General features: G+C 40.9%; 1 protein-coding gene across 6 annotated transcripts; it reads left to right on the forward strand.

Annotated features, from left to right (window-relative positions):
• The first annotated feature begins 7,928 nt into the window (after positions 1 to 7,928).
• On the forward strand, positions 7,929 to 87,739 carry LMO3 (LIM domain only 3). Of its 6 annotated transcripts, XM_073329814.1 has the most exons (5): positions 9,487 to 9,557; positions 9,776 to 9,842; positions 22,271 to 22,484; positions 72,591 to 72,716; positions 86,766 to 87,739. In XM_073329814.1, the coding sequence occupies exons 3-5, from the start codon at positions 22,279 to 22,281 to the stop codon at positions 86,869 to 86,871; spliced, it is 438 nt and encodes a 145-aa protein (XP_073185915.1). In that variant the 5' UTR covers positions 9,487 to 9,557; positions 9,776 to 9,842; positions 22,271 to 22,278; the 3' UTR covers positions 86,872 to 87,739. The 6 variants fall into 6 exon arrangements, with proteins under 6 accessions (XP_073185945.1, XP_073185924.1, XP_073185906.1 ...); XM_073329844.2 differs by lacking the exons at positions 9,487 to 9,557; positions 9,776 to 9,842 and adding an exon at positions 7,929 to 8,017; XM_073329823.1 differs by lacking the exons at positions 9,487 to 9,557; positions 9,776 to 9,842 and adding an exon at positions 8,009 to 8,087.
• Positions 87,740 to 144,179: the final 56,440 nt, after the last annotated feature.

Genomic DNA, 144,179 nt, shown 5'->3' on the forward strand with positions numbered 1-144,179 from the left:
TACACAACTGTAATAAATTACCCTTGTGCCTAAGAATTTTGATACTGTCTTTAATTACATGATCACATAACTATTTTTTTCCACAGGACATTCTCATGTCTCATTCAGTGCCTACATAGAGCTCTGACAAAGGAATCAGGGCTGTGTAGTGAAGGAGGCTGCCTCATATGTTGCATTATTTTGAAGGCGTGCACTATTTGAAGAACTGGGGATGGCAGGAAGAGAAAGGAGAGTCTCATGGTTAAGGCAGTTGAATGCTACCCTGGAAAAAGGATTCTATCCCTGCCTCTGCCAAAAAGATCTTATCTGATGCTGGGCAACTCACTTAAACCAAACTTTTCACAGATGGTCACTATTTGTCCTTGTTTTCTAGCTACCCACCATGAGACATCTGGGGCTTGATTTGCAGAAATGGTGAGCACTCGCAGCTGCAACGAAAGTCAACGGGAGCTGAGCTTTGAACATATAAAGTGCTATATAATGATAAGTACTCTGAAAAGTCAGAGCCTAAGAATTGCAAATTGGGCACCCAAAATCAATAGATACTTGAAAATCTCTCTGGACCTCAGTTCTCCATCTGTAAAATGGGGTTAATTAGACCACCTATTTTCCCAGGGGTGTTGTGGAAATAAATTCATAAATGTTTGTGAAAGACTCCAGTTCTGTGGTGAGAGCACCACAGAAATGCCCCTGTAGAAATTAATAATTCTATATTCAGTGCAGAGTTTGGATGGAGTGTGTTTAAGGCCAAGGAGCACACACTGAGTGAGAAGGATAAAAAGAAATACTGATTTCACCAAATAAGGCAGAGATCTTATGGAAAAAAGAATATGTCGTCCTATAATTAAAGACTGTATCGTAGTGCATACATGAGGGGGCCAAATTAAGGTTTCATATAAAACCTTGTTTCTGGCCCTTTCTAACTTTTTAGTGCTTGACTTTGCAAACTTGATGTTGTTTTAACATAGTTTTTTTGGGATGTAATATATATAAGAGAATGGGCAAAACCTTACATGGTGTTAGGTGCTGGAGAGGATGTCACCCTTTGGAGGAGCTGTCAAACCAGCATCCTGAATAGTTGTCACATTAAGTCCCAGTAGAATCAGATGGAAACCAGAGTCTTGGCCATTTCATTACTGAGCACCAGGTGCCCATAAAATGTTAATTTTCAAAAATGAATTAATAATTACAGCTAATTATTGGCCAGTAGCCTCCAGCCATCCTGCTTTAAGGCTGTGATCCCATCATAACTCATAAGGATCAGGCTGTATCAGTAGCAGGATGTAAAATCCCTAAAGAAATTCAGGAGTTTCTGTAAATGGTGGTAATTCATTAGGTGGTATTCGTCCCCCAGAGTTATTTGGGGTTATTTGACAAGACCATGGGGTTATTTGATAAGACCATCTACCAAATGAGACTTAAAACTCAAGTCCTAATCTCTTGTGCTAATTAAGAAATGCCATAGCATTACCCTCCCCCTGACACCCATAGTAGAGTTTAGTTCCAGTGTCCTGAACAAATTCTAAGGGCAAGTAGTTGTATTCTGCTTACCTAAATTACTCCTGTAGTTTCACATCCTCTGCTAAAAACTGTAAGATAGCATTTTTTGCTTTCTTATTTTTTTTAAATATGGATACTATATTTCACCCTAGAAACTGGAGCATTTCAGTGTCAGGTAAGTGATCCCTGTTATTTATATAACACCACATGAGGAGTAAGAGAGAGAGCAAAGAAAAAGTAAGTTAAGAGTAAAATATTTGTGAGGAGGGAGGTGCCAGATTGCAGTTGCCAGAGTCAAAATGGCCATTTAAGGAATGCAGCTACCTGTCTCTTGCAGATTTAAAGGGCCAGCTAAAAGGAAAGTCTGGTGGGGAAAGGTCAAATGTAAGGGTAAACTCAAAGCTGGAACTCAGGAATCACTGGAAATTATCCCGATTCCACAAAGATTTTTATGTGCATGTTTAATTTTACATGCTATGAATTGCTTTCTTGAGCCTAAATCTCATTGAAAGACAATGGGACAAATTCCTAATTTCCTAAATAACTTTTGAAAATGAGGCTAAGTCCTGAGTTACTTAGGTGCTTTGGAAAATTTTATCCTCAGTCATTTCCACTAAAAGAGTGAACTGCATAGCATTTTGAGTTTCCTGCATTATTTGTGTCCCCCTCACTTTGAGTCTTTGTCAAACTCTGCGTGTCTCATATTCAGGCTTTGGCATATTGAGAGGGATGAATCTATGCAATACACTTAAAATATGCCATTTTTTATTTAAGGGTGTCCTTTTGTTTTGTTTTCCCTTAAACGTGCTGCAATTCCTGCTTAGATTGTGTAGAACTACAAGGGATGTAGGTGGGAGACTGAAAAAGAAATTTGATCCCAGTCTGAATACTTGCAAGAGCACGTAGGTGTGGCTGCAGCATGATTATATTGATTATTTTGTTTGTTGAGACTGAAATTACAGTTTGTAAAATGTAGTTGTAGAAGGAACAAACCATCTCAGTTCTGATATCCATAACGGCGGTGGAAGGGGAGGGAAATTGCAAATGAATGTGAAAAGGCCATTTAGAAAATTGGCAACATTTTAAAGTTTTTTCCATGAACAATTTTGTCATCCTCTGTACTTTCCTCTTTGAACGGCATTCTCACAAACTCCGCTGATACTCCTTCTTTAAAGTCACATTATTCAGTTCATTATGAATGACTTTCAGCTGTTCTGTAAACTGTTATTGTCCAGGCTCCGCTGCAGCGAGGGGTCACTTATAAACCCAGTTTTCAGGTGTTTATTATAAACTTGGCAGTTTTCAAATTTGGGTTAAAACTTGGTGCACATGTTTTTTCAGCCCAGATGTGCCTTCTCCCTTAAAGACTCATTTAACTCTTTAGCACCTGAACAGAATCTAATTGTATATTAACTGCAATTATAAAAGAAATATATTTTTGAGACTTAACTATTAATTTCTTTGACAGCCTATAAACAACTAACATTCTAAAGGCAAAATTTGAAGTCGTAATTTTAGAGATTGGCCAAAATTAAAGCTCTCTCAGGTTTTCAGACATCTAGATGTTGATACTGGGTTCTGTTCTTTGTCTGTCTAATTTCTACAACAAGGCCCTCATCCGACAAGCAGCTCCACACAGCTGGACCCTCCTGCATATGTACAAAGTCCCATTCACTTCAGTGGGACTCCACGTGAACACAATGGTCTGCCTGTGTGGAGATACTAACAGGATCAGGAACTAAAAGTGCTAAATTCTTTACAACATATATTTGCAAGTCATCCTTAAAGGGATATTGTCAACATTAACGCCTGTCTTTAAGAATAACATGACTTCCGGGGGATTCAATGCAACAGGTAGGGCCCATTCACAAAGATTTGACTGCAGGATCAGAGCTTTAGATTATAAAAATTTAAAGAGCCTTTTAAAAGCAGTCTAATGCACTTTTTCACTATTGTTGGTGCCTGCTTACTTGACAGTTCACTACTTAGCTTTGGACACTGAATAAAATACCTAGGCTTCACTTTTGTTTCTAGTAGGTTTCCCTTCTGGTTCTCCTTCACTAGCACCTATAGTTTGTAGGGAAATATTTAAGTCCCCCAGTGAGTTACCACTGAAATTTAAAATAAGGCACAAATTTATTTATTAGGCTTCGTAAAATATTTGTAGAAAACATTATCTAAAATTAGGCCTTAAAATTGACGTTCCATTCTCCCTTCTAAAAAAGACTGATCATTCCTGGGTTTTAAAAATGTGCCTGTTGAAAAGGCCATTTTTAAAAAAAATTAATATAACCACCAAGCAAGGTGTTTTGCTTTTTATAATTCTCTTCACTGACTGGAATACAGCAGACTCTAGTCTGATCTAAGATACATGAGTGTTTAATTTACCACTACCTGTTTCGTACAATTTGCTACAAGTACAATAGATACTTTTACAAGGTGTGCACTTACATATTTGAAACCAGCATCCACTTCCAAAGTTACACACACACCATTTTCATTTTTTATAAAAAGCTCGATCCCGTGAACCTTTACTTATGTGAGTAGTCTCGCTTACTTCACCATGGGCTACTTACAAGACTAAGGCTGCAGGAAGGCTCAGGCCTTCAAATTCAATGGTTCAATAGCCTGAATGGGGGAAATGTCATTGAAGTAGTTGTACTGATTTGAGGTTGCAGTCCTGCAACCTGTACTCATGTGAGTAATCCTCATTCAAGCAAATAGTCGCACTGGCCTTCTTGTAGCAATGCAGTGAAGATGAATTACTCACCTAAGAAAGAGTGGCAGGATTGGGCCCAAGAATCAGTACAATCATTACAATAGCATTTTCACAACTCAGAAGCCACTGAATGTTAGGGCCTGATTGGGCAGCCCCAGCTCTCACAGGCAGTCCCACTTGAATTTGAAGGATTAGGCGCATTGTCAAATTGGAAGGGAACACTTTTTTTTTTTTAACTGACAAAAGTGGCATATTCAGTGTTGGCTGCTGCCATGTTGCCCGTCGTCTTTATCCAACATAACTGTAAAAACAAAGCATTTAGCAAGAAATATTTTGGAGAGAACTCCCCTACATAGCCTGTTTTGGGGGCAGGGGAAACGGTTCTTTGAAAAAACTGCCTCAAATACCACCACAATGAGTATGGTATAAATACCAAGGGTAGATCTTATTCTGAATCACATGCCAACTATAAAAATCCTGTGTACTGCGTAGGACCATCAGCTGCAGCCTGTGGGGAGATAAGAGTACACCAGCAGGAAGTAGCGGGGATAGACAGACCATGGGGGTAAGGGATGTTAAGAGATGTGCATCCTCCTAAACTTTTTGTTTGTCTGATGACCTTGGGCTTTTTCCACTGTAGCTTTCAAGTCTCTGGCAAACAGCTCACTGCCTCTCCACATTTCAATCCTTTAGGGGGTTAAATAAACTGAAGGTAGCTACAAACTCTGTTCTCCTTCAAACTAATGGACTATTTTTTTCTTCCCTCCTCTCTCTTTCTCTCACTCGCCCCCATACCTCCTTCAAATAGCCCCCTTTGTCCACTTTTATGAATTGAAACATGCACACACACGGAATCCTGCCCATTAATTAAAGGACTTGTCAGCCCCAATCCTGGATTCTTACAGTGCAGGAAACGTCTCCCCTTTTAAGTGCAAAACCATAACATTACCATTTCCCCAAGTGCTCTCTGTTTTAGGCTGCTTTCCTAATTAGAGGGATGATAACAGCCCTGCTGATTGGCATTATAAAAGCACTAGTTTGGCTTCATCTGTCCCAGGTGTGCTGTGTAATTTTTTTTCTTCTCACCGTTTCAGAGCAGTACCTCGTTCCTTCATTGTTCCTTAAAGTTTTCATCTGAGGAATTAATACAGATAAAAAGACATTAGAAAAGAACCTCCACTGCCAAAGCTCATCAGTAGAGCCTTTTATCAAAAGTACAAACTATACAAGTTTTTTTTTTTTACCCTTTTGTTTCTGAGGGTTAAAAAAAAAAGGAAAGAAAGAAAGAGGAAAGAAGAGAAGAGGAGAAAAGGGAAAAAAAATCCAGAGCTCTGTCAATGGACTGAATGCACCACTAAAACTGGCGTCACTACAAAGGTTAGAGCAGATCTAACTGTCAATACAGTGAGTGGAGTGGAGTCCAGTAAGGGGGGGGAGCTTTGGTGAGAAAGAGATACTTTGATATTTTGGAATGTTAGAAGGGTGAATGTGAAAAATTGGAGGTTGGGGATCTAATTACCCAACCATAATTGGGGGCTAGGGAATAAGTTGCAGTCCTCTCAACTCACCGCAGATCAATTATGTTAAGAGAACATCTGTAAGTAGAACTTAATGAGGTCCATTAGAGCAACATGTACAGCCTCCTCTAACAGTACTTGTCAGCTTCTTGGATGAGCTGAAGGAAGCTGCTAACTAGGGACCTGGTGAGGTGTTTAAATACTGGAGGAGCAGAGCTGGCCCACTCAGGTTTTGTGTTCAGCAGGGGAAGAAAGTGAGGAGGAAGAAGAGACGGGGGGAAAGGAAAGAGGGAGGAGGAAAAACCAGGGGCTCCTTTCATCTGTACTGCTTCGATTAAACCAGGGGGAGAAGTACTAGCTCTAGTTTTTTCCCCTTGAACTGAGGGGTGGTTTTTTGTTTAAAAAAAATTGAACTTTACAGAAATCAAATTATTGGATTTTTTTTATTCTATATATTTGTCTGCACAGTAAGACTGCACCACAGCTGCATCTTCGGGACTATACAGAAATATTTACTTAAATTATTGACCGGGGGCAAAATCTCAAACTGTGAAGTGTCTTTAAAAGAGAGTGAGCTGAGAACCTCAATTTTTGTTTTCCTGTGGCAGGTTTCTTTAACCTAAAGGTAAGTTATTCATTTCTCCCCACCTCCCCTAAAGATGCTGGAGTGAGACTACTGCAGAAAGCTTATTTTAAAAAAATAAGTAATTTTTTTTATAACATGGAAAGTATTATGACTTGCTGAAACAGTGGCTTAAGGAAAGGGCAATCGGATCAAAAAAAACAAAAAAAACAAAAACCAAACACCCCGTCGTCCGTCCCCCCCCCCCCCCCCCAACACCCTAGGTCTTTACAGCAATCCTTTAGCAAAGATTTTTCTAGGAATCTGTAATTAAACTGGATAGTTTACACTCTGGAAATGAAGAAATTGCTTGGCTGCCTGGAATCAACCTTTAGGTTGGCTGAGTAAACAAAAACACAATTTCTCTCCTTTTCACTTTTTGTGTGTATATGTGTGTGGTGTTAGCTGGGGGTGGGCAGGGAAAAACAGGGGAGTTAGCCGAGGGTTAATGGTGTTTTTCGCGAAAGTGTCAGGAAAAGATGATTAAATTCCACCTCTTGTTCACCAGATCACTTTTGTGTGCACTTGTATATTTCATTGTCGGCAACCGCGGATGATCACATCTGTGCAGTACATTAAGTGGCAAGCCTCTTCATCTGCACGATTTTTTTTCTGATGATTTTTTTTGTGAATAATTCATATGATTATGAAGAGAAAAACTGCTATTTTCTATCTTTCTTTCTCTCTTCTGCAGCACAGATTAAAAAAAAAAATCTTGCTGTAAATTGCATGATTGGGGAGATAGCCTGCTTTCAAATAATTTAATTCATGACAAAACCTAATTACTGTCAGGTAATACCCTGTCAGCTTTAATGCATTTCATCAGTCATAATGAAAAGAAGAGCATTTTATGACCCATCTAATTATCATTACATTTTAGGGGGAACTGAATGGCATGGAGCTGAATGTTAACTATTCCATTTTATTCCTTTACACATGTGGTTTGGCATATTATTCACTAATTTTTTTTTTTTAAGAAAAAAATCTTGGCGGGGGGGGGAATAGGGCTGTAAAGATACGATTAGATCTGGGTGTTTGTCCCTTGCGCACACAAAAAAAGTGACAACGTGGTTAATGTCTCTGCAGGTTGGTGTTGACATCGGGTATCTTATTGCCACAGTCCAAATAGAGTACTAATTACTGCGAATGATGTCACCGTAGGCAGAGGAATAATCCCATCATTTAATTAGTTGAATGATTTAAACAAAGATTTGCATAGATGCTCTAATCAGTTGCCATGAATTACAGAGCAGCAGTTGCCAGCGAGGGGTAACAGATCATACAGTTTTTTTTGGGGGGGGGGGGGAATCTCATCTCCTTGAACATAATTAATTTAATTGTCCTCATTAGCTGTACCATTTGTTTTGATTTTATTTCTCCCTTTTCCCCACACAACTTCTCCCTCCCTCTCCTTCTCTGAGTGCATTGGCTGCGAGGGAGCGAGAGAGACACTCGCACTGCTGTATTTTCAGAGTGGTGTGGTAGCAGAAGTAGTCTATAAACACAGGGAAGTGCGTCTGCTCGCTGAGCGTATGGGTGCGCGCACGAGAAAGGCAGGTTTCTGGCGAGTCTTGCTTTTCTCTGTTTGCAGATCATATCAACAGAAGGGGCTTTTATTTATCTGCTGCTTCTGACTGTGCTTTTCGGGAGCTTGCTCAGGTTGGTTGTGGCTGAGTTTGGTCCCATCCCATTTAGAGAGAGGAGGGCAACAGAATCAGGAATCTCACAGGTACAGAAGTTATCTAAGTGTGTCTCTTCTCCCCCCCCCCCCCCCCGTGTGCATTTACTAGGTTGATTTGATTTTTTTTTTTAATATTAGAACTGCTGGATTATGTGGGGGAGGGGTTGGTGGCAGAGTACTACAATGCTTTTAAATCTTTCTTGGGGCTTGAAAGACTTCCATAATATGAGTGTCATTCAAATTTAGGGTACGTTGTAAGCTGACATCTTTCAAAGCTTTGTGGAAATCTAGTGTGGTGCTTCTAATAGCAGACAACAGAGAATCACTTTGAAGTCTGAAAACCGGCTTCAGAAATTCTTAATCTGGTCTTCCTCCAAGTGCAGATGGCTGTTAAAGGAAGATGCTATGGATTATTATTATTTTTTACTTTATTTACAGTAGACCAGGCTCAACATCTTTTATTGTAGAAAGCCAAGAAACGTTCAGTCATGGTTACAAAGCCGATTAGCAAGTATGCCATACCTCTTGGGGGGGGGGGGTCGGTCTTCTGGTCAAGTAGATTTAAACATTTGATTCTGTCCCTCCACCCTTTAAGCATAGAGTCAGATCTCGCATTAGATTTTGGGCTGGGCATCCCATACAGAGAAACGAGTTCATTGGGGATTATCATGAGACGTGGGCAGTGAGTTTAAACGATAATTTAAGGGTGGCATATGACAAGCGGTGCCCAATGTGCCTGCGTGGTAGATCGACCCCCTTGGCAGGTCTGATTGGGAGTCTGGGGATGTGCTTGGAAGTTGGGGACCAGCTGAGGAAGGAACTAAAAACACTGGAATTCTCAGGCAGTTCTGAAAATCCCATTTTGGCAGCGCAGAGCTAGTACTGAATGGGCTTTCACTTTCACTTTAGGGGTCTGTCCTGAGATTAAGTAATAGCGTCAGAGAGATGAATATCTTGCCTTTCCCCCTCCTGTTTTGCCTGGGCAACTTTTTTTTTTTTTTTTTTGAGGTTGCACGCTCCCTCTCTTTCCCTGAGTCAGTTTCTGGAGGGCTGTAGAGACTGATGCTGAATGGCTTCTGTAGAGGTCACTGTGTGTGTGCGTTAGAGAGAGAGAGAGAGAGAGGTTGTCCCTGGTGTTTGTGTCTAGCATATGCATGTGGTTTTGCTGACTGCACTCTCAGGCTTGTAAATTTTCACCATGGGAAATTACCAACAAAGCCCAATCTGTCTCCTGGCTGCTTTGCACTTTCCGAGGGCGGCTGTACTTGAGTGAGCTGCAGAACGGGAGGGGGGAGAAAGAGGAAAAGGGGGGGGGGAGTGAAAGGGGGGGAGAGGTAAATAGCCTTAAATCGGAAGGGAGCTGCTTTCTCTGTGGTCTTCCACAAGAGCTGCTTGGGCTCTGCAATAACCGAGTGACCTTTTCTTTTGCTGTATTATGTCTGGCTGGTAAGGGATTGCATTTTGCAGCTGATAAAGCCCTGACTTCATTCAACGCGGCTCCTCACACGCTGCTTTTAGGTAAGTTGTCTTCAGCCAGGACGGCGAGAGACAGCCTTGGATTGCAAGATACTAAAAGGAGGACACCTGTAGCTCGGATGCGGTCAACACAATTACTTGGCGGATCCTTGAGGACCTCATTATTTTAAACTTAAAAGAATAGCGAGCTCCCCCCCAATCTCTCCCGCTCCTCCCTATATTTTCCCCCCAAACAATGCTTCTTTTTGACCTTTCCCAAGGAGAAGAGCTACAAAGCAGCCACTGTGCTTATTGAACTGCCTCCCCCTGTATCGCTTAATTGAGAAGGTAAGTGAGGCAACTGGATACACAAGCTTTGGGTCATTTATGTGTGTGCGCATCTCTCTCTCCTAATGAGTCATAAACTGGGGCTGCAACACACACATACCCACTCGTCTCTGCACTGCAACTTTCACTCAAGCTGCAGCTCTGCCGAGACGGGTTTGTTTAAATCATGTGAGGCTTCATTATTTTAATGATGAGACATGAAATACATGCAATCGGAGGATGCTGAGCGAGACCTGTGCAGCTGAATGTCTGGAGAAACAGCAAAGTTAAACATGAAACTGCAGCAATTTGCACATTATTTTTCCTCCCAGAGCGTCTCGAAATTTATTCTCCATTATCAGGGGAGCAGGTGGATGGTTTCCCCCTCTGCTCTAATCCCAGCACCTCTCTTTATAATTGTTTAATTTGTAACTGGCTCTGTTATTATTTTGAACCCCTTACGTGGGGTCCAGCAATTAGCACTCCTCCATTGCCACAAATGGTGGTTTGTTTTTTTTTGCTTGCTTGTTAAGGCGAAGCAAATGGGGTGGGAGAGGGGATAGTGAAATCCAAAATACACAGGGGGTAATAGACTGGGAACCAGGCTGATGCAGTATATTTTTACATTTGGGGGGGGGGGGGCGGGGGAGAGGGTATCCAGATTGGTGTTATGAAAGACAAGATCTATTTATGATCTTTTTTCATATTGAACATGATATGGTAGGCTAACGCGGCATGTGACAGTTTAATCAAATCCATTTGTTACCACGAAGCTAAAAGAGACCGCTGGGATTATAGGATTACGGGCAGAGTTAGGGAAGCATGTGGTTTTGTCATTCGCCATCATTTTGCACACTGCTACATTGCAAGTGGCTCGGCTTGTGTTTGTTCCACCAGTCCCCCTAACCCCCTCCTCCCGGCTCCAAAGTGCCTGCACAATAGCCCCGCTTCGGCTGTCTGGTGTGTGTCTGGCTGCAGCGCATAAGGCTCCTCGTTTGACCCAAACTGGGGAAACACTCGCTACTTTGGCTGGGATTTGGTGCTCAGTGAGAAGGAGCGGTCTAGGCGCTCTTAAGTCAACTCATGCAGAAAAAGGAGAAAAGTTTTGGTAAGGTTTCGATTGCGTGTCTTAGTTTGCACTTAGCAACTGCCGTGCACTCTCTGGGAGTGTTAAAAAGGCTGATCTCTCTTTCTAAATATGGTGCTGTAGCGTGTGTGTGTGTGTATATGTGTTCTAAAGAGATCTGAAATCTTGCTTCCTTTAACAGTTTTGTAGGACTGCTGCTTAAGCCAATTAATCTTGCTAGGTGCAACAAATATTGTACATTCTCTTGCAACCCCGTGCCCCATCCCTGTGTGGCTTGAAAAGGAATTAGCACAAAAGGCTTGCGCGTCTAACTCCAAAAGGGATCCTTTGTTGTAGAGTGTATGTATGTTTTTCTTTTTTTTTTTTATTTTTATTTTGCATGTGAGCTGCATCAAAATTGAACTCAGTCTTGCAAATCTCTTGTTGGCCTTTGCCAAGCACCAGCACTTTGCTGCCATGGTAACTGTAATTAAACTGATAAGAGTGGAAAAATGTCAGTATCTCTGAGCCTTGCAGCTGCATTGGAGAAAAAGGGAATCAAATTGGTTCCCAGCATCATTGCTCCCCCCACCCCCCAAAAGGAGGGGCGTCGGGGTAGGAACACAGTTAAGAAGCAGTTCCAGTCCCTGAGATGGGGGGGGGGGGCATTTATTTGCATTGTTGTCCCTTAGGGGGCTCAGGGGAGCAGGTGGATGGTTGTCCCTTAGGGGGCTACAGCCTGCTGGGATGCTCCGGGCCAATGAAGAGAGAGAAACAACCTTTTAGGCCCAATCTAGCTTTCAAAAAGGGAGGTGGGGAATCTTTTGTTTGGTGTCTCCTGGCAATCGAATAGCCATGTTGGCCAAATTCTTTAATCTGTGTCAGTGCTCCCAGCTATGGGACTGCGTTCCTATTTTAGCATCTATCTAACCTCCCCTTCTCTTCGACCCTCTTTTTTCCCCCCCCCCAGCATTCACCCTTAAAAAAAAAAATCTGATTCATACATGTCTTCAGAAGTGGGGGTGAAGTTTTTTGTTTACTATGGCAAAATTAGCTCAAAAGTATACAAAAGAATCCACATTCACAGTACTCAAAAACCTTACTTTTTTAATTTAAAAAAAAACAAAACCCTGGGTGTTATGGAGTTGCGGTTACTTTGTTGTGTTAACTACAGAAGCTGAGCCTGTGTGGATGAATGGCACAGAACAAGAGAGCATAATGGAAGCAATCAACCGTTCGGCTGGTTCACAATGCAATCCAGGCAATTAAAAGCTCACCAGAGTTTAAATGAAATGGTTCTACTTATTTCTGCGCACCACACTGCATAGGCTGCTATTTGTCTCTCTTTTTAATTATGATTTCCCTTAACCTGTCAAATAACTTGGAATAGCAGGGTCTCGGAGGCAATAAGAATTTTCCACAGAACAATTTACATGCCAAACTCAAACTAGTTTCCACTCCTCATGTGCTGTAAGCAAGTTATGAAATGTATCTCCGTTTATGAACACTTAACTTCTTTAACACTAGTGTATCTTCTTTTCTCCTGAATGGCTGGGAGAGAAGCTGTTGGCTGCTTTGTAAGTGTGTGACGACAAGCATCTAGGGCATCTCAAAAGCAGGGGAGCTGGAACAATTTGGATAGTGGGAGTGCTGAGAGCCATTGAACCAAACTGTAAACCCTGTATATGATGGAAACCCTATCAAAGGGGTGCGGCAGCTATACTGAAAAATGTTTTGGATTTTTCCCCCTCCCCTGAATCTTTAACTCTTTTGTTGGTTTTGTGTATTTTGTTTGAAAATTCTTTAATTTTAAGATTAATTAAACAAGTTATCCAAACTAGTCTTTTTAAAATGTGGGCAAAATTTGGCCCTTTGTGAGGTATAGCCCATTGATATTGGCAGGAGCTGTGCCTAACCAAACGCAAAATTTAGCCCTAAGTGTTCAAATGAGCCAGTGCAGAATAAGAATGGAAAAGTCAGATGCTTGGCCTCTGACTGATACTTTAGTTTAAGACTAAATATCAACTCTGTAGGGAAGAACAACATGTTCTGTCCAGCACCTTCCATAATGGGGGCACTGATCTTCATTGCACATGTTAGGTCTGCATTGCAAATATTCTATTGTCTGGTTACACCAAATACTTGTTTCCCTCAAATTGAGGAAGAGGGTGAGTAATGGTTATAAACTTGAAGTGAGATTTGAGTGTGTAGTGTGTGTGTGGTGTTTTTTTTTTTTTTTTTAGTTCTTTGCTGCATACTCTATTTTCAGGAGCCTATTCTCTTCCTTCCCAACCCCCCCCCCCCCCCCCGTGGAGTTCATATCCACAAATTGACAGCCATTTCACAGTACATTCCAAATAAAAGGAATGGGAATGAGTCATTTTGAAGGATTTGGTTATGGGAGACTAGGGTAAAGTCCAGGAATCAGTAAATCAGAAGATGGAAATCTTCTCTTCCCTTTCACCATGAATTCAAAGGTAAAAGATGGTGTCTAGGAAAAAAATTTTCAAGCTACAAAGCTGTGCTATCTGCTGTGACTTCAAAAAAAAAAACAACAACAAAAAAACCCTTGATAGTATATCAGGACTATTAAGAAATGTTAATTTGAGAGTGGCAAACTAGGGTCAATAATTGTGATCAGTCTTGACTCTAGACCTGTGATAGATAATTGGTAGTGCTCTGCACCCTGTGTAGGGAAACCTTGGTTTAGGTTTACAGATCAGCTGCTCAAATCACTGAGTTGAGTGTATTTTGGAAAGGCTGATCGCAGTAGCTTGTGCCCCAAAGGGGTTCACGTTACTTCTGCCAGTTCAGCAACGACCAGTCAAACAGAGTGTTTGGGTGGTGACTGTATCCACAGGGAGTCCTCCAGTTCTTCCTTAGAACAGAAGTATCCAGAGAGTGGTCCATGGAGAGCTGGTTGTAAGATGCTGGCACTCTTTATTTCAGACTAATATATTTGGCCATCTTTTAATTTAATTGATCACTCTCCATGTAAGCAATTGCTATAGTTGCCATGAGGATTGTATTGGGTCCTTAATGGGCGAAAGCTTGTCCATGAGGCCATCTGTGTTAATGTGACCCACACAATAGAAAAAAAATTGGAAACTCTACTTGAGAAATGAGGGGATAGAAATTGTCCAGGGGTTTAGAAAGAGGAGGGGGGTGTATCCTAAGAGTCTACTAGGCAATGCCAACACCTTTTTTGGTGGGGAGGGGTGACAGGTGGGACACTATAAGGACGACTTTGAGGAAAAGTACTAAAATACTTGAAAACAAATCTCAAGCAATGTTAAACATCAATTGCATTGGATGAATTTTCACCAGAAGGGATGAGGCTTCAACCTAATGCAGCTGATGTGAAAAACCTCTCCGTCCCCCAATGGACCCTACAAGTGTTGTCCCTCATGAGAAGACAGATATTGCCAGTTGGATGCATTTGAGCCACCTTTACCTCCGCCCCAAAAAAAAGATCGTGTCAGTGGGTTGGGACATAAGGACGCCCTCCCTTCTCATGTCTCTACCTGAGTGATTTGGGAGCAGTGAATACAGTTAAAAATCTTGACATTACCTTGACCATGTCCTTACCTTTGCATTACATTTTCAATGTACTTTTACAGTTGGAAGACCCTGCAGGCCACATCCTTATTTATAACGTGATGACCTCAGACAAGCCTTCTGGGGAATCATGAGGTTTGATTATTTTAATGCTCAGATTTTTGAGCCTTGCATTGGTTCTGGAAGCTTGTTCACTTCAGACTGAAAAAGGATATTTGCACGCGGGTTTGATCAATTAGGATCAGAGACTGCCAGCCTGGATTCTCTACCATGGTTGCCTATCAAGTGAAAATTTTTACACTTAAGATTTTTTTTAAGCCCTTATTTTAACCTGGATGCCCTCAAGCTAAAGTTTCAGGTCCTAGTAGAGTCCTTCATCCTTCTGAACTTTTAAAACCAAATTCCCAAGCAATTTAGGCTTGTTATTCATCCGTCTTTTTTTTCTGGTTTACATTGTGTATGTGGACAGGTTTCAGAGTGTTAGCAATGTGTATGTGGTTTGGAGACTGCCTTGTGCAAAGCCATGCACGGCACTGATATTTAACAAATGCTTATGTAAGAGGAAACTTTAAACGCTGAGGTTTCTCTTTGCTCTGAGTGGGTATTAAATATCCAGTGGGATTTTTCCATAAGGCTTTTTCTCCAGTGTTCTTGACAAAATTTCTTCAAAGGTGTTTTGCTGTGTGCTGTTTGACTGCTGCCCTTAACCTTCATTCATGGCTGCATTTAAGTACTGCTCCATGCATGCTGCTTGTGGGTGGAGGAGCACAGTGTAAGCGGCCATAGAAAGGGCTTAAGACACTGGCCTATGACATGAGTATTCTGCTTTTTTTTTTTCCCCTTTCCCCCCTCCGCCCCGGCTCTTCCCTGTGACCTTGGGAAAGTCACTTAATCTGTGCCTCAGTTCCCCATATGTAAAATGGGGATTATGTCCATATCTGCTGGGAGCAGTGAAGGTCAATTTATTGAGAGTTGCTACAGTGCTACGGGGGGAGGGCAAAACACAGAGCAATAAAATTGTTCAGTTTTTATGAGCTGTTGACCTCTCTCAAATTAGCACTGTTGAATTTTGGGTTGCTTTGTGTTACTAAGTATTTTACATGTAATGTTAATCTAACAAATGACTAATAGATGGTGGGGGAATGGGACTATACTGGGGCATGCCACAGTGCGAGTGGGGATGAAGTGGTCTGTAGCCCACAAAAGCTTATGCTCTAATAAATTTGTTAGTCTCTAAGGTGCCCCAAGTCGTCCTGTTCTTTTTGTGGATACAGACTAACACGGCTGCTACTGTGAAACCTGTTCTAAAGTGACCACAGAGCGTCTGAGGTAAAACTTAAGTTACTCTCTCTGCCCCCCCCACCCCGAAAGCCTCTTAACTAGATCTAGAATCTATGCAGACCACTGTAATCATGTGTTCTTCATGCAACTACATTTAAAGACCACTTGGAATCTACAGCTGGCGCAGAATGCGGCAGCTTGTCTTAGTAGTGCCAGTCATAAAGGCATATTATAACAGTGTTTCAAAGTCTACACTGGCTTCCTGTTGGCTTATGTGAGCTTAATTTCTTACCTAGCTCCGGTTGTAGCTACCTCAGACTGCTTCTTCCTCCTGGTATGTTACCATAACAGTTGAGATCAGCTGATAAGCTAAATCTTGCAGTCCCCAGCTTTTATAACAGTGGGTGGTAGGGCATTTTTGGTGAAGAGTCCATAACTCTGGATATTGCTGTCCTTCATTGCTCTCACAGAGCCCACATCCAGCCTTCAGGGCATGGAGCAGAGCCCTTCTATTTTCCCAACCTCTACCTGAGAAGGGAGAGTGTATAGAATCCTAAAATATCAGGGTTGGAAGAGACCTCAGGTGGTCATCTAGTCCAACCCCCTGCTCAAAGCAGGGCCAATCCCCAACTAAATTATCCCAGCCAGGGCTTTGTCAAGCCTGACCTTAAAAACTTCTAAGGAAGGAGATTCCACCACCACCTCCCTAGGTAACGCATTCCAGTGTTTCACCACGCTCCTAGTGAAAAAGTTTTTCCTAATATCCAACCTAAACCTCCCCCACTGCAACTTGAGACCATTACTCCTTGTTCTGTCATCTGCTACCACTGAGAACAGTCTAGAGCCATCCTCTTTGGAACCCCCTTTAGGTAGTTGAAAGCAGCTATCAAATCCCCCCTCATTCTTCTGCAGACTAAATAATCCCAGTTCCCTCAGCCTCTCCTCATAAGTCATGTGTTCCAGTCCCCTAATCATTTTTGTTGCCCTCTGCTGGATGCTTTCCAATTTTTCCACATCTTTCTTGTAGTGTGGGGCCCAAAACTGGACACAGTACTTCAGATGAGGCCTCACCAATGTCAAATAGAGGGGAATGATCATGTCCCTCGATCTGCTGGCAATGCTTCTACTTATACAGCCCAAAATGCTGTTAGCCTTCTTGGCAACAAGGGCACACTGTTGACTCATATCCAGCTTCTCGTCCACTGTAACCCCTAGGTCCTTTTCTGCAGAACTGCTGCCTAACCATTCAATCCCTAGTCTGTAGCAGTGCAAGGGATTCTTCTGTCTTAAGTGCAGGACTCTGCACTTATCTGATGAGGTTCAACAAAGACTTCTTTTGGCCCAATCCTCTAATTTGTCTAGGTCCCTCTGTATCCTATCCTTAGCCTCCAGAGTATCTACCACTCCTCCCAGTTTAGTGTCATCTGCAAACTTGCTGAGGGTGCAATCCACACCATCCTCCAGATCATTTATGAAGATACTGAACAAAATCAGCCCTAGAACCAACTCTTGGGGCACTCCACTTGATACCGGCTGCCAACTAGACATGGATCACTACCCGTTGAGCCCGACAATCTAGCCAGCTTTCTATCCACCTTATAGTCCATTCATCCAGCCCACACTACTTTAATTTGTGGGCAAGAATACTGTGAGAGACCGTGTCAAAAGCTTTGCTAAAGTCAAGGAACAATACGTCCACTGCTTTCCCTTCATCCACAGAACCAGTAATCTCATCATAGAAGGCAATTAGATTAGTCAGGCATGACTTGCCCTTGGTGAATCCATGCTGACTGTTCCTGATCACTTTCCTCTCATCTAAGTGCTTCAGAATTGATTCCTTGAGGACCTGCTCCATGATTTTTCCAGGGATTGAGGTGAGGCTGACTGGCCTGTAGTTACCAGGATCATCCTCCTTCCCTTTTTTAAAGATGGGCACTACATTAGCCTTTTTCCAATTGTCCGGGACTTCCCCGATCACCGTGAGTTTTCAAAGATAATGGCCCATGGCTCTGCAATCACATCTGCCAATTCCTTTAGCACTCTCGGATGCAGCACATCTGGCCGCATGGACTTGTGCTCGTCCAGCTTTTATAAATAGTCTCGAACCACTTCTTTCTCCACAGAGGGCTGGTCATCTCCTCCCCATGCTGTGCTGCCCAGTGCAGCAGTCTGGGAGCTGACCTTGTTCGTGAAGACAGAGGCAAAAAAAGCATTGAGTACATTAGCTTTTTCCACATCCTCTGTCACTAGGTTGCCTCCCCCATTCAGTAAGGGGCCCACACTTTCCTTGACTTTCTTCTTGTTGCTAACATACCTGAAGAAACCCTTCTTGTTACTCTTAATATCTCTTGCTAGCTGCAACTCCAGGTGTGATTTGGCCTTCCTGATTTCACTCCTGCATGCCCGAGCAATAGTTTTATACTCTTCCCTGGTCATTTGTCCCATCTTCCACTTCTTGTAAGCTTCTTTTTTGTGTTTAAGATCAGCAAGGATTTCATTGTGAAGCCAAGCTGGTCGCCTGCCATATTTACTATTCTTTCTACCCATCATCGGGATGCTTTGTCCCTGTAACCTCAATAAGGATTCTTTAAAATACAGCCAGCTCTCCTGGACTCCTTTTCCCCTTATGTTTGACTCCCTCAGGGAACTGATGGGCATCATCCCCTGGGAGGAAAAAGTCTGCTTTTCTGAAGTCCAGGGTCCGTATTCTGCTGCTCTCCTTTCTTCCCTGTGTCAGGATCCTGAACTCTACCATCTCATGGTCACTGCCTCCTAGGTTTCCATCCACTTTTGCTTCCCCTACTAATTCTTCCCGGTTTGTGAGCAGCAGGTCAAGAAGAGCTCTGCCCCTAGTCTGGTTCCTCCAGCACTTGCACCAGGAAATTGTCCCCTACACATTCCAAAAACTTCCTGGATTGTCTGTGCACCGCTGTATTGCTCTCCCAGCAGGTATCGGGGTGATTGAAGTCTCCCATGAGAACCAGGGCCTGCAATCTAGTAATTTCCATGAGTTGCCGGAAGAAAGCCTCTTCCACCTCATCCCCCTGGTCCAGTGGTCTATAGCAGACTCCCACCATGACATCACCCTTGATGCTCATATGTCTGAACTTAATCCAGAGACTCTCAGGTTTTTCTGCAGTTTCATACTTGAGCTCTGAGCAGTCATACTGCTCCCTGACATACAATGCAACTCCCCCACCTTTTCTGCCCTGCCTGTCCTTCCTGAACAGTTTATATCCATCCATGATAGTACTCCAGTCATGTGAGTTATCCCACCAAGTCTCTGTTATTCCTATTAAATCATAATTCCTTGACTGTGCCAGGACTTCCAGTTCTCCCTGCTTGTTTCCCAGGCTTTTTGCATTTGTGTATAGGCACTTGAGATAACTTGCTGATCGTTCCTCTTTCTCAGTATGAGGCAGGAGCCCTCCCCTCTCGCGCGCTCCTGCTCGTGCTTCCTCCCGATATCCCACTTCCCCACTTACCTCTGGGCTTTGGTCTCCTTCCCCTGGTGAACCTAGTTTCAAGCCCTCCTCACTAGGCTAGCCAGCCTGCTTGCGTAGATTCTCTTCCCTCTCCATTAGGTTGAGCCCATCTCTGCCTAGCACTCCTCCTTCTTGGAACACCATCCCATGGTCACAGAATCCAAAGCCTTCTCTCAGACACCACCTGTGTAGCCATTCGTTGACTTCCACGATTTGACGGTCTCTACCCAGGCCTTTTCCTTCCACGGGGAGGATGGAAGAGAACACCACTTGCACCTCCGACTCCTTTATCCTTCTTCCCAGAGCCACATAGTCTACAGTGATCTCCTCAAGGTCATTCTTGGCAGTATCATTGGTGCCCATGTGGAGAAGCAGGAAGGGATAGCGATCCGAGGGCTTGATGAGTCTCGGCAGTCTCTCCGTCACATCATGAATCCTAGCTCCTGGCAAGCAGCAGACTTCTCGGTTTTCCCGGTCGGGGCAGCAGATAGATGACTCAGTCCCCCTGAGGAGAGAGTCCCTGACCACCACCACCCGTCTCCTTCTCTTGGGAGCAGTGGTCATGGAACCCCCAACCCTAGGATAGTGCATCTCATGCCCTCCAATCAGCGGAGTCTCCTTCTGTTCCCTTCCCTCAGAGATATCATCTAGTCCACTCTCCGCATTAGTACCTGTGGAGAGAACATGAAAATGGTTACTTACCTGTATCTGTGTTGCTGGTACATGGATGCTCCCCTTTCTTCTTCTGGAGGTCACATGCTGCCAAATTTCTTTACCCTTCTCCTGTCCCCACAATGCAGTCTGCTCTGAATCTTCAGAACGTTGTGTCTGTAGAAGCATATCCTGACGTCTGTCCAGGAAATCTTCAGTTTCTCTTATGCAACGCAGGGTCGATACCTGTTGCCCCAGACCTTGAACCTTCTCTTCCAATATGGAGACCAGCTTGCACTTTATACAGACACAGTCGCTTCTGTCCTGTGGCAGAAAGACAAACATGGCACATCCAGTGCAGGTCACAACAGCTGAACACTCCCCATCCATATTGCCTTCTTTCTACTAGCTTTCTCAGTAGTAACTGTTCAGAGAAGCCAGCAAGATGTAAGTCTCAGTGGGCTCTCCCCAGGCAAACTCCCTCTGTTAGCCTCTCTAGGCTAGGGGTGTGGGTAGTAACACTTGATTCTGGGTTGGGGTTATTTATTGTATTGCTCAGATCTTTCACATTTGACTATGAGACCCATTTTTTTTCATGTTCTGTGTGTGTGTGTACACCTTTCTACTGTATTTTCCACTGCATGCATCTGATGAAGTGGGTTTTAGTCCGTGAAAGCTTATGCTCAAATATATTTGTTAGTCTCTGAGGTGCCACAAGAACTCCTCGTTCTTTTTGCTGATACAGACTAACACGGCTACTGCTCTGAAACCTGTGATTGTAATATTTATAATTGGGTGAACTCTTATTAAAAATACAAACTTATATGCTTGGCTTGAAACACTGGAAAAAATATAGTAATGTCAGTGTGTGTTTGGTGCATTCTCTCTCTCTTTCTTTGCCTGCCTGCCTGTTGTAATGCAAGGAGAAATAATATAGCCCTCTTTCCTGTTTAAAGTGGGAGGACTTTGAGATGCTGGGGGCAGAGGAGGGAAATGCTTGAATTTTAAAGGATCAGTCTGATAACTATGCCGATCTGGGGTGGGGATTCAAACTAGTAACCTAGAGACATACCTTTTCAAGATCTTTGAAGATCTTTCAAGATGTGTTTTTTAAACTGTTTAAAACTAGTGCAGTCGTGCCCTACTCCTGATTGCGTCCTTTGGCGATATAGCAACTAAGGCCTTGTCTACACTACGGGGTGGGGGGTAATCGATCTAAGTTAAGCAACTTCAGCTACGTGAATAACATAGCTGAAGTGGACGTACTTAGATCTACTTACTGCGGGTCCACGCTATGCTATGTTGATGGGAGACGCTGTCCCGTCAACTCCCCTTGTGCTTCTTGTTCAGGTGGTGTACAGGAGTTGACGGGAGAACGATCTCTGGTCGATTTAGCGGGTCTTCACTAGACTCACTAAATCGATGCATGAGCAGTTGATCACCACACATCGATTCCCCTGGTAAGTGTAGACAAGCCCACAGTATCATTTCCAATTCTCCTAGTCATCTACCTCCCCACCCCAATTTCCCCTTTAACTTAATTTTGCAACCTGTAGATGTCAGCCACTCAACATCTCATTTATAAGTGACATTTACTGTTTTATCTAAAGCTGCTATAATTCCATTTACATCTCTTAAGCAATGTTTGTTATAATAGGTGTTTGTTCATAAAATGGTCGTCTTCTATATCACTGTATACTGGCCAGAGCTGGGAGAATCAGGAGAAGTGGATTCTGTTGATCTGCTTGCCAGCGAATCACTGACCTTGTGCAGGTCATTTAGGGCCAATAGTGCTTTAGTGCTATTTAGTCTGGATGAAAAGTGCTCACAGAGAAATTCTCAGCACCTCCTAATTTTCACTATTTGGTCACCTTTTTTTGGGTGCCTAAATGGGAACTGATCTCCCAGAAATCTGGCCCTAAATATTGAGCCCTCTTGAAAATCTAGACTTATACCTCCTAATTGCTTCAATTTTTCCCACCTATAAAATTGGAACACTTGTGCTTAATATTTGTGAATCCTTTGGATGTGCTGAATACTAAATATTATCAAATTCAGGAGATATATATTTTTGGCTTCTGATTCAACTCTTCCTCAGATTTGTTCAAATTTTCGGCCATTAGAAATTTGACATTTTATGTGAGCATTTTTAACCCATTATAGAGCAATTTTTGCAAAGTGACTGAGAAAGCAGGGATGTTGGGGAGAAGGTAAGGAACTTAGCAGAGATCTGCACTAACCAGCTAGATTAAATGAATCTCAATGCTATTGTCAATGTGATATTAACTATTTAGATCATACGCTTCATCTAAAGAGCTGTCGCTTTATGCATTAGGAAGAAAAATTCACACCTGTGAAGGGGAGACTTCTTTTGATCCCATTCTTCTGTCTCATTTGTTTTATTTCAGGTATACAAATGCTCTCAGTCCAGCCAGACACCAAGCCGAAAGGTTGTGCTGGCTGCAACCGTAAGATCAAGGACCGGTATCTTCTAAAAGCCCTGGACAAATATTGGCATGAGGACTGCCTGAAGTGTGCTTGCTGTGACTGTCGTCTGGGGGAGGTGGGCTCCACCTTGTACACCAAAGCCAACCTTATCCTTTGTCGCAGAGACTACCTGAGGTAGGAGGGAGGAGTTATTGTTGTCTAGTATGTAAGCATTGTAGTCCTGTTCGATCTGTCTTACACGTGAGAGACCTTGGAACAATAAACACCTGACTGCTATAAAATCTTTGCCCAGTGCTGTATTTTAAGTACTGTACAGATAAAACTAATGCCATGATAGAGAAAATACTTCAACTTGAAGTAACCCACTGCATACCTTCTTAAAGTAGAGTACTCGGTGTAAAATGTATAGATGTCAGCCTGACAACACTGGAGTCTGAAGCCTTCTATTGAGAGGAGTGTAAGCTTTGTAGGTTTTGCACTCTGCTGTGCTTCCACCCCAAACTTGGAGGAATCCTTTCTACCTCTTGTAACACAAGTGCGGAGTTTTAAAGCTCACTATGTTGCAGATTAACTGGTCCACTTAGACCCTGCTGGTGTGTTTTAACGTGGTGCTGTTTAAAACAGTACTACACTGACATGCATTCGGGACCCTTAAGTACGCCCCAGCAAAGTCAACATGGACCCATTAATGTATAATATGTTAGTGCATGGTAGAACTCTCACCCTCAGAAAGCACATTACCCCACCGTGCAGACAAGCCCTAAAATAGATTAGGTGGTAGGTCTAAAATGGCCATGCACCCCAGAAAAATATAGCGCAACAAATGAATGTGAAATACTATACTGGTGGTCACTGGTACTCTGCTGGCTGGCCTCATTACATCTCCCTGCCTTAATGATGATCAGATTGTGGGAGGGGAACACAGGTGTGAGCTCTGTACTGCTGCTTGGTATCTTCCATTCAGTTATACACACTCTGATTTCTGATCCAACTGGAGGTGCTTCTAACGCAGTCTTGTGTAATGTGGCGTGTTTTTCCTTGTGAAGCCCACCGTTGCAGGTTGGAGAACACTGAACTGAATGCAAAGTAGCGTAGCGCAGGTGTGGTGGAGCTCCGCGTCAAGTTTGGACCCTGAGATTCTTGTGGGGAGGGTGCCAGTGAAGTAGTTAGTGAGGCCTTATTCCAACAAATTGGTAGGGTTGCTTAAAAGGGCTGGAAACCATATCTAAAGGAATTAATGTACAACTGTCAGTCGTATGCTCATGGCCATGGTCTCAAAATGCAGGAAAAAAAACCGCTTATTTCCTGGTGACAATCTAGCTTCTCTCCTAATTTTCAAACTAATTTTTAAGATTGATTTCTCCCCCCCCCCCCACCCCCATTTCAAATGATTATGCAGTAGTGGGAGGGGCAAAAGTCACATGGGAAAGGCCGTTACAGGTTTATCGGTGTCTTTGTATTTTCTATCAGCTAGTTAAGCAAATTTGGGCTCTCAAAATAAAAATGTGTTCCCTGTGCTTCTCAAATCAACAGCAAAAAATGATCAAACATTTGGAACATTAGGTGGTGACCGTTCTGGGGGCGGGGGGGTGGGTGTGTGTGTGGTGCAGACTAGAACCCTGCTTGTTCTTCTGTGGCTGCTTGGGCTCTGCACAGTTCGCTCGAGTGAAAACTTGGTTTGCCAGTAGATTGAGCTTGAAGACCATTTGACCTAATATGCAAGTACGAAGGGGCCCCATTTCTACATAGTCATTTGTCTGAATATAACCACACTTGAAACCTGCACATAAGTCAGTTTATCATCCATACACAGTGTTTGCTTTTCTGATTGGTGTAACTACAACCAACAGGGGAGATAAATCGTATCCCTGTCAGGTTTAAATATTTCTCATCTGGCTGTGGATTCATCAAAATTTAGTCATGGTGCTTATTCTGTAGTGATATTTGTGAGTGCATAGACTCAAACTTCGTATTTACACTAGACTTCAAACTGATGCACTTAAGGTAATTGCAGATAGTCATATTCCTCATTGCCTTATCACTTAGTTATGCAGTGAACCTGTACAAGTAATCTTCATTATAATGCTAATGAAAGTGCTAGTTGTTCTCTAGCTTTGTAGGCAAATAGCTTACAAAAATATGAAAACTTCTTTGATATGAATATGAAGAATAAATTACTTGGTGCTAATGAACAGATTAGGGTTAGATTACAGCTCAAACTATCCTCTTAAGATCTTTTTAACTGTAAACGGTGTTTTAGTCAGTTACATATAAAACTGTATTAGCTTCCTATTAATTTATGTGGTGCCCTCTAGAGGATATGTGACTTCAAATGATACTAAAAGAGTAAAATAGTTTAACAATTTTTTTCTGTTTGTTGGTTTTCAATAAGATAGCCATTCCAGAAATTCTAGACGCAATAATGGAGCCACTCTGTGTGCTTTACATGGTCAGATTATCAAACTGGGGGGAGGAGGGTGACCTAGGTTGTTTGCAGGGAGGCTTCCTGTCTTTCCTGTCCCTTCTTCAAATCTTTTGTGTGTACTTAAAAATTCATTCTGAAAAGTAGTAGTTTCTCAATATCAGCACTCGATACCATTGTGATGAGCACTAGATAACCTCCTTGGATAACTGGAACTCCTGAACTCTATTCAAACTAACTCTCCCAGTTAAAAGTAAAATTAGTTTAACATCATTAACTCCTGCTTTCTAAGCAGGGGACGTCTCTGTAGTAAGATGTAACAAGCTGTGTCCCAGAGGCTCCATTGATGGCCTCATCCTCACATATGTGAGTTGTCCCAGTGACTTCAGAGGGACAATTCACCTCGATTAGAGGGACAGTTGCGGTGGGTCCTGCAGGAATGAGCCCTATTCTGTTAACCAGGAAGGAATTTCACTTGTATAAAGAAAGGGCTCAGTATTAGAAATAACTTCTCATGAAAATGAGATGCAGAATATAGTTTCCCTGCAAGCTTCTGTCTCCTGCTCTCACACTCTTAGGTTAAGAAGTGAAAGACTTACTTTAAGGAATTTAGGTTCACTCTCTATAATTGGATGCAAAATAGTAAATGGAACATACTATTAATACAAACAGTTTTTCTCCAGCAATGTGAAATGACATCTTAATGTATCTACCTATCCCAATCTCTCCTCCATTCTGAGTGGCAGCATGTCCATTTACAAGAGTGATATTCTCTTTGAAATCTGTCATTATGGCAGTTAATGACCAGTTGTTATGTTAACAGTCCTTGGGCTGTTAACATATCAGACTGGTTGTTAACTGGAAGGTTATTACTTATTTAAACCACAGGTATGAGTTGTATGAAATATGCTTTAGTTATGTATCACAGGGAACTTTTTACAAAAAGAACTTTAAAATGGAAAATGCCCACTGTTACCCTTCTCAGGTGGCAGGGTTTTTTCCTACTCTGTCTGCTCACTTGACTTTTGCATGTTCATTAGCACCACAGGGCAGCATCCTTATTTTCGGCACAAAGCATGCACGGTTCTATCTTCAGGGTTGCTACTCTGCTTGGGCACGCATGTGCCACAGTGGGCATTTCCAGATGCATGGCAATTTGTGCCGCACATCTGAGACTAATATCTGGCCCAAAGTGTAAAATGAGAGGCTGACAATTACATGTAACTCAGTTGCATTAAATAATGAGCTTCCTCAGAAGCAGTGAAAATATGAAACTACAGCTGTGCTAAGCTAGTAGCAATGTAGGTCAATCACCCTTTTCACTTAGGTTTTTAACTACACAAACCCTGCTGAGCGACCAATGACTACAAAGTGCTGTTTCATTCCTATTTAATTTTGGCAGCATTTCACTGAAGAGTAGGCATTCACGTAGCTAAATTATCTTCACCGTTTCTAGTTTTAACTCTGCTCCATGACGCTAAATGTTGGAGTGCATACCTCTTAGTAAACACAGAGAATATGGTTTCTAATTCAATTTCCATGTTCAGATGGATTTAAAAAAAAAATCAGAACTTCTATTACTTTTGCCAGGCAAGATTCTCTAGCCAGGCAAACAGATCATAGGAGAAGGATTCACAAAATAAATATTAGGGTGGGCGGTTTTTTTTTTTTTTTTTTTTTTTTTGCATATAGGATCTTTGTGGGAGAGGAAAATACAAAACATTAAAATTCTTCCTTTTTTCGTATAGGCTTAATGATTTAGCTTTAAAAGTATCACTGAACAGCTATATAGATGACTAGATTACTTTTAGTTAGGGAAGATAGTGAATTGTATTTTTTCCTTTGCTTTTGGCTGAAGACTTCAGAGACAGACACAGTTCAAAAAAATATTGGCACAGATCTTGTAAAGAATGAAAGCATGCTACAGAAAGTAAAGCGTTCAGGCATAAACATCATACAGATATTGCATCTGTAAAATATTTAGATTGTGGAAAGATGGATAAGGTTTGCAGGCTGCAAAGATATGAATTGTTTGAGTTTGATTCAGTCTTGCCTGTACAGTTGCCCTTACTCCAAAGGTAATTTATTATTTAAAAATACGTAATAGGAATACTTCGAGTGAAATTCAAGAGAAGGCACTTTTAAAATGTCTCGTGCTGATTAATAGCTCCTGTTCTCCTCCTCCCCCCCCCCTTAATATCCTGGGTGTCTGCAGTTTTTTTAATGCACTTTCCACTATGTTAACTCATCCAAAAATACGTACATAGATAAACTCGAGTTTTTCCAGGGAAAACACTAGGAGTAGTTGGGTATGGAGTGTATTCTAAACTGTACCATGCTTAATCAGCTTTCTTAACTCAGGGAAGGAACTGTGCAAGAATGAAGCACTAAGTCGCACTGAACTCCAAGTTTACCGACTTATGTGTGTTTTGCGGGATTGGAGCATAGAGCTCACTTTTCCTTACTAAGGGCCTGATCCTGGAAAACCTTATTTAATTTAATTATTCTCATTGGAGTCCTCAGGACTATTCATGTGAGTAAGTTTGCAGAAATGGGCCCCAAAACAACAGATATCATAAAATCGATGTCAGACATTGCATCTTTCTGCTTGTTAGGAATTTTTACTGTGTAAGACGCATGTGTTAATAAAAACTACACTAATTATATGTGCTGTTAGCTTTTTTTTTTTAAAAGAAAAAGCTATTCTATAAAAATTGCACTAGGAAACAACTTTTCTACTAATCGCTAAAGCGTGTGGTGAGATCTCCAGATCACTTTGTCTATTATTACGCTTGTGTAGTTTGTCTACCAAACATTGATTACTAGTAATACTTTCCTGATACAATAACATCCTGGCTACTTAGACAAATGTATGTAATTTGATCCATTTTAGCTTTTAATATGGCACATTCAATTAGACTGTAATTACTGTTTAGTCACATACATGGAACTGCTATATTATAATGCAATCTCTAAAGCATAATCTCAAAGTTTGCTAGAGAAGTTTGACGCTATCCAGTGGTTCCATGTTTGTTACTCTTTTCTGGTACATTTTTTCTTCAAATGTGCAAAGTTTTTAATAGTGGCATATTTCAAAGCACTAAGTTTTTTTTATGCAGGGTTTAATTTTCAAGTGCGCAAATGCTCCCTCATATAGGGCTCCTTGAAAAGCAGCCACTTTAACAATGCACAAACTATTTCATTAATCCTACGGCTGTGCTCAAGGAATTTCAGGAGAGCTGAAAGCAGACACGAAATTTCTGGAGAACTTACATGTGAAAGTACACTACACTTTGAAAACTGCTGCAGCATTTTGTGATACTACTACTATATGGTATCTGAGGGGCAAATAATTGCCCAACAAGGATTTTGTCAATTGATAAAATTAACAAGTTTTTATTTAATTTTAAGCTAGCCTGTACAACGCTAAACCAAATTCTGTAGGATAGTTTAAAAATTTGTTCTCGATTGAATTTTATAGGATTTTAAAGAGTTTATTCTATATCACTCTATTTTAATTTTATATATAAATTTCTTTCTTCCCTATTGAATTCTATAGGACTCCTCCATAAGTGAATTTCAATATCTGTAACTCTTACTTTATACATAGATAAAGTATTAGCTATATTTAAGTAGGTTGCTTTTATGGGTGTAATTACTCTCAAATGCACATTGACTGATATAAGTTTTATGAGAATAGATAGAACACAAGTTTCCTAACTTTAGCAGTGTTTTGGCATCAGATTTATAGTACAGTCTTTCAATGCACCCTAAGTGCTGGTTTATAATATAGTAGTCTACAAAAATAAATACTGGAGCATAATTGTATGCCTGAGAATAAAGTATCTGCATATAATAAATTTTAATACTATTTGTCTGCCAATGCAGTGTGGAATCAGGTTTTTTTTGTTTTTTTTTAAAGCCAGATTCAAATTTCTATCTATCTTATCTTTTTTGTTTGCTGCTACTATCTGCAATTTTCCTGATTTATTTTTTTAATGCCATTTTACTTATTTTTATTAATACTCTACAGCATGATTTTGTTTTGGGGAAGATAAATTTCTGAATCTTTTACCAGTGACAGATGGCTTAATTTCTAGCTTTCAAATGTGACTTAGATGTACTATAGTTTCCTTTTTTCAACTTTAACATATGCTTGTTTCCCAGTATTAAATATAACCTTTCTGGTGGCTTATAAGCAAGCTAGGAATTTCCAAGGTAAATTTCGAAGGTATCCAAGATACATTTTATGCAAAATTTATGGCAGATCAAATAAATGCTATTTGATAGTAAAGCAAAAGGCTTAATAAAAGTTTCCTCAATCTTCCCGAGAGAGAGGGATTTAAAAAAAAAACAACCTAAAACATACCATGTATTTTTCCCATTGAAAATGAAATAAAATATTCCTTGACATAGATATTTGAGGACCAAAATATCTAATGTATGTACAATACATATTTTCAATGATAAAGGCTATCAGTTTTCATTTAGCAGTCATAGGTATGCTAAAATATGAGGGCATATATTGTTACCAGATGCCTTGTGTTTTGAAAGCTTATTTTCCCCAGTTGAGACTTTATGGTGACATGGAAGGCCCTTTAAATAAATCTAAATGATATCCCCAAGCTTAAAGTCCGTCTAGCCCAAATATAATACTTGAATTGAATTTTTGATTCTAATGTTTTAGGAACTGAATGACAGAAGCCCATGCCAAGAAATCTTCTTGTAGTTAAGCAGTTATAAATCATGGCATTTTGGTATTGCTGTTATCTTATAGCCTTCAGTGGCTGAGACTCCAAATTATTCTAAATTCATGGGCTGTTAGCCATTGGTCTCTTGAGTCCCATCTTTTCTTTGTTTTTAGGTGGCCATGGAAATGATTCATCTATTTATTTAAAAACTTTAGAGCTCAAGACATCCCTAGGAATACACTGTTCCTTTAAGAATAGATATCGACTTCGTCACCAAGTCATCTTTTGAGTACAAGATGGACAATGTAGTTAGACATATTTGACTTGGCAGAAAAAAAAGTGTGTGTTCTGTTCTGGATGGCATACTCTGGATTAAATGCAGCCCACAGTAACTAAATTTAGGATTTACCTACACTGCTTATTCTCCAGTTTTCTAATATTTAGAATGTTGTTAAATATATCCTTTGGGGTTAGGAATGCAGTAAAGTAGTAGAACATCTTTACCACACAACAGCAAGGACACGAACGAAACTCACTTAAGTAACTGAAAAGTAAACTCAATATTTCCACCAAAATCCAACAGAATAATACATTCTGTTATCAAAACGAAAGGATTTCCACTTAAACCTCATAAGCCATTCATGCTTAGTTTAAAAACCTGTTGCAATACAAGAATATGTGCTGGGCTGGATGCAGGAATTACATGGTGAAATTCTGTGGCCTGTATGATGCTGATCAGATGATGAGGGTTGTCTTTTCCAGCCTTAAGATCTGTTTCAGATATGGACCAATCTACCACAGTACTTAAACATATACTGAAGTTTTAAATATTTGAGCAGCCCCATTGATGTCAATGGGACTACTCAAGGGCTTAAAGTTAAGCATGTGCTGAAATGCTTTGGTGGAGTATTCTGTGAAGAATGTATATGTAAGGGTTTGTCTTCATGCACAGCTGCACTACTGTAGCACTTTAGTGAAGATGGAAGAGCTTCTCCCGTCAGCATAGTTAATCCACCTCTGGGAGAGGCAGTAGCTAAATTAATGGGAGACTCTCCCATTGACAGCATTGTCTACAGCGGGGGGTTAGGTGGGCATAACATTGTCGCTAGGGTTTTCACGCCCCTGAGCAACATAGTAATACTGATATAAGTCTGTAGTGCAGCCCTGGCCTTAGACCAAACTCTAGCTTCAGATCAAAACTACCATTTGCTCAAATAAGAATTGCACTTGCATGACTGATGGCACAAGTGGCCCAAATTATTAACACTAGGAGGTTTGTACTTGAGTTACAATTAGACTTTGTGTTTCCGTTTTGTAACAAACTACACAACATGTTACAGAAGCCTTCACTAGGGAAAATCACCTCTCGTAAAATGAAGTGTGTTCAGACCTGGATTGGTATTCCACAGGAAATTCTCCTGCAGTTTGTGTTAAGTGGCATTCTGCAGTACTGTAATTTAAGCTTTTCATCTTTTCTTTTGCAAAAATGATAATGTCTTGTGTTAGCACATACTGGATGAAAGTGAGAACTGCACAACATCTAAAGATAAAATTGCTTGTGCGGAGAGAAATCAGGGATTTTATTGTAGCTTCCTTTTACATTTTGAAGAGGTGAGAAATAAACAAGGGATGTCAAGTCTTTGTATCTAGACATACTGTAACGGGATGTATGTTCTACTATTTAGAAGGAAATTACACAAAACCAAACTGCAAATGTCACTTTGAATTTACCTTCATTACTTTTGCATTATGTTTTTGTGGTCAAGCCTTTGAAACTAGGGTTTTATGTGTGAGCTATATTATGGGAGATAAGATTTCTCACCCTAGATATGTGCTAACAGCTGCCGGTTAATCAATTATATTAAGCCAGGGGATAACATGTAGTTTTGTTCCTCCCCCCCTCCCCCCCCGCCATTCCCCCACAAAAAAATTCTCCACACATTGCGATAGAAATAGATGAACCATAGAAGCCAGACAGGAAAGAGATATTTGGATTGAACTAGGCAAATACTAGGGGAAAAAATCTGACCAAACTCTTCCCTAACTCCTAAATGAACTCAGTTATTCCCTGGGTGTGGCCCTTTTGTGTTTACTTTCCATAAACATTTGCATATATACAGCCCAGTTTTAATATTTGCTCAAAGTAAATTTCAGTCACATAGGTGAGTATAGATGTGTATGAATCCACAATTCGGGCTCCCTAATACTTGCATCAAAAGTACTTGTGTGTTTATCCAAAAGTCATACCATGTAACCTACCTGCAAGATTACAACTAAATAGCAGTGCTTAAATAGCAAGTATCAAATACTTGCAGAGAAGTTTGCATCAATCCACAGTTAAAAATAGCAGCACAGCCTTGTTGAATACTCTTGAATAACACCCATAATTGAGGAAATCACTATTGCTAATATAGATCTTTCTTGAGAAAGAGGATTACATTAACTGAATGTAGATTTTGAACTCTTCTAGAAGGGTGTCTGTCCAGTATGTAGTACAGTGAGGCATAGATCTCCATTGCGGACTTCTAGTCACTATTGCAATAATTAACTGTTGACTCAGGTCTACTGTTGGGAATAATCTATCCTTCTTGCTGTGCAGGATTGTTCCTTTATCCATACATCTTCCTTTATGTCTTAGGCTGTTAGAACTGTTATACCCCTATTCTTAGTATAGAAAGAAGTCCTATATATACCACTTGTTAAGATCCATATACGATAACCTTGGATTCTCTAGCCCATAGGGCTAAAAAACACCTTCTAGTGAAAACTTTCCTTATTGCAAATTTGTGGGGGAATTGCATTTTTCTACAGACTTGGGGGAGGGGTTCATTGGTAAATGTTTAGCCCTACTTGCTGCAGAGAGAACTTTCTAAATTTGAATTGTTCCTTAAAAAGAGAGAGAGAGAGACACTCTCTCTCTCTCTCTCTCTCTCTCAAGAAGAGGGAAGGGTGAAAGTTTACTATAGGGGTGTTTAGCAATAAATGCTTTTAGTTACATTATTTAGTTTTAACCTGCTACATTAAAAACAAGTTCCTTTTATCTAACTTTAGGCCTCAGTCCTGAAAACACACACCATGTGCTGACTTTATTACTTCTAATTTTACCATAATATATATTGCAGAACCACCATCCCAAGCCACAGGGTGGTGAGGTGTTTTTTGGGTCATGAAAGGCTGAGGACCACAAGGCTGCTACTGGCTATTTGCAAACTTGCTGCCAGAGCTGTCTGGTGAAATAGCACAAGCCTCACACTGTGTGCGGCTCTTGTAGGTCTATCAAACTTCTGATTTCTATACTCAGATTCATTCTGTCTTTCTCCCTCCCCCATTTTCAGGTGGTGTGGGGAAAGGATCACACCATGTGTATGGCAGGTTTAAAAAAAATAATTTGGGTAATAGAATTTATCTAGTGATTCAAAACTAAGGCAAGGGTTTTTAAAAATGGGTGATTAAAGTTAGGCTCAGAAGTCCTGATTTAAATATTTAAATAGCTGCTCTGATTTTTCAAAAAATGCTGAGCACCCAGCTCAGTCTTTCTGAAATCAGGCACCTTCTTCAGCTGATTAAAGATGGGCTGGAGTGCCTAACTTTAGACCCCCTTTAAAAAAAAAAAAAAAATCTTGCCCCTAATAACTTGTCTATTAAATTCTGCACTGAGAATAAATGAATTCTGTGCAATCTAGGCCTGCTATGTGGTGAACTTTAAAATAATTTTTTTTAAAAAAGGCAACAAGAAGCACTGTGATCTAGTGGCTAGGTCAGAACTTTGGGCTTCACTTCTGACACTCACTCATCTTTAATTTCTGTGCCTGTTTCCTCATTATGGTCAAATACCAGGATACTAGACAAGCAGCCAAAGACTCCCATAAGTGTTTTCGTTTTGGGGATTTTTGTTAAAGTGTAAGAAGAAGGTACTGTGTTCTACAGAGGCAATCATTCCCCAAAAAACCCACTTCAGTATAGTATTGAATATTTATAGTCGGTAATGCAAAGTAATTTTAAACTAATTCCCAAGAGACAGGAAATTTTTAATCACAGTAATCGTGAGATGTAAACCAGGCAATGCTACGAACACCCCAACAAACATGCTGTTTTACCATCAATGACAATAGTCCCACATTTGCCATAAGCATTTCCTCTAGCGCCTCCTCACCTAATTCAGTCCAAATTTTGAATGAACTGCTATTAAAAAATCACCCAGTGAATAAAAAAATTGAGTACATGTTTAACTAGGGGTGTGTCATGCTTTTTTGAGACCCTTTAATATGAGCATCGATGTGTGTATGTGAGACTCCCAGTTACCTTCCATGTCCAGGTATGACCCTGTCTGATCTCTTTCCTGCCATTTCCAGAACAGTATCTGGCCCCCACCCTGTTTTCTTACCTCCTGTGTGTTGTTAGGCTAGTTCTCTCCTCTCTAGGAACAAAATTATATTGCTTTAAAGGAGTAAATCTTAATCTAGCAAAGAGGTAGAACTAATCATTACAGGTTTCTTTAAGAATTCAGATGTCTTAAAGTGCTCATGATCCCATTCTTATTCTACCAATGCAGTATTTCCCCAGATCTGCCACTTTTCTCTCCCTCTCCACCCAACCAAATATACCTTCTGTATTTAAGGTAGTGTTTTTGTTTTGTTTTTTTAAATCTCTACAGGAGCTGGTTTATTTGTAAAAATCTACTGTAGTTTGGCAGGTTCCCAGTCATTCATTCATAGGAACCTACTGCATCTGGCAAAATAACGCTGGAACTAAATATGCTGTGTGTAGATATATTTTTTTTTTAACGCAGGTGGACTTGTGATCTTAGCAGATACTACACCTAGTGTAGATAAAGTTTTTCCTATGTGGTTTTTAAAAAGCAGCTTTTAAGCCTCTAAGGTTATTTTATCAGACACACATTCTGCTTTTTTTAAAAGTTCCTTGGCAGATTCTTCATTTTAACTGCCTCACTTCTTTGTTCTAAAGTCTACTTTCCCCTCCCCAGTAAGTGTAATCCTGCATGGGTTGTCTTTCTGAAAAGTAAATTCTTGCCACCAATTCCTTACGGGGTAGTACTTGGATTATTAATGCAGCACGCTGTCAGAATTACATAGGAACACCACATTCTACTGGTGCTTCCTTTTTACTGGAGTATCCAACAGGCCTATTTGTACAAGGATAAGTGTTCCCTTTCCATTAAAAGGAAAATTTGGCAGGGCGGGTGAATGGAAGAAGAGGTAGAAGACACATTTCATTTCCAAGAAAATCACAGTTGTGAGTCTGGGTGCAGGTCTAGAAACCCCATATCTGCAAAGAACTCAGGGTCCAACACTATAGACTTCCAGCCCTCAAAGGACTGTCATGTAGCCTTAAACTTTCACGCTTCCTCAAACTTTCAGTGGTGTAACCACACATGGAAACAAGTCTAGGCACACACATTAGTAGAGGCTTAATGCTCTTCTCTCAGCAGAGCTCCAGTGGTTGGCACTACATTTTTAACAGCCCCTGTTAAACTAACCTGACCGCCAGAGGTGCTGTGCTAAACCACTGATCTAAAACGTTTTTTTTTTTTTGGTTTTTTTTTCCTGCAGGCCACTTGAAAATTGCTGAGGGTCTCGGCAGAGCACTTAATGATCTTTCCAAATGTTGTTTGTACCATTAGCTAACTATTGTAAAGCACTTTGGATAAAAGCACTATATTAAAAATTAACTTTTTTTTGTTCTACAAATAAAAGCACACAACTCATATTTTCATTTCGGTAGTTTTACCTTTCAAAGGCGATGGATGTGCCCTCTCTCCCCTGCCACAGCAGCCCACAAGCTGGGGCTGGGAAGGAAGGGTGGGGTGGTCTCTCTCCACCATAGCAGCCACAGAGCTGAGGCTGGGAAGGAGGGCCATCTCTCCCCAGCAGCCGCAGCCCTGGAGCAGGGGAAAGTCACCTGTAGTCTCTGTTGCCAGAAAGTCCTGTGACAATGTGCTATCTTCTCAGTACTAAGAATATGAAAAACATAACAGGTACTCACTGGTTCGAAGAGAGAGTCCCATGCAGCAGGTAACAGCTAGTTACAAAATGGCTACTTTAGGGTTGCAGCTGCTTGGGGAAAAAAATCCAATAAAGGGACAACTTTGCTCTTGAATGAATTAATAAAGAGCAGGAAATGACTAAAGTAAGTGTTCTGAGGCAGCAAGTATTTCAGTGGTGTATATATCTCCACTATTGGATCATAGCCATGATAGTTTTTCTACCTAGCTGTTTACAGGCCTTACAAATGCTTTTCCTGATGAACCTGAGCACGTTGAATGTGGTGTTTGTTACCTCTGTAATACAATCTCAAAAGGTTGATCAAGTTAAAAAATCAAACTGATCAGATTAGATCCTGGTTCTCATTTATTGATGTCCTGAAATGTTGATTGTAGTGTTTCCAGAAAGAATGATGCTTAAGGCCTTTTTTGGCTAAAGGTTCAGAACTACCTGGCTTACTTGAAGGTTCCTATACATTATCTTCTAGCACAAGGTACTTTCTGTGGACCGAACTGCTCCTCTCCAGCATCAGTTTTGAGTTTTTTTTTTTTTTCCTCCCTCTTTCTTCATTGATAGCTGAGGTACCAATACCCAGTAAAGGAGAGAGAAGAGACTCTTCTGGGCACAGGACAAAAATAAAATGGCACACAAGTGATTTTTTTAAGATAAAATCACCTAGAGAGATTATATTATTATTTGAATCATGTGCAGTGAGTAGGGATTTTTTGTTTCCCACATAATTCACAACTTGCCACAGTGATTCCAAAAAGTCACATAAGCGTCTCTTATGCTAACAAAGCACAGAATTTTCAATATGTGCTTTTGTTTACTTAATTTTAAGAAGGCTGTCGGGGTTCTATTATGGCTTAGGCCAAAGCCTATAGTGTGTGTACTATAGAGGCACATTGTCCTGGAGGAAGGGCCCAGAGGCATTTTCCTGAGGCAGGGACGTTGCCTCAGGAGATGCTGGAGGCGAGTGCACAGTAGTGACTGTGGCTGGGTGCAGCATGCTCTCTTCTGTCCCTCCAGTTATCTCATTTCTGCTGGCTGGTGCAGAAGGATGGTGAGCAGGTCCTTGTCTTCATTTTATCCATTAAGGATGTCTAGTGATGGCACTTGACTTCCGCAGCTTTTGCGCTCAGGCAGAACAGTGACTGGCATTTATGGCTGGCCTCTGCCTTTTACTCCCATATGTACCTATCTGGGATTAGCTAAAGTGGCTGGGACATTGGGATGATCCTAGTCTTTGGAAAAGTCCTCATAGATATTTAAAAACAAACAAAACAGTGTATAGAATTGTGTAGCAGTGACACAAATCTATAGTACATTCTGTGGGCTTTGAATATAATTTCTACAGGCCTTTTCCACCAGTGTCGCCTGTGGGTACTGCCGCGAGAGTGGCTTTCAATCCCAGTGGTCCCTCAATAGGACTGAGTTGGGTATATTTTCAGGCTCTTGTGCAGCGATAAACAGGTCTCCTGTTTCAAAGCGTTTCACAGCAGTGGGGCCCTATATGATGATGTACCACAGACCGAAGTCATGGGGCTTTCTGTCTGAATCTTTTTCTCATGGGTTGAGAGGGCTGGCAGCCTAACTACTGTAACCAACAGCTTTTAGTTTCTGTGTATTTTGTATGGGAATGTCATGTAGCTGTTACTTAATGCCATTTGTCACTGCATTTTTTTTTAAATACAAAGGCTTTCTCTATAGTGTAAGATAACCTTAGCATCCGATCCCTGCTCCTTTACCAAAGATTTCTGGGCTGGAGTAAAGATCTGCTAAGACTCCTCTCCTTCCCTTGTAAGTGCTGAGAGAGGTCAAATTACAAAGAAGAAAGGTAATGGGCTGGCCCCAGCTATAGGCATGGAACCAGCTTTCAAGGTGCTGCAGATTTTAGATCATCCTCCAGAGGTCAGACAGAGGAGCATGTTGTTGCTTAGAGTATCTTGTATGCCTATATCCAGCAAAGAAACTCTTCCTGAGTGAAGCATTGCACTGGTGCTTAACCTCCCACCCTAGAATACACTTCTCTTTGTTGTGGTTGGAACTTAGGAGGAAGTGGCTAGATCACTGGACTGGGATTCAGGAGACCTGAGTTCTATTCCTGACTCTGTCACGAGCCTGTTGGCATGACTTGGGCCAGCCACTTCACCTCCCTGTACCTCAGTTTCCCCATCTGTCAAAGGCGGATAATGATACTAATGTCCTTTGCACACCACTTGAGATTTACTTATGAAAAGTGCTGTATACGAATTAGATATTATTTATCATTAGCAAGGGTGATCTCCCTGCTGGGAGGGCAGCATCCACTGACTCCTTCGATACCTTCTCGGTGGGGTAGGCATTGTCTGGCATGGCATTCTCATCCCTGCCCTTTAGCACTTATCCCTTCTCTTTAGCAGAGCTGTGTGCCCCCTTCCCTCTCCTGATGGGAAGGCTAGTGCTGCCCCTGTGGGGAACTCCCAGGAGGGACTCCAACCCCTCATCCCAGATGTCAAAGAAACTGCGGTGAGAACAATCAAAAGGCCAAGGGTGAGAGTCAGTGCTGTGCTAAGCTTCAAGTCTTTAAGCCACTGTTGTACCCTCCCAATTCCGGGCTGCTGCAGGGGCCAAAGCAGACCTAGTATAATTAGACAGCCCTGGAGAGTTAACCACACCAGAGCAGCAGCACAGCCCAGAATCTTTGCTGTGTTACATGCTGTAGCCCTGTCCCTGATGCTCCCTTCCACTCCTAGCCCTGCATGAGGGCCCTTGGACGGGAGCCTGTGGCTGTCTTCCTCAGTTCCTGCACTGAGAGAATTCTCTCCCTGCTGGATCTAGGGCTTTTAGCACCCTTGTATGGTGCTCCAGTGCCTTTATATGGCATAAAGGGGTGTGAATCTCACCACAAGATCTCTTATGAGAGCCCCAGACCTTGCAGCAAATGTTACTGCATGAAGCACACAGTAGTCTAAACAAGACAAACAATTTTAATTCCAGCCCAGACCTTCTCCTGCTCTGTTAGGAGAATGCATAGAGAGGATCTTCTCTCTCTCACTGTGAAATGACTGTAAATTTATTTTCTTCCAACAGCCCTACCCCTTAAAAATAACCGTTTTGGGGTTGGGTTTTTTTGTTATGAGATGCAAAATGAACTATGGGCCTGGTATAAATAGCTGTGTAGCTGCCTCTGCAGAACATGCTGCGTACCAGGTGCTTGACTTAGGGCAGCCTGGGAGGGAGGAATCTATTAGAATATTCATAGCAGAATTTTAAGAAATACATCTTTTCTTGTCACTTTTAAAAATACCCACTCTTCCCACCTCCAGTCCTCATTGTCGCACACTTTTCCCTTCCTGGGGCCATGGAAGGTTGTTATACTTGGTATTTAAGCTTCTTCACCAAGATCTTTGCACTTTCTTTTTAAGTCAGTGTTTAAGTTCCCAACTGACAATCTGCTTCCAGTCATGTTTGCATGTGGGGCTAAAGCCCTTATTCAGTCACCATCTCTTATTAGTTCAGAGCAGGAGTTTTTACTGATCCAGTCAGAATATGGCCCTGTACCTACAAATAATTTTGTTTTGCATTAATTATGTAGCACCAGTGATCTGAGAATCTGTGTCTTGTCAATGTTTGCTAGCCCTCACAATTGCCCTAAGGGAGCAGTAGACCTTTCACTTTACAGAGGTGTAAACTGAGGTCCTAGGAAAGCTTAGAATGCAACCCAGGAGTTCTGAATAGTATATTTCTTGTATATCTATTCTAAACACCGAAGGCCCCCGTTACTGTAGTATCTGAGCACCTCACAATCTTGAATGTATTTGTTCTCACAATACCCCTGTCAGGTGGGGAAGAGCTATTAGCCCCATTTTATAGATGGAGAAATAAGGGAGAGACCTTTCAAATGTATGGAAGTTAGGAGCCTACCTTTGAGGATCTCTACCAGAAAAAACAAGTAACTTAAAGTCACAGTCTCTTCCAGAGCAGGAAATTGAATGTGGCTCTTTCAAATTCCAGGCTAGCATCCTAACCGCTGGACCATTGTTCCCCTACTGATCTCAGACTCTGACCAGGAGAGTCCAAGTGCTGTTGAATGATTGGGAATTAGTTCTCTTTTTTTTTTTTTAAAGAATTCTCGCCAAGTCAGAATGTAATTAACAGATCAAGAGCTAGATCCTGCATCACTTATGCAATGGGAGTAGTCCCGCTGACTTTAATGGAATTACTCATTGGAGTGTAGTTACTTGCTTATAGGATAGAACGTTTGCAGGATAAAATGCCAAGTTAAGCTTGGTTAAAGTTTAATAAAGCAGGATAAGATTTTTAAAAGGAATCAGTGTTGGCCTAAATTTGCTGCCACTGACTTTAAGTCAGAGCAGAGTCAGGCCAACACTGAGCCATTTTAAAAATCTATCCCCTAACATACAGACTCACTAAGGGAGACCACTGCAGATGGCTCACAGGAGGCCATATATCCAGCTGAAATAGACTAGAATACCTTCTGCTGTTCACTTGGAGTGGGGTGCATTTCACCCAAAATGAGATCATGTTCCGTTTGCTGCTAGCTTAGTATTCTCAGGAGAAATCTTTATAAAACAAAATTTGTATAAAAAGAATTATTCAGTACATGTTTATTAGGTAAGCGGCATAGTGAAATAGGTGCTGCTTATGTTTTTACTATTTAAAATACATCCTAATCCACCTGGCTGGGTTTCTACCATCTCTTGTAATATTCAATCAAGCTCTTGTTTCATGAGAAATGCGACAGTGCATTGTTGGCACTTTACAAACCTACAGCCCTCGGCAATTGTTAATGAGAAGGCATGGTTTTTTCCCTGTTCAGGACACAATGAGATTTTAGACAGATGAATGCTAAGAGAACCCTATGTACCAAAGGCAATGTTTACTGCATGTAATACATATCATTGTTTGTCTCCTGTAGTGAAAAATACTTGTCATGCTGTTCAAATGTACTCCGGACAGAATAGTGCTTGCTATTATAGGGTCCATTGCTTAAAAAAATGATATACTGACAGAAATACAATTTAAGAAAATTTAACACCAAGGGTAGTCGACCATGTAGACTACTATTAAGAGGCCAAAACTCAAGGCCAGGGTTTTATTAAAAAAGAGAGAGTTTATTTGCTAGTAGTAGGCAAAGTTTAAAAAAAAAAAAAGAAAGAAAAGAGAAAATCGAACTTGCGTTCCTTGGTCTCTAGTGTGAAGAAAATTAATGAAAGCAACAGTTCAATAAGATTTTTATTGCAGAAATGTTTAAGTGAAACATTTTAGGAATGCTTCAGAATTTTTAAACAGTTACTTACCATTTAGAGTGCTGTAACACTACAGTGCATAACAAATTGTTGCTATTGGATGCAAGGCACACCCAGTGCTTTTCTTAAAATGTGTAGTCAGACCTGGTTAATTTGAATCAGCTTATGCATTCCTCCATATTTTCTATTTGGTTTAGAAACCTATTGAGACTAACAACTCAGCAACATGCACACACAATGTACTGTATTTGATTGGCTACCACTTAAAATCACATTGAGAATTCAGATGTTTGGTCTAGGGCTAGTCAGATTGTTAGTTGAAAATAAATTTATTGAACAAATTTAGCCCTCCCTTGTCCCCCTCCCACAATTGCAAATTGATCCTGATTTTAGTTGAGTGTATTTGCCAAATAGTTCATACAAACCTCTGTCAGTCTGTGGGGTGTTCATGTTTGCTTTGGGTATTTGTGTTGCATGATTGGTCACCTGATTCACATGTGTTTCTTCTCTGTGCTGAGATGACTGAAGCTTTTTCATACAGGAAATGAATGAATCAGGAATTCTCCTGTTCATGCACAAATATTTATTTGTATACGTGCACGGATACTGCAAACATTCATAATTGGCAAGGGATATGAATGTGGTCAAATTGAGCAGCTGTTTGGACATTGAATGAATGTTGACAAATACTGGTTTTGTTTTCAGTTAGGGTTTTTTTTTTATTATCCCAGTAGTGAGACAAATTGGCCAAATAGGAACTAGATTAGGTATCTTGATTCTGTGGTGTTTAAGTGCCTTCATAAACATACGAGTTTCAAATTTAGCAAGAAATGCTAGAAGACCTAGTGCAGCTAGCGCTTCCTGTTTAAGTTAAAAATTAGAAAGGTGGGGGGGGGTGTTTATAGGGGCAACACTGTCAGTAGAGCTTGCCAGTTTAAACACTGAAATAAGGACCAGATTCGCAAAAGTGCTCAGCATCTAGCAGCTCCTATTGGGACTCTTTTATGGCAAAATTTTCTATAAGAGCTCATCTGAAAATCTGGCCCTTTAGTTGGGTACCTAAAATGGGAGATGAGCTTCCTTCAAAACTACTCCTTACTTTTCTTAAGCAGGGGCTCTGACTTTGCTATGGACTTTTACATCCTATTCTGTATGCACACCAAACCGAAGTATTTCCAGCGAAAGAGGAAGTCCAAGGGTTTGAGATAAGTGTGTGCAATTGGGTAGGTACACTGCATTATTAACAAGTCAACAGTTACCCTAGTTATTTCTAAATCTCAGTAGAAAAAAATGCCATGGCGTCTCAGACAGCACCTTTTGGCAAACACCACTTTCTTGTTTTTTATAGCAATACAAGTAACAGATACCTATAACAGTAAAAAAAGGACCGTCACTAAACAAGACTTAATATGTGGTATTTAATTCTTATTAATTGGTTAAAAAAAGTGAGAGCCAATCTAGATTTGAGTGCTGGAGAGTGATCTTGTTAGTCTATGACATGACATTATTTTTCTTTATAACCCTCTTCCTTTAATATGAGGTACCGATGTAATTGCATACCATTTCACCATGCTAATAGTAATGACGGGGTTCATCTCTTTGGACCCTACCTTAGCAATATAAGCAAAATACGTGTTATCCAATAAACTGTGTATATTCCTAGGGATTGCACTACAACAAAACCATACCCTTCTGGTATGAATTTATTTAATCCTCCCTGAAAGTGGCCTATGCCGTATACAGAACATATAGAAGAAACAGGCCCTACTTTGAAGAGCTTTCAGTCTTGGGGACTGATGTGCACCGTAAATTTACTCATGTGAGTAGTCCCATTGACTTCAATGGAACTGATCATGTAAATTACTCATGTGCACAGGTGTATACAGAATCGGGACTTAAGGATTTAACAAGTAGTTCTTCTTAACCAATTAAAATTTAAAGTTACACATTTAAATTAGCAGAGATGTTATCTTGTATAGGCACCTCCAAATTAAATCATACTGCATGTTGTAAAGGAATTTGTTTGTTTGTGATGCCAGCACTAGATTAGATTTATTAAAAGTGGAATACCTAAAAATCTAGCGGGGTGGATTTGATTTAAATCAAATTGATTTAAATCATGATTTAAATCACTAGTCAGGAAGACTCGATTTAATCATGGATTTCTACATAAAAGTGCATTCTTGTTGGTTGTTAAAACCTTAATACATATTCTTCACAACTCCGAGGTAGATGTAGGTTTCATTTTTATGAGGTGTACACTATACGTTTTTAAGTGATTTATTTTGAAAACTTTTCTGATTAGTTTTACAGCTATATCAGAACAGGAATGATTGTTTGGTTATTTCATTTACCAAAGGTAATTGAAGCAGATAGTTCACCTCCCAATGACTTCATAAATATCTCCAGTTCAACAGGTTAATCACTACTATTTGGAGGATTTTCTTGCCATGCTGTATTAGGAGGAGAATATCACTAGACGGACATTTAAATTGTTTCATTAAACTAAAACAACAATGTTATGTATTCTGGATTTTTTTCTTCAACAGCAAACATAATATTTTACCTAAACAAGCATATTAATTTTTTAATTAAAACGTTCAAGTTTTTTTAAAATCAGGTTCGTTTTTATTAAAATTGTTTTTAACTAAAATATTTAAATGAAATATTTTTAAAAAACAAAACAAAAATTAAATGGACTATGTCAGCCAGGTCAACTTGAGAAACTTAAAATACTGGCTTTTGCAGCTATCTTAGTCATCTTCACCTTTATTTTCCTCTTTCTTTGTAATCTGGAAAAGAAAAACAAGCTTTCCTGCTTTTTCAGGGTCCCAAACTCATTCTCAATTTGGAATGAATTAGTCCAAAGGAAGAATATTTTCTTCCTACAGCAGCAGAAGAAGCTACTGCTGTTAAAAGTGAGATTATCACTTCCACAGTCTCTGAATCCAAGTGCTTATGTAACTTCCACCAGTTCACTGGTGTGACTTTCTTTAAAACACCATCAGCAAACATCTATTTCTTGAATGGTTCACCCTTAGCTCTGAAGTTTATTATAGTTGGCATTATGGAGGGATGATTGCTGGATGTCCATGTCATAGCCAGCTCCTCTTCTTCAGCAGTTAAGGTTTGACCCTGGTACCGAGTATTGAGAATATTTGAAAGAAAATGAGCTGGAGATAGTGCTTGTCCCATGGTTTTTTGTTTTTGTTTTTTTTAATGCTTGTAATTTAACTCTGTCATTGCTGATTTCTCTTTTTAAAATCTCACTCAGTTCCGTCCAAATTTCACCAGCGTCAGCAATAAAACAGCTATTTTCCTGCATTTTGTTCAAGGCTACAGAAATAGGCTTCAGGGTACTCAGCATGTGTTCAACATTTCTCTTACGCCTAATGTTGAGAACTTTGGCTGTGACAGTGCCATCTGTTTTTTTTTCATGATTTTGGTCACAAACTGTCATCCGATTAGGCCAGTTTTTGATCTAGTGCTCAAAACAGTCCACTACTGAGTTCCATTGCACGTCTTGTGGGAGCGTTAGCTTGGTTCCTCCCACTTTTTTTTCAGAGCAGCTGCTGCAAAGTGGGTGTTAGGGAAGTATTTTGCAATTTCAACAACATTAGCCGTTATTTCTGGAACACTGAAGCCTTTGGCTAGGAGGTGCATCAAAAGAGCACTGCAACTGTATGTTGTTAGCTTGGGACTCTCTTCTAAAAAAATTTCTTCTCATCTTGGATACATTTGCAGCATTGTCTGTGACCAAACTGCGTACTAGACATTTGCATTTTTCTCAGTTTGTTATAGCTTTTACTGTTGCAACTTGTAAGTATTCTGCTGTGTGTGCATTTCCTGATGTATCAATAGTTTCTGTAAGGAAGACATTCCCTTCTTCTAAGTCATTATGCAAGGTAGCCTGTGTCCTCTTGTTTTTTCCTACCCCCCCCCCCCGATGTTCTGGTTTAACTTGGAGAGTGATCAGTTTGGATGAGCTATTACCAGCAGGAGAGTGAGTTTGTGTGTGTATGGGGGTGGGGGGGATGTGAGAAAACCTGGATTTGTGCAGGAAATAGCCCAACTTGATTGTCATGCACATTGTGTAGAGAGTTGTCACTTTGGATGGGCTATCACCAGCAGGAGAGTGAATTTGTGTGGGGGGTGGAGGGTGAGAACCTGGATTTGTGCTGGAAATGGCCCAACCTGATGATCACTTTAGATAAGCTATTACCAGCAGGACAGTGGGGTGGGAGGAGGTATTGTTTCATATTCTCTGTGTATATATAAAGTCTGCTGCAGTTTCCACGGTATGCATCCGATGAAGTGAGCTGTAGCTCACGAAAGCTCATGCTCAAATAAATTGGTTAGTCTCTAAGGTGCCACAAGTACTCCTTTTCTTTTTGCGAATACAGACTAACACGGCTGTTACTCTGAAACCTTCTTCTGTTGTCACACAAGCATATAGAACAGGATCATTGTGGACATTGTTAACCTAAGTCTTGATGGGTGGAACAATGTCACCTTCTAGACCTTTTGCACACAGATCAATTTCTCTTTCATACACTTTATCCAGCAATTTGCCTGCAACATCTGCTCTATGATTCTATTGGGTGGACTGTATCCTGGTCTTAATGACTGAAGCATGTTAATGAAGTGTAGGTTCTCAACCATACAGAAAGGAGAGTTTGTTGCGTAAACAAACCAGGCATTTTTTTCATCAATTACCTCTTTTTGTAATCTGCTGGTTCTTATTACAAACTTATCTATGGTTGTTTCTGGATGATGGAGATTCTTTTTTCTTTTTGCTACAGGTGATATACTGTGGCAGCATATACATGATGTGACTGAAACACTGTCATTGGCAGATAACTCTGAAACTATAGAAAATGATGGTGATCTTGAAGGTGGATAGTCTTCAGAATCCTGTATGTTGAGGATGGATTCTCCTAAACAAAATAATTCAATGCAGTTATTTAATTATTACCACCATACTAGTAATTAGTAATTCATTTAGTATTACTCATTGCATTCACTGACACTCAGTACTATTTTAAAGGTGAAATTGTAAAGGGAAGATCTGCCTCTTTCAGCTACTTATTTTTTTTATCACAACTGCATCTAAAATGATAGTACCGTAGAGTAACAACTATATTTTTGCTCAAACATGAGAATTCAAGAGTAGTCCAGGGGGACAAAAGGCAGTCCTTAAGAAAAGTCTGAAATAAAAAAGTTTACCAACCTGAAGATCCTGCATGTTCAGACATGTTCCTTTCCTCATCTTCAACGCAGCTTCCTCCTGAGAAGGAACACGTCTCATGATGTTGTTTCATTCGGGCACCCAGGCCTTGCATTTCTTTGTTGCACTGTTTGTATTTTGCATGCATGCCTGTCTTACCCACAGGTAGCGGAACTTCATTAAAATATTCCCAAACTGGGTCTCCTTTACAGCCTGCTGCCATTATAGGTTTTCCCTTCTACTGAGAGAATGGTATGGTAGATCTCAAGTCAATGAAGGCTACACACGGAAAGACCTCAAAACTTCTGGAATGTGCTGCTTAAACAGTTTCACTTGGGTTTCTACTGCCTGTCCCTCCCTTCTCACATTTATCTTCAGACTACTCCTTGTCCAGATCTAGTCCATCCCCAACAATCTTCTATTCATTGAACTTTCTGAAACTTTGCACTTTTAGAGAGAGGTAAGGGATTGACTCTGTGTACACAAATTTGCAGAGGGATAATAGGGTTAAGGTCTGTTATTTCTCACCTCTCTGTATTATTTATTTTAAAACAGTTTTGCTGTTAACAAGCATGCAGAGGCGGATTTATAGTAAAATACAGGGTGCCCTGGCACGGGGGCCCCAGGGCCGGGCAGCTGCAGGGGCAGAAGCTTGGTCCTGCTGGCTCCTGGGGCTCCTGCTGCAGGCTCCACATCCACCAGCAGCCAAGCTCCCCTCTCCCTCGCCTCCTCCCCCAAGCATGCCGCATTCCCCTCCCTGCAAGCGCTTCCTCCTCACTGCCAAACAGCTGTTTGCCAGTGCTCAGGTCACTCTGGGAGGGAGGGGGAGGAGCAGGGCCACAGTGTGCTCGGGGGAGGAGGCAGAGAAGACTTGAGGGCAGGGCCTTGTGGAAGGGGGTGAAATCATGGCAGGACGGGGCAAAGTCAGGGCCCCAGCACTCCCCCTACACATCACCCCCCCCCCCCCCCGCACCGTGTTGTGAGGCGCTCAGGGCAGGGGGCTGAGAGCACCCCTCATGACCCCAGCCCCCTGCCCTCCCTGACTCCTGCACCCCTCCACATCCCCACCCCCACTCTGAGCACCAAACGGGAGCTCCTGTGCACACACCCACATTTCCACATGCACCCTGCGCACCAAATGGGAGCTGCCCCAGGTAAGCGCTCCACGCCCGAACCTCCTGCCCCAACTCTGAGCCCCCTCCTGCATCCTAACTCCTGGCCAGCCCCTGCACCCCAACTCCCAGCCCATTCCTGCACCCTAACTCCCTCCCAGACCCTGCACCCCCCCTCGCACCCCCCTCACACCCCCAGCCACCTGCCCTTCCTGATTCCTGCACCACCCCCACATCCCCACCTGCAACCCACACACCAAACGGGAGCTGCTCCAGGTAAGCGCTCCACACCCCAACCCCCTGCCTAAGCCCTGAGCCCCCTCCCTCACCCTAATTCCTGGCCAGACCCTGCATCCCAACCCCCAGCCCATTCCTACACCCTAACTTCCTCCCAGCCCCTGCACCCCAACATTCTTTTATATTTTTTTTTATCAAGTGCTCTTATCCAAAGCGCTTTACAACAGGTAGCTAACAGTACAAACAATCTTTGGAAAGATCATTAAGTGGTCCGCTGAGACGCTCAGCGATTTTCAAAGTGGTCCGTGGAAAAATAAGTTAGACTACAAGAACAATCAAGGTACCTCACTCTATTTTCATTTTCCTTCCTATTACTTATAGGAGGAGGATGAAGGAAAAAAATGAAAAATGGAGGTGTGGGGGAGATAAGAGAGAGTGTTCCTTTTCTTGGTTGGGTCCCAAGGAGGGGCCCCAAAAATGAAGCTGAGCACAGAGCCCCACTAACTCTAAATCGGTCACTGCAATCATGTTATCTCTGGAGACACAAATCTACAGTTTGAGAACTGTAAAACTAAGCATCTCTGATGGTATCTTCTAGACTGAGCACTGAGTCCCATTGGGTGGATAGAAAGATTAACCTAAATAATCTATACAGAAGATATAATGTATCTTAATTAAAACTATCTTCAGATAGGTTTTTTTCCTCAAAGCATTTTATCAAAAAAATCCAATTTTTAAATAAACTGTGTGTTTTTTTTAAATCTTTAAAAAAAAAATCATTGATTTTTATCCACCCTGAAATCTAGTTTCCTTGTTACAGTTTATATTCATACTCTCAGAGAATTAACCATTGGGTCAGTTACAGTTTTGTAGTCAATTTCACTTTTAGACCCTGGGCATTATTTGGGTTTCAAATACTGCATGGTAATTATTCAGTTGTTTAAAAATAGTTCGGATTGTGGATTTTTTTTTAATTGTGGAAACATTGACGTTTGCTTTTATAAAAACTTGGGGATTTCTTTTTAAAGAAAGGTAAATTTTGGGTCAAATTTCAGTTGACCGTTTCGCTTTGAAAAAAGAACAAGAGGACTTGTGGCACCTTAGAGACGAACCAATTTATTTGAGCATAAGCTTTTGTGATACATCCGATGAAGTGAGCTGTAGCTCACGAAAGCTTATGCTCAAATAAATTGGTTCGTCTCTAAGGTGCCACAAGTCCTCCTGTTCTTTTTGCGGATACAGACTAACACGGCGGCTACTCTGAAACCTGTCCCTTTGAAAGTTGCTTACTTTTTGATGGTGACCATTCTGAGTCATGTGTTGATTGCAGAAACACCAACTGCTATTTATTGATCGGCACAAAACAAAACCCAAAAAACCTTAGTTGCGGGACCAATCAGACTGGACAAGATATCCGTATAAAATCTGTAATGGACTAGATTCCTGTTCCATTTATGATAGTGCAGCTGCCATCATATGTTGGAGACCAAAACCCATATAACATAAAACCCTTGGCACTGTTTGCCTGGCTTTTCTTTCCACAATGGTGGAATATAGTATTAAATATTAGAGTGAAACATGGGCTGCCACCTCTTCGTGCTTTAGCACCTGTCAGGCTTTATCTCTCTCTCTCTCTCTCTCTCATAGTAACTCCCCCTGTGAAAAGTGGCCACCTGCAGAAAACATTCCCAGTTGTTTGCTGATCTGCCCAAGCTGATGGCAATTACATCATGGAAGGGGCGGCAGTGAGCACAGACAAATAGACAGAGTGGGTGATAAGCAGAGAAAGCTAGCAAATGGGAAAGTGCTGGATATGGAAATTATCTGTGAACGTGAAACTGGTAAGAGTAGTAGAGAAATCGAGTTTGTGTGTGAATTACGGAAACTTTAGGACCCTGAGGCTCTTTGAGTGGAACAGAAGCATGTTTGTCACAACTGGAGGAAAAGGGTGTGGGTGCAAGCATTGGCTAAGAATAACAATATCTACCTATAAAAATAAACAGACAACAGGTCAGCAGCTGGTATGCTGTGACTGCTAACTATCATGTTGGCCAGTATTGCCTCACTGATTCTCTGTGCTTCACCAGTCTGTTCATTATATTTACCTGTTACCTGTCCTATTTCAGTTGTAAGCTCTCCGTGGCCGGGATCATCATTTTGTTCTGTGTTTGTACAGCACCTAGCCCAGTGGGGGTCTTTATCCTTGTTTGCACCCCATAGATACCTTCACAGTACAAATAATAAAAACACCCTACATTATTTAATAGATTATTAAAAGCTGCAAGATGGAAGAAATGTTTCTATTAGTAGGGGCAAGGCTGCCAAACAAGGCACTGAATGGACCAAAATGGGAGGAAAACCATCACTGTAAAGCTATCCGAGCTAGAGAAGGTGTTTAAGCCATGAAGCTCACTATACACAGCTCATTAGCTTTTAATTATTTTTAACTTTGGTGCTGTCACTCCTGTTCTTGCTCCTGGCCAACTTTATGCACACCATTATGGTTTATTTGCTATTTTTGGGTGAGTCCTACAAGCCTTTCTAATGCAAGTACCCCATTTAAGTCAATGTGAGGGGTTTTTATTTTCTTGCTCGATTAAAGTTTTGTTTATGTTCAAACAATTTAGAGAAGTGAGTATGATGAAATGATATGGTGTAGTGATACAAGCTTCTCTGCTGTACAAACGTTTATCTACGTTCTACAGAGATAAAAATCTGCATCTGATGTGCACTTCCATAAATATGGTGGTGATGATGGGAATCACCAGATGGCACTGGTATACATAGTTCTGTTTCTTAGTGTGGGAGCATTTTACAGAAATGCTGTATTATTGTTTTTGTTTCTTGGGGTAGCTGTTGCAAGCAGCAGGAGACTTTGCTCTTTGTCTTAATCTCTCTATCTAGAGTCAATTCTTAGGGCAGAATTCTTCCCTGGGAATTGATTATTGGTGTTTTGGCTGACATTCCCGAAATACAGTTATCTGCCTGTTCATGTCCACCTCTGTTCAAGAGCTTGTGTATATAGTGTAAATAAAAAAAGTTACAGCAAGTAAATACCCAGACTCTATGCCAGTGGTTTCTTCTCCAGTAGAAAATCAACTTGCAAACCCTCCAGATCTGTTTCCTTTTGGCATTGATATAGAGTTTCCTTACAGAGAAGCTATGAGCTGGTATTCCTTTTGAATAGAGATGGAACAAAATATAGAGGTACTTGCAGAAATCAAAACTGTCCAAGAGGCAGTAAAAGCTGGGTAGAAGGAATTATGAAGACCTAGAAAGGGATATAGAGGCTTCTCAGAAGGAATGGATACTAATCAAAGAGAGTATGGCAAAAAACACACTCTCCTTCTGCTTGCACAACCAACAGCAGTATATCATTTCCTCACACTTCTAAAGCCACTTGGTGGCTCCCACCATAACCTTATTAATACGAGTCATTAGATACATGCCTTTGTCTGGATATCTGATTGGCACTGTAAGTGATCCATTGTTACAATGGCCACATGCATTTATTAACTGTTTTCTGGAGTAGAGTGAAGTCAGCCTTTTTTCCTCCTCTTAAAAATTTTAAAATTCTCCATAATAAAGATCAGAAACAATGGGCCAAATTTTGCCCTGACTTTAAATGTCATGCAGTCACACTGTGGCTAATGGGTTTGCATGAGTTGTAAATCAGTAAAGAATCAAATTTCACTTTAGGACTAATAAAGTAGCCCCCACATTCCTTTTCCTTCTGAGCAAAAATGTACACAGTGGTCAGAGTCTGTGGCCTGATGCCATTGAGGTCAATGGAAGGCTTTCAATGGACATTGGATGAGGCCTTGTCAAATCTAAAAAAAATAAAGGGTGGTCCTAAGTCGTACCATTTTTAATGTGATCCATGAGTCACGCTGTCTCACTTTTCCTTTTCCTTTCCTCTTCCCAGATACTTTGCTAGATTCTAGAGTTTAACTAGTAATTCATAACAAGTGTGTTCAAATTTCACCTCCCCGGCAATTCAAGAACAGAAGGAATAAATCTGAGAAATTGCAAAATTATTATTTTCATTGCGTAATCGGCAATTTTTTTTCAAATATTCAAAATACAAGCTAATTTCATTCATCTGGTATGTTTTGATTCATTCCTTAGGTAAGCATAACTGATAAAATCAGGTTTCTGATGCAAACATATTTTTCTATAATATTCTGCAATATAAATTAAAATTAGCTGTGTTCACCAATATCTGTCAGTAATTTTTTTTAATTTAGCTTTCTGAAAATAATTCCAGTGAATGCAAAAAAGGCTATTTACACAGTTGAAGCAAGTTCAGCTGAAACTTTTGCATTAATATTTAATGATTTTTGTGGCCAATTCTTATATTTTACATTCTATGAACTTTCATATCTCTCTACAAATACTATGTACTGTCATTCTACCAGTAGCAAACAATAATTTAGCCCTAGTTAATTACTTTTTTTTTTAAGCAGTATCCTTGTGCTCACAAGAAGTGTAAACTTGGCTAAAATGGTCCCCAAAAGACAGGAATGTATCTAAACCTTAGTACAAGTATCTTCAGACCACCTTGGGATTGAAATCATGACTGGTTTATCTGTCAGCTTCCAAGAACCATTGGTGGTTATGGGGTGATAGTAGTGAGCCTCTTCGCTGGACTCTGAGCAGTGTATTGGTAACAGATTATCAAATGGCAGAAAGACGTTCTGTGGGAAATGCTTGTAGCTGTGACATACTAGATACAAATGGGCTGTAATGGACTGGATTCCTTCCACATCTTCCTACACTTTGCAACCTATGCGTAGGGGCATCTGGGAAGCAGAATAACACATCCTTAATTTTATAAGGACCCACAGAATTTGTTAGAGTGGGAAAAATGCTTTGTTTTTGTTTGTTTGTTTGTTTTTTTACACTATAAAGCATCACCCTTGCTCAATAAGGGTCAGCTAATAAGTGTGTTTTTCACTGGAATAGAGCATTGTTGCCTCTTTATTTCGAAGTACAATACGGTGGGGGGGGGGTTCTGAACTCTCACTCTTTGTGTGGTAACATAAGTCTGATTGTGGGCACACTGGTGAATCCAAACTACTGAAGCCAATGGGACTATAATCCTTTCTCTCGGGGCTAAGGGTTGCAGAACCAGACCCATACTCTTTATTATCTTTCAGTAATTAAAGTCTTCAGTGTAACTGATACTCTGTTAATGAACAGCAGTAAGAAATCCTGAAAAGGTCTGACTGGGTAGGATAACTGAGAAAGAATAGCCTTTTATATTACGGGACATAGTGAGGCAAAGTGGATCACTGGGAACTTCTGGGGGGGGAAAGTCTGTGCACTGAGTCTAATGGGGCAGGTTGGACTTCAGTGTAAAATTGCCTGTACGAGAATTGGCAGCACTTGCAAACTGCTTTAGTACTGCAGAGGTGGCCTTCAGTGTGTGTCATGTCTTCAATGGTAACTGTTTGTCCTAAATGTCTGCCTGCCCCATGATTACAGCCTCTTGAGCTTCAATTAAAATTAAAAGCAGGAGTGAATTTTTCCTTTCGGTTTTCTTTTATGTACCTATCTGTGATGATGATTCTTTTCATCTCTAAAATCAAAACCAAGCTATGCACTAAAATTACCACTTTTAATAAATATGAGCCACATTTAACCTGAAGAACTTGGTGCTTCCCTCCTCTCCCTGCAGCACCGTAAGCAGAATTATTACTTTGTAGTCTTACCCTCCCTGTCTTAGGGGTGGTTTGTTGCCTTTATAGAGGAGGGAATGGGGAGCTTGACTGAAGTGTCTGTGTGGGAGCCATCTCAACTTCCACTGATGGTGTCAGAGCCACCAGAAGCTTGCTTGTATCTCAGAGTGGGCTGTTGGTATCTGAACTGGCTTCTCTTCTGAGCTACTACTGGCCACAGTGATTTATTTAGTTTTTTAGGGGATAGCCGCCCCTTGTGCTTCAGCCAACCTGCTAGAGCATAACTGTCCATAGTGGGGATTTCACATCTTCCTCTGAACTATATGCTGCTGCCCACTGTTGGGAGACCAGACGCCATCTCTGCTCCTATGGCAATGGCTGTGTGTCTAGTATAATTACACTGGCAAGTTCCAGGGAGTCTTTCATCAGTACAACTCTGCTTGTGAGGGAGAGCTACGGTAAACCATCCACCAGAGATTTTACAGCTTGCACTAGTGCTGCCCCGGGTGGAGCTGTGTGCCTGTCGAGACCTGACCTTTCTTCACACGCCGTAGCAGTAGCAGCAGCCACCCTGTTGGGTGTAGAAGAAATAGGAACCAGGCCCTCACTACCTTCAGCAGTACGACTGCCAGTCTTGGGGGGTTAGAGAAAAGATTAACCCCCGTGGAGGAGGAGAAGAGGAACTATATTTGAGTGGGTGGGGTTGGTCAAGCATCAGAGGAACAATATGCATCAAGCAAGAGTGAGGAGGATAGATGTTGGAGAAGAGGCATGAAGAGGAGGAGAAGACAATACAAGGAAAGGAGATGGTGGGTGTTTTTTGTTTTCTAGGGAAGAATAATAAAGAGAGAAAACAGAAATGAGAACAACTGGAGATGGGCAGAATGAGTTATGTAGGTGGAAGTAGAGTAACGCAGGGGGAGGGAGTAAAGAAATGTGAGGAGGAGAAAAGCAAGAAATGATCTACAGTTTAGGTGAATGGATTTTATTTGTTTCCATGACAGACATGCTACAGCTCTAAGTTTGCTGGAAAGGGCAGAGATGCTGTCTCACTCACTCACATTACCTTCATACTTCCAGCTACTCTGAAGTCTACTTTAACAATTGGAATATGAAGACAAAAGGCCAGGTGCTCTGTTGCCCGGCCCTTTAGTGGAATCATGTGTAGCACTGAACAATTCAGTAGAAAATGCTACCCTTCTGATTCAGTTACATGTTACATCCAGTGTGCACTGCTGTAAATGACTATGCAAGGTGCATGGAAATAGAGAATTGAGATATTTGAACATTCACCAGAATGCACACACCACCTTCTGGCCTAAACTGTTTTCCCTGGTAGCATGTGCACCTATTCTATTTTCTGCCCACCCCAACCAACACGGAGAGGTGCAGGCCATACCACAATAAAGCCAAACAATAGAAACAAAAAATATTGCTATAGTAGACAACAGTAAACATGGGGCCTATTTAAAGCTACTCTATTTAAAAAGTTTTTGCATTAGTAACATGCTTTTTTTAACATCATGTGTACCTGGTTAATTTGTATCACACTTCCCCCTCTCCCCCCGCCCCCCAGCAAGATTCCTATGGAATATGACATGAATAGTCTCAGGTGGGATGAGCTTTACCTGGTCTCTTGCCTGGGAAGAGAAAGATCTCTTTTCAGAGTAGCAGCCGTGTTAGTCTGTATCCGTAAAAAGAACAGGAGGACTTGTGGCACCTTAGAGACTAACAAATTTATTAGAGCATAAGCTTTTGTGAGCTACAGCTCACTTCATCGGATGCATACAGTGGAAAATGTAGTGGGGAGATTTTATATACACAGAGAACATGAAACAATGGGTGTTACCATACAGACTGTAACAAGACTATACACAGAGAATATGAAACAATGGGTGTTACCATACGGACTGTAACAAGATTCTCTTGTTACAGTCCGTGTGGTAACACCCATTGTTTCATGTTCTCTATGTATATAAAATCTCCCCACTATATTTTCCACTGAATGCATCCGCTGAAGTGAGCTGTAGCTCACGAAAGCTTATGCTCTAATAAATTTGTTAGTCTCTAACGTGCCACAAGAACTCCTTTTCTTTTTAAAGATTGCTTTATTCACCTTTTTCCTGCACTCTTATAATTTCTCATCATTTTAAGCTTGTCTATGCTTGCAGCGCTGTTTGCCACTGACCATCACAACAGGAAAGGAAGGGATAAGCTCTAACAACAGCTAATCTTTGGTGACTTGAAGTTGTAACTCTGGTAGGAACCAAACAGTATTCCTACTTCTACTATCCCAGAAGGATACTTAGGAACACTGGATTTATCATACTGGTTCAGTCCACCAAGTCTGGCATCTCAGCTTTAGCAGTAACAGGCCATCATCCAGTACTTCAGAAGAATGGGGGTGGAACGGGCTGCGGGGAAGGAATAGAACAGGCCAATTTGTGAAAAGCTGTCAGGATTTGTTGGGGTGAGTTTTAATGGGTGGAGAATGCTACTGGGAAGGGAAGATTCTATCCTGGTTTCCCACTGTTTACAGCTGATACCCTAAAGCACGTCATTTGATGACCCCTATTTTAAAATGTGTAATACATCGAGACATGATGTACAGCTAGAACCGGTTGATGTTTTTCAAGCAACTTTTTTTCCAATGGCCTCTCTTTTAAAGATGTGACCTTTTTTATTTTTATCAACAAAATGTATGTTGAAGCCATTGTCAGAACTGTCAGCGAAGGAATTACTGGTTTCAATAATATTGATAAAAGTCAGTTGTATTTTAAACAAATGAAAAATGAAATCTTTTCATATTCTGCAGAACAGAAATAATTTCCAAAAAATGTCATGAAATTTAAAAAAATGTTACCTGCTTTACTGTAATGTCTCCTCCGACCATATGCCCACACTGCAATTAGGCACCTGCAGCTGGCCCATGCTAGTTGACTCAGCTTTGTGGGGCTCAGGCTGTGGGGCTGCTTAATTGCAGTGAAGATGTTCTAGCTCGAGCTGCAGCCCGAGCTCTGGGACCCTCCCACCTTGCAGGGTTCTAGAGCCCGGTCACCAGGCTGAGCCTGGATGTCTACGCTGACAGCCCCACAACCTGAGCCCCACGAGCCAAAGTCAGCTGGCATGGGCCAGCCAGGGGTTTTTAATTTCAGTGTAGATATACCCTTAGTTGTGCCCCTAAAGCTGCAATAGCTGCTACTTACAGCTTTCATAGTTCCCCTTTAGCTCAAAGGCCTCAGTAATCTGTACAGAACGTCTTGGGTTTTTTCCCAGAGGTCCTAATCATAGACCAGCATCCTGTTGTTCTACATACTAGACAAACACAAAACAAAAAGGCAGTTCCTGCCCCAATGGACTTACATAAAGGCACAGTGGTTAGATTGTGCTCCATCTATAACAACAAATGGTGTTGGTCAAAAATTTACCCAGGCCTTTTTAGAAGCTGCCTACGGTACTTGACTGTGGCCACCTGCAGCAATGAATTTCACAGGCTGGCCGCACATGCCCATGTATTTCCTTTTCAGTTCAAAATTTACCTGCAGTAGTGAGAAGAGTACCTGGACTACTGTGTGGCTGTGTTAAATGACGATGCAAGAAGCTGAGAACTGAGCTCTTTTAGAATAGATGCAAGCCAAGGACTGGGGGCTGGGAACAGCAGAGTTCTAATCCTAGAGGGGATGCACAGGCTCTTGGTAGCTATTTCAAAGGTACAAAGGACAGTTAGGCAACAGCTCTCATTGAAAATTGGTAAGAGTTCAGCACCTAATTTGTACGTTTGAAACCCTTTTGCTGAACCTCTCTGACTTGGTTTCTCTCTCTCTCAGACAAAGGGTCAGGGCTTGTCTACAAGGGGAAATTTCCCAGTATAGCTATACCCAAATAATTATCCTGCTACAAGAAAAGGAGTACTTGTGGCACCTTAGAGACTAACCAATTTATTTGAGCATAAGCTTTCGTGAGCTACAGCTCACTTAGCTCATGAAAGCTTATGCTCAAATAAATTGGTTAGTCTCTAAGGTGCCACAAGTCCTCCTTTTCTTTTTGCGAATACAGACTAACACGGCTGTTACTCTGAAACCAATCCTGCTACAGTTATACCAGTGTAAGTCCCCGTGTGGACACTCTCTTTTGGAATCAACCTGATTTTATTCTGGAATAGAATGTCCCCGTAGGGACTTACACTGGTATAACTGCAGCAGGATAACTATTCTTGTACAGCTGTGCCCAGAAGCTTTCGCCTATAGCCCTGCCCTCATGCTTACCTACTTCACAAGACTGTTTTGAGGGTTAGTGACTATGAAAAGCACCAACTAAAGTGCTTCTTGTTACAGCAGCTTACTTTGAACACTGGCCCAGTTCTTCTCAATACCTGTATTATCTAAAGTGATGTTAACCAAATCTCTTTTTTGTATGTGTGTGATTTAGTATCGTATAACGAATTATTTCATTTAATCGGTCTCCTGGAATGGAGGGATCCTTTTTCTTTTTTGGTGGGGAGATGAAGTGGGTTCTCTGAGTGGAACAGATAATGCACAGTTCTGACACTTAGGCACTTTTGCTACTTTTAGGAAACTATGAAGCCGCAATTAGACAGTACAAGTAATGCTCTTAAGGGGCACAAGCTACAGTTCTGTAATACATTCCTTTCTTAATGTGACTTGATGTAGATAGAGTGAGGGCCTATCAGGTGTGAAAAGCCCTGCTGCTCCTGGCTTGGAGTGGCCTCTAGACAGTGATTTGGCGACGTCAATCTAGTCATGCTTGATTTCGACACTTAACATGCTAAAGCAGGATTTCTCTACCCCCGATCAACTTCTCAATTAGCAAGCTGCCTTGTGTAACGGCCTTGTTTCACAATCCCTCAGGGCTGCTTCAGGGGTCGTTAGGGTGAGAAAACTCTAGCACTAGCTCCAGCTCTGGCAAAAGCAAGGGGAGCTCAGAGATTTCCTAAACGCATATAACCCTTTTTCAAGTTGTTTGCTTTCATGGGATTGATTCTTGGCACATTAAGAAGCTTAAGGCTTCAGTATTTTCTTTAAACTGCCCACCTTATCGCATTTACAGCTGACAGTTTCCTGACAGCCTGAGTGTAAGCAGAGATAACTAGTAGGTTAGTGTATGTGAATAGGTATATAAATATATTATATATACTCGTCAGTATTTTCAGGGGGTGGGGGCGTTAAACTTCATTTCCAGTGTATGTGGCTTGGGTTAAATAGCAGCCATTATCTGTGGTCACTATTATTTTAACAGCACACTTTGTGTATCAGTGTTTTGTATACAAATCTCGGTTATGTTAAGTGTAAAAAATAAAAATAAAAAAAAGGCAAATCTATGTTTTATGCTCCCAAATGTTCTTTCCTCTCTTTATTAGGGAGCAAACTATTGTTACATTAAATATTCAAACTACATGAAATCTCGAGGGCTTTCCTTTCCCACCGTGTGTTACCAATATTCATGCATATGAAGAACAGTAACCCATATTCAAACGGCACCTTTTTTAATGAGGAATATATGTCAACATGACACCTTCTTATGAAATGCTGCTTTTTAGGTTCTGCCTTTATGGGTGCAATAATTGAGATGTTTCTAATGTATGCAGTTATATTAACCTGCCTATTGTTTGAAATTTTGTTCTCCTCCTAACTTTACACTATTTATATTGCTTCTAGCATAATCCTCCAGTCATGATCAGGCTGGTTTAATTAAAAAGTAGCATTTTTTGGTACAGGATTTCCTCAAAACAGTCTATGTAGAAGGGGGAAAAAAGCATAGGTAAAAAACATTGTAAACTCTGGCACGTCTGGAAAATGCCAACCATCACAAAGCCTAAACTGCTTATTAGATAAATGAGGAAAGAAGCTGGGTTACTTGGGATTTTTTTTAATTCACAGGTCTGTCCTATTTTCAGTGCAACTTTTTATTGAAACAATTGGGTCAATGGCAGAAAAATATCAGGCAAATGTGTCTCTTAATCTGAGTAATATTTTGAAAGCATGTTTCTAGAACCAACTGTGAACAGTGTGAATACTCATCTTTTGAAAGTGTGATTATTTTTTTTAAATTGCCTTTCTATAATGTTTATATTTTACTTTCATTCTTGGAATAATTTTACTCCAAAGCTGGAATCAGGTTTTGTGTACACACGTTGCTGATGTATAGATCTATACAATACAAATGCATGCAGTATCTGTAAATATAGTGTATGCACTTCTTCAAAATAGCTTGATGCTTTGATTTGTAACTGTTTAAGGTTTTACTTAAAATTCTAAACACTACACCTAGCATAGCCGTTTCAGTGGAATACTTCAAATAGTAAGTCCTAAAGGTGACACAACAAAGGAAATACCTTGGATACTGCAGCCTTTTATTTATAAAGGAAATGCACACATAGTCCAGTGAAGGAAAACGTAACCTGATTCCGTTTCTATAGGCAATTCTATTAAGAAATTGCTTTACTTCATGAATTTTCAAGCACATGGTGAGATTTTTATGAACAAAGTGAATTACATGTATTTTGTCTGATAGTTTGATTCCCTTTCCTTTTCTTAATTTCTAAATATTTCTTTTACAGCAAACATTATTTTAAAAATACTTTAAAATCTCCCCTTGCTCATTATGTAGCTCTTGCCTTAAAATATCTTTGGGACAGTGTGTGTGGGAGAGGGGGGGGGAGGAAGAGAGGATTTCAAATTGTAATAAATTTAATTATATTGTACCGTAATGAACACATGGCTCTTTTCCCTGCTGCCTTAAATCTATTTTTAATTCTCCTGCAAGAATGTTTTCCTATTGTTGTATACACCTGCACACAGAACCCGAGTCTAACTCTGCAAGCAGTTTTCTGTAAAGCAGATGATTTGTATTCCTAATACTATTATATCCCTGAAATAAAATACTATGTCCCTGAAATAATTTCATTCTTGGACAAATGTTTATATCATGTGAAGCTGCTCAAAATAATATCATAACTGTCATTTTCATAGTATCTATCATTCTCAGCTTTTAAAGGACTTTCACAAACTGAACTTCTCAACGACCCTTTAATGTGGGTAAGTAAAACCCCATTCACAGATGGGTAAATTGAGGTTCATAGAGGATGTGATTTGCTCCACGTCACACAGCAAGTTACTGCAGAGACCAGGAATAGAAGCCCAAGAAATAGTGATCTCTTAGCCCCCTGCTTTAAACACTTTCCCTTTTCCAGAATTTCATTGCTGCTCCATCATAACAGTTTTAGTACAAAGCACAATTATATCTACATGTCGGAAGCAACTACTGCCACAATAGGAACAAGAGTTTTTGTCTCCGATCCTGAAACTGCGTCCTGGCTGACAGACCTGTTCACCTGCAGAGCCCCACGGACATTGCAGGGGCTCTGCACATGTACGGGGATCCACCCATGTGGATGCAATTGCAGGATCAGGGCCTTAGTTGTCCCAAAACCGCCTATCTCCTATTATGTTTCCCCCTTTTGTGCCTCTCCATCTTTCCCACATGCAGTAGCTCAGATTCTCTCACGAGCTCTCCATGAACAGTAACAGTTATGGGCTGGGCGTAATTTATCCCTGCAGCTTTTGCATTCATGTATATATATATTTCCAAGCAAAACAAGACATGGAAACCTGATGAGGAGCTTGTGGCTGCACTTCCATTTCCTACCTAAGCATGTCTTTGCCTACAGCATCATGGCATGAAAGAGCCTGCTAATGATTCTTAAATGTTCATTACTGTAGTTCCTCTTTCAGAGTATACTTCTCACCTTGAATGACCCATATGTTGAATTTTAAGTAAGGGAGCCTATGATAGTAAGTCTATCATGGCATTAGACTTTTTTTCCCCCTCCAACTCTTAAAAAGCTTTTTATTACAAGACTGCTTAAGGCATTCTTCAATTAGCATGTGCTGTATTGTGGCTGGAACAGCTGTTTACCATTTAATAAAGCATGGCATAATTTATTTTCAGAGTCTAGCAGCCGTTTTTGCTGTTACACCAAGGGAAAGAGACACAGTAGCTACATTGTTCACAGTCACCATTGAAATAGCTGTAGACTATTATATGAACTCGTAGAACTATTAACTCACTCTCCAACTCCATTTCAAGGTGTGTTTACCTGACAGTCCAGAGATCCTATATTCTCTGTCACCTCCTGGGCAAAATAAAAAATAGCTATATATTACATTCCTCAAGTTAAGTAGCTAATTATCTATATTTACCTTAATTTCAGTCCCTCCTGCACCCCCAGGGGCAAGCTTAATAGGCACCATTTAGGGCTTCACACTTAGTTGCCTGAAAAACAATGGACTTGCTATGGCCAATTAAGTCAGTAAGGGCCTGGCCAACTGTGAACTACCCTAGCTATGCTCAGATAAATTTGTTAGTCTCTAAAGTGCCACAAGTACTCCTTTTCTTTTTACCCTAGCTATGAGGTTTCTGTGTCCATCCAGTTCCTCCCTTCTATTCCTAGCTTCCCTCCTTCAGTCTTTGACCTGAAAGACATGTCTGCTTCTATCCATCTGTGTGCCTGGTGGGTTTGAAATGCACCCTAAAATATTTTGTACTTTGAAGTAGCACACCAACTGGTACTGAAGATTCTGGGGTGCATTTGGGTATTGAAGGCACCTAACACGAATGAGCTTGAAAGGAGGATGCCCTCTTACAAAAGGACGTGCAAGCCTTTTTATAGGCACTGAGTGGAATTCACTCCTTCAGATGAGTGAGCTGGTAGTAGGAGATAGGGAGCAGGGGTGATTTAAATGCAGGTTACCTGCTCTTGAGGCATTTAGGATGGTCCTTGATTTCCTCCTCTTTCTTGTCCCCAAGGCAAAGAGGTAGTCTTTTGGCTCAAGCATTCAAGCACTGGGCTGGGACCTGGACTCGGTTCCTGACTCTGCCATGGAAATCTTGTGTGACCTTGGGCAAGTGTTTTAATCTCTCTGTGCCTTTGTTCTCCCTTTGTAAATTGGGGATACTAGTACTGTCCTATGTCATAGGGTGTTTTCAGGTTACATACATTAGTCTTTGTGAGGGTCTCAGATAATGCATATGAGGGTTTTACAAGCAGGCAAATAGAATATGCTGCATTCACTGAGTGTTAATAACCTAACTGTCACTACAATTATAGCCTATGTAAGTACCACTGTGACCCTTGCGCTGCTGAAAATAGAGTAATATTCCTCTGTCTCTGACTAACCTCATTTCTTGCACCTCCAAATGATACTGGATGGTGGGAGAAGGGAACTTCTCTGCTGCCGTTGACTTTTGTAATTTGGATTGCAGCCCTTAATATGGCCTATAAAGTTGGATACATTATTAATACATAATAATTAATGCATGGATAATGGTATAATGCAGAGATATGGGCCAGGATCTAAAACACCTCTCAGGTTTGGGAAGTATGGTTCCAGAATTTAGCTTAGCATTCCAGGCCCATTTTGAATACTCAGATAACTGGTACGTGGCCTTAAATTTGTTTTTAGGTTACTCTATAGTTTGACGGTAGAACTACATCTGTTGAATATCTCCAAATTCTGAGATTCAGTCTGTGCATGTAGATGGATTTATATGCATGATTAAGAGTAAAGTGTATGTAGAAAGATGAGGTTTACATGGGGCCTGTGTGAGAATAGTTGTAATATTAATATTGACTTTACCGATAGAAGTTTAAGCATGTCACGATGCGTGAATGGTGGAACAAAACAGATCCCCAAATACATTGGGAGGTTGTTTTTAACTTGGCTTTATTTCCAAAATGTCAGTGCATGAACCACTGTGCCTACGCAATACTATCTTCTTTGTTTTTTAACTGAGGCCATGTCAAACGTACCACCTATGCCAGCAAAACAAACACCCCCTGACCAGCATAAGCTTCGCTAGCATAAGTGGTAGTGTGCACACCGCTGTGTCAGTGGGAGAGGGTCTCCTGCCGACGTAGCCACCTCCACTTTGTTGAGGTGCTAATTATGTCAATGGGAGAGCTCTCTCCTGTCAGCACAGAGTGGCTACATGAGCAATTTTACAGCAGCCCAACTGCATCAGTATAGCTGTGCCCCTTTAAGCTCGCTAGTGTAGACGTGGCCTAACTAAATGCGTTTAGAGATGAGCATGTATCAGGATTTAAAAAACAACGAACAGTAAATTTTTCAGAGACCACAGTAAATTAGGCTAGAATCTTGCTAAAGCATGTGTTTAATTTAGGATGAACGTTATAGCAGCTGCATAGGATCCAGTAGGGGCTTTTGGTACCTGAGTGATTTTGGTATAAGCATATTAGTTGGGTGTTTCTCCTAACAGGATCAGTAGCAAAACAGTTAAGTATTAGACATTTACTTTGTTTTATTTAGGTTTGAGAGTTAACACTCCATTGAGCCAAATGGGATTGTTCACACCTCCCAGCTGTGTATCATACTGTCCGCAGACTCAGGAAGATGGTAGGGCATCGGTTACACTCCATCATGTTTTTAAGGCTTTGCAAAGATAAAGGATAGAAATAGTTGCTAAAATGAAAGCTTGAGGCCTAGTCTACACTTAAAACTTAGGTTGGTGTAGCTACAGCGCTTGAGTGTGAAAAATCGTCACCTGTCAACACAGTGGCTATACCAGCGTAACCCCTTAGATGCAGTTAGGTCAATGGAAGAATGCTTCAGCCCACCAAACTACTGTATCTCGGGCACAGCTGGAGCTCCAACAGTGATGGAAAAACCCCTTCTGTCCGTCTAGTCTGTGCTTATACTACAGGGTTCGAGAAGCATAGCTACTGCACTATAGCTAAATCCCTAGTGCCTCTACTGTAGACATGGCTGCGTTTTTGGAGCACATTTCTGCAGCAAATGCCATGAAATACATGCAGTCTGACTATAAAGAATGTAGTGGAAAATCTACATTATATCATGGATGCATTGTTTCAAGGGTTTTGAAAAAACAGAATTCATCCTTGCTAATTGTAGGCTATGTCTGCGCTACAGAGCCCCTTCATGCAGAGTCAGCCTGCAATGACAGGAGTTTTTCTGCTGTTGTAGGAACACCACCTCCCCAAACAATGCTAGCTACATCAACAGAAGCACTCTTCTGTCCGCCAAGCTGCGTCTATACTGGGGTTGTTGTCAGCATAGACGTGTCCATCAGGTGTATGTTTGTATCACACTTCTGACTGACATTGCTATGCTGGCATAAGTTTTAAGCATAGACAAGGCCTTATATAGAGAACTATCACATGCAGTTGGTATGGCAAAAGGACGGACTAGGTTTTCTGAAATTCTACAGGCATAGCTCATGGAGAGTGCATTGGCATTCAGGCCAGGTCTACACACACAAGTTAAGTTGACCCAGATACGTTGCTCAGGGGTGTGAAAAATCCACACTCCGAGTGATTTAGTGAAGTTGACCCAACCCCCATTGTAGACAGTGCTAGGTGGACTGAAGAAGTCTTCTGTTGACTTAGCTACCACTTCTCAGGGAGGTGGATTACCCACAGGCAGAACCCCTTCTTTCACTGTAGTGAGTGTCTACGCTGAAATGCTACAGCAGCTGTGCCATTATAGCATTTGAAGTGTAGACAAACTCTTATTCTCCCCACACACTGATCTCCGCTGTGCTGTGCGTCATGAAAAGAAATGGCTTTTTTACACTGAATTAGGTACGCGGGTGCTTTTTTACACTGAATAGGTACGCGGGTGCCACACTGAGTGCAATACAGAAGTGGGGCAAGAAAGAATGTTTTAAATATTGGAGTTTAATTTAGGCATCATTTTTTACTTGGCCTGCTTATCGTCACTTCATTTGCTGCCCAAAATCTTAGTGTGTATTGGAAGTGTGTGAAACAGAGCAGTCGCAGCTCAAAACTCATCTCCTGAGGTTCAGGTTACAAGCCATCCTGAAAATACCTATGTATAAGCTTAATTTTATGCTCAGAAATAGTGCCACTGAAGCCAAAACAGATAATTCATGTACATAATGTCAAAAGATCAGGGCCAAACTCAGCAGACTAAACAAAAAAACACAGTGAATCTGCTATGAGGCTATAACCATCCTTCACCAACAACTTTTCTGTGGCTTTGAAATGCAACCATAAATCATCCCAGGTTCACTTAAAAAAACCCACCAACCATGGGACTGATCCTGAGATGCACAGATGCCCTGCAACTTGAGCTGAGCTTTGAGTCTGAAACCAAACCCCTAAACCTTCCAACTCAACGATTGTGTTGTGAAAATTAACACAATTCTAAGGCCGAATCCCATGTACTGTATGCCTGGGCTTGTTAAAAGGTAAAAATAAAAGATGTTGGGGTGGGAGAGATTCAGTTACCCATTGTAGCTCCTCCACTATGTTTAAACCACAGCTAAATCCTTCAGTGTAGCTAGAACTGCCCCCTTTTTAACAGCATTTTTAACGAGGCAAACAGTGATACAGCCTTGGATTTTAGTAGAGCTGTAGCACGGTTTGGGACTGTAATTTTAGCACTCTTTCATCCCACTTACGTTATAAGGGACAGATTTTTCAAATGCTCCATGCCCACAATTGTGGCCAGGGATTTCAAAAGGGACTTAGCACCCACCGTCTTTGACTAGGCCACTTAAGGGCAGATTTTTCAAAATAATTTAGTACCCAACATGCTGAGTTCTTCTGACAATCTAGCCATCTACTTTAGTGCCTAAGCTGGAGCTAAGCATTTATGACAATCTGGCCCTGTGTATGATGCTAGACTTTTTCCTCCCCGTCCCCCTAACATCTGGCCCTAAGGCTGCGTACATGTATATAACTGTGGTAACCTTGCTGATCTACCCATTTTGCAACTGGATAGCACCATCCCTTCCCATACCCCTGACTTCCACCCCCATCGAACAATGCTTTGGTTTTGTCAGTGTAAGTATAGGCACAGATAGAAATAAATCCGGAAGGGTTTGAAAACTGGTAATTTTTACCTACTGTCAAGAGGTTTTCATTATTTCCCTTTCTATTCTTCCACCAGTGCTCCTCTCTTTCCTTTTTTTCAGTGTCTTCCTGTTTTCACAGCCATTGCTAATCACTAGGGTAAAGTTCAGCTCAAATCTAAGAGCTCAATTCAGTTCAGGTCACAGGGAGTCTTTTCATTGGCTTCAGTGGGTGCTGAATCAGGCAATATGTGAATAAGCAAGCTGAATTTGAACTCTGCCTCCTTCACCTCCAGGGATGATGCATGGCTTAACTTCAGTAAAAACATGGAGGAGTTTTCTTTTTCCCCTTTGCTAAAAGTACTTTTCATTCTATAGTGACCATTTACACAACTGTACCAGGAAGCTGAGGATGGATAAAGTGAAATACTTTGTACCTCTTGTAAAAACATGGCAAATCTACTTGCTTCAATTTCTGTAAAAATTTACGTTGGAAATTTTCAAAATTGCCTAAGGGATTTAGGAGTACAATTGAAAATCAATCGGGCTTGTGCTCCTAAATCCTGTAGAATCCTTTGAAAATCTCCCCTTAATTCCTTAAACCATCCTCATCATATAAAAATAACATGTTCTTTAAAAAAAAAACTTTTTTACATGTTTTTAATCTAGAGCCTTGGATTATGAGAGGAAGGTAGATTAACTTTTAGGCTCTTTTACATGACTTTTTTTTGCTTTCCTACAGAGCATATTGTGCTGACTACATATTTCCAAAGGCCAAATTCTGCCTTTAGTTACATACATGAAGCTTCTGTTGGAGTCAATGAGCTGGACACATGCATACAAGAAGAGTGGTTGATCATTGATTTCAGTCAGTGTATGGTAAAATTTAACATTTTGGGGTGTACTGTTTTCCCATTCTCTGCGCAGTAGAATAATAAAGTGTTTTAAATGTGCCAAGTATTATCTCTCAAAGTTTGTTCAAACAACTCCCCTATGGGGATAGTGTAGTCTGAGGATTAGGTCCTGTCTCCATTTAACATATGGATAAATTGAGACAGTTTAAGAGAGTTGTCCAAGGTCATTCAGTGGGTTAGTGACAGAGCCAAGCTTAAAACTCAGTTTCTGGCAACTAGCACTGTGCTAATATCACAGACCTCACTTCCTCCTACAAACCCTAGGATACATGGAAGTAATTTACCTGATGATGAGGAAAATGTAATACGGTTAACATGCAAGTTAAGTTAGAAATGTGGTGAAATTCAGTGTAATTACAGTAGAATCTCAGAGTTACGAACACCTTGGGAATGGAGGATGTTCGTAGCCCTGAAATGTTCAAAATTCTGAACAAGACATGGTTGTTTTTTCAAAAGTTTACAACTGAACATTGAGTTAGTTCAGCTTTGAAACTTTACTATGCAGAAGAAAAATGTTGCTTTTAACCATCTTGATTTAAATGAAACAAGCACAAAAACCGTTTCCTGACCATGTCAAATCTTTTCTTTAAACTTTTCCTTTATTTTTTTTAGTACTTTATGTTTAACATAGTCCTGTACTGTATTTGCTTCTTTCTTTCTTTTCTTTCATTTATTTATTTTTTGGTCTCTGCTGCTGCCTGATTGCATACTTCCAGTTCCAAATGAGGTGTGTGGTTGACCTGTCAGTTAGTAACTTTGGTGTTCGTAACTCTGAGGTAACCAGTGCTTGCAGGTCATAGCCCCAGCACCTCTAGGCAGTGCTTAATTGGTGCCAGGGCTTACCTGGGACGTTTGGGCTTGCCACGTCAGTTACCGATCCCCAGCACAGGCAGCAGGAGACTAATGCTGGCCACAGAGCATCCTTTCTGTGCTGGGGCTGCAGCCCCTTCGCCCACAGCTTCTAGCACCACTGCCTTGCCCACACGCTCGCAGGGGACTTGCACCAGGAGAAGGTGGGAGCAGGGCCTGATCCTGGACCCCCTTGCATGAGGGGTGAAGTGTTCTTCCCCTGTTAGGGGATTCCTCCCCGGCAGGTGCCCCGATCCAGGCCGAGAGGAGAGCGATCCGGGCTTAGATGGCAGGGCCTGCAACCCCTTTGTACAGAAACAATGGATCAGGTAGGAAGGAAAACTTACACCCCTCCCAGCATTGAGAGAGCAATGGGGATGGGGATGATTGGGGGGGGGCAGCGCACTGCTGTTCCATGTACCCTGCCCCATTTGGAAACCAAAGCACCAGCCCCCCTACGACAATCACACAGGGTGTGGGGGTATATTTGGGGTGGGTGTTTGGGATGGGGTGTAGGTTGGGGGGTGTATGGGCATAGGCAGGTCAGGGAGTGCACGTGGAATGGGAGGACACATGGGGGCTAGGCACGGTTGGGTGTATGGAATGTGTGGGATGGGGTTGTGCTTAATTTGCGGCGGGGCTGATTACAAATTAAACACTGTACTTAACCTTCAGGTTCCTATTCAGGAAATCCGCCGAAGCAGAATCAATATTATGATACATAATCATGTTGTTTCTTATGGGTTTGTTTTTGTGGTGGTGGTGCTGGTTGGGCTTTCATTCGTTTTTTGTTTTGTTTTTTTGAGCACCTGTGTGCACCATGCTCTACATCCTTCCAGTATTTTGTAAATGAATGTTTGTTTGCTTGCAGTCAATGATTGCTACAACACCTGTATTTAATTTCTTAAAATATAGTTTAAACACAGTTTGAGAGAATGGCTCAAAAATTCTAGAGAAAAGCTAGCCTTGTCTAATAAATCCTCTAGTCTAAGGGATATCGGTAAGGACCAACATCATGTCTCCTCGGGATAGCCAGAGCACAGTGTAACTACATTTTAATATAGAAGAGAGCAGGAGTGCTGGAACAGTTTTTATAATGGGGGTGCTTAAGAGCCATTGAGCCAAACTGTAAACCCTTTGTATAATGGAAACCACTTTAAGCCAGAGAGTGCAGCAGTACCGCTAGTTCCAGCACCAATGGGGGAGAGGCTGCTGAGTCTTAACCATTCTAAGAACAGTAGAGAAGAAGAACATGAGCCTTGGGTAAAAATGGAGCAGAGGTATAAATACATGACATTCTTTGGATAAACAGGAGCAGACCTGGGAGTCTGTCTCTCGCCGTGCATCAGTTTGCACTAGGAGACTGTTAGAAAACAGTAATTTCTTTTTAATAGTAAAATTCTGAATTCATAAAGTAAAACCTTGTTTCAGTATCCAGTTTCTGGGGAACTCCCCCCCCACACACACACACACTATATTATTTGGAGAGTCTGGTACATGCTCTCACACAAAGGAATACCCGAAGGTGGCTGTTGACTGATCTCTTGATGCTTGGGCAAAACTGAGGAGAAAGTCTAACAAATGCATCGTTTTGCAGTAAATTAGATCAGATTTCCGCATCTCCGCACTCAGTCTGTGAGCTGACAGTTCAGTAGAACGTTCCCGTGTAAGGTTCGCCCTCTTAGGAAAAGGGGCAATAATTCATCATTAGGATTTCAGAGTCCAGGTGTAGATGAAAACTGATGGAGCCTCCAGCGAGGCAGGGAAAGTGCACAGAGGAAGAAAATTTTATCTGAAGCCTAATTCCCTGGTTACAGCAGAGCATAATTAAGATAATATTGCTTCAAGAGTTCTTTAATGATTAAAAATCACATATGCAGAATCCATAAATTGGAGGGCAACAGATTGGAAGGATATAGCAGCGGAGATCTGTTTTGAGCACATTGTACAGAGAAGTACACCAGTGGCAGCACAGCAGCCTAGGCAGCCACAGGAGACCAGGCCCATTCCAAGGACTTTGTTTAGATGCAACAAATCATTTGTCTGTTATTAACCCAGAGCTTGTAATTATGCAGATTGCCATAGATTTTCCTGGGCCTGGAAGTGAGATTGAGGGTTGTTCACACTATAGCAGGCAGCTCAGGGCTGGCCATGCATTACTGAACTTGCCACATTTATCATGTTGACTGATGGCAGCAGAAGCAGGTCTCAGGTCCCAGTGGTTAATGTAGTGGGTAATTAACTGTCATTTGCCTAGTAATAGGCTGATGATCAATGGTTTGTGTGGAAACAAATTCTAATCAGGTAGCTGATAAATGCTCAGGGAGCGAGAGCAATTGAAATTGGGGGAAACTATGTCCAGAATTTCAAAATGGCATTGTGGGTTTTTATTATTATTATTATTTATTATTAATGGGGGGGACTATGTTCTTCATATAAACAGCTTTATCCAAAATGAACCACAGCTAATATTAATCTCACGTGAGTTTGTTTGTGGGGGGGGGGGGAGAATTCATGTAAAGTAGGCTTCCTTTCCTTTGCTTAGTTGAAATATATAAGTAGGTCTGGTGCTTAAAAGTGAAGCAGCTTCCATGTGGTGCAGTTAGACCAAGGAGTGTACAATGAAACCCACACAAAGTGAATTCCAGCAATTTTCTATTGGTAGGGATGCAAAATGATGGTCCCAAATTGTTTCGTTGCACTGCAGCGTGTAAACTATAGTGAACCTCGGGCTTACACAAAAGTGTTTGATATCAAAAAAGACTTGACTGTAAATAGTAACACCACATGCACTTAATCCCCAATCCTTCAAAATAGTTAAACACACACTTAACTTTAAATGTGTGAGTAGTCTCACTGAAGTCTTGAGAGTTCCCGCTGAATTGGATCTCAGGGGAATGGGACTATTCATATGCTTAAAGTTAAGGGTGTGCTAAAGTGCTTTGCTGTATTGGGCACTTAAAGCATAACTTCCTTATTAATGGGCCTTATTAATTTGTTAGTCTCTAAGGTGCCACAGTACTCCTTTTCCTTTTGCGGATACAGACTAACACGGCTGCTACTCTGAAACCTCTTAATAATGCGTAGTTCGGTATCATAATTCTTTACACTTATGGCCCTTACATAGCACCTTTTGCTATCTGATCTGTATTTCTTGTACACCTCTAACTCTCATTCACCTCCAGGTGAGTGTGTAAGGAATGCAGAATTGGGTCCTTGGTCAGACTATCTTAACAGTCTTCACAAAGTATTAAACCTCACAATATTCCTATGAAATAGGTAGATTTTAGGTCTATTTTACAGATGAGGCACTGAGGTTTGAGTGAAGCCCACCCAGAAAATCCGCAGTAGAGCTAGGCCTAAGGCTGGAATAGAATGTTTACAAAGGGAACATGGATTAAAAAGCATGGTGTATATGTAATTTTAATCATAAATTTTAACAGTTAACAGAAACAAAGTTGACATGGGTTTGAATAATCTGATAGGAGCTGAGTAACACAATGCTGCTGATTAAACTGTGGTGTTCGTTATCTCAAAAAACTTCTTAAAATAATGGTAACCAGCACATCAGACAATCATTGGAAAATGGTTCAGAACTTCAAAATAAACACAGATTCATAGATACTAAGGACTTCAAGGAGCAGAGTACATGCATGTATTTATGCAAAAAGTACATCTTAAGTGGAAGCAGAAGGTATAAGGAATTGGAATTAAGTAGGTTTGTTGGTAACTCGTGAAATTCAGTAAAATGGAAGGATGTGATTAAAAAAGTACATTCATTTTTATGTTACCAAACTGAATTTTATACAGAGCACCTTTGAATTCATTAGTTTAGAACTGCTTTTAATTTGGTGGTTCCCTTGAGAGCCATTATATTTTTCTGCTGTCAGCCTGATATTGAGGAAAAAAGAGAACTGGCAGATGTGGCGTTTTCATCTAGTTTGCTTCATAGTTAAAAACAGCATTAACTGCTATACGCAGGCAGAGCATTACTTTTAATAATCCATCACAACTATTAGGTAGTTTAAATAAAACTTCGTTTCAAAGATTGCTGGTGTGTGTAGCTAAAGTATTTTTTTTCTTGTTCATTATAATCCTCGTATGTTACAAAAGCATGCATACATGTAGGTTTTTTTCTCGTGATCTCATTTGAAAAGTTTCAAGAAATCTTTAACAAAGAGAAATCCTTTAAAATGTTTTTTTGAAAATATATTAGGCATTTTTACCAGACGTTTCAAATTGTTCTTACAATATATTATTCCTCTACTCCTGATGTGGCTATATATAGTTTACAGCCTCATTTACTTTAATGTGCTACCTGAATAACATAATCATAGCTATAACTATGGTAAAGGGTTGTAAGGTGTGTGAACCGCTAATGCTTTCTGACGATTTAAATGACTTGTTCATAAAATGTTCTTTTAATAATAATGGTAAAGCTTTTAGCACTAGATGTCAGAAATGTAGAGAATATTGGTTTTTTTAAGTGTTATTTCTTTTCTAGCTATAGTGTGTTTTAATAATAAATAGCAGTGAGGCCAAGGTTATGTGGCTCTCTTTTCTACAGTACAGTCCAAGTAGAAAGATTCTTACCATATTTCAAACTGGTTGACCTCTGCTTGCATGTGGTTATGTAACTTTCCTAATGTATTTGTCATTTCCTCATTTGCTTGAACAAGATGTTTCTTCCATTAAGAAAGGTCAGTGACGTATGTACCAAAGAAGCATATTTATGTATAAAAACAGCATAAAAATTACTTTGCAAGGCACAGAATTATTGTGGCACTGGTTTATAGAGCTTCCCAATGCTTTCACACTTTATCAGCAAGTGGCTTCTAATGGGATTGTTTCATGAGTGCGCTTGTTTTGCTAAATACCAGCCTTTCCAAAGAATGGTACACTGGGAAGTTGAATGACAATTACAGATTTTTATAAAGCCCAAGAAAATAAATGGAGGTATAATTTTTTCCCCCTACCATTTAATCTTATCCTTGAATATCTTCCCTTTGTGTGTCCTCAGGTTATTTGGTGTTACAGGAAACTGTGCTGCTTGCAGTAAGCTCATACCTGCTTTTGAGATGGTGATGAGAGCCAAGGAAAATGTTTACCACCTGGACTGCTTTGCATGTCAACTTTGTAATCAGAGGTAAGAGGACTTCTTGGTTTAATTCCATAGGCTAAAACTAACTGAGCCCTGATGTATATATTTTTGTTTAATGGAGAGAAAGCATTCTCTAGGGGTTGAAATACAAGGCTGAAAGTCGCACCTGGATTCTTTTCTCAGTATTGCCACCGACAACCTGTGTGACCTTGGGCAAGTCACTTAAACTTTTTGTGCCTCAGTTCCCTCATCAGTAAACAAGGATAATGATACTTCTGCTCACTCACAAGGGTGCCTGTCAAGCTTAATTAATTAATATTTATAAAGTGCTCCAAGATCCTCTGCTGTAGAAAAGTGCAAAGCAGTACCATTTATCATTATTATGTTAATTTTATTTAAAAATCCTCAGTTTTGTCAGTTGAATTTCTTTTAAAAATACATACTATTTCTTTCTGTTGACAGAACTCTCATCGTTTGAATTTACATGACATTGCATTCCACTGTTCTTTGTAAATCAATATTGGAATCATGTACCACGTTCTTGTGACATTATAAACACTCCAAGGCCCCGATCCTGCAAAACTTGTTCTGTGTGAGCATGTGCCTGCAGCTACTTAGAGCCCCACTGACATTCATCCAGGTGGAACATGTTGCAGGATCGGGGTTTAAAACTGCAAAATCACAATGGTTGAGATTTTTAAAGTCAATTAGGATATTTGGTCACACAGTTCCCAGTCATTTCATTCAGAGTGGGCAGCTAAATCCTATACTGTGCTTTGAAAATCTCAACCTATGTCATTGCGGTGGAATCTTGGCCCCATGGAAGTCAATAGGGATTTCGCCATTGACTTCCATGGGGCCAGGATGTCACCGCTGGAAATTAAAGAACTGATTCACGTGTACTAATTTATGTACATATTACACTGCCTCAATTATTATATAATCCTACATTTAGTATCACATTTTACAGTTTACATTTCTTTTACATTTGCATAAGAAGAATACTCAGGATACAACTTTCTTAGGTAGTAACTAAAAATTACTACAATAATATTCTAATGTGATATTCACCAAATGTAAATCTAGCCCTAAATAAGCCATGCTAACTTACCCTGTACTGCAGTGTATTATTCTATAGCATTGTAGTAATTTAAAAATCAACATCCCCAGAGCAACATAAAATGTACAACTGCTAATAAGTACAGCACCGTACAATTACACTCTAAAAAAGCTAAATTGACCTTTTTCATCATGTTGCATGGAAATTAAAATATCAGACAAATAATAACCGCAGCTTAAATGATATAATAATGCAAAGTAATTATAGGTTGTAATGCTATTTACAGATCCTGTATCAATTTTACCTTGCTACAGAACTAAAAGGCTGTATTCGAAATAATGTCTACCCTACCAGTAGAACCCACTGAAGAAAGACACACGCACTCCTAAATTCAGATTCTAAAACTTTCACATCCCTAGTGCTGCAAACCACTGTTCTAGTATCATTATTAAAGTGCCTAATATATTTCTGTTGTTCGCTTCATTTATTACATGCCATAATGGGGCTGCATATCTTTAGTGTTGGTTATGCACAATTAGCACTTAGTTATTGTCTTGTCACTTCAGCCCATATAAGACAAACTTCTTTAATGCAAGAAGTCAGCTAATCTTCATCAGTCAAGCAAAGCAGACAATTTTTGTTACCCTGAATACAAAAGATTCCAACTTACGTGGTATATTTTAATTTAACCCCCCAAATAACCCCCCAAAACATTAACAATAATCATTATAATCATTTTCCTATTGCCATAAATGTGAACTAATGTGTGTCTTCATAGTATGAAAAGCATCAGAGTGGTGATCTTGGACAATTTAGGTTCCTATTAGGAATATTACCTGCTGGTTTTTAAATGAAGAGTTTTAGTGGGGGGTGTAATATTTTTGGATCCACTTTGTTGTTGTTGTTGTGGGTCTGTCATCTCTAAGCCTCCAATCTGGTGGGGGGGGGGGTTAGGCTTTTCCTGTGCTTTGGGCAAGCTGCAGGCCTGAGTGCTGATACTCATAAGCATAGGTGCTGGAACTAGGGGTGTTGAGGGTGCTGCAGCATCCCTGGGCTTGAAGTGTTTTCCATCATATACAGGGTTTACGGTTTGGTTCAATGGCTCTCAGCATCCCCCACTATAAAAATTGTTCCAGCGCCTCTGCTCATAAGTAGAAGGTCTTATGAGAAGGATCAAGGATCCTTGATCCATGCCTTAGATTAAGAACATATGGATTGCCATCCCTGGTGGGCACATGGTCCATCTAGTCAAAGCAGTGGCCAGTACCAAGATATTTTGAAGAATTCCATATATTGTAACCTCACAACACAATGGGGCACAATCCTGATAGTGGTCTATGGGTACTATTGTAATATAAATATTTAATAATAATGGACAACAACAAAATAACTTACCCATAGAGTATGTTTGTTCCTCACCACCTGACATTTGTGACTATCTTAAGGATGATGATTTGTACCTCTTTTTTATTTTTTTATAAATTCTAATTTGTAGATGTGCATATCTCAGTGGTTTGAGCACTGGCCTGCTAAACCCAGGGTTGTGAGTTCAATCCTTGAGGGGGCCATTTAGGGATCTGGGGCAAAAATTGGGGATTGGTCCTGCTTTGAGCAGCGGGTTGGACTAGATGACCTCCTGAGGTCCCTTCCAACCCTGATATTCTATGATATTATCCATACACATTTCTAATCCCACTAAACTCTTGAATGATATCTTGTGGCAATGAGTTCTGCTGCTTATGTATTTCATATTAAAGGAATCACATCAATGTTATTTTATTTCTTTTCAATTTCCTTGCATTCTTGTATTATGTTAAGGTGTGCTGGATTGACCTCCTGATACCATTCGTTATTTTGTATACCTTTATCATCACGCTTCATTGTTTCCTCTTCCTCTTTTCAATCTCCATATCTCCAATAATTTTCACTGCCCATCTCAGAACCCCTTATATTTCCTCTGTCTCATCTTTAAACACCAAATTTCAGGTGAGGGTGTGTCACAACTGTAGTGAGGCACCCCCTCTTGGTCACTCACCAGACTGGTTTGAGGGGATCCAGCCACTGACACCATGTGTGTTTTAAGCTACAGGAGTTTGAACACAGTCCAGGCATTGCTGCTCTGTTGGAGTCGCTGAGCTCCTTCTCGGGGTGCAGACCCTGTGTCTAATATCCCCACCTGAGAATTGTGATTACATGGTTCCCTGCCCAGCCACTAGAACCAGAGCTGACTCCTCAGGCTCCACCCATAGCCCCGTTAGCTTAAACGCATCCTCTCCCAAAACTCCATCCTCAAAGAGTCATGTGGTGGGTGTAATGCTTAACACACAGAGACAGACTTTGCATGAGAGTCTAAGCCACCATTGCTCTTTTCTTAACAGATAAAGCACAGAGAGTACTGATCACATAAGAAAAAATACATCCTGAATGGTCCTTAGGGGACTTTCTGAGTTCAAGTACGCAGGGTTTCCTCCGCTTCATCCCATCAGGTTGCTGCAGCAGCTTTTCTCTGTTTGAGTTGGTGAAAATGGCCAAAGACACCAAAGAGATCAGCTCCTGTCCTTTTTATAACCTTCCAGTCCCTTTGTCAGGTGACTCCCACTCCCAGATCAGCCTCCTCAGGTGATCCTAGACCCCTGCCAGGTGACCTCTCCCCTGACAAATGAGTTCTTCTGGGTGGGAGCCAGTCTATTTTCTAGGATGGTTGTATTTAAATAGAGGAACATCCCCAGTTAACAACCCTCTATAGTCAGCCCTGTATTAGTCTCTGTTGGAATTTCAGTACGATATGGAGGTAAAAAGGCAAAAGAGAAAGCAGCTTGCCCCACATTCAAAATGGAGTTTGTATCTTGGTGAAGATACACACAGAGTTCATAATCTCACACAATTCATAAATTGTACAGATGTGCTCTGTGCCAACAAAGCCATTATACTTCTCTCCCTTTTCCTATGCTTGCCTCCTGTGTATGAAATATCATTCCTGAGCTGACTCACTAAACCCACTGTTCTCATTCAAGTAAGACCCATTTCTACTACTATCCCTACATGAAATGAGTTGAGATCAATATTTTCTTTAAACACACACACGTACACATTGAGCTAACAAAACATGCCAACTATCTCTCGGCTTATATATTAGATCCCTTTCCCCACTCTCTGTTTTTGTCCCTTTTAATTGTAAACTCTTTCGGGCAGGGTCTGCGTCTTTAGGGCAGACTTTAGCATATTTGGAGTGCTCTTGGAACATAACTAATAGCACATATGAAGAATGGTATATTGCTAACATTTTAATTGTTCAGCTACTGCTGTGCACTGGGAAGAGGTTCCCATTAAGCTGTTAGCTGTTAACAGGTCTTTTTCCTAAGTGAATATAGTTAATTTAAAACCCAGCAATGTTGGTGAGTGGATTAAATTATTTCTTTAAATTTGCATTAGTTAACATTGAATTTCATCTGCTTGCTTAGCTTTGTCAGGTCTGTCTGAAGTTCCTCAGTCTTCCTTAGCTTTAACTAACCTAAATAATTTTGTGTCATCTGCAAATGTAGGTTGACTGTTCATCCTCTTCTGCAGGTCGTTAATGAATAGACTAAGCCACATTCTGTGGATCCTTGGTGCAATCTGGTGTTAAGTTTTTTCTGTGCTAAGGGACATTAAGAATAGGTACAATGTTTGCTATGCTCAGGTAGCTAATTTCCATGTCAAGGCATTCATTATTATTAGTATTATTTTTTGGCACTCACTTCATTCCTAAATTCTTTGGCTTTATACAATCTAGTCCTGGTTGATCTTTAATTTGTCAGTTTATTCCAACATCTTCTCTTTAACACTCAAATACATCTTTACTACTTGAGAAGACTACAGTAGGTCTCTCCTACAATATCCTCTGTGCCAAAAAGTGATGTGAAGAAACAATTTAACTCATCTGCAATATCCTTATTCTCCTTAACTGTTCCCTTTATTTTCTGGTAGTCCATCAGACCTCCACCAGGGTTCTACCCAGTGTGTCACTGGGCCCTGACTCGGTTTCCCCTTCTTCCCCAGGTTAAACAACTTAGACTTCATCCTGCAATGTGTTTTCTCAATAGCTCTCCCCTTTTGGAAGTCTGGTTTATTAACATAAAAGTCAAAACACCCACAAAATCTTTCCTGGTTGGCTCATGCCCTGAGTGCAGGCTTGCCTCAAGCAGACTCCTGCTTTCTGCATGTCTGTTTCCCAGGCTCTCTTCTTACGAACTCTGGAGAGTCACTTAGCCTAGTCCTCACTGGCCCTTTCCTGGCTGTTCTTCCTGCACTTTAATGGAGCGTGCACAGCCCGGTCGGCTCTCCCTGGAGTCTCTGTTGTGACTTAACGTGGGCTGCCATCATATCTCCCAGCAGGCCTGGTTCTTAGACACATGTTCTCCATCACATGACCCTTTTTTGGGGGAGGGAGGATAAGCCTGACACAGGGTCCCAGCCCTCTTAGGGACCAGCTCATCCAGGGACAAGACCCAGCAATTCGGCTGCTTGACCATATATTCTTGTTAGGTGCTTTTATATCTTCACTATTCTCTCTTCAAGGGCCTGATTCAAAGCTTATTGAAGACATAGAAAGACTCCCTTAGATTCAGTATATTTTAGATCAGGCCCTAAATTCACGCTTAGATAGGAGAACTACCATTTATTTTACTTATTTGTTTTTATTGACTTCACTTAAGCTAGATCTTCATAGTTTGAAGGATAAGTTTGATTCAAACTATCTTTTACCTTGCCATTTCTCCTTTCATTTTCCTTCCTGCCTTTGCTACTTTTTATTTTTTGAGAGGTATGGATGTTTCCTGTATGTCTCTTATGGTATGCCTAAGTAATCTCCATTCTGGGTCTGAAGATTTTAATTTTATTTTTTTCACCTTTGACCGTTGGGTTGCTGTGACTAGTTTCCTCTATTTTTTTAAAAAATTCATCTTTCTGAAGTTTCATACCAGAGAGTTAATTCTTGGTACCTTTCCTCCCCTAAGAATTCTATGGTGGTCACTATGATGTAGTCACTTACATGGTTCAGATGCTGCCCTTTGCTCCCCACAACCATTTTCAACCTCTTCTCCCAAGTAGAAAAATCCTTTTCCTTCTCTCAGCAATAGCCTCAAACCCATCAGCTGATCCAGGGTAGCTTCTAGAGAACAAATATTGTCATAATGGAAAACAGAAAACAAATTAAAATAAATAACTGACGAAGATTGATGTTGCAGATTAATGTTCTCTCAAACTCTGACAAGTGTGCAGAAAGAGAGTAGGTGGTAACTGAAGTTTAAATAGAAAATCTTACATCCTGGGTTCATCCATGTCCGTGCTTGACCCCCTGGGCTAAACTTGCCGATCTCACTCAGCATTCAGTTCGTATACATCCCAGAGCATGTCTTCCTCCTTTTCCTCTTTCGTCTCATTTTCTAGCAGCCTGACCCAATAGGCTCCACCCCATTCATCACCTCCTAGATAATTCCTCTCCACCTTGCTGGACCAATTTGGGCTATGGTTTAAAACTCCCATCTGACCACCACCATCGAGGAACATTAAACCTTGTCTTCTCTCCTTTTATTCTTTCTTGGAAATACGCCTTATCTTAACAACTGGGCTTTAGTTTGTCTGGCCAAACTTTCATTCCAGTCCCAGTCCCAGTCTAGAAACACTTTCATCTGGCATCCTGTAAAAATATAGAAGGCCTACACTACATGACAAAATTGTTTTATTCTTTAGCAGACATAATTTTATGTGGATGATAATATTAGATTTGTATATGTTTAACTCTAGCATTAGATTCCTACAAGATCTGAATGGTGAGGTTATTCATCAACTATTTTAGAATACAGTTTAATACCTGTAAAAGCGGCAAAGAGTCCTGTGGCACCTTCTAGACTAACAGATATATTGGAGCATAAGCTTTCATGGGTGAATACCCACTTCGTCGGATGCATCCCACGAAAAGCTTATGCTCCCACGAAAGCTTATGTTCCAATAGGTCTGTTAGTCTATAAGGTGCCACGGGACTCTTTGCCGCTTTTACAGATCCAGACTAACACGGCTACCCCTCTGATAGTTTAATACCTGTGGATAGAAATCCCATGCTTGAATAAAAAGACTAGAAGTAGGAATGTACTACCTGACCAGGATGGTGATGGTGATTGTGAAATGCTCAGGGGCGATTACAAAACCAGAAAACCCAATAATAATAATGGGGGATTTCAACTATCCCAGTATTTACTGAGTACATGGCATGTCAGGATGGGATGCAGAGATCAAATTTCTGGACACCATTAATGACTGCTTCTTGGATCAGCTCGTCCTGGTTAATCTGAAATTAAAAGGAACAATCACAAGAATGAAATGCCTGCAAGCTGCATGAAAACTATTTAAAAACACCAGAATAGAGGCTCAAACTAAATGTATACCCCAAATTAAATAAATCAGTAAGAGGACCAAAAACAAAAAAGCCACAATGGCTAAACAATTAGAGTACAACAGTCTTTTAGATGCAGAAGGACATCCTTTAAAAATTGGAAGTCAAATCTTACTGAGGAAAGTCAAGTGTAAAAATATAATTAGGCAGGCCAAAAAAGAATTTGAAGAGCAACTAGCAAAAGGACATGAAAAGTAACAGCAAAAATATTTAAGTACATCAGAAACAGGAGGCCTGCAAAACAATCAGTGTAGCAACTGGATAATTGAGGTGCTAAAGGAGCACTCAAGGAAGACAAGACCATTGTGGAGGAGAAGCTAAATGAATTCTTGACATCAGTCTTCATTGCACAGGATGTGAGGGAGATTCCCACACCTGAGCCATCCTTTTTAAGTGACATCTGAGGAACTATCCCAGATTGAAGTGTCAATAGTAGAGGAGATTTTTGAACAAATTGATAAATTCATAGAATCATAGAATATCAGGGTTGGAAGGGACCTCAGGAGATCATCCAGTCCAACCCCCTGGTCAAAGCAGGACCAATCCTCAATTTTTGTCCCAGATCCGTAAATGGCTCCCTCAAGGATTGAACTCACAACCCTGGGTTTAGCAGGCCAATGCTCAAACCACTGAGTTATCCCTCCCCCCGTAAATAGTAGTAAATAACAGGACCAGATGGTATTCATGCAAGAGTTTTGAAGGAACTCAAATATGAAATTGCAGAACTACTAACTGTGGTATGTAACCTATCATTTAAATCAGCCTCTGTACCAGATGTCTGGTAGCTAATGTAATGCTGAGTTTTTAAAAAAAGTCTCCAGAGGTGATCCTGGTAATTACAGGCCAGTAAGTCTAGCTTCAATACCAGGCAAATTTTACTATAGTAAAGAGCAGAATTATCAGATATACAGATGAACACAATTTGTTGGGGAAGAGTTAACACAGCATTTGTAAAGGGAAGTCATGCCTCTCCACACTGTTAGAATTCTTCTAGGTTTTCAACAAGCACATGGACAAGGGTGATCCAACTGATCTAATATACTTGGACTTTCAGAAAAGCTTTGACAAGGTCTCACCCCAAAGGCTCTTAAGCAAAGTCTTGAGGGAAGGTTCTCTTGTGGATCAGTAACTGGATAAAAGATACAGGGGAAAGGGTACGAATCAGTTTCCACAGTGGAGAGAAGTAAATAGTAGGGTCTCCCAAGGAACTGTACTGGGACAGTCTGTTCAGCATGTTCATAAATGATCTGAAAAGGGGGTAAACAATGAGGTGGCAAAGTTTGCAGAATTTGCAAAATTACTCGAGATAGTTAAGTCCAAAGCAAAGCAGTGGCAAAAAAAGTTACAAACGGATCATGATTCATCATGGATAGTTCTCTGAAAACAATGTGCAGAAGCAGGCCAAAAAAAAAAAGAAAGAAAGAAAGAAAGAAAGAAAGAAACCTAACAGAAAAGAACATTGGGAACCATTTGGAGAGGGATAGAGAATAACACAGAAAATATCATAATGCCACTATATAAATCTGTGGTATACCTATACCTTGAATACTCTGAGCAGTTCTGATTTCCCCATCTCAAAAAAAGATATATTAGAATTGGAAAAAGTACAGAGAAGGGCAACAAGAATGATTACAGGTATGGAACAACTTCCATGTGAGGAGAGATTAAAAAGACCGGGACTGTTCAGCTTTAGAAAAAGAGGAGACTAAGGGCAGATATGATAGAGGTTTATAAAATAATTAATGGTGTGGAGAAAGTGAATAAGGAAGTGTTATTTGCCCCTTCACGTAATGAAGAATCAGTGGTCGCCCAGTGAAATTTACAGACAGCAGATTTAAAAACAAACATAAGGAAGTACTTCCTCGCACAGTGCATAGTCAACCTGAGGAACTTGTTGCCAGGGAATGTTGTGAAGGCCAAAAGTATAACCGGTTTCAAAAAAAGAAATGGATAAATTGATGGAGACTAGGTCTGTCAACTGCTATCAGCCAAGATGGTCACGGATCCAACCCTATGCTCTGGGTGACCCTAAACCTCTGATTGCCAGAAGCTGGGACTGGATGACAGGATGAATCACTCAGTAAGTGCCATGTTCTCTTCATTCCCTCTGAAGCAGCTGGCATGGGCCACTGGTGGAAGATAGGATACTTGGCTAGATGGACCACTGGTCTGACCCTGTATGGCCATTTTTGTGTTTTTATGAATTTAAGATTTTCCATACCAAACTTTTAATAATCTTTGAAAAGCATAGCAAAAAGAGGTGTGCTTTATTGGGCTGCAGTGAGTGATGTGATATATATATTGTACCAATTCTTATCAAGGAAAGCATGTAATGCCAGTATTAGCCTTTGATTAGACATTTAGGTCTTTTGACAGGACCCTAAAATTAGCAAACCATAGGTATATATTAATGAACTATGAGGTAAAATAAAAACTATTCTATTGAAATGTGTGCATAAGCACTAATCAGAGATACACTGACAGATCAATTAACGTTTACAAAAATTGGGAGGGAGGAGAATAAGGGACTAACTGTAATTGGCTGCAAGGAAAAGTTTAAGGGTGTTTTGTATCTTAATGGAGAGATCATATGGCTGCCGATCCTAGAATAAACCTATTAAATGCTTCCACAGTCTGTTTCGTACTTTGCGCCACAGCAGCAGAGGCGCTGTGAACAGAGCCATCTTGGTTCCAAGCCATTTTTCTTACCTTCTCCTAAGAAGTCCCCACTGCCTTGTCATGAACCCTGTATTGACTGCTACAGTACAGGTGGCAGGTAATTGTGAGATCCCTTTAGCTCTCAGCTCTGGAAAATGAAATGGCTGTTTCTTGGAATGCAAGTTTTATACTTCTTGTGATGATCCAGGCATGTCATCGGTTTCCAAACAAGGGGGTAACAGAGGTCATTTTATGATATAAATGGCCTTCATTTTACCATTTTAAAATATGACAGGCGTTTTAGGATGGAGGTTAATTATATTGGTCATTCCACTAATATCACAGACATGTCAAAAGTATTATCGTCAATTTATGGCCAGTAAGTCCAATCTGTCATGTTAGTTCTGCCTAAACTATATTTTCCTGCCCACCTTTGCATGCTTATTAGGTGAAACGTACACGGATTCTAGAAAAGAAACGTTGCACAGCACCAGCCACTACCATCTGCCAGACATAGCCAGAGATGAAGTAAACACCTTACCTCATTTTGCAGACACCAATTAATGGAGAAACCCTTTGCTTTACCAGCAGTCCATTTCCACCCTTTCTCCTTCCCCTCTTTTCCAAAGGGAGATGTGAATGCTTTCTGTTGAGTCCTATGAAAGTGGAAATAATGTAATCCCATCTAGGAATGAATGAATCTCCAAAATGTGGGGCTTCAGATGCTTAGCTGATCTAGCTAAACCATAGGTCTGAAAATTTAACGAGATTTTGGCACTTTGTTCCAGTCCGGTTTCAACTAGAAGATACCAAACCTATTTTTGAGGGTCAAATAAGATCAGCAGTTTGGGAACATGGTGGGGGGGGAAGGGAGATAAGAGATTTTTACCTTATCTCCACCGATTAGTCTTTTCATATCCTACTAGTGTATTAGTACAAAGTGTCATTGAATGTCAGTTGAGCTTCCATTTGGTGATAGTCTGTTGTCACCAAAATACAGTTCACAGATATAATATTGAAGGGAAAATTCAAGACTAGCCCTTGCCCCTGAAAACATGATTTAGTCACTGAGGTTCCACAGCATGTAAGTCAGCACAGAATTTGGGCCTTAGTATTTAAAATTACTGAATGCTCTTCAAGAGTATAAATATGAAATCGTAAAAAAAACTATATGATTAACATGGTACACATAGGCCCAGATTTTCAAAAGGTATGTAGGCACCTAACTAAGGTCAAGGAGATAACATTGCAAAAGCAAAATGTGATGGGAACAAATCTGCAGTTTGTGTAAATGTCCCTGCTCCTTTCTAGAATAGGACAGTGCACTCCCTGCAGATTATAAGGTTGGCGGGTAAGGTAGGTCTTTAGGGCTGAAAGATTAAATAAAATAGTGACACAGGATTTTGTCATCTTGGAAGGAAAGAAGCCAACATTTAAAGAAAAAAAAATCAAAAGCTTTGCAGCTTAAGTTAGTTTTGCTTCATGATGTATTTTAAACATTTTAATCAAGTTATCCCTGGGTTTGTTTTCTCCTTTCATTTTGTTTTCTCCTTCCTAACTGTTTGATTCTGGAAATAATCCTTCTGTTACCCTGGGACCCCAGAGTAGTATTTGAATGATTTAGTGCATTCTGCTAGACAAGCAGATGTAATCATGTCTCCCTCTAGTGGCTGGCCCGCAAAGAGTGACAGCCTGCTGCTTACTCATATTCTTCAAATACTAGGAGCCTGCATTTTCTGTACCGAGTTCCTGCGACCTGTCCCCATCAACATCAATTGTCATATATTCGTCACACTCGGATATTGTTTTCAGTGTCTTCTTTATTTTATCATCCAGTGCAAATACTCATGCAATAGAAAATATAAATTAAAGTCAAACATGCTTTTTTTCTGGAAAATGAACGTGTATGTGAAAAGGCAACCTATGTATGACTTCTGTATCTAATCTGGGGAGCTGCAGTTACATCCATCCACTTTTCAGGCAAAAAGATAGACTAGGGTTCAGTTTGATTTTGGGAATATTTGAAGAATCAAGAGTAACCTGAAGAGAACTAGTTCATTTCAATAAAACTCCTTTTCAATATATCGACTCAGAATATTTTTTCTGGTGCTTACAGCCCATATAGCGGGTTTGGGGGAAACCTGTAAATTGTATAAAATAGGCTTGACCATAAATAACTTAAAGATTTCAGGATCATTCCATAATCTGTATTTTCAATCATCATCTGCAGCGAGCAGTAATCCTAGAGGAAAAAAATCCACAAATAGACAAACCAATTTTCCTTTAAGAGCAAAGCTAATTCTTTTCAATCCACATTTTTATTGCACTGTTTTCTCTCTATCTGTTTAGCTAGCATAAGGATAAATTTCCAAAGCTACCCAGTTGGAAAATAAATGGGTTCACTGTTTGTCTAGCATTCCAGTCTTTACAAATGTAAATCAGTCCAACTGCTACTCATTTAAACCGCCAACTTCACAAAACATTAAAGGGCTGCTTTCAATACACAATTTAATCTGTGACAATTCACCAAGATTTCTGCTTGAACATCATTAGAAATTGACTATCTGATAAAGAGAGACCACTAGCAAAGGTCATGAGGGTCACCTTCTGTAATTATACAAAGTTTTACTGGGTCAACTACAGCACGCACCACTATTTGAAGGTTAAATTGTTACAATTAAATACATATACAGCTATTCCCATAGCTACTCTGTTGTTAAATGTACCGTAAACAACACAAGCATTCATTTCTGACCCTAATTGTGTCCAAGATGTCCCCATTTGGAAATTATACAGGAAAGAACATTATAATCTGTTACACATGAAACAATACTTTATATAGTAAGATGCATAATTAGCTGATGGAAACTGGTTTCATTTATCCACATCAATGCAAAGGGGTTCATTTGGGTTACTCTCTTTAGTTTAATTGGAATGCTGCAAGCAAGGACTCCTGATATGTTTTATAGCTGGAGAGTTTGCCGTAAACAAAGGAATATAATCCTGCTGCAAAATCGGTCATTAATGAAACTTTTTTCTGTATACTAGGCCCCTCCTTGTTGTTCACTAGATGTGTTAAAAAGCACTTCTTTGTTTTTATAAGTAGCCTGATAATCATGCACGTATCTCTTAGATTGAAATTACTTAAGTTTGAAACTAGATAGTTGAGTAAACATGCTTTCTACTCCTCTGAGACAATAAAATACAAAATACTATTTTCTTGGCAACGAAGTTGTGCAACATTTACTAGAAAACTGGGATATGTAGACTGATGTATCACAAAGTGGGAAGAAATTACAGCTATTTAGTAATTAAATGTACAGTTGAGTCCTACAGGTAAACCTATTTATGTGTGTGTCTACATATGCTTACGTGTGTGTGTGTATACACACAAACATATATAGATGTACTTATATATACACACACATTAAAATGTTTTGATTCAAAGGACATTGGAATTTAGTGGCTATTGGCAAGAACGTTCAGCTGGAATATAGTATGATAATTTACTATTTGTGTAATACATAACCGTGTGTTAAGCATTCAACAGCATATGATGATATCATCCTTTCTCTGATTTGTGTAAAGAATTAGACTAACTTTGCGTTCAGCCCGTGGTCTTGGATATTATCCTGTTTTATCTGTGCAGGTGTGACCTGACCTAAGGCTCTCATAGACTTCAGTGGGCTTTCAGTCAAGCCTTTGGTTGAGGGACCAAAAAACACTCTTATGCACCAAATTTTATTGAAAGCAAAGAATATATTTAGCACAAATCCAAAGCTGGGCTTTCAAGCACTGTTTTGCAGAATGTTGCACTAGACACAATAAATGTATGCTGCATCGGCCGTACAACAAAATTACGAACACTTACAGTACAACTTTTTAGATTTAAGAGCACATTGTTCCATTGTAAAACTACCTTTTCTTTTCTTTGTTGTATTTTCAGATTTTGTGTTGGAGACAAATTTTTCCTAAAGAACAACATGATTCTGTGCCAGACAGATTATGAGGAGGGTTTAATGAAAGAAGGTTACGCACCCCAGGTTCGCTGATCTGCCGCCACGTCGTTAAGAATATAAAGCACTATGTTCTTTTATCTTTTTTGCTCAACATGTATATAAGAAATGACACAGGATCCTACTGAATAGCGTAGATATAGAGAGACAGGATGGTCGCGTGGAATAAAAGGCGGACTGCATATGTATGTAGTGAAAATTGCTCCAGTTCAGAGTTGAATGTTTATTAAAAAGGTAAACTGTACATACTGCTGGATTTTTATTTTATTTTATTTTGGGGGGCTTGCTATTTTTTTTTCCCCTTTTTGTGTCATTTGGCATGAGATGTTTATTTTGGACTATTGTACATAATGTATTGTAATATTTGAAGCACAAATGTAATACAGTTTTATTGTGTTACCATTTGTGTTCCTGTTTGCTTCTTTGTATTGTTGCATTTAGTACAATCACTGTCTAAACTTATTGTATATTTATGCTTTCTGTATCTACCAGCTATTTTAAATTAGCTGTAACTTTCTAGTAAAAAAGAATTAAAGAGCAAATCCCAACCATTATGCTACAGTTAAGAGCTTAAAATACTACTTACATTACAACTATTTAAAAGAAAATAATTCTAGCAGCAACCACTGCAAGCAATGCTATGGTTAACGGTCTATCAGCACTTGTGTTATAAGCCTCTATTTTTCAGGGGTTAAACCTCAGCTGTTTAATTGTATAGATCTCCTCCAAGAGCACTTTTATTTTATTACAAATTTTTGAAAAACATGCCTGGCTGGTTTGGGATATATTATAGAAGGTACAAAAGTGAATGATTTTGGGTGCTGCTTTTGTGCTGCTAGATGTTCAAAATAAGTTTTGTTTTATTTTTAAATTAGCTGGAAATTAGGCCCTAATGCAAACCAGTGCCTTTGGGTATCTTGTAACATATATATATTCTGAAGTTGTTTAATTTGGAAAAGTGACTTCTGCTCTTGTTTAGAGATCTTTTGTAAGATCAAATTTCTTAGGCTTTGAGGTTTGTTTTTTGAGGGGTTATTTTGTGGTGTTTTGGTTTTTTGCATCAATACTTAACCCTAACTTTTCGTGGAGAGTTGTGTGGCTGTGTCCTAAGTGACTTGTTCCAAAATGATGAGGTTAGAAGGCGTCAAGAACAGCTTAGTTATAGGGTCTGTACACATTAGGGAAAAGACCCTTTTGGCTGACAGTAGGAAAGTGACTTGTTGCTGACAACTACCCTTGGTGGCGGTTGAAGAAGACAATTTAAACACTGACGTAGATGGGACAATACTTTTAAATATCATTACAGAAAACAAGAAATATCACATTCATCCACGTACCAATTGTACTGTTTCCGATTGTGTCAAAAAATTCTGTCCTGCCTACGCTGGCAATTAAATAATCTTCAACACCTGGTAAGAGTGGTGGGGCCCCTTTCCTGGCAATCACAATCAGGAGCAAGTCCATCTCCTAATGTAGATGGAGCTACATTTTAAAGCCAAGAGACTGTTGCCTCAGCAGCAGGCCCCTAAGTATTCATATTCCGGGCAGAGCTTAATGACCAGTTAGGCTGAGGTGAGAACTATGAAGGGATAACATGTAACAAATGGGCTAAATGCAGAGTCAATCCTTTCCTCTTTGGCACTATTAAAGCTCACCAGGAAAATAGCCTGTGTTTAAATGACTGTCTCGTATGAGGCCATGAAATTTGGGTTTTCTTTCCACTAAGAATCTTTTACACAAGGTACATCAAAGATCTTTGTGTTCCCTCTGTTGGTTTGATTTATGGTTGCAATGCTGTCCTGAGCTCCTCTATCTCTTTCTGTGGTCCCCATGGTGGAGGGGAGGAGATTCCTTAGTATCTATTGTGTGAGTTCTGAGTAGACTACACAATGGATTGATTTGGAGATGGATTTTTAATCCTGATATCTGAATTTCCAAATTTGTCCTTCTACGAGAGATTTAGCTTTATAATAATGTGGCTTTTTGGTATGGATATGAACCCAGATTAAAACTAAGGGCTAGTCACAAAACTTAACTTTCACTGATCTAGAACATGGAGGAAATGAATGGTCACTAATATCATAGTTCATTCTAGTCAGAGAAAACAGTCCCATTCAAAGTTTCTCAAAATTTTCAGAGTACAGACCACATCTTAATTGAGAGATTGTGACGTGGGATCACAAATCTCCCATTTGTGATCCCAAACTACCTCTTCCACTCCCATTCACAATTACATAATACCTCTGTAGTGACTACAGCACTTGCTTACATAGAAGGGTCATATTAGGAAGGTATTTACATATTTGCTTCAGTAGTAATAAGTCTTTTTGCCTTTTTAGAAAAACATAAATCACAGTCTCCTGTTGTTCCTTCCTCCACGCCCCCACTCCAACCTGTTTTGTTACTTTCAAGCTAGAAACAAGAATGACTTGCTAGCTCTTCACAGACCACAGTTTGCGAATCTCCAATCTATTAGAGTCAGGGCAAGGGATGGGAATTAAGAAACCTGGGTTCTGTCCTTGACTTGCTGTGACCGTGGGCAAGTCACTCAACTTATCTGTGCCTCAGTTGTCCCATCTGTAAAATGGGGTAATATTTACACTGCTTTTGTAAAGCATTTTTGGCTCTTCAGATGCCAAGAGGTATATGTGCAAAGTATTATTAAGAGCATTAGTTTATACTGGGAAAAGTCAGGGGAGCATTTTTTGAAATGCTCAGTAGGCGGTCACTTTTGTAAATTAAAGTCAGTCATAGACATGAGGGAGAAACAAATTGAAAACAGTTAATAATCCATTGAAGACTTTTGACATAAGGATTGAAAGCAGATAAATGACATTAGTGTTGTAAACTTAATAGCAAGCTCTTGTTAATACAAAGTACCACTGTTCAGATCTGTACAGGATTAGTGAAGAGAATGGATTGTGGAGTATGGGTGGGAGAAAAGTGGCTCTCATGTGTGAGCTTGTTGTGTGAGATATATGTATCAGGCACATAAAATAAGTGTGTGGAGGATATTATATATATCCCTTGATTTGGGGGCGGGGTCAAGAGAAGAAATAATCTGAAGTATGTGAAAATGTGCAACATCCTATTTTACATAATTTTAAAAGTTAGAAATCTAAAATGTTTTAACTGAACCACTACCAGAGAACAAAAGACAATGTTAAAGAGGGGTGATCTTTCTCTGAGAAGCTTTACTGATCAGTTTAGCTGAAGCCTAACCCTGCCCTCATTTTCTTTTTAATCATCCACCTCTGTTTTGGCCTCTTTGTTGCTGCTTGTGATTAAATTCTCTGCATATGAAGAAACGTTTCTGTGGTTCAGCTTGTGCTTGTTTGTCAGCCAAGACTGCTTCCACTAGCATCTTCTGTCCTGGCTGTATTTTCTCTCTATAAATCTCTAAATAGAGGTAAACTGATGTTTTAAACAAATTATATATCTATATAGTTCTTGCACTACTGTTTTCTAACCCACCTGGTGATGTAAAAAAACAATCAAACCATATTGTTTCAATTGTAGAAAGACCCTCTACCAACTGCTACCTTAACATGCTGTGTCTCTGCTGCTGCTGACAAATCAAGACCGCTTTGGCTCTGCAAGAGCAGTGACCGAGGTTGAAAGTTGATCAGTGGTTTTTTTTGTAATTACACTTTCATCTTGCTTAATGCATTTTCTGGTTAATTTCACAGACACCTTTCCCTCCCCTCCACAGTGTTCAAATTTGTACACACCAAAAAAGTGGTATGGGGGAACCTACCACCACTCCCTCAAAATGTACTTAATTGCCAACATATGAAATGACTTAAAGAAAACAGATAGACAAGGTGCATGAGGTAATATCTTTTAGTGGGCCAGCTTCTTTGGTGAGAGACAAGCTTTCGAGCTTACATGGAGCTCTTGTCTCTCTCACCAAGAGAAGTTGGTCCAATAAAAGATATTATCTCACCCGCCTTGTCTCTCATATCCTGAGACCAACACAGCTACAATAACACTACCCACATTAAATAAAATAGAAAGAAAAGTGGGCAGCGAGGAGGAAGTTTGTGAAAAACAAGGGGGATTGGTAAGGTTTAGCCTGCACAGACAAAGTACTTAAAGGCTTTTTGAAACATAATATGCAGCAGCTTCTTATAATTTTCTCAGCGGTCGGTAGTTTACGGTCATCTGTACCTAGAACAAATCTTGTCAAAAAATGAAGGTCTGTAGTGATTGCTGGGTATAATTTTATACATTTAACTGATTCTTCTGAAAGCTTCAACTGTGCTGCTGTTGTCAGACTAAATTATCAGTTTATCCATTTGTTGTTTAATGAATAAAAAAATCCTCCTAAATCCTATCAAACTGGCTTTGGAGATGTTGTGGTTTCAATAAACAATAAGCTTTAATGATGTAAACTACAGAAAGCAAAGTGTGTACTATATACAAAAGCAGTGGTTTTTATTCTTTTAAATACCACTTTAGGTAAAAAGCCAATTACATATTCACTTAAATACCTTTCTTCCCCCAACCCCAGATATACAGACCAAAACCTGTTTAGTGTTCACTTCAGTGCATTGCAAAAAGAAACCATAACACAATATGCCTGAGGTAATAGGCCATTAGCACAAACATGTTCCTCATATAAACCTTTTGCATAAGAACCCTTTCTAGAAGCTGCCACTTGTGGGTGATAGAAGTATTATAAAGGAAGTGATTTTAACACTGTTTAAGTCAGTTAAAGCCAAGGCATGTCTGTTTAAAGCCTTAATGGAACGGTTGGATGTACCCAGTACCTTTAAAATGCCCTTCTGCTGATTTATATTCATCCTGAACTTGCTAATAATGAGTATACATAAGCAAATATCTTCTACCTATTCAGCATGTCATTGGTATGGAAGTACCAGAAAATATCTCACGTAATCAATGTGTTCAGAGAGTTATCTAGCACAAATTACTCATTAACTCAATAGCACATAATAAAAAAGAACATCAATTAATTAATGAGTCACCCTCAGATCACTTTGATTACAACACAGCTCTGTTGAAACAGCAGTTATAAATGGAGCTGCCTGGCTTTATTCAGTTTGCAATTGCCCCATTATTTTGCTGAGACCGGTGTCATATTTAACACATGCCTGCAGGTAATTGTGTGATTAGTTTCATAAATGAAGAGGCGAAGGCAGCACACACAATATCCTGCTTTACAGAGAAGCCTAAACAATCAGGAAGCCACAATAATTCCCACAATGCTTGCAAACCGTCGTCGCATGAAGGCATTGAACTGCACTTGTGTTGCAGGTTCTTTATTATATTTTAATGCTTACAATTCCCATAGCACCTTCCACCCAGTGCAAACATAATTGAATTATGTATCCCAGCATCCTGTGAGGCATTATCCCTATTTGACAGATGAAAATACTGAGGCATAGAAGTTAAAGTATTTGCCCAAGATCACACTGTCAATCTATGCAACCCAAACCCAGCATTAGCAGGGCTCCTAAATGTGCTGCCCTAATCACTTTACCAGGATCCTTTATCAACAGAGGCCCTAATTCTGCAATGACCTCCAGTTGGGCAGCCCCCACACTTTGCCTGTCCAGTGCCCCACTGATGTGAGTGGTGTTCTGGCAGGCAGAGACACCCTCCCTTACAAAGCTGATTGGAGGGCTGAGGCCATGAACAATGTAACGTATACTGTAGATTGATCTCTTGAGACTTCCACAAAAGCAGCTTCTTTTTCTGACCTGAAGCTGCTTAGTACTTTCAATTTGAATAATGCTTTAAAAACCCACTATTTGTGACTTGTGGGTGGTAGCTATGGTATTTTCAAGCTTTCTTGTCACCTAAAGGTGTTTAAAATTAAAAAAAAAAAAAAAAAAGAGGAAAGCCTAGTAAAAGACTACAAAGTCACCACATACAGTTCCTAAACTAGTTTGGTTAAATGCCATTCCAATAAGCTTATAGTGTAATTATAACAGTTCCCTTAGGTAAGTAAGAAACATCTGTTAGTAACACATAGCAGGTGTTAGCAATTACACATACCGAAATTTTTTTCTAAAAAAAATGTTTTTAATTAAAAAGAATTCTGTTGTCTGAAAAAGGAAAGCATGGTAAGTCCAAACATGCTTTCGTCTGTGTGGCTTCAGGTCCCGTCATGCAAAATGATAAAGGTAAGATCACCTTAAATTAGCAAGGCTTTCCATGGTTGACTCCAGATTATTGCAGTCAAAACTGAATTGGGTTTCAGTGCAATTTTTTAAACCACATACAACTGGTATTCTACGGTGTGCAGCTCACTGCCTTCATGTGATCACTGAACATCATCTAACGAAAAGTATTTGAGCATAGCCTAGGTGGCTGAATTTAAGCAACAAATATAATGGGCATTGTGTGAAGGGGTGTAAAAATGCAAGTAATGCTGCCTCATATTTTGTTCACATTCCCTTTGTCCCACTAGTGGGAAACAGTTTCTAGATTATGCTAGAGACAAATCAAACTCTAATGTCAAACTACTTTGAAGAAATAGCCAAGAGCAATTTATAGTTAATGATGTGATTTGCTGTTGCCATTGAGCAATAACAAGAAAGCTAGCTTCACAGTAGAAGGCCAAGCATTTTAGGAATGTGTTTAATATCTGATTTTTTTAAAAAAAAATGTAAGTAACTCACTCCCCTTACCCCCAGCCTGTGAATATCATGATTAGGAGCAGTTTATGATTCAAATCTCCCCCCACACATGCACACACCTTTGCTGTCCTTTTAAATTAAAATGTATAAAACAAACTGTATTTGAGCAAAGCAATGAACATCTATGTTAACACAATCTATGGATCTGCCTTGGCATCCAGCTGGGACCCAATTCTTCAAGACCCTGCGATGCTTTTGACAAAAGTATTGTAAAATTCTAATATGGGAACATATTCTTTCTACAAGCGGGTCTACAGCAGTGTAAATTAGATTATTTTTCTTCACTTTCTGTTCCACAGGTGTATTCTGTATTTTTACACACACACACACACACACACACACACACACACACACACACGTATGAAAAATAGTATCAATATAGTTATAGTAAAGAAAAAATACATACATTCTTTACTCTCATAATTAATTCACATACTCCCAGAAAGCACGAACGGCTTTTATTAACTTTTTCTGCTTTTAAAAAAATATATATTTCTAGTATTACATTTATCCACTAGGTTATGTTGTAGGTTTTGCTACACATCTTTATTTCTTATTTATAATATATGCCCATTGTTCAGGCCTTTCTCTCCATCTAAATCATTAATGTCTATATTAACCACAGCCAGACCAGTCATTGGTAGTACCTGTACACCAGTCCCCAGAATAGATGAAAGAATTGAGTATGTAAAGCTTTTTTATTCTGAAAATATGGCATATTATAGTAGCAAGAACTTTTCTGTACTTAAAATTATTATTTATCGCACACATTTTATAGGCCATCCATTACTGTAGTTCAGTGTCCAGGTGTCCAAAAATGGTTTTGTAAAGTTCAGCTGACATAGGAGACATATAAAGGTATAAATAACATAGCAACAATTGTAACAGTATTTTAAATACCCAAAGTAGAATTATCACTATAGAGTACCTAGTGTAGGAAATGACTCTTGGACTTTGCTACCCAAATACTTAGGAAGATAAGGGTGTGTGTATTTTGAAAGTGAAGATACTAGGTGGACTGTTGACATGTAACTGGCAAACGTCACTCATTGAGAGTGGCAGTCACAGATTTGGCCCTGCTGTCACACAGTTATGCCAGCTGAAATGTCACTTATAAGTAGGGCTGCATGCAGTGAGGAAGATTCCCCTTTCAACTCCCTCCTCCCAGCCCCTAAGGATACTTCAGGGTTTCTGAGCACACAGGCAAGATATCTTTCCTCTCCTCGTCTCATTGCCCTCATCCACCACAGTAGGTCTCAGTGCTGCAGGGTAGGAAGGGGGAGAAGTAGGTGGCCAGCTCTGTTGCTTTCTGGCCTTAAGCAAGAGCACTTTGCACCACCATGGTGGAAGGGGAGGAGGAAAGGCCAGGTAGTAGCTGAAGAGAGGCACAATATTGAACCCAGAGAGAATGAAGACAGACAGGCACCAGGAGAAGGACAGGGAGGAGAACAAACAGCGTAAGTACAAATAGGGGAAGGATGGTCTTAAGGCTAATGCATAGGGCTGGAAGCCAAAACTCATGTATTCCCTTTGCAGCTCTGCCACTGATGTCCTGTAAGACCATTAGGATGTCATGGTGCTTCTCTGTGCCTCCAATCTCATATTGATAAAATGAGGATAAGAAAACTGACCTAGCTCTCAGGCAGATGAAAATACTTAAGTGCCTCAGATGAACATATCATTAATAAATTAATGTTAAAGGAGGGGAAAGAGTGACTCAGAAGACGATTGCTCCCTTCACACATATCACTCAAGGAGCTGATTGGGACATGGCAGCTATGTACACATTAAGAGACTGGGAAAACTGGACTGAGCCTGTCAAATTCCCATGGGCCTACAAATATATCAAATAGCAATTTGACCAGAACACAACCCTTAAGTCAGGGCACCCTGGGGTGGTTCTGTTGACCTAGGCAAATTGACCAGTGTCCAGCCTAAAGTTCCTCACACACATTGTTGCTGAATGTACGCACCCATAGACCAAGAGTGTGGCTTTCCTGAGCACCAACTCAGGGGTACAGGGTGGGTGTAAGGTGCCCTCTGTGCAGCTGACCCACATTGCAGGCTACAGCATGGGGGAGGGGAGAAGGCAGCTTCCATAGGTCACTACTCCCCCCACCCCCGCCCTTCTCAAGTAGGTAGGCAGGGCGTGGTTAGCCAAGGAAGTATGGTTCAACCGTTAGGGCACTAGCCTGCGATTCAGACCCTTGGCCCTGCTGTGTGCCCTTGGACAAGTCATATAGGTCCGGATCATCAAAGTAATTTAGGCTTCTAACTTCCATTGATTTCAAGCAGTTTACAAAAGGCTTGGCTTTTTGAGGGCAGGTTTGGTTATAAATTCATTCCAATGTTTTATTGTGCCACGAAAATGCAGCAGTTCTGATATATTTTTAGGTGATGTTGTCATTTCAACTAGAGCTTTTGGTTTTTTTCTGCAACTGCCCTCACCTGCCCTCCTTCTCAGTTATATATCCTAAGGGCTTTTTCCTGCATTTTTTTCTCCATTTAATTTTATTCCCTCAGCTTCAATTACCTTCAGAACTTGTTTTAACCTTACGTCATATTTGTCCCGAGACTTCCCTTAAACGTCACCTGTATGAAACTCCCACTCTTTTCAGGCCTTGCAGAATCTCACTAGTTTCCTTTGGAAGATGTCTAAGGCACTTGTTATGTAGAAGGGGAGGCAACAAAAACAGCATCTTCTGAATAGCATTATAAAATTTTATAGTTGTCAGGTAGGTGCCATCAGAAGATGGAGAAGATGTTGCCAGAATCCACTAGCTGCATCTGTTATTGTTAATATTTGTCTTACAATAGCAGAGGCAGAAACATAGGCATCAAGGGGAATATTTACACTGAAAACGTAGGTGCTGAGTGAGTTTAAGCGCATAGGGAATTCGATGGGAAATATTTGGATCAGTGGAGCCAAAACTGGGAGTTAGGTGCCTAACTCTGGGATTTAGGTGCTTAATTACTTCCAGAGATCCCACACTTAGTATCTGTCTGTGCCTCAGTTCCCTATCTTCAAAATGGGGATAATGGCACTTTCCACCTCAGAGGGGTATTGGAAGGCTAAGTACATTAAAGATTGTAAGATAGTCAGATATGATGGCAGCAGGAGCCATATAAGTACCTAAGATATACACGACCCTTCCCCTGAAGACAAATGACATACACAAAAAAGAGAGGGGAGGGAATACAATCAAATATATTCAGTTTATTTAATAGTCTCATAGTTTCCCAGGCCAGAAGGGACATTGTGATCATCTAGTGTGACCTCCCATGTAACGCAGGCCATAGAATTTCCCCAAAATAATTCCTGGAGCAAAACTTTTAGCAAAACATCCAATCTTGATTTAAAAATTGTCAGTGATGGAGAATCCACTATGACCCTGGGTAAATTGTTCCAATGGTTAATTACTTTCACCATTCAAAATGTGTGCCTTCTTTCCAGTCTGAATTTGTCTAGTTTCAACTTCCAGGCATTGGATCATGTTATACCTTTTTCTGATAGACTGAAGAGCCCATTATTAAATATTTGTTCCCCATGTAGATACTTATAGACTGATCAAGTCACTCCTTAAAATTCTCTTTGTTAAAATAAATAGGTTGAGCTCTTTGAGTCTATGATTATAAGGCAGGTTTTCTAATCCTTTAATCATTCTCATGACTCTCCCCTGAACCCTTGCCAATTTAGCAACACCCTTCTTGAATTGTGAGCAACACAACCGGTCACAGTATTTCAGCAGTGGTCGCACCTATGCCAAAAATAAAAGTAAAATATCCTCTCTACTCCTACTTGAGATTCCACTGTTTATGCATCCCAGAATCACACTAGCTCTTTTGGCCACAGCATCAAACTGGGAGCTCATGTTCAGCTGATTATTCACCATGACCCCCAAATCTTTTTCAGAGTCTCTGCTTCTTGGGGTTAAAGGCACCAACTTCCCCTCTGCCCCGTGGGTGCTCGACCCTCACCCCCCCACCCTTGCCCCACCCCAATTACCCCCCCTTCCCTAAGTCCCTGCCCCTGCCCCTCCTCTTTACTGCCTCCTCCCCGGAGCGCGCCATGCTCCCACTCCTCCCTCTCCCTCCCAGAAAGTCCTAAGCGCCGCCAAACAGCTATTAGGCGGCAGGTGGGAAGTGCTTGTGGGGGGAGGAGCAGGGATGCGGCACACTCGGGGGAGGAGAAGGCAAGGAGGGGTGGGGGTCGGGGGAGCTTGGCTGCCAGTGGGTGTGGAGTATCTGCTAATTTTTCCCTGTGGGTGCTCCAGCCCCACAGCACCCCCGGAGTCGGTGCCTAAGCCTGCAGTAAAATCCCCATCTTGTAAATATGGCCTACATTCTTTGTTCCTAGATGTGTGTGTCACAGTTCAGGGTAACTGCACCTCTATTTCCCCTCAGTGGTCCAGCAAGGGCACTCAATCTAGACATGTCCCTCTCCCTTCTGACTGGGGTATTTCCATGTTTCACAGTTCCCTGCCTTCAGTGAGGTATTTCCAGGACACATGCTTGCTTTCTCTTTAGAGACTAACAGGTGTAAATGCTACAGTTAGAAGGTACTACACAGCACTTTCTAGGCAAGCCTACTTAATTCTTAAGGTTAAAATCAACATAGAAAGAACATACTAAAAACAATAAAAGAATCTGCACACATGGTAAAAGGTGTACCAGAATTAACCCTAACCCTAACATGGATTCTGGCAAGAGCAGTCCTTCAGTTGGGCCCCCTCCCCCGCAAATAAAGGGGGATTCCTTTTTGGCCAAAGTTCCTCACAGCTTCAGCTCAGAATAAGCACCCAGTATTATGAGGATTCAGTAGGCCCAGTCCCTCCAACCCTGCCCTAAGGATTGGGGTCCTCCATGGACTATGGGCCTTGTCCTTTTGCTGGATCAGGAAGAAGGACCTAAGCTAGTTCAAAACCAGGCTGTTTTTATCCCAAAACCCCTGTCTTTGCCTGTTGGTCCCTGAAGGATCCAGTTTGAACTAGTATATGCACACATCTTGGGTATGAGGGAGGAGGGTGCTTCTGAAGGTTGATAATCCCAGTAGCACCGCCACTCCCAAAGGAAGAAGGCAAATACAATGGCCCACTAACACATACACAAATGCATTTTAATGCAATGTACCCAAAGGCATTAACCCTAATTCAATAAGGTTCATCTGAAGTCCATAAAATTTGCTCAGGATATCACAGGACATGGTCAGTCTGCCACAGTATACATTTACATTTAGCCACATTAAAACACTTCCAGTTATGTTTTCTCACAATTACAAGCGATATAAAGTAGGTGTCCATTCTTCCCATCTGCTTCTCAAATCATTATTAATTGGCTGAATACATACAGCAGAGGAGTGTCTTGAGAAGATACTTGAAGGAGAAAAAGAGAGTAAGGGCCTTATGAGTAAATTCACATTAGACCATATTGTTGCACCACTTCACTTAGAAAAATTATCTTCAGACCTGCCACCTCCGCGGGTTTCCCGGTAGACTGGGCATACAGACTGTCCTACAGGTCTGCTGGGAAACACTCTGGCCTGTGGGAAAATCCCTGTCAGTTTGGGTGCCCTTCTCCATTCCCTGCATCCAGGGGAAAAGCAGCTAATAAGAGCTGCTCCATGTGCTAATGGATAGTTAGTGCCCCCTCCTCGCTGTCAGCTGGAGTGTTCCTGGTCTGCACCACTCAGCCCTGTTCAGCAGGTCCTCATTTGGCTGCCCATTTTCCTTTGGCCTGGGGGGGACTGTGAAGAGCACCCACTACTGCTGAAGCTCCCCAACTCCCCACACCTGGGAGAGGGAGATGAAGATTCTGTACTGCTGGCATGTTCTCCTCAGCAGAGCAGCTGGGAGATGCTGCTTATTTATGGGAAATGAAGTGAATTGGGAATGAGTAGCAAGGCCCAGACTTTCTAGTCACACAGAACTGATCACCCTTGCCCTGCCCTGCCCCTCCTCTGAGGCCCTGCCCCCACCCACTCCATCCTCCCTCCGTCACTCACTCTCCCCACCCTCGCTCACTCGCTTATTTTCACTCGGCTGGCTCAGGGGGCTGGGATGCAGAAGGGGGTGAGGGCTCCATCTGGAGGTGTGGGCTCTGGGGTGTGGCCAGGGATGAGGGGTTTGGGGTTCAGGAGTGTGCTCTGGGCTGGGATTGAGGGGTTCAGAGGGCAGGAGGGAGCTCAGGGCTGGGGCAGGGGGCGAGGCACGGGGAGGGGGCCTCAGGGGTGCTGGCTCCAAGCAGCGCTTACCTCAAGCAGCTCCCGAAAGCAGCAGCATGTGCCCTCTCTGGCTCCTACGTGGAGGCGCGGCCTGGCGGCTCTGTGGGCTGTCCCATCCACAGGTGCCACCCCCGCAGCTCCCATTGGCCACTGTTCCTGGCCAATGGGAGCTGCAGGAGTGGCGCTTGGGGCGGGGGGAAATACGCTGAGCCCCCTAGCTGCCCCAATGCATAGGAACTGGAGGGGGAACATGCTGCTGCTTCCGGGAGCCATGGGGAGCAACGGCAGGCAGGAAGCCTGGCAGCTCCACTGCGCAGTGCCGCCAACTGGACAGTCAATGGCCGGTCAGCAACACTGACCGGAGCTGCCAGGGTCCCTTTTCGACCAGGTGTTCTGGTCAAAAACCAGACACCTGGTCATCCTAACTTCAGGAGTAGAGCTGCAGGGCCCAGAGCACATGAGAGCAGCAGAAACAGTAAATAGTAGGGTGACCAGATGTCCCAATTTTATAGGGACAGTCCCAATTTTGGGGTCTTTTTCTTATATAGGCTCCTATTACCCCCCACCCCATCCCTATTTTTCACACTTGCTGTCTGGTCACCCTAGCAAGAAGTTACAGAAGGGTCTGTTTGGAAGTGGGTCTGGAGGACAGACTCCGGGGGGGAGGTATTGGGGTCCTGTGGGGGGGTCAAATTATGTGTGGATCTGGGTATTTTGGGAGGTGCAATCATTTTGGGCATCTGTGCAGGGGTCAGAAACAATCCTGTGTTGAGGTTTGCTGCTACTTGCTGCATGGCCACACAGGCCATACTATGGGTTCTCAAGCTGAAAGTCTTGTGGAGCACTGAACTTGTGCTCTTCCTCTTGTTTATGCCAGCTCAAAATGAGTTAACTTCCAATAACATCTCATGTGACAATCCAGATCCTGATCCAAGAGGTGAAATTCTGGTCCTACTGCAATCAATGGGAGTTTTGTCACTGAGATCAGGTGGGCTAGGATTTCACTCCTTGTGTGAATGTTGGTTTGCAGGATCAGGCCCTAAGCCCTCTTCAGGCAGCTCTTCCTGTCTACTTCAGTTGCTTTGCCAGAGCCACTGCTAGTCCTCTCTTTTGAGTCTCTTAAGAAGAGGCTGCTCATCAGAGTGCATAATATGATATGTTCTGTGATGTGTACAACTGGGAACCGACATAAGTTGGAGCAAGCTCACTTTCACTCATCACCTAAGCCAAAATTTGAACATGGGTCTTCAGAGTTAAATAGTTAGTATGATAATTTCTCCCACCTCCCATTGTCCTCATCTCCCTTAAAGACATTGAAAAATGTTCTTCCTTCGGGCTCCTCTCCTGTATGTTCACAGCTCTGTCTACAATTAGATTTCAGTCCAGGAGATATTGCTAACCAATACCCATGTACAGTCTGCAGAATATTCCATGTTTACAAGTAGGAAAGTCATGCAGTGCGGGCTTACGTAGAAATATTGAGCTTTGCCAGACTAACACAAAGATAGGGAATTCAGCACTTACAAGCCTTAGAGCATCTTGTGCTCTGTGTAAGCAAGTGAGCTAGTGAAACTAAGTCTGTAGTGTCTCAGATGGGGTCAGAGATGGGAGAATGGTTCCTTCTCCTCCGTCACCCAACAGGGGTTTCCACTAACAAAACAACATGAGGATTTCATTTGAAAGAAGAAGAAAAAATGCTAGTAGATAAGTGTCCTCTTCAGTGCACTGGGAGGCAGAGACTTGTGATTGTTCAGTGCCTACTCCACGTTCCTGCACTTCTGACTTCCATTCAGCGCTTTTGCACCTGAAAGTCCAGTATCTGCACCTCTGCTTCCTTCAAGACATTATTAATCTCTTTGATGTCTGTTCCTAGGAAACCAGAGGCCCACAACTCTGCCACTATGCGGTTAAAAACTTAGGCGATGCCAGCGGCTGCTTTAAATGTAAGGGGACAGAAATGATTAGCTCTATCAACTCTTTTTTTTTTTTTTAAATGGAAGTTAGACAAGCCCACGGCATACTTGCACCTGTGATTGCTTGCTCTTTCCACTGCTGTGCCCTATGGATCTGCTTGCTTCAAATGACCCTAAGGCAATAAACCCTCAGAATGCATCCAAATGGTTCTCCACTTTTGTGCTGGCACACTTTCAAATCACAGAATTAATGGCCGTGATTTTCACATTTAAAAAATGGACTCCATCATCCCGTCTTTGTTTTTACAGAACTACAATCTCTTCTTGTACAGATCATCTAACCTCCAACCAAAGCTAAACTAACCAAAGGTTGTTTTCTTTGCAGGGTTTAACATTTTTGCTCTATAATTATTTGGATTTAAGTAGCAACCACAGGCCCCAGTTGAGATTGAGGCTTCTTTGTCCTAAACATTGTGCGAACACACATTAAGAGCCAGTTCCTGCCCTGAAGAGTTTACCCTCCAAATACACACAAAAGGTGGAAGAGGAAACAGAAGCACAGAGAAGTAAAATGACTTGAACAACGTAGCACAGCAGGGCAGCAGCTGCAAACAGAACCTAGGTCTTCCAAGTCCCACTCCATGAAATGACATTGCTTTTCCTAGGGTCTGGATGGGCACTACTGCTCAGAATTTGTACAGGATCATTCCACATACTTTGGGTTCCGTTGCTATTATTAAAGAACTAAACTGCTCTATCAGAATGTCTCATCTTTATTGCAAATCTTTAGCCCAGTCTTGAAATTGGCCCTATCCTGTCTAAAACACAAGTAATGCAAAAATTCCTAACAGATTTTTGAAACCTGCCTGGAAGGGGTCCACCATATAGTTGTAACCCTGAGAATCCCATTGCCTCTATTTTTTTCCTGGTTTTCTTCCCCAACGTCTGAAAGACCCAGCATCCTTTCCACTGAAGAGGGTGAGGGATAGCTACCATTTTGGAGTCAGTTCAGAGATATTCTATCTGGAGTATTTACTGCACATATTTTTAGAAATGCCTCTACTCTATAGATCACTTTTATACTTTGTAATGTAACAGGGACATTTTTGAAGGCCAAGGAGATCATGATGGTGTTGTGGTTTCTTTAGCCAGAAGGACTAATTACACATTCAGTTCCTGACTTTCTTAAATTGGGATTTGTTATGTGGGTATTGAAGAACTACTACTTGCATTTCCTTAACGAGGCTCAAGCTTTTATTTAACTCAGAAAGAGAGAATTGCAGAGAGTTTCAGGCATAGCAAATAGCCGCCACTTTTCCCAATGTGACAGGCACCCCTCAAACTTACACCTTTGTCACTGCAGTTCTGCAGATGCATCCGGATTGGGACCCTCATTCAGCTATCTGATCCATGTGGGCTGGCCCCCTGTGCTCAAGTGAGGTCCTACTGAAGTCCCACGGATTTCAGTGGTACTTCACGCAGTCATAAAAGTCTGCCTGCACAAATCCAGTCCCAAGATGGAGGTCTTTATGGCAGGATTTTCTAAGAGCGTTAGGCAAGGAGTTGAAAGTCAATGGGAGTTGAACACCTACCTCTCCCATTTGTGTCTCTGAAAAGTCTCCCCCTTAGACAGCTGTAGAGTACAAAGTGAAACATTGATCACAGATGCTTGAAGCCAAGTAGAATTACATGTGCTGGCTGTAGGAAGAAGTTAGAATAGTGAATTGTAATTTAAAGCTTGATTGGGGAAAGAACTAAAAACAATACTGCACTGATAAGCGGATGAACTGTCTGATTCAGTAGGTCTCCAAATTCCAACAATGAAATTGAAAGAAGGCTTCAGATTATATTTTTCAGGCAAATTAATATTGAAATTATATTTTAGCACAAGCATATGAACATTTTAACCTGGAAACAAAACCCTGCTGTATTTTCCAGTGTGCATGTGGATAGATTTAGGTTTTTTAACTAATTGTTTGGTGACAAGAATAAATCTAGCCATAGACTGAAATTACTCAAGCATTGGGGAAAAAAACCAAGGCAGTAAAGAAATGTGTCAGGGGGCAAGGTTCTTCCATTGACCCTCCCAGTCAGCAGGTGATGGACGCTTGCAGGAAGATGCTAATTCTTGTTGACTTATTGTGGCAGATGTGGCTCATTAGCTCAATCCTGAATCTCTCTCTTTTACTTATGTTCAAGTGCTCATATACGTACACTCAAATATATCAAAAGGGGTAGCAGCTCTTCGGATCAGATGTGTCCTTTGGGAAGAATTTTTTTTTTTGCAGGGGTGGGGGGAGGGAGGGAGAGAGATGGGTGGGAAGCATATTTAAACATAGGCATAGCAGCTAAATATTTGTGTAGTGGAACCTTCCAGGTCTGGAAATGAAAGGTCCTCCTGCCGCAACTACTCTGCTCCTGCCATATACCATCAAATGGGATTTATTTCAATGTAATTAATTAATAGATAAGCATTTGTTTTGCTTTCATCACTATAGCACCTCCTTTCAGAAGACATGTCTGAATATGCATAGTCTAATGATATGAACATTGCAATTTGCTTTATATTTAAACAATGACTTCTGTTACTGATGCCGTATCGGTTATTAGGTTGTTCATTTAGGCCCCAATTCAGCAAGGTACTTAAGCTTATGCTTACATTTAAGCAGGTGTCCCTCTGATTTAATTTCCAGGGATCTGTTGACTTGACATACAGATTGGTACATCAGAACATGGAATTGCCATACTGGATAAGATCCCAAGCCCATTTGTGGTGGGAGGCCAGTGGGGGAGGTCTCTGGGAGGGGTGGGGGCCGGGCATAGAGATCAGTGGTGGAGGTGTCTGGGCAAGGGGGCGCTGGGCATAAGGGTGGTGTGGTGCAGGCCCGCCCTCAAGGGGAAGGGCTGGGCAGGCCAGTGTGCCTTTGGCAGCTGCAGGTTTGTAAACAGTGCCCTCCTGTTGGGCTGCACGGAGCAGGGCTGCTCTCGCCACACTGTGCCTCATTGCCCCCAGCCTGCCCTTCACTCTGGAGACTGACCATCCCGCCCCCCTGCACCTTGCCTCATGGGGACCCACAAATATGTTTGGCACTGGGCCCACAAAAAGTTAATCTGGCCCTGATTAGCTATGGTCATTTTACGTCCCATTTACATTTTTATGACTAGAATATTGCATTAAGACACAATCCACGGTAACCTGTTGTGTTGGGACTCTCACCCTGGCAAACTTTCACAGAGGCATTATTGCCTGAGAGGTTGCATTGCTCCCTGGGAATCTTGGGAAACATATAAAGCAGCCATGACTCTACCCTTGCCTCCTATGGGTTTATAGTGCTGCTGGGACTGGGAGAGTCACTCTGTCCTTATGAGCCAGAAACAGAAGATTAGACTGTGCTGGGCCCCTGAACAGGGCTGCCAGGTGGAAGGAAGGAGACATCTCCTTGCACTCTCTCCCTGTAGTCCTCATATACCGTGCAGTGTGGGACACAATCTGACTCTGTGTGTAGGATAATGACTATTGAAAATGAACACATTTTCCTTTTCACCATTACAGATACAGAGCACAAAATCAGAGTGAAGGGATTTTTTTTTTAATACACTTTCCATGAAATGACTTTTTTTTAAAAAAAAAAATCACATCTGTACTCATTTTAACGGTCACTATGGTATACATACAGGCATATACGTCGAGTAGGTACAGTGTAATATTACAACTGCATGAAATTTTCATAGGCTATATAGAGTTTGACCAAGATAGGAAGACAGTCTGATTATCTATAAAAATGTAATGCAATAATATATTATCCTTTAGTGGAGATTAAATAAAGCCAATTTTCTTTAGGCTGAGAGCATTTTGTTTCCTACTATCAATATAGGTGGCAAAATGTGCACTTTACTGTAAAAAATAACTGTACGGCTAGGTCCAGTATGTTGTTACTATCAACTGCTTTGAAAGCTACACTCCTAGATTACAAGGTATCAAGGAGAGTGAGGGAAAAATGATCCAGCCTGAGCAATGAAGGGGTTAATTATTAGACCTGAGCTAAAGGTGTCCTCACATCTAGGCACTTCATCAAGCAATGGAGTCAGGAAACAAGGGAGAACAGATGAAGGTGCTAGGGATAATAATGATGGCAAGTAATGATTTCCCTAGAGATGGTCTGATCTATAGCCACCAGCAAAGAAAAAAGGCTAGATAGTACTATAACATTACCTTGGAGTACTTAACAGACTCAAAAGCAGTAACCTGGTGTCAAAAAAAGGCCCATCACCCTGCTCATTTTAGGTATAAGAGTTATGCCAAGGTACAAGAGGGGAATGCAAAATTCACATATGAAATTAAACAGCTGAAAGGTATGATTTAACAATGCTCAAAACTCAATAAGCCAAAGATAAACAGCAAATTAGATGACTCAATGTCAGGAGGAAAAAACATCTTCCATCGATCCCATCGTCAAAAATTAATCTGCCTGAGAATGCCCTCTGCTCCAATCCAAGAGCTGATGAAGAGTGGAGGAATAGAGTAAAACCTATGTACTAGTGCTTCACCTTCAGGCTAGACCCTGATTACAATCTCCTGTGAGACATTTCAGCATGAAGCGCCTCTCATGTTGGGACTGCAAAATTAAATTGCGATCAATACTTTACAAAAATAATTGGGGAAAAATGTTCAAAAGTCAGAGCTGCACTGTGTGGCTGAACAAACATATGAAAGTTGTTTCCCCCCTTCCCTTTCTGGGGGTTATTCTTCAGGATAGATCAGTACAAAGGCATCTCCTGATAATAGTGCTCTTAGAATAGTTTCACTCACCTTGTTAGGGAATTTCAGAAGCAGTAAAACACTTACAGTGTGCAAAGTGCATTGTATTAATGCCACTTTCTGAATTTCACACACACACACCCCCTTTATTTTTTAGTTCCAATCTAGATTTATAACTTGTTATTACCTTTTTTGGCGGTTGTGTAATTCTCTTTTTTTTTTTAGTGAGAACATCAAAGATTTTCAATCGGCACACAAGCGGGGCGGGAGGAGGGGGGGCGCAGAGGCACAACAAAAAACAATGTGCCTTTTGGATTGTTAAAACCTTGCCAGAGATGATATATTTAAAATGTTCATAGACCTAAATGTTGAGATCTGTAGCCAAAGTCAGCGTAAAATATGTTTAAATTAAACCTTTTCGTGCCTTCAGCAACTCTTGCTGTACAGACTCTCCCACTTTTCCTGGCTTAAAGTAGCTCTCATCTCTGGTCAAAGAGCATCTTTGACTCCACACACGCAAAACTGGAGGAAAGCAGCAATTTTTCATTTTTCATTTTCAGAATTTCTCAGTTAATGGAGAAAGAGAGATAAAGAGGGAAGGGATTGGGGGAGAACATGATCTTATCCAGATTGTTTTAGGATTTTATGTTTATGCACAGTTTGCAGCAAATATTCTGAAGTTTATTAGCAAGGTTTATGAGTGTATTTAGGATAAGCCAAGCAATTTTGGTGTTAAGATATGGTACAGGAAGTATCATAAAAGAGAGTGCCCATAATATGTCTCAATGTTACTGTACAACAAAATACATATCAAAGGGAGATATCAAACGTCCTTTAAAAAAAGAGGTCAGCATACCTCATTAATTCATGTTGGCAAGGGGAGAGCAGTTTGGGGGCTCGGGAAATATTGTGAAATAATCATCAGCTGCTTGTTTATTCTTGGTAGTGGAGTGCCTTTAAACACTGGAGTTAAATCTGTTTGTTAGTTAAAATGTACAATACAGTGAAAGAAAATAACTCAAAGTAAATAATATTTGTACATAGTAATCACATGGATTGCATTTTCCAAGTCATGAAACACAGCAGGTCGTGTGGTTATCTTTAAGGGGGGTGGGGTGGGGGAACAATCCTCAGGGATTTTATGAATCATAGCCAGATGCCTATAATCCCCCAGAGGTGTGATTATCTCATGACAACCACTTTCACTGGAGTTGTCTTATTGCAACCACATGAAAAAAAAATCTTTATTGTGAAGGAGGGGATATTTCCTGCTAAAGGGGGAAAAGCAGCAAAACTGGCAGTTCTGAATGCTGAGCAGCTATTTCAGCCAAACACTGCCACACTCACAAGTTAATCTGCCTCCTTTTGATCTTTGAGTTGGCAATCAAAATGTTTCCTAAACCCAGTGAGCTTTCACTGTTGCTAAAACAAAATTTTAAGTGACATAGACACTGCAGGCCTGATCCTAGAAGATGTTGAGCACTTCATGAGAGATGCCAAGTGCCCTCACCTTCTATCAGAGTCCTGGTCAATTTCCTGCACCAAATTAGTACACTAGCCTTTCATCTCTGAAAGATTAAGGTTTATGTGTCATAAATCACAACTGAAATGAAGTTCGGTGGTCTCAAAGTAATCCCTTGTGGACACTAGTCAGCATTAGAGCTGTGCAAAATATTCCAGATGAAATGCAAACCCAAGCAAACATGCCTGCTTTCTCGTCTTGTTATAAACTCAACTCAAGTTCAGTACAAAGTTTGCAAACCTTTTGAGACAACTTGGACTCCGTTCTAAACAGAACTGTGCTGATATATATTTTTTTAAGTAAGTCCCTGTAATAAAGTAATAGATACACACAGTGCTTTTGAATACTTTTTGGTACTGGTCTCAATCATAATACTGTTCAGTATTGGGCTGCCTAAAATACTTATCAGGAAGTTGAGTGTGTCCATGTTTGGACAAGAAAGTAAATAGCTTGGCGGGTTGTTCCCAGAAGAGCAGCAGGGCTTGTCTTCCTTACGAGGAAAAAAATTATATGGTATTCTTAGAAAAATCATGTGAAATTTGAGGTTTTGTTTGATGCTAACATCAAACTAAGCATGCTGCTCCATTTTCTAACACCAGCATCTCATTCTGACACCAGCATCAACCCTCAGCCAAGCAGCAGCATGCATCCAAGCCCTGGTAGGTTGGCTTTCCAATGGAGGAAAAAGCCATGAAGTGGAGCCTGGGTACATTCTAATTGTAACTTGTCTCATTTATACACATACATCAATCCTGGAAGAGATATGGTCAAGCAGCAAGCAAGGCAATGCTTTCTTTCAGGAACTTCAGCCCAACACCAGTGCCCAGTTCCCAGAACGCAAGAATCTGCCTCAGGTATTGACTCTAATTGGAGACCAAAACAAAAAGCAAACTCTCCAGCCACTCACACAACTCCCTCACCAAGGAGCACTGCCTCTACACGAACCTTGCATAACAGAGACTGACAATATAGTATATCTTCCTGAGACTGAACATTTGTTTGTGTAATGCACTGGTGAGTGTGTGTTACAGTTACCTGTGTGCCAATCCACAGAGAATAAGAGTTATTATAGCCCCTGTCTACAAAAGCTTGGCTCTTTAGGTCAAGCTGCAGCAGCTCATGCTTTTAGGGCTATAGTTCCCAGTGTCAGCCAAGGAGGCAACCATCACTCTTACACACACACACACGGGCTTGGAAGACTAGGCACTGAAGGCAGTCTCTGCCCCAGAAAGCAGACAATTCAAATAGACATGGCAGCCAAAGGGTGGGAGAAAGGAAATGTTATTATCCCCATTTTTCAGATAAGAACTGAAGCAGAAAGAGATTAAGTGACTTGTGTGAGTTCACACAGGGAATCTGTTGCACAGCCAGAGGTTCTGAATCCCAATCCCATGCCATAATGTTCTTTCTCTCAACAAAGTTAGCACAGCCCAAGGGGCTTCTCTGACTTGCAGTGGTTTTGAATGGCCTCCTATGGACTGCTCTGCTGACCGAGAATAGCAGAATGCCCTGACCATACCCCCTTTATCAAGGCTATGCAAGGGAATAGCACCGGGTCATTTTGCCTCACATATGCCACTCAGTGAACACCTTCCTTCCCCATATCACATGTATTCCACAGGGGCCAGTTGAGCTAACTTTGTGGCTCCTTCACATCAGCTGAACCATTTAGGGTTCTCTGCCTCTCTTTGCATGCACGCACGAGGCCTGGCATAATCTGCCTTGAATGCTCTGTATTGCTCAGTTAGTTCCCTATACTCCTGATATCATCATCATTAGGAGCACTACCTGTATTGGTTATACCACTCACTTCAAAAGGGAGAAATGAGAAACAATTGCCGTTTAAAAAAAAATGTATTCTTAGAATATGAGCTAGCACCCACGGGCTTATAGCTTCTTTGCAATAAGTTGCCAATTCATATATATTTATAGTAGGCATAATTGTCAGATCTGATCTGTCACTTTTTGCCTCTTAACTCATCTGTCTTCCAGGGAGTCTGCCCTGTAAAGTACTTTGAAATGCTGCTTAAAGTGATAAAAAAAATCAGGAAATAATAGTAGCATTACTCTACATTCTCTCCTCAAAATTAGCTCAGAGTCAGATATTGGCCATTAACTCCTTTGACCCGCTCATCTTTGAAAGACAGGTGGAAACTGAAAGTAGGACCTAAGACTCTTTAATATCTTCAGCACTGACATAATCTTAATTGTTTTCTCCCTTTCTAAAAATACATAAATGGATTTTAGAGTGTAGGTTATAGAAAAACTATATATTTTCAGGATAAGCCAAGTGATCATAAAACCAGCCTCAGAAATCCCCCAGCAGTAAACCAGTATTGGGTAGTAGTCATAACGATAAAAAAAGTGATTAAGATTTTTTTTTAACTCAAACAAACATATACATTCAAGCCGTAGCTATATCCTGTGCTTAGCTATAAGCGATGGGTTCAAATGCTAATTGAAGGATGAGATACTGCAAGTCTAAAATTCAAACAAAGATCCATTTTAATAAAAATGTGAACCAATATAACAAAATGGGATGTTTACAAGGCAGATTGGAAGCCTCAGGGGATTATTATGGATATATAGAACTTTTCAAATCTAAGTCACCAGTTCAAACACAGACCAGAGCAGATGTGACAACTCTATCTTTCCTTCTCCCAAATATTACCTGCTCCCCCAACCCACCCATCAGATGGCAGGTCTGTTGTAGCTCTCAACCTTTCTAAACTACTGCACCCCTTTCAGGGGTCTAATTTGTCTTGCGTACCCACAAGTTTCACCTCACTTAAAATCGATTTGCTTACAAAATCAGACATAACAATACAAAAAGTGTCACAGCACGCTGTTACTGAAAAATTGCTGACTTTCTCATTTTTACCAAATGAGAAAAGGGCTTATAGGGAAGAATGGGGGCATGAACTATCTGGAACTACAACTCCCACAAGGCACTGTGGTGGATTAGGCACATACAGAGAATGTTTATCTAGCCTGAAATGACATGTTTTGTTTCACTTTAATTAAACTGAAACAGATCTTTTCCTGCAGTAATTTTTTATTTCAATAAACTCCATTTTCCATCAGGAAAATGTTTTGTTTGAAAATGTTCAGTTAACCCTACTGCTAAGTTAATGCTTCTGTTGCATCTGTTTTCACCTCACAAAGAAGACCAACAGACTGAAAAAGGTGCATCCAGATTTGCATAGCAGAAAAGTCCATGATGTGACACTGCCCATTTTCTAAGAAACACCTGCATGACCCACCATCTAACCAAAAACGTATGTGGGTGGGTGGGGGGGTATACTGGGAAAATATCCAAAGCTATCTATCAACCCAGTAAGATAAGGATATGGTGAAGAAGTTCCACCTACAGCAACACCCACAAATCCATCAATTTTGAATGCCTACCTATTCAGTGAGCACCATCAATCCTGTCCACTGAAGGATTTTTTTCCTCTGGAAAAAAAGTGTATGATCATGTAATCATACATGTGCACAAACAGAATAAATTGAGGTTTCATGGACAATCTTAAGTCTGGCATTTCCTAACTACTGTGTGCTAGAGATTTTGCAACCTTAATTTTCTTTTATTTTTATTTTCTTATATAAGAGAGAGAGGGGGAGAGCGTGAGGCGGGCAGATAAAAGGGACAGAAGACATGTTTCATAAGATACAGTGTGCTTGGCTGCCTTTTGTTTATAACACTTTTATTTTTGGGGTTTAATTATGTGGTTAGGTGATGTCTTAAGATATTGGTGTTGTATATGGCTGTAAGTTTCATATATTAAAATTGGTTACATTTTTAATCCATTATTTGAGATTTTGGGGGTGGGGGAGGTGGGTGTGGATCAGGCAAAAAATGCACCAAATTCCTTTCTGGTTTAAATGATCAGACCACCACAGATGCTGCTTCAATTTCCAGCAGCAAAGAAGAGCTGTCTGGTAGCTGGAATTTCTATCCCTCAGAATAAGTCAGAGCCAAGAAGCCTGGGAAGGCAGACAGATGAACAAGCAGGAAACCAGACAGGCAGGCCTATGTCTCAGTGGATTCTCTTGTTGGCTTTCTCAGCTGGGAGGCCAAGGACTGAATGGACCTGGAGACGCAATTACTTTCCACGCTCTTGAGATCGTTTCTTCTGGTCAGGGGTGAGACATTATGGCTGTAGCATGTTGGGAAAGCTTGTGCTGTTACTGCCTTCCCTATATCTCTTCTGTAGGAGAGGAAGTATGGTCCAGTGGTTACGGAACTACCTTAGTACTTGGGAGACCCATGTGCAATTCCCTACTCTGCTACAGACTTCCTGTGTGAATTGGGTAAGTCACTTAACTTCTCTGGGTATATCTATACCACAGCTAGAAGGTGTGATTCCCAGCCTTGGTAAACTGGCATTCTAAAAATAACTGTGTGGATATTACACTACAGGTGGTGGCATGGGCTAGCCACCTGAGTTCAGACCTAGGGGGCTGGGCAACCTTGACTCAAATGGCTAGCCAGTGCCACAATATCCACACTTCTAGTTTTAGCACATTGGCACAAGCTGAACTAGCATAAATAGGTCTATCCAGGCTGTGAATCACATCTTTGAGCTGTAGTATAGACATACCTTTTGTGTCCCAGTTCTTTATCAGTGAAAAAGGTATAACAGCACTGCCCTACCTCACAGGGATGCTGTGAGGAAAAATACAAAAAAGATTGAGGCACTCAGATATTACAATAGTGGGTGCCATATAAGTACCTATGATAGACTGAAGTCCTTGTAACTATGTACGTTTGCCTCCAGGATTGTCAGGTACCTCAAAAGCACTAATTCATATTACGAAAGGTGATACTAATATCAACATTTGTATAGAAGAAGCTTTTTTTAATCATTAATCCTGTAAACACAATCCTACATATGAATTTGAGGACTTGAGCTTATTATCTCATCTTTATGGTAAACCCATTGTTTTTGTGCAACACACAGTTTTACGAAGAGGCATTGCATCTATGCTAGCAGCAGGTCTGTGGATATTCATATGGCAGGCAGGAGGTAGGTATTTTCTGGCAACATTGCTCTCTTTCTCTAAGGGAGAATATAGAACAAAAATAAAATGTACAATGACCTTGCACTATTAAGCTGATGCCTCAAGATGCTAATTAAACCTAGCAGTGGAAGTGGTGATTTATGAGCAATGCCTGTTAAGGTGTTAATGAAAGCATCCCATTAAAAACCAGAAGTGGAATTTAGGTCTTTGTCTACACTAGGGTTTTTAGACACTGGTGTAGCTCCACCCATGTAGCTTGAGATCCAAACCCAAGGTCTGATCTGCATGTTGTCACGATCCCCTTTCTCTGACAGAGCTAATCAACCAAAGACCTTAGCTATCAACAGTACAAACTTTATCAGGTGTGAAATCTGGATCTGAATTTTGCACCTTGGACCTAGCACTAGTTTAAGGGCTTGACTACACTGAGGTTTTTAACCACTGATATAGCTGCACCAGTGACAATAGTGCATGACACGGATGTAAATTGTGATATGCACTGATGTAGTGCACCCTGATTTCTATATTCTCTTTGTACACAGTGATTTTCGTTTGGCCATAAAATCTCTGTGGGGCAGAAACCATCATTTCAATATAGGCATGAACTAGAGCTAGTCAGAAAATAGGGGGTTTATCCTCCATGGAAAACTATGACCCAAATGAATTTATTTATTTTTCAGTTTTGTTGAAATTGCAATGGAAAATTGACTTTTAGGCAAAATATCGAAAACTGAAATTGTTCGATTCAAAATGGTACCACTGTGCCTCATGGGAGTTGTAGTTCGGTGCCTCATGAGCCCATTCTCTTCGCTCGGCTGGACTCTGTGATGACACTACATCTCCCTTGATGCACTGTTTTCTCTCCTCTTGGTGAGGGGAGGGAGTTCATTGTAGTAGTTCCTAGCTACATCAAAGGAGGTGTAATTTGTCTAGAGAACCTTTCCCACAGGGAAGCATGGGAGTGGATGGCACCCTGAGGCACAGTGGTGCCCTTCTGAATTGTAATATCTCCATTTTCAGCTTAAATATTTCAGTTTGTGGTTAAGAACTGAAGACTTCTCAGCTTTTGAATGTTCTGTTTTTCAACAAAATATTAATGTTTTTTCCATGGAAAACACACTTTTGGTGAAAAATTTTGTTTAGTTGGAAACCCCATTTTCCATCAGAAAAGTTTCTATGGAAATTTTTCAACCAACCCTACTGTGGGCAGTGCCTAGCACAATGGTGCCCTGCTCCCTGATTGGCATCTCTGAACACTGGCATAATACAAATAAATAATAATAATAAAACCAGCATTTTGATGCTTAGTTTCAACCACAAATTATCTAACCTATTTTATTCTCAAGTGCTAATGTTCTATATTATTTCGCAACCACCAAGTATCCTTCTTTTTTTCAAATCTGTATTAAAAACTGAACACTGGCAAAAGAGGCTTAATACACTGGTTCCCAATGATTTATCAATAAATGTGTTTAAATTATATTTGGGATGGTAGGGAAGGCAAATGCTGTGCTTGCAGAAATAAAAGCTACATTAAACTACTTTATTTTTTACTTCATTTTCCATGCAGTAGAGTTCATATATTAATTCCTTTTATCAGGGCAAAACTGACGTTATCTCCCTTTTGCTACAAAAATTAAAGCCATTCTTAAAGTGACCTGAGACACACCGTAGTGGAAAGGTATCTATTAGATAAAGTTAAATGAAAAGCAAGAAAGAGTTCTCTGTATAATCTTGCCTCTTACCAATGACTTGGATAGATCTTTTCAAACACTAAAATGAAAGGACCTGCAGTTTCTGAGGTTTTCTAGGTTCAGTTACAGTACCTGAAAAAAACTGCCAAAGTAGAAAAGTATCTAAAAGGATAGAAGATCAAATTTATTTTCTCACACAAGGAGTCTTTTGCTACTGGTCAAAAAAGCTAAGAAGCAAACCTTCAACAAAATATCAAAAGGAGCCATAAACAGCCCCTACATTTCAGGTCAATTTTACAAACTGAAATCAGTTTCCCACATCCATGTAAAACAAACTGCAGAATGTGGATTTTAGGAGTTTGAATTTGATTTGCAGACACTCCCCATCCCCACCCTTTTCCTCCTTCCACAGGGAACAAATCTTATTTAACTCATTTCTATTTAAAACATAACCTAATGTTTTATTCCTCATTTGATTTATGAAAAGAATCAAATAAATAAATAAATAATCAAAACACTCTGCAAATAGGGAATCATTTCTGACCCCAATGTGAAATATGTGTTTCTATGACAAGTATTATTAAATAACAACAATAATATAATAACTAAATAGGAAAGATTTACCCTCTTTTGTATCAACAAAATGAAGGGATCTATCCAGCATTTGTGCTTTGGGAGATCAGAATGTGGGGGAATGTTGGATGTTTGGCATAGTGCCCCCATTCCCATTTATTCCATATAAGCTCCTCTGCTACATGGTCTGCAGGATTTTGTCAGGCAGGAAGGGATGGAGCAGTGGACCAGGCACTCTCTGCAGCATTACCCCCTACTGTGCCATCAGATTTCCAATTGGAAATCAAATCAGGACTTCATGCCATTTAGTTAATGCAGTTTCAAGCAGCATTACCTCCCATTGGACTCCTCTGCAGATGCATCTGTGTATACAGGACTAGGACTTCACTTTGTCACATATCCTGAAGGTCCAAAGGAATAAGAAGCTGCACCCTCTCTGCACACCTCAAACAGACCACCTGCTCAGAGGTTGGGAAGGGGGTTGGATGTAGGTAGGAGGCATCAGATTATAAAGTTTTGGGGTGTTTTTCTCGTATCTTGCTTGGGCTGGTTGCTTCAGTTTATAATTTCTCTCTTTCTTTCTATAGATATAGATAGTTAAGATGCCTACGCACCATTGAGTATTAGATGCTAAGAAATGTAAAATTGTAATTAATATTTTTTTACACTCCTATTGTGATGCACCAGGTTATCAGAGCCACGGATAAAGAAGGAATGATTGTTGGGAGTTGTAAGCCCCAATCTCTTATTGAGATCTGTTAGCACCACCTTCAATGAGACACCATATGGGCAAAAAAAGTTTGTGCTCTGAGATCCCAATGCATTATCAGCACCTTCAAATTTGTAACACCATAATTGTGGAATGGCGAATTCAACTGATAATCGCAACCTTTGTTTTTGTTCAACTGTGTAACACATTTAATCCCCCAAAAATCTCAAAATTCTTTACACACTTCAAACAATGAAGTAATACAGGTACCAGAGTTAGTGCTGAAATGCAGTCACTTTGGGGGATGGAATAGGATCGTTTGTTAAAAACAGTGCACAGCAATTACAATTTATTGTTTAGATTTCAGTTGTGCCCAAAATGAGATGGGTGCTTTCCAAAGAGAGGAAGACAAAAATCTTTCTCCAATGAACGTACAGTTTAAATGCCACACAAAAGTTTATGGCAGGAAGGGAAGGATACTGTGCATTTTAAACCATGGCAGATTTTTTTTAAAAAACAGGCAATATGCAAGAGTACGATTCAGCCACTGGCCCCCACTGAAGAGTTCTAATGCTTTGTAGATTAAGGTTAGATTCAGAAATAGCAAAAATGGAGCTCACACAGTTTGATTAGCGATGGGGCAAAGTGTGTACTTCCCTATTTTACATACAGAATAGCTTTTTGCTATACAAAGCTCATTCATAGGTAAATCAGTCACAAAAAGACATGTATGCTTTTTCTGCATTAAGCACTAACACTGTCTTCATGACACAATGAGTTCTTGAGAAACAGAATTATTTGAAATAGCATTATAAAGGTAATCAGTTTACCTCATAGTCTTTCAAAGGGGCACAGACATTTTCAAAGTGGTGCACATGAATTACATACCAGTCTAATGGTCATGCAGTGCATTGAGCATTTATTCCTAAATGGTTTCTATTATAACTAGCTAGTCAATTTACATGTCATAGTAAGGCATACTTGAATAAAGGGAGGGCCTGATGCTCCTCTCACGTACACCAGTTTAACTCCAATGACCTCAGTGGAATCTCCTGATTTACACCAGTGTAAGTGACAGGAGAATCAGATCTGGTGTGGATAATGGGTTATGGTGCATTTGTGATCAACTCAGAGTACCCGTCCATTAAAGAACAATACGCACTGCAGAATTTAATTGTGTCATGTGACCATCCATGTTCTGTCTTGTTTCTCTAAAAAGGAACAGTACAAATCTGGAGAAATGAAAATAGTTCAGACATTTTAAAAGCACCCAAACCATGAGCATATATAGAGGAAAAGTGGAGAAACAGAGAACGCACCTAATACTACTTAGCGATTTCTACCCAAAGACCTCAATGTGGTTTACAAACTTGAATGATGAGGGAGACAAGGTGGGTGAAGTAATATCTTTTGGACAAATAGGCATATCTGAGCTAGCTTTAATCTAGCACAAGTATGATATCAGGGAAGCCCTGATAGCATGGACTTCAGTACGTACCCAGGGTACTGGGAAGGCTTCCCTGCTGAAGCCCATGCTGCTGCAGCTTCAAAGCAATTGGTACTCACCCTAGCCAATTTAAAGCTAGCTTGGGTATGTGTATATGTGCTGCAATCCCACCTTCGACTGCCATGTCACCATAACCACGGAAGGAGTCTGATTTTCAGAAGTGCTGAGCATTTAAAATTCCAATTAGTCAACGGGCTGCCAGAAGTTACATAGAAACTGTATTACGGCCAGGGAAAGAACCCAGATCTTCTGACTCCCAGTCATAAGCCTTAACCACAAGGCCATATATCCTTCCTGTTACAGTACACTGATTGAACTAGGGCCATTTTATAATTTGATCAACAGTTATTATGCAGGATGACTCAAACTGTCTTAATAAGGATGGTGTGATCAGCAAATGATATACTAGTTACGAATGTCCATACCCAGCTGTGGCCTCCACTATCTTTCATATTATGGATAAGTTCACCGTATCAGTATATATTAGGCTCTCTCTGTAACAGGCAATACGTCAAACTGTGCAGGAAAGGGTGTTTGGACAAAGCCTGTATTTGGTCAGTGTCACTAACAACTGTGGAAAATGTCTGTCTTGCACTTGGCTAGTTTACTTGTAAACTATACTATCTGCTCGAGGGAAAACATGTATAAGTCTCTTGTAGGCTGCAAAAGTATGTGGTGCTATTGTATTAATGGCCTCAATTGCCAAGATTCCACAGCCAACTAGAGATGGGTGTCAGATCTCTACACGGAATCTCCAGTACATCCGGAGCTGGGAAATAGAATCTGTGCAAATGGAAACAAGATAAAACATAATCAAGTATATCCTAACATTAAGACAGGGTGTGAATCAAAAGCTGCAAGACAAATATACCTCAAACAGCTTCATAACTAGTTTTTTGACTTCAGCACCTGGTTACCAAGCCTCTTGTGTACAACTGCCCTTAGTATGCAGAAATTTAAAATAACTCAGTTGTTTGCATGTACCCAACTGCAAGTGGATTTATATCAGTGGGGGCCCTTTGCATGGATGGAGGAAACAGATGGCCCTATATGCATAGGATACGTTCACTCTGAATTATTTAGACATGTTAATAGCTCACATCCTTCTCATCCCTTCAATTGACTGCATGTATTGGAAATAGAGGGTGCTCAGTAGCTCTCAGAATCAGGCCCTAACTACTGCTACTTGCCTCAGAGTTTAAATTATCATTGCTTGAAAAATGGCATTTAAATATGAAAGAGAAATAAGAAAATCCCCATCTTTGGAGGTAGTTAAGATTTGACTGAACAGAGCACTAGAAAATATTAGAATGAACAAGAATAATTCTGCCTTAGCAGGCAGATGGACTAGATAAATGAAATCAGTGCTTTCTGTGACTGATTTCTATGAATGTATGATGGGGCACTCTGTGAACTAGTGATTTACAAGTATAATTTATAAATCAGTACAACCCTGTGTATGTGCATAAACCAAGATTTCAGATGAGCTTACACAATGTGCACAAATACATCATCACTTTGCTTGTTAGTGTATTGCAATTAGGATATAAACCTGGCACGAACACAAGCTGGCACAATTTTGTACACTTAAGATGATATTTGCCCCAGAAATGATGGCCAGTACAGTCCAATGCACCACTTAAGTGGTGTATAGACCTTGTTCCATCCCTCAGCACAGGGGTAAATTTCCGCCCAAGTTAGGATAGCTCCCTTGTCTTCTGAGATATTTCCATTTGACTAATTTTTTACCCTAAAAAACAAGCACTCTGAGGACCAGATCTTCAATTCTAGTGTAGTTCCTCAGTGTTGTTCTATTGTCTCCAGTGAAACTGTGCCAGTTTTCACTAGTGGAGGATTTGGGGTGAAACCCTCAATCCCATTAAGTCAATAGGAATTTTGCTTTTTGACTTCAATGGGGCAAGAAGAGGTTTCTCCCCGGCCTTATTTATTTATGTTTAAGAACAAAGTAATGCGCACAGCACCATGGAATATGCAAGTTGTAGATCCTTTTATGGAAAGAGTATGAAGTTCTTCAGACCATTCACATCCTGTTATCTTGTGAATGCTTTCAAAGTGCTCATAAAACAAAATATAGGGTAAATCATGTTAAATGATGCACAGAATTTTTTGTCATTTACAAACATGTTAAACTGAAATTAACCTTTAAAATATCTTTAAAATGATAAAACCCACCATGGTTTAATTCTGCATCAGATAACACATGGAAGGCTTTGCATTTTAAGACCATTTTTTAATCTGTGATCATATTTTTTAATGAAGAGGTCCACATAAAACCAAAATGACAATGGGCATTTAACAGGAAAGGACCAAAGCAATAAATGTCCAAAGAGCAGCTGGAACTTGTTCAGAATGCATGAGTACAGAACATAACTGAGAGTCTTAGTGCCTCTTCATTTTGCACAAAGCTATAGTAAAATCGGGGCATCCTCTGGGAAGTATCGCATGCTGAATGTGACTCTCATGTAGCAGAAAGAATGACATTTTATTTTAACAGTACACAACTGATTCATATATAGGAACTCACAGAAATTAGTGACAGAAAAGCACATCCCACTACAGTCAGTGACAGTTTTTCCATCTACATCAACAGCAGTTGGATTGGACACGTATGATGAAATCATGACCCCACTGAAGTCAATGGCAAAACTCCCATTGATTTAACTTGGGCCAGCAATCAGGATTTCACACCTAGAGAACGAGGGCATAGCTAGTATTTCGGATATTTAGGACATAATAATACCTAGTATCAAGACAAGCTTAATATTTGAAATACAAATATTCACTCATTCAGTTATTAGTTAGGTATAAGTCACTAGGGAGCAGATTCCCAGATGGTATTGTCATAGATCCATTGAAGTCACCAGATGAAGATCTACCCTAGGTATCATACATCTAGTCCATCCCCATGTGCCAGTGCAAGATTGCTCACAGTAAAGTATATTTTCTTGTGTTTTGTCCTATTCCGTTCGAAACATCTCGAGTAAGTGGCCTTCCACAATCTAATAGATCTCAATCACAGACAGTTTTTCCTGGTAGCCTATGTATTTAAAAGTTTCTTTTTGTGTGGGTCAATTTGTTCTCAGTCCACATTACACAACTAAACAGACAAAGAGAAGTTGCCACTAACTGGCAGCATGCCAGATTCAGCCTACTCCTTGCAGTCCCCACATATAAAGTCAGTTTAGCTGCATTTCCAAACCAGGAGAACACTAAATGAAACAAATGAGCCTTGCAATGTACCCTGAACAATCCGAAACTTGTCTGCTGCAGAGCAATGAGAAGAAATGAATTTGAGGATTATGGAGAATAACCTGCTTGTGGGTGACAGGTAGGATTTGACAAACCAAAGCTTCCTAATGGCCAGTCTGAAGCTGTTGAATATATAGGGGGAGATTCTGCTCTAAATTTCATAGCTCCATTTAAGTTGACGGAGCTATGACAAGTTAAACCAAATGAAGATCTGCCCCATAGCCTTTGAAGTTGTGAAATGTACATCGACCTCTTTTCTGTTTTAATTAAAATAATTATTTACCAGATTTCTGGTATTAAAGAGACAGTATCAATTTGAATGCTTTTAAAATAACTCCCTTTTTAAAAATTCCAGTTTCTGTTAGAATTCCCTTTAAATAGTATCTATTTTTTTAAAACTCCATTTTTAAAAATAGCAAGGGTTTTTCTCTGACCCTATAAATACTGTATATGTAAAAGGTTGTTTGAATAAAAGTGGAGTCGATCCTGCTCCATTCACGTCAATGGGAGTTTTGCCACTGACTTTTGTGGGAGCAGGAGCCAGCCCAAATGTTTCATACCTAGAAACATTTACACACACAAGTAACTTTACCCATGTGAGCAGTCCTACTGAATTCATAGGAGAGCCCAACATATGGCAGAATCAAAGCCTATAGGCAAAAGATTGGGTCCACAAATTTCCACTTACGTGCTTCTGTTTATATCTCATTGCTTCCACTACTTTAAGCTCCAAAGCATAAAGTAAACTCTGATATAAATGACATAATATAACGTGACTAAGAGATGTACAGATGGCACCACATTGCTTCTGCTGTGTGGAGAGGTCAGACAGCAATTGGCTATAACACAAACTACGCTAATATGGAGCTACAAGCTGCCAGATCGTGGTCTCTCTTACTAGTAGCCTATACTATGTGATGTAATCAAGCATGCAGCCACTTTCTCAAGATGTAGTTAAGCATGTTAAAGAGACAATATTGTGAAGTTTAGGCTCAACATTTCAGTTTTGTTTAACAAAACTGTATTTATTAGAAATGTTTTAACAATTTTATTAAAAAATTGTCCAGATTTAAGCATAAATAACTGCTGTGTCTGCTAATCATACACCAGAGCATTTTGTTAGTGCATTAGAACTAGTGAAGAGAACTGTGCAGAATAAAAAATGAAACCAGTCTATTTCCATTGTCCAAGCCAAAAGAAATACAGAAAGTTAATAATTCAGTTAATGCAGATAAGTAAATTAAGTGTGTAAATTTCATCCACTTTTAAATATCAAAGATGTTATTAGTAAAACTGAGGAGGAAATTTTTATAGCAATTTTAGATATTTAGCTAGGCTGCATCCCTTTACATTTTATTTTAAATGGAGTGGATTTAACAATATTTCACTATAAAAGATTTATGTTATATGAATACATAAACCTTGAAAAATCACTGGGATCCACAAAGCCTCGGTTAGGTCCCTAGACTCCTTGTACAATACATGGTGAGAGCTATACCTCTAACATTGGATCAATGCTAGGCAGGGAGCCTCCTAAACTAACCAATGGTTGATATGGACGAGAGGGGTGTGTCACAAGCCCCACCCCTCTCATGGAGTTAGGTATCTAAGTCTGGGCTGCAGATAGGCGTCTCTCTCTCTCTGGTAGCCATGTCTTAGATGATGCCTCCCTTGTGATGCTGGCAGTCTACCAGCCAGCTCATGCCAGAGTCTCAGGCCAATTCACTATTTTATTAATATAGATCAAAGGGATTGTTGAATGGATAAGAGTGTATTTGGTGTTTAAACTTCATAAAAACTAAAGGTATTTGCTTGTATTGCTTTCTCTTACCTGTATCCTGTTATAATCTTGTAGCAAACATTTACGTTGTATATACCCACGTAACCAAATAGCCCATCAAACATTAAAGCAGCCTTGTGGAATGCAAATGAAGAACTTTAACAGAAAAGTGCTAACTTCAAAGCAAGTGGCCACTGTGTGTGATGATCCAAGGTCAAAGACTTTAAGTCATCTAAGTTGCTCACCACCACCAAAGGAAAAGCCCATGTGGGTAGTGATAGTCAGCTTGTTTTCTGTGAGAAGAAGCTATACGTATGGATTCAAGGAAGGATCCTGCATCTCTGGACTGTTTGGACTCATACAGGGAATTGTACCAGAAGCAAAGCAGAGATCCCCAGAGACAATCTGAGTACCCTGAAAAGACTTTTGGATAACTGGCAGTTTATTACATCACTGCCACCATTTGGAATTACAGACTGACTCGCCTGTTAATATATTTTACCTGCTTTAACCTCTCAATAACTCTCATTTCCTTTTCTTAGCCAATTCTATAGTAAAATAACTAAAAGTTTATTAGCTATCAGTGTTGTCTTTCATGTAAGATCTGGAGTACCAATTGATCTGGGAGTAACCTGATGTGGTATGATTTTAGGTTTGAATGACCTTTTTATCATAAAATCCAGCTTGTTTGGGTGGCAAGATAGACTGGAGAGTCTGAGGAGACTGTCTGTGACTCCATAGTAAGTCTGGTATAGTTCACATTTGTTACTGGCTTGGTGAAATCTAATTATAGAATACACCACCAGCTTGGGCTGTCTGCCCTGATGTAGGCACTCACAGCCAGCATGACAATTAAGTTTTACTGTTAGACCACTTGCCAGGGATGTTGAAGATGCAGGTTCAATTTCCTCTTTTCTGTCTAGTTGGAGAAAGGATTTGAACTGGGGTCTCCCATGCCAATGCCCTAACCAATGTGCTACTGAGTATTCTAGTGAGGGCCTGTTGAAGCTGTTCCACTTTGTGCAAATATCTAAACAGTTATTGGGCTAGAGAGAGAGGATATCTCTATGGCGCATGGCCTGCGGGGGACGACACTTCGGTTCCAGCCTCCCCGCTCCAAGACTATTTATTTATTATCCCAAGTGGAACAGCTTCAGCAAGAGAGATTGAGGGAGCCTTACATCAGGTTCAAGCAATCATGCAAGAATCATAGCTTACTTTAAAAAAAAAAAAAAGGATCTAGTCCTCATGGTTGCAAAGAAAAGTTTGAAAATTGTCAAAAATAAACCTAGAAGATAAATAAAAATAATCAGTTCTGGATTCTTTTTAAACTAATCTCATGATTTCCTGGGGCTTGATTCATGCTTTTGAACAGCTGGGCTTCGCAATACTGCCCTAGAGGCAAGCACCTGCATACTTGGTTGAAGTTCCTGTTTGAAAGGTTGCCCTTTTCCTGTCACTGTAATGAGCAGAATCAAAACCTGGGTGAAGCTTTGTGCCCTCTGTCATGCAGGAACTCAGACTAGATCTTATCAGACACTTCTGGCCTTAAAATCTATGTAAAACCTGTCTCTGACCATTATGAGACACTGCTGAAGATTGGATTCAGGGCCAATCTTTGCAGGTTGGCCTCATCCCCTTGTAGCACTGGCCTACAGCACTTTCAGACTCTCCAAACAAATTCACCTTTGCCCTGAGAACAAGCATGAGAAACTTCAGTCTCAAGCATTAAAAAAAAAAAAAAGGGGGGGGGGGGGATGAATAGCTGGGTGAAAATCTTTCCACAGACATTTGCTGGACTTGTTAGATGAATTCACATCAGCCATGCTTGCACCTTTCTATGTTCAATTTCTGCAAACCACCAAGAAATGAATACTGCTCTTCTATAGTGAATTTCAAACTGGACTTCCCTAAATAGTCAAGCAAAATGCATTTTGAATTCATGCCTGATTTGTTCATGCCAGAACGGCTTGCATGATCATCCAATTATTTACGAGAAGCTATACCAAGTCACTTATCTGACCATCAGACCTAAACACAGATCTCATTTCAAATTTTCAGTCTCAAATATTCTCTGTGAACTGTTTGTAATAGGTAGAAAAAGTCAAGAAAAATTCATTGTCAGATCAACTTAAATGATGAATACACATTTGAGGAAATCCTCATCTATTTATGGGTATACCAGGTAGTGCTAGACTCCTCAAGAGATGGTGGAGTGGAATTCTAAGGGCTTGTCTGCACTACCGGGAAGATTGATGCTGCTACAATCAATGCAGCGGGTGTTGATTTAGCAGGTCTAGTGAAGACTGACTAAATGACAGCAGAGTGCTTTTCGGTTGACTCCATCGAAACGAGAGGAGTAAGGTAAGTCAACAGGAGAGCGTCTGCTGTCGATGCAGCACAGTGAAGCCACTGGGGTAAGTTGACTTAAGCTACGTTGACTCCAGCTACGTTATTCACTTAGTTGGAGTAGCGTAACTTAAGTCAACTTACCCTGGTAGTGAAGACAAGCCCTAAGTGTAGCACACGCTGCTTCCTATGAAAAGGATTATTAGAGGCTGCTCTTCTCTGCATTACCTCAGAGGCACTTTGACTACCTGAATGCCAAGGCAACCAGAATGCCTTTAGCTGCTGCAAAGCAGTTCCTCAATTCACCACCCCAACGCCCACCATGGTTTGTATAGCTATATGATAAATCCACAAGGGCCAGATTTTTCCCTCATGCCCCTTTCCTACTGTGGAAGCTACTTCTTAGCACAAGGCGGCAGAATCTGGCCCATAATTAGCATCATATCCTTTTTTAGCTGTTCATTTGTGAAATCCATCACATACCCTTACCTTCAGGCAGAAGGCAAAGACACCTTCTGCGAGTTCCTTTTGCTACTCTGAGCCATCCGTGTAACATTATCGTATCCTTTGTTTCACCTTAAGCCAGAAACTACTCAAACTAAATGCCAGCCTTTACAGTGTTTCAAATTTAGAATCTTTTGGAGGCGGTTGCTCTCACAGTGCATTAGCCTGCTGCATGGCTTGATTAGCAATGCTCTTTCTGAGTGGTATATTTACTCCCATGAGCACTTTATCATTTATCATACTTATGTTCATTTTACTCTTATCCCAATTGTGGCAGCTTTCATGTAAAACGAGGTGGGGGGGATAAAACAAGATTAATTCCTACTTAGTACACCTTTAATGCCACACACGCACTTCAGAGGCAAACACGTGCTCTGTATCCTCTTTATATTTGGCCTTTTTGGTTTCCTCATCAGAATTAGCTGACTGTAAATACTAGACAGAGCTGTGGGAAAATAGAAAGCAATCTAGAAATCAGCATATTCACCAGAGAACAGAGAGGAACAATGGAAATTCAGGCCAACCATCTGGCGTAAAGCAATATTCCATTTCAAAGGCACCCACTGGAAAAACCCACTGGCGAGATGTATTGTAATTTTGGGGCACAGTAATTTTGACATTCTGTTTTGTAGGTTATCTATTCTCAGCTCGGACAGATCATTGGAATGTAATCCAGCAAAGACATACACATTCTTTTCAATTCATCTGACAGGAAGAACTCACACAGGCTGCCTTTATGCATAACTGCTTTTCTTGGCCTCCTATGGGTCAGATTGGTCTTCCCCAAGGATGCAGAAGGGAATGCAGAAGAACCACATTGGTTCTATTATATGAGAAAACAGGATTCAGAAAGATTATTGGGCATTAAGGAGCACAGTTCTAGGGAGACTCCCTGCACCCCTTCATGCAGATGAAGTTGTCAGAGCAGGCTGGGGAAGAGATAGATATACTGATCTGCCAAGCAACTTTGCCTAGAATAAGGAAGACTAACAGATGTGAAGACTGCTGCAGACCACAGGCAACAGTAATACCCTGACAGTAATTTTGCACTGTGGAGGAAAAGTCTGTTCCCCATTCACGCAGCTCCACCCCACTGAGTTCCGTCGGGAGTATGTGGTGCCCTGGTTGCAGAGACACAGCTCTTCAGAACCTAACAGCAAGAAATGAGCAACTAGAACTGAAAAAATTATTTGGAACAAAAAGTGGTGTTTCACTCCCCCACGCCCCACCTCCTTCCTCATTTGGGAACTGTCTGCAGCTTGTGAAATTCTCAAACAGAACTGTTATTTCAAATGTATGATTTTTTTTCCAGGGAGCATTTCTTGGCCAGTAGATTGCTCACATGCAGATCATTGCGAATCTTCTCAATTTACATGGTGCTGGTTCGTTACATAAATCCCCTGCCTGGTACCGTTTCTGGTCCCTGACTTATAACAAACCCACCCCTGCACATTTTGCTGCCAAATACACTAGTGTGAGATGGTGCCGTTTCATTTATAAGAAAGGAAAACAGTAACAAGCACTTACCAGGTGGAAAGAGGAATACAGGCAGTGGCAACAGCAGCAAACAGTTACAGTATGGCCACTTTAGGGCAGCAGCTTTTTGGCTCTGCCAGATTTAAAGGGCTAGATTAGCAAAGGATGATGGAAACATATTTCCTACAAGAGATCAGCCCTGTCCTCAGCAAAGTTAGAAGGGACCACTAACTTACCATTTTGTTGTTATGGTACCACTACTATGTTACAACCAGCAGTATTCCAAATTGTGGTTTGCAGCTACTTAAAGGGATCTGGCTCCTTGCATTGTTTCCAGCTGTTCCCTCAGATGTGCAGCCTCTTCATTGAAAAGAAGAGCCAGAAGACTGTAAAAACAGCTGGAAATTTACATGGAAGAGAAGGGCCAATTTAGCTGCCTCCTTTGGAGGCTGATGGTAGATAAGAGGAGGATGAATGGGTGAGGAGGTGGTCTGTAAAGGTAGGGGCAGATTCTCACTGGGTGTAAATTGAGATATTCCACTGAAGTCAATGCAACTGTCACCAATTTACACCAGTGGAGAATTGGGCCCAATATCTCTATTAAGTAGTGGTTCCCACTATGGAGAAAAAATTGAGACCCTTACAACATACACGTAAAATTTATTTTAAAAATATTCAGACAGTTGAGCTTAATATTCACCAAACTTGAAGAACCAGAATGCTGATGGAAAGTGAGCATGAAAGGGTTGTGAACATGGTCAAATTAATATTTACTTTGGGATTCAAAGAAATATTCTGAAATGCTTACACACACACTTTTCTTTTCACTGTACGAATAACCTCATTGTGTTTTTGCCGAGCAATTTACAGTACTTTCATTTTTAAGCCATCTCATTTCTTCTCATTCTTTGTCTCTTTCCCATTGGCTCCATACTGTACTCCTACTCAAGTCCTTTTCTTCCGTTCTTTGTGTCCTCTTTGTGCCCCCCCTCATTCTGTTGTGCCTCCGGGGTTTTCCCAGTTGCTTTTTCTTCCCCCAGCCCATCACCCTGGAATCCCCATCTTTCTTCCATTCCCCCCATTCGTAGGCCCATGGCCCCAGGCTGCCTTCTTTCTCTTCCTTTCAGTTGGGGTTCCCATTCATCTCACTTCCCTCTCCTCAAGAGGGGCTGCTACTGCTGAAGGTGGTGGTAGTGGATATCCCATGTTGCCTCTTCCCTTCCTGAAGGGGAGGTGCTACTCTTGAGCATCTAAATGAGGCCATTTCTACTCTTTCTCTCTTCCTTAAGTTCCATAAGCCTCTTCCTAAAGTACCACAAGCCAAGCCAGCTCCTACAATGAGCTGCCCAAACTTGTGGCCAAAGGCTGTGTTGACAGCTTGAAGGATGAGCCTCTGAAGGGCATTATGTGGCCAATGGGCAATGAGGGCCCAGTGGAAAAAGTGGGCACATCTTGGAAAAAAAATTGAAACTGGCAGCCTCAACAGAGAAGGTGCAGACTGATTGTGTGGAAACTCAACTAGGTTCCCATTCCTAGGGGTCAGGATCAAGGGATGTATGGAGAGCCCTACGTGGCTGCTGCCTGCACTGTATGATGCTACATATTCTGATGGAGGGGAAAGGGACCTCCATCTCCTGCACCATCCATCTGGTACCTTTCAAAAAAGTATTACATTCACTTTGTTTCTTTATATCTTGACCTGCTATTAAGCACACAAGACTCAAGGCCGGATCCTCAGTGTAGCACCATGGAAGTCAAAGCAGCTATGCCAGTTTACACCAGCTGGCAGGATCCTGACCCTCGGCATTTAAATAAACTCAACCATTCAGTCTCAGAATTTGTGATGAATGGTCATTGTCAGCTGCCTTCATATTCACATAAGGGTATTTGCAGGTTATCAGTCAAGGACAGCATACCATTTTAGCAGGTATGTGTCTTAACCTTTCCATATACAAACAAGAACTTTCTAAGCAATGTATCTGAAGGTAATGCAACAAAGACACAAAGATGCTTAAAAAACTTTTACCTGATGCACATTCCAGCTCTCAGAAACATTTATCTTAATAACGTTCAGATCACAACAGCAAAAATGCTTTGCTGAAGTTTTATAAGAAACATTTTGATATTTTGTAATACTGTGAATGAAACTACTTCTGATGCCAGATTATTTAATCTGGCAACTTCTGAGCCATCAAGTATAGCACCAGTGTTTACTTTATAATGGTTTGTAGGAGAAATAAAGACAAGAAGCAAGAGTCGATATTGGGATGAGTGTTATAATGCTTTTCTATGAAATGGGCCTGAGATGCAAAATTGTGTGGATCTGGATTTCAGATCACATCCCCATTACAGCTACTGTGTTCTGAATGTACCATAGCCATGGTTTTGGTTCTGCTCATTATAAAGAGAGGGGCTAGCTGAACATTTTTGATTCAGATCTGGCTTCAGACACTGAACCCCACCCAAAAACATGAGGAGCCTCTTTTTAAAGGCACTTATATAATCCTCATTGACATATTATCTGATCACCTCACCATCTGTGACGTATTTATCCTCACTGTGAGGTACGGAGGCATTCTCTCCAATTTACAAAAAGGAAACTGAGGTCCAAAGACTAAGGGTCAGATTTGGAAAGGTATTTAGGCACCTACAGCTACAGATAGGTGCCTAGTGGGATTTTCAAAAGTGCAAATGCACCTAATTCCCATTGATTCCAACGTGTGTTAGGCACTTGGCATTTTAAAAAAATCCCACTAGGCACCTATCTGTATCCATAGGTGTCTAAATACTTTTACAAATCTGACCCTAGCTGATTTGTCCAAAACCACAAAAGAAATCTGTGACAGAGCCGAGAAATTGAACCTGAATTTCCCAGACCCTAAGTGAGCACCTTAAAGACTGTCCTTCCACTTAGCCTGGGCTCTAAATCTTGACTTTTTGTTTTGGTCTGACATTTATTAGTGTTTTAGAAGAAAAAATTAATAATGAGCCAGTGACATTTGCTGATGAAACCAAGTAAAACGATAAGGAGTTCTGAGAAACCCCACATGAGGGAGGAGTGGGGAGAACACACAAGGTAGTTGAGCAACACAACAGCAGATAAAATTTAACACGGACAAATGTAAGACAAGGGCTGTTGACCAAAACTAGCATTAGCTCATCCTCTGATGGACAATGACTATTACAGTACCTCTGGGGGCGGGGAGGAGGTGGGTGGAAAGGATGTAGAAGTTCATTTGGATAGCCCAGTGAAGATATCTACCCAGTCTCCAGCACCAGTTAAAAAAGAAAACTGGAGGCTTGGCCCATGAAGAAAGGAAGATAGAACAATATAGAAATCATCATCATTACCATTTAATAATGATATTGTAGCAAACAAGGATACATCCCTATCTGGAGTATTGTGTCCAGTTTTGGTTGTGTCAAAGAAAGACTGGAGATTGCTAAAGGGCCAAAGAAGGGTAACTAATATGGTTGAATATGCAGCTGGGTTAATACTTTGCAGCAAATAATTTATTAAATTCAATTTCACCTCCTTTTTGTTCACCAAGTCTACGATGTCCTCAGATTTATTCATTATTCAAAATAATCTGCCAAATAATTGATAAATAAATCCTAAACTGCAGATAACTCACAAAGAACACTTCAGGAACATTCAGCATGTGGAAGTCAAGTTGTGTTCACTAGTTTTAATTGGATACAGAGGTCACAGGTATTTTTTCTTTCCTAGTTAGATGAGTTGGTGGAACACTGAGAATCAGCTTTCCAGTGCAAAGAATCACTTTTGCAAAGTCAAAATTTGCTTTTGAGAATATTCTCCAATATGTGACTACAATTTGCAATTTCCATGAACACTCCTGCCAGTAAACACTGTCACTGGACTATCTGTGGAAAGCAACACAGAAGGAATGCAAGCTCAGAGAAAGTGAATCCACTGAAAAAGTCAAATGAATATTTGTAGAAATTGTTTTGCAATTTTCATTTAATTCTAGTCAAATAAAGTTTGGTGAGAGACAGCAAAATTTAGGAATAAAAGTTAGAAAGGTGTGGATTAAAGGTATCCACACTGATGAAGGGTATAGTGGAAACTAATCAACCCCTTTTTTCCTCCTGGATGCTCTTAATATAGACAGGGCTATTTAAAATGAAAGGGAAGTAACAACAGAATAAATAAAAGAAAATACTGCTTTATGCAGTGTATACCCAATGACTGGAATTCACTAACACAAGAGGTGGCAGAGTCAGATAATATGGCTGGATTTGAAGAAAAGCAAGGTGATTTTATAGTTACAATAGATGGGCCAAAAACTGCAAATTCCTGGATCTGATTCTCTTGCTCTGGTTTTTGTTCTACATTGAATCCAAACCAACGGATTTCTGGTTACCAACAGTGATGCAGCCAAAAATCTCATTGGTAAAGCTGTTCTGATGAGATATTCTGCTCAAAATGCTAGACATTTTGCAAGGACAGGTGATATTGTAAGAATTCTGCTGTTGTAGAAGTCTCCTGAGAACGACTCACAAAATGATGGAACTGTCATCAAACCCAAATTCTACCCTAGATCAAAATTTAGCCTAAACCTAATTTGGAGCCATAAACAACTTCCTTTGCTTATCTCTAGTAACAAAACACGTAGCATTGGCAGCTTTAGACTTAATGCAAACTATGCAGTCTCAGGGGGTCCTGCTTTTCCAGGTATCCTGCACCACGCACCTGCCAGTTTGATTGCTAACCTCATTTCTAAACTTATAGTTCCAAACCATGGAAAATTGAATTCCCAAACTGCCCTGTCCTAATCCAGGTTTGCACTTTGCGTCCCTGGTCGATAAAAGAGGATCAACAGAACAGACTGAGTCTCACACACAAATCAGATGGGGGTAGTTCATAGCCTGAGGGCAATTGCAGGCATAGAGGAGGTAGCCAACGCAGGGAGGAAGTGTCATCACAAACACGTGGTCTTATTTTTGTCAACCTTGTCCTTCCTTCCTCTTCCATCCCCAAACCTGGTGTTCTCACCACCCTTGTTATTTATTGCCTTATGCTAATAATTCTCTCTTCATGATAGGGACTACAGCCCAGCTCCTCAAAGGTATTTAGGTGCCTAACTCCCATTGATTTCAATAGGTGTTGGGCACCTATAAACCTTTGAGGATCTAGCCTTCATCTTTAGTTGCCTTTAAAGTGTTCGGCAACCTTATGGGACTAAATAAATACCGAATAAGTATATAGGCAGGAAGACAGCCGTAGGTAGGGAGGAGACTCAGAGTAGGATTTGCAGGTGTTATGCCACAGAGGATTCTTCAAAAACTAGTTTCGACTTTGTATGCAAACTAACATACCCAAAGCATATTTTCACTGCACAGCTAACCCACGTGCTTGTCAACCAGGTCTGAGCACCTGGGTTAGCCTAGCCCACGTGTGAGCTTCCCCACAGAAAAACCTTACCCATGTTAATGTGTCCTTACTGTGCTGCACTTGCCGATGTGTGTCTGCGGACATGTTCTGTGTGCTGTGTCACTCTAGGAGTCTTTCCCAGTCAGTTGTGTCAGTTGTCTGTCCTGTAGGGGTAATTGTTGGAATCACTTGTATGATTTTACCTGCATCCTCTCTGCAACATGATTGTTCCAAAATGACAAACCACAGCTCTAATCTATACCCCCAGTTAGGTCAGCTAGCCTGGGCTTAAAGCACTTCCAAACTTGGATTAGAGGTCTTCCTGTGTGGATGGTAGGGTGTGGGAGTTGGGCTACAACCCAGGTAAGAGCCTGGGTTAACTGTACAGAGAAAACATTCCCTCAGTGTAATCCAATCCTGCTTTGGGGTTTAAAATAGTTATCTAAAGGGGAAAGAAGGGTTTTTTTCTTTCAGCCTAGGAGTAGCACAAATAGTCCTATGCATTAGGTATGCATGGAGGAGTAGAGGTAGAAGGTATTTCACCTTGTTCTGAATGATCTAGGTATTGGCCACTGTTAGGGGCAGAAAGCCAGGCTAGACAAAGCAATGATCCATTATGGCAAATTCTATTTTCCTGTACTGGAATGACAGCAATTACTGTATATATTTTTTACTATACTCTTCCATTATGGCAATAAATGGTTATTTAAATACCATCAGGTACAAATTATTCCACTGGAAAATGCAGCAGGGAAAAGTAACAAAGACATAGAACTTTTAAATCAATCTCATCTTTCCACCTGCCATATGAAGCAATTTCCATGCCAGATGGCAGATGTTTATGATGGTGCTTAAAACAAGTAAAATTTAAATGAATCTCAGAACTTAATTGTTTTAGTGTAAAGGGCTCTCAATTAAAAGGTTTTCAAAAATATTTTTGTGGTTAGAATTCCTGGTGGAAGCTACCTGAAAACCCACATGCTCCTTGACATAAAAGAAAGGATAAAGAGATCAGAATCTCCAGAATTAAAAGAGACTTTTCTTACTCCAATGTACTTTGATATATAGTCTCTTAATCATGCTATCATATCAGAGAATTCTTCACTCCTTCAATATAACATTTAAACTGTACAGGTGGAGTTTTCCTGATACCAAGGCATGAGATTTTATAAGTGGTATAGATCTATCAGGTGCATTTTCTCCCATTTACTGTTAGAAATGGACCTGAATTGAAACCCAAGAGCTAAACAAACTTGGTTGAAATCTGAACTTGGCTCTGCCTTTGAGTTTTGCAAAAGACCATATTTCTTTTTAAATGGCCAAGTCTTCTTCATGCAGCAGTTTCCATAAGCTGAGGGTAAAAGCTCGTCAGAACTAAGTGGAAAGGATTATTGCAGTTTGCTCTCATTCCTAGCATGTATTAACAGAGGTAGGCCTGAACTGGAACCTCTAACACAATACCCCACTTGAATTTTTGAGAGGAACATGGAATTCTTCAGACTAATGGAGATGACCTTGCTCCTGGGGATTTGTCTCACAGTAGATCAAAAACAGGAAGTAGCCTGTTTTCCAGATCTGTTCAGATGTGTCCCATAGTGGCAGAGATCATGAGAAAACAACTGAACCTGTTAAACTGCCACTACTAAGGAAGGCAGAAATCTCATAGGATCATCTGATCTCACTAAAGGCCAGATTGTGCTATTAAGGCATTAGCTTGTGTTGGGGGGCAATGGGGAGCAACAGGAGAGGCTGTGTGAAGCATTGTACACTGAAAACCAGCCCTTGCCAATATTCTGGGGAAACACACCTCTGGAAGGGTGCATTCCCCTTCATGACGGGTCAGCTCCCAGGGAGCTCAGCTCAAGCTCAACTTGAATCTATGTCCAAACCCACAGATAATGGATCACTGCCAATCTCTAGAGAACAAACTTCTTCACAAACCTACCCTTGAAGGGTTTGCATAACTGTACTTTAAGGATTTTTCGATGTTGGGTGCCTGTGTGAATGGAACCTCCAAACCTCTAGGAGGTTTGCCCATCTCTACTGAAAACTACCTTAAAAAGGGGGGCATCTGCCCAGCTATGGATTTTACTCGTGCTTATACCAGAGCCACTATACCAAGTTTCTACCTTTCACTTTTTCCTGAGCAAACTGAAATCATAAGCCCTAAACACCAGACGCCCCTCCACTCCATTTTATATTATCATAACATTTTTTATCTACTTACTGCCTCTTACTCTTTTCCAGATCACTGGTATTGTAACCCTCACCTATTCAGTATATGCTCTGTTCCCCTCTAGTGGTGGCTCAACCACATATAGAGGTAGATGATCCTGCTACAGTGAGCACGTCCTTTTAGCTCAGACAGTAGAGACTCAGGCATTCAGATGCAGAACACCCAGGTTGGATTGCTGCTGTCAACTACCCATTTGGGAGTGTTACAATATAAAGAGCAAAGGTAGCGCCAACGGACCCTCAGCGGTGGCAGCGGGTGGGATTGAATCTGGGACTTTTGGAGCTAAATGCATAAGCCTCTACTACATGAGCTAAAAGCCACATGGCTCTTAGCTGGGGCTGTAGCAGACTCATTAATCTCTAAGTGGTCTCGGTGCCACGAGAGGGAACAGAACATCACACCCATGAGGTGTGCAGGTTGCATAAAGAATCAATGATAATGCTGATTCTTCTACTAGTCACCTCCCATCATACTGAAACTTCACTATCACCAAGTATCCTCTTCTCCTAGCCAGGTTTTTATTCATTCAAGTGGCTCCAATTTAACAATTCATGAATTAGATTCTTTTGCTGTACAATATCACAAACTTTCCTAAAGTCATGGTAATAGTACCCATAGCTAGTCAATGTAAACGTACCCACTGATCGATAACAGGCATAGGGATATTAGCTCCCCTTATCTTGTGAAACTCCAGTTGGGTAATTGCCCCAACAGCTTCAGTTAAATGTGGTATTTTTCCTGTTCTGAGTGTGTAATTTTGCCATGTTCCACTCCCAAGATCCATGATGGAAAACTCCTATGGAACTTAATAGAAGATGGTGATCATTTCTATATAATGTTCTTTAAACATAGTCTGTGTGTGTGTGTGTGTTCACATATGTGTGCGTGTGTATATATACACACACAAAGAGAGACCATGTTAAAAGAACATTATCAAGCATTCCAAAGTTAGGAAATGCCAGAATTAAGGTTTCTGGTTTAACCCCCTATGCACATGCATTATGATACAGACTTTAATTTTATGATCACATACTATTTTTTTCCACAAGACTCTTGCCTCATTCATGCACAGGATGAACAGTGCTTACCCAATATTTTGTTGTATCCTCATTGTTCAATGTGTGGTTTCATACACTACTAGCCCTGTCTGTAATTAACCATCTATACATTTTAATAGAGAAATATATTTCTCCTCTGTAGGAATATATAGGACAGTTTAAAAAAGCCTATGGAAGGGTTATAATTTTCTACGTAGTTTTATAGGATATTAAAGTAATTTCTACTAATGTCTATTCAATTGCTATAGAATCCTATTGGTTTTATTCCTATCAATTTGTATATGATTTTTTTCATAAGGGATGGCCATATTGCTACGAGCAAAGTAATTTATATATAGGTTTTGAAAGTCAGTTTTGTTCAGTTGCACACATATTTATGCATACTTTTTTCCATGTGGAAATGCCTATTTTGCTCCCATTCTTCACATCTTTGCACGCACAAGTTAGAAGCACACAAAAAGTATGAATGCAAGCACGTGCATGTTATGGATGAAATCCTGCCCCCTGTTGACGTAAACAGAAACTTTCCCATTGACTTCCCAATGGAGCCAGGATTTCAACCACATTTTACAATCTAGCCTTAACGGTTGAAGTCGTGAACCACTGAAGTCAATGGAAGTCAGTGGGCCAGGATCTCACCAAATGGTTGTACAGTGTTTTGAATCTTTTGAAATGAGCAGTTCTGTATGTAGTACACAAGCAGACACTTAATTAGTTGGTGCACATAAACTGCTAAACATGATGGCTCCACTATTGTCACTTTTTGGCGGGCTAGATTGGAGGGAAATGATGGTACTTTCCCAGGCTCAGGATTACTCCACTAAAGTTTGTGGGGGTCAGGCTGATACCACTGTCGGACATGCTTACCAATATTGTCTCAGTGTTTCCTTGTACTCCCCCATCTGTCTGTCTGTATCCATCTGTTATGTCTTATACTTTGATCGTAAATTCCTGGCTAGGCCTGTCTTTTTGTCCTGCGTTGTTACAACGCCTAGCACAAAGGGATTCAAGTGCATGACTAGGGATCCTAGGCTCCACAGTAATACAAATAAATAGTAATAATAAAGATATTCTGAATGGGTGTCATGAATAGATCTAGTAACATAGTGGATATTGTAAAACAGAGGCAGCCACAGGGAGCAGGGAAGGAGCAGATGTTCTAGAATTTGAGGTCAACTCCTGTGTTTCAAAGGGTGAGGTTAACTCACCCCTATTTGAAGCCATTGAATTTATCTTTGGGCATTGTCTTCTAAGCTCCCACACATGTTCTGGGTCAGTCCCACTTTTCAGTAGAAACAAACAAAACAAAACACAAGCAAACAAACAAACCAGCTGGTATATGGGTAGAACAAACAACCCTACAAAACCAGAAATAGAGAAGCCCCGTCACCCACTTACGCAGCTCATCCACACTCTCCTGACCTCTGTTTCTACTCTTCTAGTGTGTACTGAAGCACCTTGTTGTTCTCTCATAGCTGGCACAGTGTCTTCAGGGAAATCATGGAAGTACGGTAAGTGTTTAATAAGCTGACCACTAACATCAATGTTGGAAGTCTGAAACTTCCAAATACATATATATAAAACTGAAGTCCACTGGTCTACTCAAATGAGGGAATTTGACCCTATGTTTGGAACCCTCTTATAGTGAGCTGAGATAATAGTATAGTGTATATTGAAACTCCTAAATTGGTTCAGTGCATTGCCATTAACAAACTCCCATGCCAGTTACATGGGACCTCTGTTTATATGAAAGGAAATTGGTAAAAAATAAATAAATCTTTCCTTGCTAGGAGTACGCTCATATACAGAGCCTATATGATCATTATTATTATGCAAGCTCACGAGACATACAAAAACAATACTTTTCCTTGTACAACCAAGTTTCATTGATAAAACAATGAAGTGAACTAACTCCTTTCCTAAATAAAGTTTCACCAATATCACTGTACGTTAATGGAGCTATTTCATTGCTAATGTGACTGACTGCTTATTGATTCTTTCAATAATCCAGCAAGGGCTTCAGAGTACAATTTAGTTTGGAGAGCTATGGGTCCAACATCTATGTTCAATTACAACTTTCAGAAGGATAGATCAATAAAATTTAAATTGCTTATGGTAATCACAACTTCAAATCACTGCGATCAGCATAAGCAATCTGCTGACCCCAGCCCAGCTCCTAAATTGAAACTTGTAATGAGTGGTCATTTAGTCTGGGTCCATTCATATTATTTTGGAGGCAGGTGACTAACAATTAAAGATCATCCAGCACCTTCCCTATCCAACATTCCCATCTGAATTCCCGAAGTACTAATATGCAGTAATCCTGGGATATAGGCCTTTGCACTTCTTTAATGGGTATTCTGTGTGAATAAGCAATTATATTTTCTATTAAACAATTTCAGTGTAATTGAATTAGCAGTTATAATATTGCTCAGGCAAGCAGAAGCTTTCCTAGGAAAAAATTAAGTGATATTGGGTGATTCAAATTAATTTATAGTACTGAAAAATGTAACCATTAAACAGAATTGCCTCCCCTCTGAAAAAAATTACAATTAACCAACACATTGTTTCTATGCATAAGTTTCTTAACAATTTGTTTTTTGGTCATTATTGCCTTTTCCCAGTTCATTATAAAAACCTGTCTATTACAATGAACATTTCATAGGCTGTTTTCTTTAACAAAGTAGGTTGCAAGTTTAAACAAAGATAGCCTGCAGATTACTTTCACAATAAGGAGTCAACTTAGAATTACATTTTAATAGATCATTGACAATAAATCTTCTGAATCATGGCACAAGGGTTTAGAGAAGGCGGAAAAAAAGGCAAATACAGGGAAAGCGATCAATGACAATCCCCTTCTGCCAATGTAATAGATTGACCGACTCTAATGTAAAGTTTGTTACACACAAAAATAAAAGCCCCACAAGCTTTATTTAAAGAAGATGCAAGAACAATTGCCAGAGAGTTAGTGGACAGCAATGGGATTTAATTAACATGCCCATTTACTATTATTCATGTTATACCTCAGTAAATTTTGCATAATTTAAAACTCTGGTCCAAATCCTATGGACCTTACTCAGGACTAGAGTTGGATGGATAGTTTAAAAAAAAAACTCATCTGAGAATATTTTCACTATTAAAAATGCGAAGGTCAGTTCACTAGTTCATAGTATTTGTTTTTCAGAAGTATCTGAAAAACTGCCAAACATTTCATCGTTGAAATTCATAAAAAAGTGTGTGAATTTTAGCATGAAAGATGCCTTGTCTGAACATTTGAATCTTTGCTATTCATTATTCTCCTGTTTAAAACATTTCAGTCATCCAATCAGGGAGGAGGAACAATTCATAGAGTCTTTCATGGATTCAAAGATTTTAAGGACAGAAGGGACCACTATGAGCATCTAGTGTGATCTCCTGAATAACACAGGCCAAAGAACCTTTCCCAGTCATTTTCTGCATCACGCCCATAACACCTTGTCATAAATATAAAGGGAAGGGTAAACCCCTTTGAAATCCCTCCTGGCCAGGGGAAAGCTCCTCTCACCTGTAAAGGGTTAAGAAGCTAAAGGTAACCTCGCTGGCACCTGACCAAAATGACCAATGAGGAGACAAGATACTTTCAAAAGCTGGGAGGAGGGAGAGAAACAAAGGGTTTGTGTGTCTGTCTATATGCTGTTTCTGCCGGGGATAGACCAGGAATGGAGTCTTAGAACTTTTAGTAAGTAATCTAGCTAGGTATGTGTTAGATTATGATTTCTTTAAATGGCTGAGAAAAGAATTGTGCTGAATAGAATAACTATTTCTGTCTGTGTATCTTTTTTGTAACTTAAGGTTTTGCCTAGAGGGGTTCTCTATGTTTTGAATCTAATTACCCTGTAAGATATCTACCATCCTGATTTTACAGGGGGGATTTCTTTATTTCTATTTACTTCTATTTTTATTAAAAGTCTTCTTGTAAGAAACTGAATGCTTTTTCATTGTTCTCAGATCCAAGGGTTTGGGTCTGTGGTCACCTATGCAAATTGGTGAGGCTTTTTATCCAACATTTCCCAGGAAAGGGGGGGTGCAAGTGTTGGGAGGATTGTTCATTGTTCTTAAGATCCAAGGGTCTGGGTCTGTAGTCACCTAGGCAAATTGGTGAGGCTTTTTACCAAACCTTGTCCAGGAAGTGGGGTGCAAGGTTTTGGGAAGTATTTTGGGGGAAAGACGCGTCCAAACAGCTCTTCCCCAGTAACCAGTATTAGTTTGGTGGTGGTAGCGGCCAGTCCAAGGACAATGGGTGGAATATTTTGTACCTTGGGGAAGTTTTGACCTAAGCTGGTAAAGATAAGCTTAGGAGGTTTTTCATTTAGGTCCCCACATCTGTACCCTAGAGTTCAGAGTGGGGGAGGAACCTTGACACACCTGTTTGAACTGGAGTGTAAATTTTAAAAAGCCATCCAGTTTTGATTTAAAGACTTAAAGTGATGGAGAATCTACCACATCCCTATATAAGGTGTTCCAATGGTTAGTTACCTTCACCATTAAAAACATGCACCTTATTTTTAGGCACCACACTATGCCTAAATAATTGTATAAATTACTGCAACACCACCCTATTGTATAATTACTGCTAGAAGAAATAATACTTTTCCATTTATAAACCCTTTTCATCCAAGGATTTCAAAGTATTGTAAAAACGTTAACCAAAACTTACAGCATCTTTTTTGAAGTCGGGAAGCATTCTTGTCCCCATTTTATGGATGGGGAAACTGAGACACTAAGATCCTGATTCAACAATCCATCACTCTTCTTCAGCAAAGCACTTAAGCACTAGCTTCAATGGGACTTATATGCACACTTTAGCGTTAAGCACACACTTATGTGCTTTGTTGAATAGGGATGGTCTTAAGCAGGTATTTAAATGTTGCACTGACTGGGGCTTGGGAGATGAAGGGGGGAAATTCAAAAGCATTCACAGAGTTTTGGGTGTCCAACTGGATATATTTAAGACTTGGTTATCTGAGGTGGATAACACAATGGGCGATGAGGGTTCTCAGGAGCTCTGAAAATCAGGCCCAGTTGTCTCAGGCTGGGCACTCAGAAAATGAAGCAACCATATTGCAAGCACATTTGTAGATATTGGCCTATGTGTCTTTCTCAAGTTCACACAAAATTAATGGCACAGTCAGGCACAGAATCCAAAAGACCAGCCTCCCTAACTGCCTATATCCATCACTAGAATACACTGCTCCCACAGTGGGATGGACCTCAGACCTGGGCTAAACTTAAAAGTTTTGCCAGCATTAGGGTGACCAGACGTCTCGTTTTCAAAAGGACAGTCCCGTATTTAAGCCCTCCTGCAGGTGTCCCGACTTCTTCTTAAAAATTGGCAAATTGTCCCGTATTTTCTGTCTCCCCCCCGATCAGTACAGGTGGGTAATACTCCTGGCTGGATCCCTGCTCACCAGATGCCTGCCCACCCACCAGCGCTGAGTGGAGGAATCCAATTGCTGACGATGGGGGTGGGTATGCAAGGCTGGTGGTGAGGTGAAGCTGCATCACACGGGGCCGTCCGCTCTCCCTGCTGGTCCGTCAGCTCAGCCCCAGCTGCGGGCTGGCTCTCGGCCAGCAGGGCCCTACCCCCCCATCCCATTTCTGGCCGGCACGGGTTGCATGCTGTGGTGGCTGGTAGGGAGGGCAGGTGCCAGGCGGCAGCCAGTTAAGTGTCACCTCTGCTGCCCATCCATCCCCTTCTCGCTGTCCTCTCCCCACTTTGCCCCTTCATCTTCCCCTCACCCGCACCCCCCAGCCCTGCTGCGTCCTGCTCCCAGCGCTGTGCAGAGAACCAGCCCCTGGTTGGAGCGCTTAGCTCACCAGCAGCTTGGCTGGCAGGCTCCTTCCTTCCCCTACTGCCTCTGGCTGGGCCGGCGCCCTGGGAAAGCCCAAGACCCTCCCGCCAGAGAAGCTGGCCAGGAGGAACCAAGCCCTGCATGTGCCAAAGTCACGCACAGGGAAGCCTCTCCGTCTCTCAGCTAAGCTCTGGAGTGGCAGGGGAAGCTTCACGCCCCAACTGATCCACAGCAGGCCCTAGGGCAGGGGGCTTAGCACCCTCTTCACCCTCCTCCCTCCCACGCACCCTGGGTCCTGCCCCCAGGGAGTGTGGGGCTGCTCCATCCCCTAAGCACCCTCCCCTGCTGAGCCACCTCTCTGGCCAGGTTCACTGAAGCCCCTGCAGTCAGGTTCCCTGGGCCCTGGTGCACAATGCATCCTTAGGGCTTAACTCCTTCCTGCCCGTGCTGTAGCCAGGAGGCGGCTGGGTTATGTCTAGCAGCAGCCTGGAGGTGTTAGCTACCTTTCAACACTGTGCAGGCAGAGAGGGTCAAGGTGCTTCCAGGAACTGGGGGGAGTGGGGGGATGGGGGGTGGAGAGAGATGAACTCTGCAAAGACATAGGCCAAGTCATCTCCCCCAGCGGCTGGAAGCAGCTCCCATCCCTTCCCTCCTGCAAGGTGCCAAAGGCTGCTGATGGCCACATTCTGGTGTGAATCCTGGCAGAAATCTGGGGGGGGGGTAAGTGACCCTGCCTCCTCCCCACCCCCCAATATGTTGCCTTGGGAAAACACGGCACCAGGTACCAGGAAATGCAGGTCTGTCCCGGGGACCCACCCAGGCATGGAGGGGAGAGTGTGTGAGAGAGGTGTACAAGAGTGTGTGTGTGTGTGTGTGTGTGTGTGACCTCTCCCCATGTGAGCCCTAAAACCTTAAAGATAAGAAGGTAAATAAAAAGAATTCAACTATGCAGTATTTCTTTTTAACAGGGGCTCAGTCAACTTGATGTTAATCTGAACATTTATACTGCATAGTTCTGATTGCCATTGAAGTCACTTGAATACAAGTAATTTTACCAGGTGTCTCGTATTCAGCATAGGGAAATATGGTCACCCTAGTCAGCATAGTTGTGTTGGTTAGAAAAATCACACCCTTGACCAACGAAGCTATGCTGGCAAAAGCCTCTGTGTAGATCTAGTTTTACTGGCATAAAAGTCCTTTTGCCAGTATGGACTGTTTCATTTGGGGAAATGGTATAAGCTATAATGGCAAAAGAACTCTGGTATAAAATGCATCTCCACTAGAATGGTTTGGTGGTATAGCTATACTAGTCCTGCTATATCAGAAAAACCTTTCCACTGTAGAAAAGAGCAAGTGTTTTTTCCTACCTTGAATACTTATGATATTCTGAAAATAAGAGGCAAGAACTATAAAGAGCAAATCGTAACTGAGATCCTGTTTAAACCACAGCACAGTGTAAAAGTGTGCCCTTATCCAAGGTTCTGAGGAATTTATACACTGTCCTGGTTTATTTCCTCTGTCAGGTAAGTGTACATGTCAGTTTATGTGTACTATACCACTGCTTAAGAGTATCAAGCTTTTAAAAAAGTATGCTGATATTTTACAGCCACTCCTGCTTGCAATACAAATGGCATAATTACGTGTTTCTGGCTGGAGGGAGTCCAGTGCTTTCAGTTCATTTTTTAAATGCAAATCTTATTAAGCATTTTATCCTAAAATGGCTAATGCAAAAAGAGCAGTCTTAGAGTAAGATGTACAACATTCCCCACAAAAATAAATACAAGACAAGGAATGAAACCTGAATTAAAGCAGCATATTGGAAGCTGAACTGATTATTTATTGAAATATTTTAACATAGTGTAATTGGTAACTGCCAAAGTCAGATGGACGATAACATTCTGTGTATCATTGTAAGATGAATGTGTGACTTTAATAACTTTCTAGGTTATTTTTGTGACTAGGACTCTTTAGTCTAAAGAGTCCTAGTCACAAAAATAACCTAGAAGTTCATAATAGCTTTGAAATGACCTATTCAAATATATTCAAACCAACTCCTGCCACCTAAGGCTTCATGTTCATCACGCTAGTGATGTGAGATCAACCCTCTACTCACAATGGCGAGCAGTAATTCACATGCAGGTCAACAGTGACTCCTGTGAGTAACTGCTCGCCAGTCTGAGTAAGTTGTTTACAGCCTGGCCTGAAGCGGAAGACTGTGGCCATTCAGAAACTACCAACAGCGGCTAAGATAGAAACTAGGTCCTCCTCGTCCCAAAGCACACGCCCTTACTACTTAACTGAAAGAGACCCTCCATTAGCTGTTATCCCTATGGAGCATATGTCAAATGGTGCAGAACTTCTGATTCTATTCTTCAGAGGTTAGTGGTACATATAAATTAGCCCAGTGGTTCCCAACCAGGAGTATATAGAGGTCTTCCAGGAGGTACAGCAACTCATCTAGATATTTGCCTAATTTTACAACAGGCTACATAAAAAGCACGAGCGAAGTCAGTACAAACTAAAATTTCATGTAGACCAGGGGTCGGCAACCTATGGCACACGTGCCAAACATGTCACGTGAGCCAATTTTTAATGGCATGCTGCTATCTGCCGGAGCCGGGCAGGCAGCAGCGTGCCACTAAAAATCCTGCCCAGCCCAGCCTGCTCTTTTCCGCCCCCCGCCCACCGCTCTCTCCTTGCAGGGCAGGCAAGCTTTCCCCTCCCCCCGCCTCTTCCCCCAGCGTGCTGGGTTCCTGCACCTCCTTCTCTCCCTCCCTGCAGCCAGTCAGCTGATGGCCCTTCCTATGGAGCGGGGGTGAGGGAAAAGCGGAGCCGCAGCGCCTCTCTCTGCTTCGGGG

The sequence above is a fragment of the Lepidochelys kempii genome, chromosome 1 (assembly GCF_965140285.1).
Source record: "Lepidochelys kempii isolate rLepKem1 chromosome 1, rLepKem1.hap1, whole genome shotgun sequence".
NCBI classification, from domain to species: domain Eukaryota; kingdom Metazoa; phylum Chordata; order Testudines; family Cheloniidae; genus Lepidochelys; species Lepidochelys kempii.

Excerpts from the sequence above, each read along its gene's own strand:
- LMO3 (XM_073329796.1), top strand. The coding sequence starts at position 10,905 with ATGCAGAAAAAGGAGAAAAGTTTTG. Across the intron at positions 22,485-72,590 it reads TGTCGCAGAGACTACCTGAG|GTTATTTGGTGTTACAGGAA; the intron begins GTAGGAGGGAGG and ends GTGTGTCCTCAG. Across the intron at positions 72,717-86,765 it reads TGTCAACTTTGTAATCAGAG|ATTTTGTGTTGGAGACAAAT; the intron begins GTAAGAGGACTT and ends TTGTATTTTCAG.